This window comes from Anastrepha ludens, chromosome 3 (genome assembly GCF_028408465.1).
Source record: "Anastrepha ludens isolate Willacy chromosome 3, idAnaLude1.1, whole genome shotgun sequence".
Lineage (NCBI taxonomy): Eukaryota > Metazoa > Arthropoda > Insecta > Diptera > Tephritidae > Anastrepha > Anastrepha ludens.
Genome location: NC_071499.1, coordinates 115512687 through 115651974, shown reverse-complemented (window position 1 = coordinate 115651974; position 139288 = coordinate 115512687). Strand labels below are relative to the sequence as shown.

Sequence of the window (139288 nt, the reverse complement as noted above, 5' to 3'; positions counted from 1 at the left end):
GTTTTTTTTCGAAGAATTTCGTTTTTTTTAATCTATCTGCCTTATTCAAAAACATATAATTGAAAATATTTTTTTAATTGGAAAATTTTCTAGAAAAATATAAAAAAAAAATTACAAAATATTGAATATTTGGAATATGTTGTCGAACTGTCAAAGCAGGGTGTACTGCTAAAATTTAAATTAAATCATTTAATTACATTTATTTATAGACATAAAGGTAGTCAGAGGCCATAAAAAATGATGATTTTCAATAACTTTGTTTGCTAGTCAGTTGCTTTATTTTACAAAAATGAAAACATAGAATTAATACATATGTACATTTCGACTTGACTTTACCACAATTAAAAAAAAAATTAATAATTATAAAAGTTGTCGCTGTTTGTGTAGACCCCGTTTCTCCAGAAGTCGCTTGCGGTGATCATCACAAGTCCTTGGAGATTCATTTAAAATTAATCGGACAAGAGAAATTAGTAATGAAATAGATAATCTTGTGCCTGAGCGAAGTTTTTTTTTTCAAAATGAACAATAGGTATGGCGGCCTCAAAAAATATTTTTCAGATTTTCGAGAAAAAAAAAAACTACAATGTTTAAAAAAATCAAACTTTTTAAAAAAACAAATCTTTTGATCAAATGAAATAATTTTCAGATTTTCGAGAAAAAAACCGACAATTGATTAAAAAAGTCGAAATTTTGAAAAAAAAAAAACATCCTTCGATCAGGCACGAGTTTTTATGTTTTTCAAAAGCAGTATAAATTTTATTGAAATCTACCAGCAGTAAATATATTAAAATACAAACGTCTTCAAAAATTCTTTATAACAATAATTTGTGATGAATTTATTTTAATATTATGATATACTTTCGCAGCCGCCGTAGCCGAATGGGTTGGTGCGTGATTACCATTCGGAATTCACAGAGAGAACGTCGGTTTGAATCTCGGTAAAACACCAAAATTAAGAAAAACATTTTTCTAATAGCGATCGCCCATCGGCAGACAATGGCAAACCTCCGAGTGTATTTCTGCCATGAAAAAGCTCCTCATAAAAATATCTGCCGTTCGGAGTCCGCTTGAAACTGTAGGTACGTCCATTTGTGGAACAACATCAACACCACACCAGAAATAGGAGGAGGAGCTCGGCCAAATACCCAAAAAGGGTGTACGCGCCAATTATATATACATATATTACTTTCGCAAATAGTTGAAGTATACATATAATTTTTTTTTTTAATGAAATTGAGGTTAGTTTAAGCGAGCCTGTTTAAACTTTCGCATGCATTTTTTGTAACTGTGTATTTAGAACAGTAATTTCAACTCATTTCAACAGACTTAAATCATTAACGAAAATATCCTATAAAAATCGTTAAACCCAGTGCTGACAATATGAACAAATGAGGATCATTTTCGCGTTCCCGCGACACTCGGTTCTACGTTACCGGAATGACCGGGATTTATATCCGTCCAAGGACTGTCACTCCAGCAGCATTCCCCGCGCACGGGAAATTTATATGCTGCTATAACTGCTACAACATGATCATTTTGATAAAATGGTATTGAGCCTATGCAGTGCATACAGGCAGTTGATTATTTTGAAATTTTTCAAAATGGTATCTTGTTTAAACAGAAAAAAAAAAAAAAAAAAATTGGCTGCTGGATTGACACATTTTTGGTCGGATATAAACCTGAATCAATAAGGCAATGATTTCAAACCACAGTTGAAGCGCGCTCATGTGCATTGGGTTTAAGGTCAATATCAAACTGTTAATGAAGTGCCCAATATAATCCCCGTTTCAGAATCTCAAAATTTATGCACTACAGTAATTACATTGAAAATCTATCGCTAGATGCCACGGAAAAAAACACTGCATTTACATAATAGTTTGAGCGACATGTGGTGAGGAACACGGCGCTTGTTTTTTATATATTAGATAAGTTTCCTTATACTCGATCAACTGCAGAGGTAGAACCGAAATTATAAAGATCAGAAATGTATCACCGGTGTTGAATTGGTTCCTACGGATAGATTTTCGATGTGATCACCAGTAATGCACTAGCAACCAACGCGTTAATAACATACCTCACCATTAATATAAGCAAAAAAAGTCTTTGCATACTATTTTATATTTTATGAAAAATCATATTAAGTCTAATTTAATGTTCTTATTTGGTCTCGTTTGCATAATTTTTCTAGAAATCAACATTTATGCAAAAGGTAAATTGTACAATCTTCTAGTGGAACAGTAACGCACCTTTTATGGTATGTTTATATAAATACTATGCTTATATATTTACAGGAATTACTAGCCTAGAATTTTCGCCATTGTCTACTCGGAAGAAGAGCACACAAATTGATTCTAGTTTTTCGCAACTTATCAACTTTATCTTAAATATATAGATATTTTAGGCTAACATTTTTCTTTCTTTTACTCCATGGCATAATCATCGCCGGCCTCACAATCACTGCTCTTATAAATTCCTGGTTGTTGATGCTGACGAGAAATGTCTGGTTGTTGACTAAGCCGTGAATGTTCGGCGTAGTGTTTTAGTGTACTTGTTGGTTTATAACAATTTTGTGTTGTAGCATTAAAATTCGACAATGGATTAAATGTGCTAAAAAATTCAGTTGTGCCATTCGTATCATTTCCAATGATAGAAGTCCCGCTGGTGACATCATCGTCGACTTGTTTACGTTTTAATATGGCTGAATGCATATCACGCGAACAACTCTGACCGCGTGATTGTGTTCGCTGCACCTGAAGTATAGGTTCATATTCATATAATTGTGTCATGTAAAATCGGTCCAAATCAGCCTTTTCATAGTTTTCTTTTAGGCGCGCAAAAGCATTGCTACACAGGAAAAATATTATAATTAATATTGCGAAACAGACATATGCATGTATAACAAAAAGAACTTACTTAAAGTTTATATTGTGTTTGTACATGAGATATGCCACGATAATCGTGAGGCATTTCTGCTCGCTGCCATTACAGTCAATCACTAAGATAGTGCCACCCGCTTGAAATGCTTTATTTATGAATTTCACCGCGCGATAGCAATTCGGCAGAACAGTTGTCAAATACGATTTTTCGCCAAAGTTCAAATCGATCGCCTCAAATTCTTTGCCAAATTTGAGTGATGTACAAGCCGGATGGTTAAAGTATTCGTAGGTGTCAAATGCATCAACAGTTGTATTGTCAGTGGAGAGTTTAAATACCGGCGACGGATAGTATAATTCCTGTATGTGCTTATCAATGATAATGATGTGTGTAAAGCCATGTGAGCGTAAATTTTCCTCATTCCAAACTATGAAATTTTTTGTTAGATAAATTCCTGGCATCACATTCTCCACAGCCAAATCGAGCGAGGAGAAAACAGTGCCCGAGGCGGTGGATGTTGGAAATTGTGTGAACGACTGTTCACATTGGTGTGATAAATTCTGTTGTTGTATACACGTTGTCTGCATTTCATGCGATAATTCTTGTTTTCGCTGCTGCATTGTTACATTCTGTGGTAATGTTGATGATGATGGTGTTGACGATGTTTGTTGCACTGCGTGTAACGCTAAACGTTGTTGTTGTTGATGAAGAGGCGTTGCGTTTACATTTGGACGGTTTCGATCATCTAAAAGCGAATCGTTGTTTGAAGGCGAATAGGACATCGTATCATAGCGATTAAATTCAACAGCAGACATATTGGAATTGCCCGGCAATGTCTGAGAAAAATGAAAGAAGAAAGTAATTATGATTATTATGAGATGTATATATATTAAGAAATTACGGTATGCTCCTACAGAAATCGTTCCGAGTTTTTTTAAATCATTAGTTTTGTTCAGTATCCAAAAAATATTGTTTACTTATAAAGCGTTCGAATACTCAAAAAACACTCGCAAGAGATATCAAATACGAGAGATTAGAGAATTGGACGCGCTGCGAGTGGGTGCGTTCGTGATCGAAATAATTGTTACGGATTATCACTGATGGTATCACAACGGAACTATGAGAGGTCTAAGTGTGTCATATTGACAGCCACCAGACCCACCGAGACCTACCTGGTTGGTTGGTTGGTTAAAGTGGTGATTCTCCCAGAATCAAATTAGCGCTTCCGCACCATTTTGTTGCCACATTCTCGTTACCAACTTGTTTAAAGGTTATTTACAGCATGACTATATCCAGTCTGTGCGGTTTAAGAACCTTATTAGGTTGTTGACGTCTAAGCCAGAAAGTTGTTCGAGATTCTCGAACAGCGGTTGGCCCAGGGTTAACATTATGTCCCTCCATAGGGCAGGGCATTCACAGAGGAAATGGAAGATTGTCTCCTTTATCTCCGGTTGTTTACAACTGTGACAGTATGTATTATGAGGGATACCCATTTTGGCTGCTTGTTCTCCGATATATGAAAAGCCAGTTATGACTGCCGTTAGTCCCCAGGCGTCCAGTCGTTTCATTCTTATTAATGCCGACGATTGCTTGAGGTTGAAGGTGTGCCATAACGTTCTGCTAATTTTGCATTTCGTCTGGTCTTTAAAATTGCATTCTTGACTGCATCTAATGGTGTGAATACCCATTCTGCAAGAACGGTATTCATGGCAGATCCCTCTCTTGCCAGTTCATCTGCTTTTTCGTTACCTTCAATATTCCGATGTCCCGGAACCCAGATTAAGTTAACTTTATGGTTTTCACTCAAGATGGTGAGGCTACTCCTGGTTTGTTCCACCACTTTAGAGGTTGTAGTAGCCGAACCCAGTTGCTGGATTGCAGCTTGGTTATCCGAAAGAATAGCGATAGTGCCCTTAAAAGAGAAATCTCTGATTAGTAGCCTACAGGCTTCCCCAATTGCCAGTACTTCTGCCTGGAAGACACTGCTGGTATTAGGGAGACACATAGATTTCTCAATTTTAAGTCTGTGAGAATGTATACCAGCTCCAACACCCCAGCCCATTTTACTGCCATCCGTATAGCCTGTAGTGTCGAAATTGTTTAGACAGAATCCCTTATTCCATTCTTCCTTAGATGGAAAGAGAGTTGCAAAGTTCGTATTGAACGTTACCGTCGGGACGATGTAGTCAGTTCTCGCCGATATTAACTGAGTTTGTCGCAATAATAGACTAGTGTGATCATAAGTTTTTTCTCTCCAGCGACACGCTTCATTTAGCCTAAATGCACTCATGGTTGCTGTCTTCTTAATATGTAGGTCTATTGGAATAACGTGTGTCAGTGCATTGAGAGGCTCTCTGGGACCATGATCTGATTGCAGCGACCGTTAATGCACAGGCTGATCTTTGTATTCTGCCGAGTAATTTGGCATTGTACTCTTTCCCTAGAGCTTTTCACCAAACTACCGAACCATACGATAAAAAAGGTCGTTCCCACGACAGTCGGTTCTACGTTACCGAAACGACCCGGATTTATATCCGGCAAAGGACTGTAACTTCACAGCATTCCCCGTATGTAAGTATGGGGAATGTTTATGCTACTACATAAAATAGGTCGTATAACCGTCTTATACAGCCATAATGTATACTTAGGTTGAAGACCCCATCTTCTTCCAAGCATACGTTTACAGGCATATAAAGCAATTTCTGCCTTCCTTTCCCGTTCTTCAACATTGAATTTCCAGCTTAGTTTGGAGTCAAGAATTACCCTTTGAGCTGGGTGATAGTCAGAGAGTTTGTCCGTTAATATTTGGTAGGGAGGGTATGGACCTACCTACGGATTATCACACATTTTTTTCAAATCGTGTTCGCAGTATCCATAAAAAAATATGGAAACTAGGAGAGCAAATTAACATTTCCATTTGAAGGGAAGTTGTAAAATTTTTGCCGCACAAATTTTTCCCAGCAAAGCGGTGCCTCAATTGGAAAGATCAGCAATGCTATGGGATATGTAAATGTGGCCGCCGTGGCCGAATGAGTTGGTGCATGACTACCATTCGGAATTCAGAGAGAGAACGTCGTTTTGAATCTCGGTGAAACACCAAAATTAAGAAACGAGTTTTTTCTAATAGCGGTCGCCCATCGGCAGACAATGGCAAACCTCTGAGTGTATTTTTGACATGAAAAAGCTCATCATAAAAAAATGTCTGCCGTTCGGAGTAGGCTTGAAACTGTAGGTCCCTCCATTTGTGGAACAACATCAAGACGCACACCACAAATAGGAGGAGCTCGGCCAAACACCCAAAGAGGATGTACGCGCCAATTATATATATATATATATACATATGTATATATATCTATACAATATATATATGTAAATGTGGCTGCATTTCTTTCTTATTAATAAAAAAAATAAACGAAATAAAAAAATAAAATTAATTTTGTTGATTGTTTTTGGGATATTTAATTTATTAAAGCTCTATCAGGTGTTAACCTGCAAATTTTTGTGAGAAAACGTCGGGAACCGTTAAAGAAGCCATGGGAAATTGTGTTAACATGCTTGAGTACCATAAAATAGTTTTGTTCATATTGTTATGTATATACAGGGTGCTTCATATCGCCATTACTTTTTAATACTTCTAAAACATTAAGAGAAATATTGTTTCCCGAATATTATTAATTTTATCAAAATAACCAAAATTAAAATTATTAATGGAACACGATTTAATTCATGCGACTGTCTCGGCTGGCTTCGCGGTAGCGCATCCTGTTAACCTAGTTTTCCCCAAGATCTTGGTAACTATTTTTGGCCTTATCTCACGAATAGCTTGCTCGATATTTGCTTTAAGGGCATAGATCTGAAATGCAATGCTCACATGCTAACAGTCCTTCGCCGCAACCCACAAAAAGTTTAACGACGTCAAATCGCAGCTCCGAGGTGGCCGATTAAATTATAATTTATTACGAATTATCACAAATTTCGTAAAATCGCGTGCACAATGTCCAAACAAGTTGGAAGCAAGGGGAAATCGGCATTTGAGGTGAAGTTGCAAATTCTCTTTGGACACATTTTTCTGCCAACAAAAATTTCCAAGCATAAAAAAAGCTGATGTAGCATATGGTTGCATTTTTGTCAACAAAACAACTGAGTCTGAAAAACAAGAAAAATTTACAAGTATGCATATAAGCATGAAGAGACCAGTATATTTTTATTCAAACAAGGCACCGTGAGAATAATAAGATACGTCGCGGATGAAAAAAGTGTGACACCGCTAATTTTATGTATTACATCTACTGATTTGGAGTCTTCAATGATTGTGCTCAATTCATAATGCGCTTGATCTCATTGCAGATGTCATACAATGCACGACCTTGTGTCACGAGAAATTATTGAGAAGAAAAACTAAGTTATTGACAGAATTAAAAAACACATTCATGCAAGAAAGCAAGCAATGGTCAAAACTAAACAACATTTTTTGCATCTTTTCCGGTTAAAAGCTACAATTAACACCACTTCCAGTGCAATTTTCTCTTTTTGTTTAACCTCGAATCACTTTGAACGCTTTCCTTCTGTCATACACAACACCTAAACGACATATCTCCAAACAAAGCACCAGCTACGAGGCCATACAATAATCCAAAGTCGCATATTGCTTTTAGTAGCTGCGTGAATATACACATAGTAGAAAAAGTCTGCGTTCACCTATGCATCTATTCTTTGCATTAGAAAAAGTTCAAAACAATAAATATTTGAGAATTTTTTTTAATGAGTTTTATTAAGTTCACTTAAACGTAACTATCACACATATTTCGCTACCAATAACAAAATCAAATTTAAAATGAGATCACATAAAAGTAAAAAGGCCATTCAAACTAAACGGAAAAAGTTTGCGTTCACTTCAATAATAATAAAATAAAAGGCTTAAGATCATAGAAATGTTTTAAAATTAATAGCTAGTTGGATATCCCCGCCTTTTTATGACTTCTAGGAGGCGTCTTTTCATTGATCCAACTAGGTTGGCTGTTATTTCTGGACTTATGGGTTCCCATTCCTCTTTAAGCGCGTTCTTAAGCATTTCCTTGCTAGTTATTGTACGCTCTCGTATTTTTTTTTCTAGAACGTCCCATAAGTGCTCAATGGGGTTAAGGTCAGGTGATTGTGGGGGTGTGCGAAGTTGTTTTGGAACATTATACAACAACCACAACCCAACAATCTCTGCTGTGTGTTTCGGGTCGTTGTCCTGTTGGAAAACAAATCTTTCACCGAGTCCCAGTTTGATTGCACTTTCTCTCAAATTCGTTTTTAAATATCGAGATAATCATGTCTGTTCATTATCGACTCAAAAAACTGCATATTTCCAACGCCCGAACTAGCCATACACCCCCATATCATGGCACCTCCTCCCCCATGCTTTACCGTAGGTACCAGATTTTGCTTTCCAAGTGCCGTTCCGTTTTTCCTCCAAATAATTTTACGACTTTTTATCCCGAAAATGCAAAACTTGCCCTCATCTGAAAAAATCACACTATTCCAAAACTCAGGTGGCTAGTTTACGTATTCCTTGGCGAAAGCCATCCGCTTAAGTCGATTTACTCGCGATATGAAGGGTTTTTTTCGGGCCACTCTGCCGTGAAATCCGATTCTTTTTCGAATTTTCCTTACTGTATCTGGATGTACTTTCTTTTGGTATTTTACTTCTATGTCTTTTGAAATTCGGCTTGCTGTTAGTCGTGGATTAGAATTCACAAGAATAGTTATGTTGCGTTCTTCTCTTTCCGTCAGTTTTTTTGGACGCCCAGAACGAGGCTTAGACTCCAAACAATTCGTTTGCTTGAAGTTGTTTATCACTCTTTGGACCGAGGAGTATTGCCTCCCAACAGTTTTCGCGATTTCTCGATAGCTCTTACTATTTCGCCACAAACTTACAATGATTTTCCTTTCACCAATATCTATTTCTTTTCGCCTTTGGTCCATAGTACCAAAAAATGTATTTCTAATATCAATTTTTCCCTCTTTAGATTTGTTCTTAACCGCGTCAACTACATGAATGATTTAAAATTTAATTTACCGTAATTGCCATGCAAATAATCGTCACTATTCGAAATGAACGCACACTTTTTCTGCTTAGCCTATTTAAGTAACTGTACTACAATCCCGTTATCTGAACACGACGCAGCTCAAACTCCAAAAAATTTTGTTCATAACCTCTATGAATAATTTTCTTTGAAATAAGTGAAAAGAAATAACTGAGAGTTTTAAGATAAACACGTTAAATTATTTTAATACTTTATAACAGTGGGTGAACGCAGACTTTTTCTACCATGTGTATGCATACTTTTCGCGCCTGACCGAGCTACTCACTGCATACAGAAGGGATTTATTAAACTAAACTATATACTTACCATGCCTTTTTACACAAAATGATTTATTTTTTAAACGTTTTTTTTCTTTCTTTCTATAATTTGCAGCTTAATTTTTAATTACTTTCGTCTTCCGCTACTTGTTTATTTAAGTTTTGTCCACTCGAAGCGTGTTTTATACGCGGCAAAAGAGGCGGCAAATGTGCGAAAACCCTGAATTTTGGAGGGTTAGTCGGCTGCTGTTCCGTTGTTTTTGCTTTCCCTCGGTTTCACTTGCTGCAGATCTGGCAAACAGCTTTCATTTGCCGTTGTACCACAAATAATAATATTCAACAATACAATATGACATAACTTCACTTCTTATGTTTGTCGACTTAAATTGCTTAGAAAAATATTTGTGAAAATCCCTTAATATCGCTATAAAAATGCAATTTGCAGCACATAACAAAATCTACACATAGAGGAAGCGGAGAACTGAAATGAAAAATCGCGATACAAAAAAAACAAAAAAAAGATACCAGCAGTGTTGCATAGAAATATTTAGTGTTGCCCTATCATGTGATTCAAAGGTTTAGAGTTCGGTACTCAAATGCAGTATAAGTCAAAATAGAAAAAGAACACCTATTAACTCATAATACGTTCACATATGCAGCTATAAATCCACCAAATTTATCTACCCATTCACATATGGTAGATTACCTGCAAAATTGACAATCAGCTGTCAATACTACTTTGAGAGGTTTTTCTTCATGGAAATTATTTTGGTGGAATATTCGGTATTTTTGGTTTCTTTAATTATTATTAACGATTTGAAGAAAATACAAGGATAAGGAATAGATAATTTAATTGCACAATTGGCTGCTAATAATAAACAGTTGGAGGAAATCCATATGCGACGTTTACTGAAAAACTTATGGCAGCAATGTGCATGGGATATTCTATATTACATTTCATAATAAGTAAAAGGAGAACAAAACGTTTATGGACACACGCTTTTTTCTGTAAAATGAATCCATAATTAATAATATTTTACAAAAATGTTATTAGAATTATGTTTACATACCTGTTTCCTTTGCCGGCATCCATATCATTTAGTTTTTATTTTGAAGTTTCTCCTTACATTCGTAATAATAATTATCGATAACACAGAAAACACAGGGTTGTATGTCAAAAAGTATGGTTATTATCTAGGATTATTTTATAATCTCAGATTTCGGGAGAGAAATTTTGTATGGGAAATCGCGCTTTTTAATTACGGATTTTGAGTTAAGCGCGAAAAAGTAGATCATCTACTTATATGTGAACGTATTATAATACATCATTTGTTATTTTTTTATGTGATGGCAAAATGCACGCTAGTTGCAGTTATTTTTCAATTCTACCTTGCTTAACATGACACTTTTTAGAATTTTTTTAATAGATAATTTAGGTCGATTTATGCAATCTTTTCGTTCTTCCTCAGAGCGAATTTTTCTTGAAAAGAAAATCTAAAATTACAGAACGGAGGAAGAATGCAAAATTGTGTGGCCGTTAAATCTCTTTCGATATAAGTTTTAAATGGTGTAGTTTCTATAATACTCAAATCTCTTTATTATCCCCGCTCAAAATTGTTGAACCCTTAAACAGAAAACGTCGTCTGTAGAGCGATATTGGTACTGACCAAGTTTTCTTACTGTGCAATCCAAAACAGCACGAAAAAAAATTATATATCTGCAGAATAATAATTTAATCCCCACCAAAGTATTAATAAACCCAATAGGGGTATCAACATCATGGTTATAATTTATTGATTTACAATTCTATTTTATTCGAATAGCAGTTGTAATATTAAAAATAAAAATTAATGAGATAAGTACCAGAGATAGATAATTACAAATTGCAATTTAAAACCACTTTAGGACTAGATCCGGAATCTAATAGGATTGATTTCGTATGAATTTGGAATATGAAAGATGTTTGCCAATTCAAAAATGAGAAGTTCGAACCGAATGTAAATCCCATTCGAGCTGGCAGTCAGTTTTTCTGTTGATACCTCCATTATTTGTATTTGCATAGATTTTAAATACAGATATAACCACTTTTTTTTTGATAAAATGAGGAATTTTTTTGGGGCTGCGATTGTCAGCGATATCAGAGAGCAAAATAAAATGGAGAAAATAAAAAGACAAATGCTTGAATGACCATAGCAAACCACTAAGCTTTGTGATGCATTGTAAGTAAGTATTTCTTAATGAAAATTTTATAAAGAAGTAATGTAATCGCTTAAGCCACCAGTAAAGAAGAAAATAATGAATAATTTATTTAATTTAATGCACAAATTTAGTATCGATTGCTGCTCTACTTTTACATTATCTTCTTTGATATAACATTTGATTATGTCTGGATTAGGTTAGGTTAAGTAAGGTTAGCCTGGTAGGCAAAAAGCCAAGCCAGATTGAAACCGATCTCTATGAATACCGAAAGTAGACATCATGTAGGATGTCAGCGCTTTTGGTGAATCTAAGCAGCGCTGGGAGATCCGCTTTTGAGACGTCCTCCAGACCTTCAAACAATGTGGCTTCCAGGCATTTTAAACGCGTTTTTGATAATGCCGGACAAACGCACAGAAGGTGTTCTAAAGTTCCTCAACATTCTCTCTGCATTTCCTGCATTTGTCCGTGTTAGCAATCCCTATCTTGTACGCATTTGCAGCCAATAGATTATTACCTGTTGGCATGCCTATAATAGTTCTGCATTCCTTTCGCGAGAGCATAAGTACGAATTGACTTTTGCTGTGTTGCATGTGGTTAGATTAATCCACCTAGCTTCCACTCGCCTTTTCAGGTAGTCGTCCATTTCATTGTATTTATGTCTAGATTAGTCTCTATAAATTCCAAACAACGATGCACTTTTAGTGCATTCTTAATTTTTTATTTTGTATGCTGAACCAAGAAATTAAAAAAATCGTACTAATTTCGCTAACTAATACCTCTTCGGATGTATTCAAAAAGAATTTTCCGATAAATAAAAATCGATAGGATTACTGAACAAGATTAAACAACTACCATCAACCCGATTGATTCAATTCCGATTGACTATTTACACACATATATGGCAACGCTGGTACAACGGCTGATTGATTTTTCTCTTTACATTCTCTTCCGATTTCACTGGCAGAGAATCACCGGAGAACGTTGCTGTATATTATACTTTAAAGTTCTCTGTTCACTGGCATTCGAGAAGATGGCTGATAAGCGAAAAAACAAAAAATCGGTGAGCAATATTTCTACTTTTAGTAAAATAATGAATAAAAAATATAGTTATATATACACAGAAAGAAGAGATTGCACGGGAATTCGACTTGCCCGAAAGAAAGTCGAAAATCGCCACTATTATGAAACAGGATGGTCAGGCATATTGCATATGTCGAACTTCGGATTGTTCACGTTTCATGATGTAAGCTCTAATTTATCAATACCAATATTAAATGTTAATGTGCTGGCGGTATCTATTATAGCGGCTGTGATGGTTGTGAGGAGTGGTATCATGGTGACTGCATCAATATCACCGAGAAAGAGGCCAAACACATTAGGCACTATTACTGCCAGCGTTGCAAAGAGGAAGACCCAAGCCTGCAAACTGTTTTCCGAGTGGTGCCAGTGGACAAGACTGCGGCGCCTAGTGGCGCTACTGGCGTTAATGACGCGGACAAACGTAAAAAGTCCAAAGAACAAGTAGCAGCTCGTGAGAGCAGTACAGGATCTGGAACAATTGGTGCGAACAAACAATTGTCCAATAGCTGCGGTAATTGTGAAGGGTGTCGCGCGCCAAACTGCGGAATTTGCGAATCGTGCCGCGTACGTGTTGGTGGTCATAAACCAAGATGTGAAATGCGTGTGTGCCAGGCACCGTCAATAGCATCACAACAACAACAATCCCAATCACAACAAACAAATTCTCTTCCAGCGCCCACTCAAGCAGCCAGTCGTCACAAACGTAAAGAAAAACCTGCAAAAGAACGGTCACGGAAATGGAAACGTTCTCTAAGCCCGGAGGTATTCATTAATCCAGATTTGGAGGGCGTGCGTCAATGCTATGGACCTCGTTGTAAACATAATGCAAGACCTCAATCAAAGTATTGTAGCGACGAGTGCGGTATTAATTTGGCGACCAATCGCATTTTCCAGGTAAGGTTGAAATAAATTTCAGCTGCACTAAATCTTAAGTAAATTCAATGATTATTATGTTCAGTTGCTAATAGTCCAGCTAATAATTTTTTGGTAAGAAATTCCATATAAACTAATTTCACTACCCCTTCGGTTAACTCCCTCTCTTAACCTCTCAACGAAACTTATTATTATTTCTTCTTTTTTTTTTGTAATATAGGTACTGCCACAACGTGTCCAAGAATGGAATCTGTCCAGTTGCCGCGCTGAAGAAGAGAACAAAAAGCAACTAGACCAGATACGTTCTAAGCAAGCGGTGGTGCGATTTGCATTAGCCGAACTGGACAAGCGGCACATGGAATTGGATATGATTGTGGAACGTGCCAAGCACAGCACCCTGGATCCGAATCGTACACAAGATAACAATGACATCGAAGATGAGCAATCGATGTATTGCATTACATGTGGTCACGAGATACACTCACGTACTGCAATCAAGCACATGGAGAAATGTTTTAATAAATATGAGTCCCAAGCGTCTTTCGGCAGTATTTTTAAGACACGCATTGACGGCAATTCCATGTTCTGTGACTTTTTTAATCCGGCTAGCAAAACGTACTGTAAGCGTTTGCGCGTTCTTTGTCCTGAACACTGTAAAGATCCAAAAATTAGTGACAGTGACGTATGCGGTTGTCCACTGGTAGCTAATGTCTTCAAGCCGACCGGTGAATTTTGTCGTGCACCCAAAAAGAGTTGTTTCAAGCACTACGTTTGGGAGAAGATACGACGCGCTGAAATCGATTTAGAACGAGTACGTCAGTGGCTAAAAATGGACGAGTTGCTCGAGCAAGAAAGGCACATACGCCATCTTATGGCTTCACGTGCCGGCGTATTAGGTCTTATGCTGCATTCCACCTATAATCACGAAGTAATGGAAGAACTATGCCGGCAGCAATATTTTAATAGTGCAGGATCGACATCAGAAGACCTGGTAAATAATAGTTAAGTTTATTTGTAAAATATGAGAAAATTACCGAAATTATTATGCAAGATTATTTTAAATGTATAGTCGTAAGAAAAACAAACCAAACAAACAAAAAAACAACACTTTTTGCAAAAACATTGTATTTAACAAAAAAAAAAAAAAAATTGTGGGTAACAATATATTCGGATTGCATCGATTTTTAAACCGAATGCAAGTACATTTAAAATATAAACATTTGTAATTTTTCTGCTAGTTTTATTTTTTAAAGCAATACTCGTACTTTTCAATATGTTAGAACTAACGCTGAATTTAGATGTAATATTGCTAAGATTTTTAATCATCACATCTACATATGTATACAGTGTGAAATACGTAGGTGCATCCTTATTTTTTTCGCCTCTATAAACTACATACAAATTTAGTAATTTCAAAGCCGGCTATCAAGCTTTATACCCCATTACATAAGGCAAACGCTCCATTTGTGTCCACAGGTTTGTGCGCACCGCCTCGAAACAAGGTGTTGAGTCTACATAGATTGTCTCGTGGCGACGTGCAAGATATTCATTTACAGCTAGTTCGTTACGGGTGAAATATGTCATCTATTTTAATATAGAAAATAGTAAAATTATTTTAATGCCAAAACTTTGTTAAATTCGAATTATATTCAACGAGTAGATGGTAAAAAGATACTATCTAGCACCTAAATATGTATATGGTATGTGATAACTGTTGTTTTCTCATTCTCACCTCTTGCTCTATGTACTCGCAGGTATTTTGTGGGCATCCCAAATCGGGTCTTGAAACTAAGCGTCGCATTGCTATTAATTCGGGGCATTGCAAGTACACTACTTTGTTGGGTGGGATTTTGAATTTTTCAAACATTTCAGTGAATTCCTCAACATTGCGTGGATAATTTATCAGAACCCAACCCTGACGTAAGGCATCCATTTGTATTAAACGTTGCTGTATGATTTTACATAAAGCAGCTGATTTATCCTTTGCCACATCATCGGCGAATGCTCTATGCAGCATTTGGGTTAAATTGTCGTTGCGAAAGAAAGTTGCATAAATCAATTGTTCGGCGTCAACTAAAAAAAAAATTATGTTATTTGTTATATTTCACTTTGATGCAGTACTTAAAAACAACCATAACATTCGGGTCTACGTTAGTTGTTGTTGTTGTAGCAGCACGTACATTTTTCATAAATGTTTTAGGAATGAGCGACCGAATGTAAATCCTTGACCGAACGTAAATACTTGCCTTTGCGGTAACGTAGAACCGACAGTCATGGGAATGGAGAGTTTTTACTTCGTATAACATAAAATGGGAATATTTTATGATGTTACAATAACAACAACACGGACACTTACTATAAATTAGATTGAAATGTTTTGCCATAGCAATTGCTTGAGTTTTGCGACCGGAACCGCTTCGCCCGAATACTACTATACGATGGTGAAAGTGTCGAGGCAGTTGGTAATAGTCTAAGGAGTATTTAAAAAAAACATTTCATACGCCTTTAATCTATTTATCCTGCCTTTTACTTACCGATTTTACTGCCGGTATAGCTAGCTTTTAGGCATTTATGATAAAATTCGTCGGCGATTCGTCGAATATTTGTGGCGATCCAATGTTGTGGATTGGTCGGGCGGATAAGACCGATTTCAGACATCAAGCGCTGTAATCAAAATTATTTGTCTCCTTATTTTACTCCTATATGTATGTAGGCTTGTATTGCTTTTTACCGTTACAATTTCAATTATTTTATGTTTCTCGAAATATACCATCAATTCAGCAGAATATTCAGCTATTGCTAATTTATTTATGGGGGAAAACATATTCCTTTTTGTTAATTCGTAATAGTTATTCAAAATAAAAGGAAAATTAAATTAATTGCAAAAAGAAGTTAAACAGATACGAATGTAAGTGTGACAAACGAAAATATTTACTGAATACTTCTTCAGTTTCAAATCAGTGAAGAAAATCTACAATTGTGATTGGAAAGTAGACAAATTTTCAATTTGGAATTTTAAATATATATATATATACCGGCAGCCTAGTCACCTACCCTGTGAGAAATGAAAATAGATTACAAGCGGCAGGCTAATCACTAGAGCTGTGATAGTCATGAAAAATAAAAGGCCAAAATATGCATGCAAAAATGCATGAAAAACTCTGGAATATGCACGAAAAAATGCAATAAAAGACAAAATATGTATGAAAACATGCAAAAAAAAGCCCAAAATAATATTCGAAAATCTCTCAAAAAATACCGAAAAAACAAAAAAGGTAGTTTGTTTTCTCCTGGGCTAGTAAACATTTTTATTTTAGTTAGCCAGATACTTATAGTAATTCATTGTTGCAAGTCAAAACAAGATGTTGTTTCAGACTATCGAATGAGAAACACCGCCGTTTTTCAGTTAAAATTGACTTGTAGGTTGAGAAGGAACGTTCTACATCCACCGATATAGCAACAACAAATTTAAAAAATGTTATTTCACATGGTGTCAACGCTGTTATATATCCATTTGAATCACTAGCTCGTGAATCTCCATTCAAAACACCATTTATTTCAAGCAAAGAACTATATCCAACATTCCGAGATAACACTTCTTCGAACTTCTTCAAAAAACGGCCGTCGGTCATTGTGCCTAAGATAGAATGGACTTTTTCATACAGCTCTATACACTTTTTCAATTCAAGTCCTTTCGCTTCTAATATTTTGATCTTGTCTGCGATGAACATGAAGTTAGCTTTTATGAATGCCAAATCTTGTCGAATATTGGACGCTCTAAACGCTTTTTTTGCATCTCGAATACATTCCGAATCTGCATCATCCAAATAATGATTGTAGCCAACGTACTTTGACGAAGGTAGGCTTTACTTTTGTTATCAACAAATTTACTTCATGGAACTCTGAACGAATAAATTCCACCAATCGATGCAATCCATGGGCAAAACATATAACGTGTAGCAGTTTTGGGAATAAAACTTGAAGAGACTTCATTGCCGAAATCATATATACAGCAGCATCGGTAGTAACGAGCATAACATTTTCATATTGAATCCCTCCAATACAAAAGAAACGCAAAGAAAAAATTCAAAATTGAGTTGTTTTTCGAGTGTTTCGGAAAAGACTTACCTTTAGGCCATAAAAGAAACAATGATTCAGTAAAAAATGTTGCGATCGTGTTGGCGTTGCATTTGTCTAATTCTTTAACGTTCAACAAATAACGCGCGCTCATTTTCATTATCCAATATGCCAAAAACAAAATTCGCAACTGATCTTTTTTCAATATCCGTTGTTTCATCCAGAGTAACCCAAATATGTTTTCCATCAGCTTTTAAACGCAATTTTTCAATCGATTTTTCATACAAATGTGGCACATAATTACGACAAAGTGTACTTTGATCTGGAACTGATTGTGAAGTGGATTTTTATTTTGTCGCCTCATTGGAGAAAGCAAATAAAAAAATTTGAAACAGATGGACGCATAAAATGTTATAGATCTGTTCTTTTAACGAAAGTTTAGCTGCGAATTATTTTTCTTTATATTTGGTTAGAGGAATGATTTAAATTTCTTAAAATTACTCAAAAAATACGCAAACATGCATTCTAAATCGAAATATGCTTTAATGGACTAAACATGCAAAATATGCATGCAACATGCATCTGCATGACTCGCAGCTCTACTAATCGACTAATAGATTGTTGTTTTTTTTTTTTTTTTGGAATTTGAGATGTGTTTGACGGGATTTTACATCCACAAAAAGCCAGGGTGTTCAACGTTTGGTATTGAAAATACCTATTTTCGGTATGCAAAACTAAGTGCTCTGGTGCATCAAAGTTTTGAGAGTGACATTATTTAAAAGGAAAGGTTAGCAGCACTAAGAAATGAAATAAAAGACTTAAAGACTTCGTTGTTTTTAAATATGGAAACGAGGTCCGTGTATGAATCAAAAAAGCTGTAATTTGTTCTGATGTGATTAAGGAGTGGACAGTTAAAGATTCTGTAAACGTAAGAGTTAATTTCACCGCACATACAAAGATCAGTGTTATTGGCCCCTATTTTGTGCAAATATACGTTGTCATAAGTACATCCTACTAGTATTCTATTTACTATTTTGATAATTTTGACATCAAAGGAAGCTTTATGGACTAATAGATTAAAGCAGCAGACTAATCACCTACACTGTCAGAAATCAAAATAAATTAACGAAACCAACGCAAGACTGAGTCTTGTCGAGGCCCTATGCTCCCGAGAGCAGTGAACAAGGAAAAAAAATATATATATGGGACTATTCTATCCATAGATTCACATATACCGTCTGTTTAATAGAAGCTGCCTGCCATAATTTCGAAACTAATTGACAATTACAGTAAAATGTATAGTCTCCACCATTAGCTATAATGGCTTCACATCATAATATTTACAAACTTCGCTATAAAATAAAGTAAAATCTTTGTTTTAACTCACTTTTATTCTTGACCGCCGATACAAGCATCCCCGAACAAGAACAAGAGCCAAAGTGAATTAAGATTTAGATTGAGAACCGTGAGAGAATTATGCTGTCATATAACGATCTACGTGCCATGCGAACTTAGCATAATGCGCGCGCTTATGGTGCGTTTTGCGAAATTAAAAGTTTTATTGAGTCGCTTACGTTCATGATTCCTGTGCTGCTGTATCATCCTGTGCTGCTCGCTTACAATAAAGTTTTTCGCAACGAGAACCTAAACCAACATATGTTTCTTTCTATTTTTTGCTGATAAGAACATATCTCATACGTTTGGGATTATCTATGTTATCTATGGTTTGGGTGATGCAGAATTTGCTAAAATACTTTAATATAGTGAAATATTAGGCTTGCAAAATGGCATTGATACCGTCTGTAACACGTCTTACTTCATCCATTATACGTATTTTAGGCTGCAATCCAGGTCACATGACACTGCAAGGCACAAATACATATCTGTTGGGCACTGGCACAAGGTAGAAGAAAATATGTGCATATTCATACTAATTACATATATATCTTTAAATTTTTCTATTTTGCAAGACGCCTTTTGATAGATACCGGCGATGTAGACATACCAGACTATATCGAACATTTGCACGAAGTTCTAAAGCAAGAACAGGCAAAATTAAGCACCATAATATTGACACATTGGCATCACGATCATGTGGGTGGCGTGAAGGATGTGGTAAAGACGTGTGCTGCTGATGGTAGGTTTTGTAATCAAATTGTATTTGCATTTACTTAATTGAAAATTAGGTTTGCTGCATATTATATATATATATATATATATAATTGCGCGTACACCCTTTTGGGGGCTTGGCCGAGCTCCTCCTCCTATTTGTGGCGTGCGTCTTAATGTTGTTCCTCAAATGGAGGGACCTACAGTTTCAAGCCGACTCCGAACGGCAGATATTTTATGAGGAGCCTTTTCATGGCAGAAATACACTCGGAGGTTTGCCATTGCCTGCCGAGGGGCGACCGCTATTAGAATTTTTGTTTCTTATTTTTTGGTGTTTCACCGAGATTCGAACTTACGTTCCCTTTCTGAATTCCGAATGGTAGTCATGCACCAACCCATTCGGCTACGGCGGCCGCCTGTATATTTTGCTTTTAAGATATATACACACATTCCCAGATTTAGTTCTTTTCCATTGCTTCATCCCCAGATTGTCGGGTTTTTAAATTCCCACGAACAGATGCGTTGGATGTGTGCCCAGAGATCCCCGTTGATATTAAGGTGCATGCTTTGCAGGATGAACAAGAACTAAGTGTAGATGGTGCGAAAGTGAAAGTAAGGCATACCCCTGGGCATACAACAGATCATGTTGTTTTGACCACAGACGATGGTATACTTTTTAGTGGCGATTGTATTTTAGGTAAGACATAAAACAAATAGGAATTGTCATTATTTGTATGGTAAATGATTATAGGCGAGGGTACTGCTGTATTTGAAGAATTATATGACTATATGAAAAGTTTGCATAAAATATTGGAAATGAAACCTAAGGTCATTTATCCGGCACATGGCAATATTATCGAGGTAATTATGATACAACTTAAAGGGGTTTTGAATCTTTATCTCTTTATGTTATATTTCTGCAGCAACCAATGAGTAAAATTCAGTTCTACATCAGCCATCGAAATCAGCGCGAAGAGCAAATTATAGATTTCTTCAATCGCCATCCTAATAAACCTCTACAAGCTATGGATGTAGTACGTGATGTATACAAAGAAACACCCGAACAATTATGGTCTGCTGCTGCTTACAATGTTGGACATCACCTTGAGAAACTGCAGCGTGAAGGAAAATTGAAGTTAATAACAAGAAGCGATGAAAAATATTACGAATATCAAAAGAGCAGTGCTTTATAATGTGATTAAAGTGTAAATAGGGAGTGGGTTCGAGATTTACTATTTTTATAAGTATAATATGAAAAATGCATATGTGATTTGTACAAATATTACCACGTATATACATTATTTCTAAACAACTTTAATCGCTGAAGTACATATTTAAACATTTTCACACAACTAATTAGTTTCTGGCTGGAAGTTGATAGTGTCATCTTTAAAGTTATGCACATCCTCATACCAAATGTCATCTGCTGATCCGGTTAACGCCTCTAGCTCTTCTTCAAAAGTTGTTGGGAAAGGTGGTGCTGTTTTATGTTTTCGTAGCGGCAAAATTGTGTCATAAATGTACACAATACCGTTGGTAGGTCCAGGTATGGCACTGCCTTGGACCCACATGACATTGTATTTTGTATTGATGCGCCAGATACGCATACCTTTCGCTACACGCCAGCGGTTACCCATATGTCCTGGCATTTTTGTGCCTGGCCAAACTCGTCCTTTCTCTCCACCACCACCTATATTACCAGGACGACGATGCGTTTTCGTTACACCGTGTGATGCGGGCATACCCTTGAACCCATGACGTTTCACCACACCTTGAAATCCGTGATCGACACTGTAAAGATTGTATGAATTAATTTATTTATCTATAAACCTTCAAATTTAATGGGTAACACCACCCTGAAATTAAAAAAAAAAGGATTTTTTTTTTTTTTTTTTTAAAGGACATTTTCGTGATTATATCTTTATATGTTTTCAATAAATTATTAGATACTCGTATGTTATGATTATGATTAACGCCAGAGAGCAAATATTTTTTTTATTTTCTTTTGCATTTGTAAAATTCATTTTTCGAATCGGTTCATAACTCGAAAAAGTTTTCAACCGATATACTTAAAATCTTCTACATCCCGATCTCCTTAAATACATTCTTCATTGAGTGGAGTGGAATTTTTCGGTTAATTAGTTTAAAAATTTTTAATAATTTTTCTTTAACTATTTTCTCAAAAAAGAGGTAATATTATCAAAAAAGCTTCATTTAGCTGTTTCAGATAAAAGTTACCGCACCTATTCTCGCCCATCATGAAGGAATGTTGTGAACAACTCATGCGCAGCCATGCATCTCCACTAATCTACTTTTTTGTAATATATTTTTAGAATTTCGTTACGTTTAAGTTTTATAAAAGAATAAAATAAATACATATTTCCAACTGCGTAATTTTCATGATATCAGGGTGGTCTTACTCTTTAATATCATGACACTTACGTTTTTCCCCGAACATCAACAAAATCGCCTACTCTGAAATGAGCCACATTCAGGGGTGTGCCAGCTGATATCGCTGCCTCCGGAGAAACTATAAAGCGCGCCAGATTGCGTTTTGGCATCACACCAGAATCACGAAACAGTCCGCAATACTCTTTGGTTAGTGTTGAAGGGTCGACTGATTCGGCACCCACCATGAGGCAACCATATTTACTAAGATTGGCTACATTAGGTCGATGTGCTGGCTGATATTCATGTGGTGGTATGTAGCGTATGACATGGTTGTCAACAATTTGCAATAACGTGGTGCGTATACGTTCGCCATTTTTTAGCCAAAGCGGATATTGTCCAATTTTTCGTGCAATAAGACCACAACGGCGGACTTTCTCATGCCATGGCAGACGCTCAAATCGCTCAGTTTTTATTAAAGCCGATTGATCATAGGAAGGTGTACCCTTTATAAGCGCTGGTGGACCGTATTTATCTTTTATCACTTCTTTGAGAAATGCTTTGTTTTCTGGTGTTACAGTTGTGTCACGAGCCTTGAGTATGAAATATGCAAGGGAACAATATTTATTTACACGATAGCAAAATGTATACCAATGTTTTCCTTACCAATCTTTCTTTGCGCACAAACCAGTAGGGGTTCCTTAGACGAGGCCTCGTTAAATGTCCTTTTTCGCGCACTTGTGTAACCACAACTGGACTTAGTCTAGATGGAATTAAGAGTAGAATTTGAGGTTAGATCTCAAGAGTGTATTTTCATATTACAGAGCTAAAATATGTCTAAACATTTACCGCAATTTGTTAAGATCAATAATAAGTGTACGTAGCATTTTAATTCTAAAATAAAATACCGATTGAACTTATTTTTTATTCATTTATTAATGTTTTCTATTCGCACCAGATGACCGATAGCGCAATCACATTTGGCCTTGCCAGACTTAATTTTCAGAATACGACAAAGCGGTAAAGTTATAATACGTTCACATATAAGTAGATGATCTACTTTTTCGCGCTTAACTCAAAATCTGTAATTAAAATGCGCGATTTCTCATACAAAATTTCTCTATCAAAATCTGAGATTATAAAATAATCATAGATACTAACGATACTTTTTGAAAAACTAAATGAAATGAATACCGGCAGAGAACACAGGTCTGTAAACATAATTCTAATAAACTGTTGTTAAATATTATTAATTAGGGATTCATTTTACAGAAAAAAGCGTGTGCTTATTATAAAATGTCATATAGAATATCCCATGCGATTGCTGCCATAATTTTTTGCAACCTCAGTAAACGTCGCATCCGGATTTCCTCCAACTGTTTATTATTAGCAGCCAATTGCGGCAGCCGCCGTAGCGGAATGGGTTGGTGCGTGATTACCATTCGGAATTCACAGAGAGAACGTCGGTTTGAATCTCGGTGAAACACCAAAATTAAGAAAAACATGTTTCTAATAGCGGTCGCCCCTCGGCAGGCAGTGTCAAACATCTGAGTGTATTTCTGCCTTGAAAAAGCTCCTCATAAAAATATCTGCCGTTCGGAGTCGGCTTGAGACTCTAGGTCCCTCGATATGTGAAACAACATCAAGACGCACACCACAAATAGTAGGAGGTGCTCGGCCAAACACCCAAAAAGGGTGTACGCGCCAATTATATATATATATAATTTCGCAATTAAATTAGCTATTCCTTCTCCTTGAATTTTCTTCATATCGTTAAAAATAATTAAAGAAACCAAAAACACCGAAATATTTCACAAAAAAACTAATTTCTATGAAGAAAAACCCCTCAAAGCAGTATTGACAGCTCATTGTCAATTTTGCAGGCAATCTGCCATATGGGAACGGGTAGATTAATTTGGTGAATTTATAGGTGATTAATGCATATGTGAACGTATTATTAGTCAAAGTTGAATTTCGATATCGATAAATTAAATTTAATATAAATAATTCGAGGAATAAGTGGTACAGTGCCGCACGCTTTGAAAAAAGGGGTGATTAGCGGATAGTTAAGTGCTTTGCTATCCTAAAACTGAAAACGATACCCTTCGGAGTTTAACAGTATTTAAGTAATTTGTGGGTAAAATTGTCTGGTGCTGCCAGATATCTGAATATAACGAAGTTAGTATGCAGGTCCTTAGAATTTTTTAGAGGCATGAAACTAGAAGAGTTGTTGTAAATGCGACGCTCGGCCGCATTTAAAAAAAATCCCTAACAGTCCAGTTCCAAACACTCACAGTATTTTTTCGTGTAAGCGGCCTTTGGCCGCGCTTCAAGAAAATTTGTCTAAAAAAATTAAAAAGTCATATGTGTTTGTGTAGTATAGAGGGCGTGATTAATCCTAATAATCGTAACTATTGAGAGTTATAAAATATATCGTAATGAAATTAAACAACATTCGAATTGATCACTGTACTGGGTTTTGTCAATCTCTAAGTATACTAGAAAAGCTTTGTTTTTGTTGCAAATCGGTTGTAACAGTTGTAGAATTTTATTTTATTATTACATTTATTTATTTTTCATCAGATGTAAAAATGCAGTAAAGCTTGCAAGTTTTGGCGTACGAAAACGCCAGCCCAATATGTGTCACAAGTTTTTACAGGATAGTAAAGGCAATAACCGATTGCACCTGCAGACACAGGATAACGAACACTAGGCATGTAATAGCATTGTTATAGATAGCGCGTTGTATTTATTTATTATTGAAACTGAATTTAAACAAGTAAACCGCATTAGAAGTAATTTTTTTAACATGGAGGAAATAGAAGACGGTATTTTTTACAATTGCTTTTATATTCAAATAGCATAATAATATAATTTACAGATAACGATATACCTTCCTCCAGCCATGGAAAATACATTTCGGCAGCCGAAATAAAGAGCATGTGGAATCTAATAAAAATTTCAGCGAATCTAGGTACGCCTGAACAATGTGTAAAGTTCGCAGAGGGCAGCGGTCTCATATTGCGGTCAAAACTGTGCGGTACACACAAAATACCAATGAGTCATAGAATCCGTGGAAATAGTATACTTGGTACATTCAGATGCCGCAAAGGCTCTTGCCGAAATAAAAGTGGATTTTCAAGAGCTAAGGGAACCTGGTTTGAAAATTCCAGACTATCCCTACCGCTCATATTTTACCTTATGTATTGTTATGCTCATAACTGGCCTCATGCTTCAGTGCGTTTGGAGAATTTCGTTGGCGACTCGGTCTTGTCAAGTGAAACAATTACGGACTGGTACAACTTCTGCCGTGAAGCGGTCGTTTGCTACCAGACTGACAAGCAGGAGGCTATAGGAAAAATTGGTGGTCCTGGCAAGAAAGTGCAAATCGATGAGATTAAATTTGCTAAGCGCGACCAAAATAAAGGTAATTCGAGTTTAAAAATTGGCGTTTATGTAAAATTGAAGACATTTTAAAAATAATATGATTACATATTTTAGGCGGTAAAGTGGAGGGTCACTGGCTACTGGGTATAATAGAGGACGGCAGTGAAGATCTCAGGTTAGAATCGTGCTATGACGAATTTCGTTCTGTGCAGGTGATTTTACCCTTAATTAAAAAACATGTGGAGGAAGGCACAACTATACGTACAGATTTTTGGGAGAGTTGCGATTCGTTGGTGAATAGTGGGTATCAGTACCAAAAAGTTGATTCGGACAAACATCAAAGGATTGACTCTCAGTGGAGGGTTGTAAAACGCTTTTATTATAGAAATAATATTAAAAATTCAAGCAATTTTGCAGATATGATTGTAGAGTTTTTGTGGCGCAAATCCATTTCTCGAAAACACGGAGATCCATTTGTGAAACTAATAGAAGCTATTAAATATTCATTCAAACCGTAATGAAAGGCGATTTACTAGGATTACTTTTTTTTTTTTTTTTTGGATGGCAGAACAAAATTAAACTAAGCCGTAAGATAAACGAGTTTAGAAAATAATTTCACGTAATTGCACTTATTGAAAATGTTATATTATTATTTTAATATTATTAAACAGTCGCCAAAAATTGTTGCTGGATTGGAAGGCTGTGACGGGTTAAATCCTATCTTAACACTGGCACAAATATGGAGAAGATTTATTTTACATTAAGCATTTTTTTTATTTCATATTTTTTAAATTTTATTATTTTTATTTAATTTTTATTTTATTATTTTATTTTTTTCTTTCATATTTTTTAAATCGAATTGCTTTTATTTTTTATTTATTTTTACTTTTTATTTGTTTATTTTTTATTTATTTTCACTTTTTATTTGTTATTTTTTTTTTATTTATTTTTACTTTTTATTTGTTTTTTTTTTTTTTTCAATTACTAATACAACAACCTTAGGATATTTTTCAGCATTATCGGTATGATCCGGAATTATGTCCGGCCAAGGACTGTAATTTCAACAACATTCTAAAATTTATGGGGAATGTTTTATTCTATGACAACAACTACAAAAGAAAAGAAAAACCGGTCTAAACCTGTCAAGGGTGTATATTATTATAATATAATTAATTCATTCACTCCGCTTTGTTATTACTTTTACTATTATTATATTTATTATCTTCATTACATATAAGAAAAGTAGATCTAAGAAAATTTAACCCAAGTGTGTTCCGTATGCAATACACCTAATTCTCGTTTTACACGAATTTGATTTAACACGGGTTAAAAAGAACGATTTTCAATATTTTATGAATTTTTCTTGAATCTCGTAGAGCAAATAAAGTGAGATTTTTCGACGCATGTACGAAGCGTTTAAATTAGTCTCAGGAAAAGTCTCTGAAACTCGGTAGATTATGCTCTCGTCGTTTAATAATTTAATTTTAATGAATTAAAATGTATAAGTACGAAATAAATTCGTAAGTGAATTCTAAAAAGAATTTATTAGCATAGTTTTCAACTAATTCTTTTTTTACATGAATTTTTTCTTATCTATTAGGTGAAGTATTTTCACAGTTTTCTTTTGTAATCTATACAATATAAATGTAAGTATTTTCATTCTGAAATAAATATAAAATAAAATTATAAAATGTAATTATTTTTCTCCTTTTCGTAAGTTCCAATTGTTGAGAATTTTCGAATTCCTTAATAATTCGGGGTTTTTCTTTAAATTTCATTAAGGTTCGAAAAAAACAAAACTTTAAAAAAGAAATATTTTGTCTGATGGCGGTCTGGTAATCAATGTCAAACATACGAGTGCATTTTTGCTAAGGTGAATCTATTAAAGGTGGTATCGGTAAATCAGCTGACTAACGCCGTGCCCATGTGTCTGTCAGACCAAAAGGAAACAAGGTGAATTCATTCTTTGTTTTCTACTTGCCAATACGTTGCTTTGACAATCAAACGTACACAATTTTGTTGTTGGTCTAGTGCCACCACCTTTAATGAATACGCCTTGATTTTTGCGTTAACAAATGTTCATGAAGAAAATATCTGTAGGTTTCCAACTCGTGGACAACATCAAGTAACACACGAACATAGGTTCAAGGCGAATCTATAAAAGGTAGTCATGATAATCATTTTTGCTGGGCCATTCCTGTAAAAACCAAAATATGCAACGTCGGATTCAAGGAAATTTTTTTTTGTTATATTCACTACTCATAGGTGTTGGTGCACTGAAAGCAGCTAGCATTACTTTTCAACGCGTCCCACCTGAAAGTGTGAAAAATGGTTCGAACAAGCATCTTGTTCCTTATCAAAAGTGCCTCAAAATGTTTTATAATTTCATTGTATTTTCCTCATTGCACCTGAAGTATGCAAAATATAATACTATATATATATGCCAGTTAAGCGGTTATAAACAAAGTCGCTTAATCGTCGCTAAATTATTGTTGCTTTCATAAACAAATTTTTCACTTGGCGAACAGAGAAGTGGTGAATCAAAAACGGCAAATATCGAAATTTGTTTCGCCGATCCAAATATTGTAATATGTATTTGTTGAACGTTTAGGATTCGCCGTAGATTTACAATATTGAATTATCGATAGCACCATCAAAATCAAATCATCAAATTAAAATGGTCGACACATCCTTTTTCTGCTGTTCTTCTCTTCGCGTACGTAGGCGCAAACATACATAAAGTTAACCCTCTAGTACCCAAGACCGCCTGTAGACGGCCTAAGTTTATTTCACGCTTATTCCCTTTTAAAATACCATTTCGAAACTTTTTAAACTCTTTCTAATTCGGGGAAGTCCCAAAATTATTGCTTGTGCATTTGCAGCAGCGTCTTGTTTTTTAATCAGCCGTCATAGTCATTTGAAGTCGGAAAATAGTAAAGTGCGGTCAAATTAATTATTCTGCAAAAGTGGTGTATTTTAAAAATTAAATAAAAATAATAGAAGTGTATTTAGCTTATAATAAAAATTATCATAGTGTTGCTGGTTGTGTTCAAAATACGAAAGCTAAAAATAATAACAAAAAAAAAAGTGTTTCCTGTATTTTATAAACCTTTGAAGACAGCCCGTCTAGAGGCGGTCCTGGGATAACTCGGAATAAATAACACTATGCGGTAAGTTTGAAATTTTGATATTTTTAGAGGGGGCCTAAGCTTTAAGTTTTGGTTTTTTAGAAATGGATCAACGACAAAAGTGTAAATTATAATCCCTCAATGATGAAGATATTGCAACATTTTTGGATTTACTAGAAATCGACGATGATACAGACGTGGAAGAAGATTTGGAAGATCTTTTAGACGAAGATGTGGACGATGCAGAATTACCTATCGACACTGGAATTGATGAGGTGATTAACAGGGCGGTAAATTTTTTAGATTCTATGCTGGATTCAGAAGTGTGTGTCAATTTAAATGGAAGTCCCGCGTCGTTTGCACATGTATTATCCCCATCTACTTCGACTTCCTCAAATATTCCGCAATCACAGAATCGCAAACGCAAGGCTCCTGGTGAGCAGGTTGTCGGTCAACGTATTGAAACTATCATAACCGATCCAGGTGAGTTTGTTGGGTCAGTTAATGATATCGATCCTAAATCGCAGACCTTTAAGAAAATGTTGTGGCGAAAGAAGAACTTAGTGCTAGATAAATCAGCGATTGGTTTTTCTGAATCCGATTTGGGAGATGATATACAAAGTCTTGACACTCCCTTTAAGTGCTTCGAGTGCTTTTTGGGCGACAGTGCCATCGACCATATCGTGGAACAAACCAATCTCTATAGCGCTCAAAAGAATATTAGCACTACCTTTTCAACAACCAACTCGTAAATACGAAAATATATGGGTATTTTATTTTATATGTCCGTGTTTCGCTACCCAAACGTCCGTTCATACTGGGGTGAGTATGCGTTCCAAATAATTCAGGACACAATGTCACGAAGAAGCTACTTGCATTTCAATGATAACGATAAGTTACCTGATAAAAATGCTCCAGATTACGACCGTTTGTATAAAATAAGACCTATCGTGGATCATTTCAATAACAGGTTTCAGTCCATTCCGATGACTCAACGCTTATGTGTCGATGAACAAATGTGCGCAACGAAGACTTTTCGGATTTTGTTATAACTTCGAAATATATTGCGGCGCAGGAGACAATGCTGTTCTGACTGATACACCGGATCTTGGGGCATCAGCGAATGTGGTGGTCCGATTGTTCCGTAATATTCCAGATTTTAAAAACCATATAACATATTTCGACAACTATTACACGTCACTGCCACTTCTGGTTTATCTTAAATCACGCGGAATACATTCGTTGGGAACTATTCGTTCAAATCGAATTCCGAACTGCAAACTTCCGACAGATCTTGATCTCAGGAAACAATCCCGTGGATATTCAACTGAATTTTGTGGATCTGCTTTAGGAGTTGACATTTCTTTATCAGTTTGGAAGGACAATAAAATAGTGCGACTCGCATCGAGTTACGCAGGCGAAAAGCCCTTCCAGAATGAAACAAATGTTATAAACAAGGTGTCGCGGTTCGTCCGCTCAGAAAAAAAAATTTGTTGATGTCGATTGCCGCAATGTAGTGAATATAATAGTCATATGGCGGCCGCCGTAGCCGAATGAGTTGGTGCGTGATTACCATTCGGAATTCACAGAGAGGTCGTTGGTTCGAATCTCGGAGAAAGCAAAATTAATAAAAACATTTTTCTAATAGCGATCGCCCCTCGGCAGGCAATGGCAAACCTCCGAGTGTATTTCTGCCATGAAAAAGCTCCTCATAAAAATATCTGCCGTTCAGAGTCGGCTTGAAACTGTAGGTCCCTCCATTTGTGGAACAACATCAAGACGCACACCACAAATAGGAGGAGGAGCTCGGCCAAACACCTAACAGAAGTGTACACGCCAATTATTTATTTATTTTATGGGGGGCGTCGACCTCATGGATGGACTAATTGGGCGATATAAGATTCCGGTAAAGAGCAATAAGTACACAAACCGACTTTTTATACACCTGCTTGATATGGCCATGATAAACGCTTATGTTTTGTTCAGAAGAATTAACAAGATTGACTCGCATGCTAGGCAGTACCAACTGCCGAGCTTCCGGGCAGAGATCGCATACGTACTCTGCAAACAACAATATTCTTCAATACCAAGAGCTCCAGGTCGTCCATGACAAACTCCTCAACTAAAATTTACTGGAAGAAAAGCTTACTTACCTCCTGACGACGTTCGCTACGACGGAGTTGGACATTTTGCAAAGTTTTTATCACGCACCGGTAAAAAGAGGTGCAAATATCCTGGCTGCACCTCCGAAACTCAAATCGTGTGCCGAAAATGTAATCTGAATCTTTGTTTTCCTCAGCAAAAGGACTGCTTTCACAATTTTCACCATAAATAATTTGCACCAACTGCCTATTTATGCCCAAAAGCATGCCTTTCTTTTGTAGACATTTTTCTAAAACTATTTGAAATAAGACTGACTGTTTGTTTTGTATTGATTTCTGTTAAAAACTTTCTATTTTGTTCAATAAAAGTACGTAATACACTGAATTTGCAAGTTTTTCATTTAAATTATTTTTGCCGTTCTTTCCCAAAGCCGCCTGCAGGCGGGGTAAGGTTTTATCCTTATATAATCGGATCAAGGAACAAAATTTCACTTTCTTGATAAAGAACCTATGATTTTACCATAATCCCCACTCAAAGCAATTTTTTTCATTCAAAAATAAAATTTGGGCACCAGAGGCTTAAAATACCCCAGTTTACTCAGGTTTCATGCGGATAAAATGTTTCGAATCATCGATGTCCGATTATTTGTACAGCACTTCGATATAACCGTATTACTATATATATTTGGATTATCGATTATAACACATAGTTGTTTCAATTGTACATCCCTAGAAGTAGCAAACTTGAAGTGTTATCTATGCATAAAGTTGACAAGGCGTAAAGCAATTGGGAGTCATCTATGGCTTTGCAGGAGTGTTAAGAAAGTTATAATATCGAAGTGCATATATTCCGTTTTAGTTGATTGGTGTTCAATATGAAATGCGAACTTTGCGACTCAGACGAAAGTGACCAGGTTCAATATGGCAAATTTTACATTGAACACTGTAAAGCTGTGCATATGAATTGTTTGGTTAGTATTTGTATACATAAATGGCTGAGTTATTCGTGGAATTATTCAAGTGTATTCTGTATACATCGAACACGGTGTGTCAACGTTAAATTCCCTTTACCTAAGCGACAAGAAAGTTGTATATTGTGTTATGGGCAAGGTGGATTTATTATAATAAATTCGCCTTGATTATGGGTCTGTAATCGAGGCGAATCTATAAATAAGTCTTGTCTGTAATCTTTGCCTTTCGGGGACTCCCCGGTTTAGCGGGAAAGAAGTGTCGTTTGCAAAACATTTAAGTGTTGCCACAACTAAAAATACAAAAACCATAACATGATTTCGCAGATCAGGAACTAATCTTGATGTTGGCTATCATATAGAATATTTTTTGCATTTAATTGGGATGCTTTCCATTCAGTGTTACCAATTTAGCGACTTTGTCCCTAGAATTGACGACTTTTGCTTGAGTCTTGGCGACAAAAAAAAAAGTTTTGACGACAAAAATAATTTAGCGACTTATCTGGCGACTTTTGGAGAGCAAATCAAAACCGTTTTAGGCAATAGATACTTTTCTGTCAACTTGATTACCCGTGAATGCCCTTAACCTTCCATACTCTAGAGTACAATTTACTGACTATAGATAAAATAACGCAATCCGTCGCCATTTTTTTCATATGAAAATTTTCGAAATTCCGTACGTACAACGATAACTACATTTATACAAATTAACAAGCAGTTTAAATTTTTAATTCCAGATGGTTCGTTTTTGAGTAATCGATGCGACCATGGAGAAGGAAATACTCCACGAGATTCTTTATAACTTTTTTTATAAATTAATATTTTTCCATAATAATTTAGGATGACAGTCTTTAATGGACACTTAATAAAATAAAAAAATCCGATCCACAAATTCCTTCATTTTCCCCCTAAAAAAAATCACTTATTTCTTTGGCTGTCACAGCCAAACACCAGTTCCTCCTTAAAGCGTAGCTTTTTTATGCCACTTTTTCTTTAGGGGGCGTCCATAAATTACGTGAGGTGTTTTTTTCAATTTTCTGAAGGTGAGATGTCGTGAGATTTTATTCAACCCCCTCCCCCATCCCCCAATCTCACGTGAGATTTTTCAAAATGTGGGTTTCTTATGTAAGCGCGTTGGATTGTTATTGTAAAAAGAAAAAAAAATTTGCTTCGTGCCTTTATTTACGACTAGTTAAGACTAGTAATCAATATTGCTGAGAGTTATAAGTGTAATAAAAATTTAACAATAGAAGACTTAAATCGTAACTACTGCGATTAAAAAAAGAACATCTACTCTAATTCAGGCCATGGAGAATCATGCGCGGTTTTAAGAGAGACTATTGGGACTAACATTTCCATATGATTTTCAGTAAAATCATCTTCTCCTTCAACTTCGTTCTGATCTAGCCACTCTAAGCCGTTGACGTTTGCGCACAGTAACTTATTAGCTCGTCTTGTGACAATCCGTGAGGGTCGCACTTTGCGGAACATACGCGCTTGCTTAGCTGGTGCAATGTGAGCTGCACTCCTGTGCTCTGCAGCTCTTGTGATAGATGCGAAGTAAATACCGCATGTACTGCAGCATATTTTCTCTAAATCATCACGTATACTTGGGCAATAGAGATCAATAGGCGTGCTGATGAAGGCATTCAGCGGTTGAATCGGTACGAGTATTAGAAATGGAGCAAATGATTTTCCGTCATGTTCTTTAAAGTCCGGAGTTGTCAAACGTCAACCTGAGTGATAGGGCGTTCGGCTCATAGTGGCGCGAAAACAACCGACGGGCTACACTGTACCGCAAATTCAGATTAAATTGAGCTATTTGGTATAAAACAAATATGGTGGTTTGACAGTAGTAATGTATAACGTCGAAGTATGAATGAAATTATTTTCTTTCGAACGAATTAGTGAATGATCTTAATCATACTACGATTACGCTTGAGATTAAATCTTAAGCATGTACAATTATTTTGTTTCAATCAGAAAAAAAATTGCGTGATATTTGCCGAGACACCCCCTCTCTCCAACGTAAGATTAGATGAGATTTGACTCGACCCCCTCCCCCCCTTAAACATCTCACGTAATTTATGGACGCCCCCTTACTATGCTTAAATATATTTTATAAATCTATTTCAAGACTTTAAATAATAAAAATATAGTAAATTGTTATATGATTTCTCTGGTTTTAATATTATTAATTTTCAAATTTCCATTTGAGTCCAGTACTGGATCAACTTCGTGAATAACTTTTTCAACATTGCTTGAATCACTTTGTTGTTGTTGTTGTAGCAGTATCTTCGCCCTGTCAGTGTAGTGTAATTACCGGTCGTCTTCGTCTAGCTCATCTAACGGTAGGCCCAGGAAACTGGCAGTTTCGACGGGTTGGGTCCAGAGGGAGAGAGGTGTTAGATGAGTGGGTTTGATGGGGCATGTGAAGAGGTGGTTAGTGTCGTGCGGGGTACCTTCACATGCTGGACATATGTTTAGTATATCGGTTCTGGATAGGTAGGAGTTTAACCTGCTACAATATCCAGAATGTAATTGTGCCAAGATTACGCGGGACTCTCGAGGAAGCTCTTTTTTTTTTTGCTTGAATCACTCATGCTTTCCAATGATATTTTAAAGATACGAATGTTTTTCAGACACAAATTAACAAAGCGTTAGAAAATTTAGTAGATTTATCGAATCATAATAAAAAAAACCAGTATTTCAGGAGATTGAAACTAACTTCCGTTGATCTCAAATTTCAGTAGAGTTGGTATTACAGGTTTCATTATTATTCATCTAAAAATTTTAAGTCCACAGCTGGCCTCTTGTGCACCTCTCAGAATGAAATTTAGGATCCACCCCTGATGGAGTTAGCGACTTTCTAGCGAATTTTGATATTGGCCCTAGCCACTCAGATTTATTGGCGATCACAACACTGTTTCCATTTCAATTCAACCGGGCTATTGGGACATGTTCTTCGATATCGATGTAACTCAAATATGTTGCTCTCTGGTCAATATAATGAGACACGTATTTTTTTGTTCGCCCGAAAGTTTTTTTTTCAAGATTTATCCGCAATTTTGTTTTTCGGCTCAAAATCGATTTTTTTTTTTAATTATATAAGGAAATTTTTTTTAATTGCTAATAACTTAGTCAAAATTAATGAATCGATTTTAATGATTCTGGGTTCAAAATGATCGTCACTACTTGCACGAGCGATTTCATGTACAAACAAACTCAAGAGGACACCTCAAACTTCAATTGGGCTGAATGCCCAGTTGCTAAAATCAGTTGTTTTTGAGTAAAAAACCTGTTTGAGTTACATCGAAATCGAAGAACATGTCCCGAATAGCCCGGTTGAATTGCAATTGAAAGCATCTTTGCTTAATATATTTTTTTTTATCTGTTTCAGCTTTTGTCTACTGGATTGCAACGGAGGGGTTATAGTGGTACTAGCATTAACGGTTTTTTGCTTAGTGATATTGAAAAGCAACGTCAACTGGCCTCTAAAAACGTAAGTTGCAAAAAAATGAACGCAATCATAAAAACAAACTTTGGTATAAATTAACAAATATTGTAATTCAGTTGCCATAGAGAAAAAGTAAAAGTTTAAAAATTTCCAAATGAGAAGAAAAGGAAACAATTATTTTAAAATATGTAATACTACTACATACAGTGACGTTCAAAATAGTAGCAACGCGATTTATTACTAAGCTTTGAATATTTTATTTATTTATTTTTGTTTTATTTTATTTATTTATTTATTTCTTATTTATTTTTTTTGATTTATTTATTTTAAAATATTTTTTTTAATTAGTTAATTTTTTTTTTTTTTTGTTTTTAATTTTTTTTTTATAAAAGTATTGTTTATACTACAACAAAAACCAAAAAGATCGAAAATTCGATATATCGAAGAAACGCATTGTCAACAAAAAAAAAATGAAAATACAAAAATTTACGTGTGTTTTGAGCTACTTTAAACTGGCACAAAAATACAAAAACTGAACGGGTTTTGATGAAAATATGTTAATTTTTTTTAATTTAGTCGAAAATATATACATTTTTAATTGATTGCGAACCACTATTAAAAGTGACTTGGAAATAAACCGCATTTAAAGTTTTTTCGTGAAAAAGGTGTCCCATGTGAAAAGATTTTAAGTAAATACGTTTGTGTAACATCAAAATTATTTAACCTTAACAAATTCACTAAAAATTGCAAAACAAATTTAATCACATAAACATTTTAAATTCTTAATATACAATAAGTAAAGTATTTGGCCTTTGAGCAAACAAATCTGTGGTATTGCATTCTCGAAAAAGTCAAAATGAAAAACGGAATTTTTGCACATTATAAAATAAATAAATATTTGAATGAAACAATTATCTGCTAAAAGTAAAGTTTGACAAATTGTCTACAAAGTGACCTAACCGTTTAACAGGAGCACTTATAAATTTATTTTTTTGCTGTGTTAATTAACCAATCGAAAAAATTATACTTCCTTCTGGGCATACATACGAGGTAAAATGTATACCAATTTTTAGTTCCATCGGGTGAAAACTACTTGACTTTCATATCCACCGTGTTGAAAAATCTAGTTTCGAGAAACATGAAAAAGAAGAAACCAGATTTCAAGGGACGCCCAAACAAAAACAATACCACCTCTCGACCAATTTGTTGATGCCATTCCACCAAAAGTCGCCTGGTCTGGTGTCAAAAAAGTTGTTGAGCCAGTTTTTGAGGATCTCTTTGTTATGGACTTTCATATGGTATTAAAAGGAGCGGAAAAGATGGTAAGCGGTCGGTGCAAAGTCCAGAGAATACGACGGATGCTGAAGGACCTCCCGTTCGAGTGTGGATTTGGCGACTTATGCAACATGGGGCCTGGCGTTGCCGTGAAGGAGTTTGGTTTGAACAAGTCGATCAGGCCTTTTCACTCAAATAGCCTCATTCACGCGGTGTAGCTGGGCGATGTAAATGTCCCAGACTGCTTCGGCAGCTTTTTAAACTCGATGGAAAGCAAAGAAGAGCAGGTGGCGAAAATATTGGGTATTCCATTTCTAAGCCTCTAAAGTAATAATAAATTAAATAACTAAAAAATACAATTAGCATACATAGTTTTGTAGAGCAGAAAGAGTTCTACCGAATGAATAATTACTCTTTGCCAAACAGCAAACAAATCATTGTAAAATAAAAGAAAATATAAAAACGCGATGAACTTATTCCCCAACCCTATAATTATTTATTATTTCTCTATTTTGTGTAGAAATGCTGTTACTGCGACAAAAGAGGGGCTAATATTTCCTGTTGGAGAGTAAATTGTGAACGGTGGTTTCACTTGGTTTGTGGCGTTAAAAACGGTGCCAGGAATCAATTTATCGCACCCTACCGTTCATATTGCAATAGACATATAAAGAAGCCTACCTATCGACCAAAGCCCAATGAAATCTGTTGTATTTGCTATGAAAATTTGTTCACCGAAATGAATCGCTTTAATGCGGTGGACATGTTGCGTGCTCCTTGTTGCCGTAATGGTTGGTTCCATAAATTCTGCTTACAGAAATATGCCCAAACAGCTGGTAATTCCTTTAAATGTCCGCTATGCAACAACGTAGAGAGGTTTGGGAGCTGTTTGCCATATTGGGGCGTGGCTATCTATAACACGTGAGAGCGAAAATGTTTTGTAAGTAAAAGTATTAATTTTTAATTTTTTCAGCATTCCTGAGTGGGAATTGACTTCCAATGCGCCTGAGAATGTTTACGAACGTAACTTCGTGTGTGATGCCCTTAGATGCATTAATCCGTTGGGACGCACTCACCATACTGGCTCAAATCCAATATATACTTGCACTATATGCGGAAATGTCACGCAACATTTTTTGTGTGCAAGATATTCAGATTCTCCTTTTGCGTGTGACTTCTGTATACTAGGTGGAAGGCTTACGCGTGAAAGCAGTGAAGAATCAATTTTCGATGACTATATAAATCCGGGTTATCAAAATAGCAGTTATAACAATTCACGGGAATCAACTAATAGCACTAGCAAAGGTTTGTATTCTTACTTTCTCGTAACTTGTCAAGAGCCGAGCTCAACTGGTCAAATTTTAAACTAACTTTGTAGAAAAGTAGCCAGTTTGTAGGGCTAATTGAACTGTAGCGAATTTTTAAACTGAGTTTAGGATCTAGTTTTTCAGTGCTTGTTTAACAGTGAATCTCTAAACAGATTTTAAGCCTGCCATTTTAGTGTTTAAACTTAGTTTAGCTGAAAAGTAGAGTTAAACTTACGTTGAAAAGAAGGAACGGAAGGCGAAAAAGGAAATAAACTTGTTCTGAGAATTTGGCATAAGTAGTATTTTTTCATAGAATGTACACCCTTACAATAAAGTTTTAGCAGGTTTTACAATTTTTTTTCGTAATTTTCACAATTTTTTTTTTTTTTAACTATAGTTAATTCTACAATTTTCATATAATACATCTTTTTTCTGACCATGTTGATCATATTTTTTTTTCATATAACGAATGCGCGCCAAAGTTTTTTTCCCATTAGGTGGAAAAATGATCTAAAATCAACGAAAATTTTTAACCACAGGGAACTTGCACTTTATTAATTAATCATCCAGTTTTGGTTTTGATTATCTTACTCAATTAAAACAAAGGACTTTGAATGATGAAAATCTTGATTTTGGTCTGTACGTTGATTTTGATGACGTCCATTGACCTCCATTGCCTTGTCTAAATGTATACTGTAGCTCTCAAGTTCACAGGTGTCAAATATGATTGCAAAAATTATAAATCATCCGATGGGGTGATTCATTTTTCGCCACCTTGTACTAATCTTATTTTTTGTAATTTTTCCTAACTTAACTCTAGCCATAAATAAATAAATCCCGGTAGATGAAGACCAACAAATTTAATGGGCAGGCTATAAACCCCATTTTTTCTTCAATTCTGATTAAATGAAATGAATGAAAATTTTGAGAATTTTTACCAAAACAAAGTCGTGTAACCGGTCAAAATGTCATGTATTTATTATTTTACCCATGAGTGTATGTGTGTATTTGTAAATACATCTAAGAAAATACCATTACGATATCATTAGGTTTTGATTTCTATACAATAAACTTTTTTTAATATACATTCAGTCAAAAAAATATCGGGAATTGTTCATTTAAAGAGCGCGCGTTACACATATGTCTAAATTTTTTTTGTTGAAATGTTGGAACAACTGTCCTCTATAGTGTCGCAGAGTTTGAGCGTGATCTGTCAGTTAGCTTGTTTTTGGCATTTAACTATATTAGTCGATCGCAGGTGTGCTCTGCGATTTTCATTATGGATAAAAATATCGAACAAAGAATTTATCTTGAATTTGAATTGAAAGAATTTTGTGTGTTTGAACGGGATTTCGTGTGCCGAATCATTGAAAATGTTGCAGAAAGCCTATGGCGAGTGTGCTTTATCAAAAACACGGATATACGAGTGGTATAAGGCTTTTGCAGAGGACTGAGAATGAAAACGTCGACAAAGTCAAAGAAATGGTGCTGGAAAAACATAATTTAAGTTTGAAGGAGGTAGCTCGTGACTTTTGCGTGTCTCACGAATCAATTCGCAACACTTTACACCATCAATTGGGCATGAGACGCGAGACTGCTCGACTCGTTCCAAGAGGGTTGAATTTCTTTCAAAAAATTCATCGGAAGAAAGTGGCAGACATGCTTGAGCAAGTGAATTCGGACTCAACGTTTATCTAGCGCATCATAACAGGTGATGTGACGTGGGTATATGAGTTTGACATGCATACCAGTTAACAAGCGGCTGAATGGCGCTTTCCATATGAGCCCAAACCTAAAAAAACCACTTCAAAGTTGATCAAAAGTAAAAGTCATCCTACTCCTTTTCTTTGGTTATCATGGTGTTTTGCACTCGGAACTCGTTCCAAATGGTTCTACGGTAAATAAGAAATATTATTTGGAAGTTATACAACGTTTGAGAGAGAATGTGCATTGGAAACGGCTCAATTTGTGGAAAGAAAACTAATGGATCTTGCACCATGATAACGCACCGTCTCACAATGCTCATATTGTGAACACTTTTTTGACAAAAAACTTGACATAGGTGTCTTGCTTCGAATAGAGCCTATTTCGAAGGCGACAAAATAAATGTTGATGAATAAACAAATATTTTGCGTTTTATTGAACAATTCCTGGTACTTTTTTGACAGAGTATACATAAGTGCCAGTTTTCGAGTGCAAGTTTGATTTCACACTGCAAGATCGAAGGTTTAAAATTGGACTTGAACAGGTATTGACTCCGAAGCATTAAGTAACGGTCTTTCGGATCAATTGTTCAATGGTTCAACTTTGCAGTCCCAAAATTTGCGGGCTTTTTAGAAGAGAGTAGAAAGAAATAAATACGTTGGCTGGGTCATGTCGTCCGAATGGATACAAACGCTCCGGCTTTGAAAGTATTCGATGCGGTACCAGCTGGTGGTAGCAGAGGAAGAGGAAGGCCTCCTCTGCGTTGGAAAGATCAGGTCGAGAAGGACTTGGCTTCACTGGGTGTATCCAATTGGCACCGGTTAGCACGAGAAAGAAACGACTGGCGCGCCTTGTTAAACTCGGCCAAAATCGCGTAAGCGGTTATCGCGCCAATTAAGAAGAAGAAGAAGAAAGAAAGAAATAAGGATCGATGACGCCACCAAAGATCTATGATCTTCGCTTTATTTTTATTACTTATTTCATTTTATTTTTTTCAATATAAATTTCCACAATTTAGAAGTGTTGTTCTGGCGTGAAACAATTTCATGATGATTTGCCAATCCTTATTGAACCGAAAATGTCAGCACAGTTTGCCATTCTCAGCTAAAAAAAAACAGCCGCAATTACAATATAAGGCATAATTTTGTTATGAATTTATTTTATCTTCTAATAGGTTTGCATTGGTTCATCCGGATCGCTGACAATGTGCTTTGTCACCCTTTTATTGTACTGCGACGGCAATGCCAAATTTACAATGCTTCCAGACGCTATCATTTACAGCCATTTTCTTTGGTGCCGATCATAATGCAGTTGTATCGTCGAAAAGATGTCATCACATTTTGGAATGGTTTGGGCGAATGCCTGATTTGCCGCTGCTTTTCGTGGGTATTTGACAAGATCTTCTACTTTTTCATAGGTTTGTCCAAATAAGCATTATTTCATATTAAAATCATAGTGTTATTTTTCTATTAAATATTACAGAAAAAGAGAACTTCTTCTGCTATTTGTTGGTTAAGAGGTAAACAATAAATGAAGAGAAATTTAATTTAAATAATCAAAATTTGTATTTATAGTATGAATGTTGCAGTAATGTTTCTTTTTAATGCCGGTTGCTTGGTGGCCACCGTAGCAGGTTCGGATGGATTGCTTTTTCCGCAAAGGTTGCTACCGTTGTTGTCAATTTATGTTCCTTGCCTGTGTATGGAAATCGCAAAAGATATATTTGGGTAAATCCATTGTAAATATGAAATATTTTTCGTTTATAGTTCATGTACCTATCTTACTTTTAGAGCGTTCATTAGAAATCGGGTATGGGCGATTATGCGAAAATCAAATCAACAGGTGTGTCGACGCGAATATGATGGAGTAGAAAATCAAAAGGCGGAAATTTGCACAAATCTGATCACGCGAATTATTACCGAAGTTGTATTTTATCCGTTTGAAACGGTTTTAAGTCGCATTCAGATACAAGGCACCAAAAGCATTATAGATAATCTTGATAATGGTAAAACTAAGGTGCTTATACAAACTGATTATAAAGGGGCCGCCGATTGTTACCGAACTATAGTAAAAAATGAGGGCTTCTCTGGGCTTTACAAAGGATTTGGGGCATTAACTTTGCAGTTTGCTGCACATATTGTCATCGTAAAGATTGCAAACTGGATTTTTTAAAAACCACGCTCAATACAAGTGCGTTCTGTACAAACTAGAACCATTAACTGACTATTAATATAAAGGGTTTTCCAATAAGAGGTGTTGTTTTCATAAAAGATCAATGGTTTCGTTGCTTGTGTGGCACCTAGCGCCGTCTTGTTGAAAATAAACGTTATCCAGATCAATACCATCCAATTCCGGCCATAAAAAATCGTTAATCATCTCTCTATAGCGCAATCCATTCACCGTCACTGTTGCTCCAGCTTCATTTTTCAAAAAGTAAGATCCAATGACTCCACCGGACCATAAACCGCATCAAACAGTCGCACGTTGAGGATAGAGAGGCTTTTCAACAATAACTCTTGGATTCTCTGAGCCCCAGATCCGACAATTTTGCTTGTTGACGAAACCACCGAGATGGAAATGGGCCTCATCACTCAGGATGATTTTTCGATGGAATTCCGGATCATTTTCATGCATTTCAACTACCCAATCAGCAAAGATACGACGTTGTTGATGATCGGCCGGCTTGAGTTCTTGTGTTAACTGGACTTTATAAGCCTTAAGACCCAAATATTTATGCAAACTACGGTGTAATGACGTTTGTGGAATGCCTAATTCCAAAGAACGACGAGGAATGGACAAACCTGGATTTTCTTCAACAATTTCGGCTACAACAGCAATATTTTCGGCTGCTCTTCAGCGGCGTGCACGGTTTTTATTCTTCACATCACTAACTTGTTCCAACAGCTCGAATTTTTTCACCAATTTCTGTATTGCGGGCCGACAAGGTGCTTCACGATTATCCAAAAATGTTCGACCTTTACGAACCGTCTCTGCCAAATTTTCACCATTTTTATAGTGTATCGTTCTATTTTTATTAATGGCGTAGTTTCTACTTGTCAAATATCAAAAAATGACAGCTTCAAAAGTGACATCTACCGAAATAGCGGGCTATTCAAAATAACACCTGTTATTGGGAAACCGTTTACAATGAAAACGGGTTTAGTAAAGAAAATTGTATAATTGTATGTAAAATAATAAAGTTGAGGATGGATACCAGACCTTTTACTATGCGGTTAACCGAATATTCGAATACCATGTTAGTTGAATAAAATTATCCGATAGGCATTTATCGAATAGCTGCACGCTATCGACTAGTCGGTTAACCGCTAATTTTTTAATACTCTGTTGACCGTTAAGTTTTTGTTATTCGAATACTACGATTTTTTTTTAGTTAGTACAAGCATAAAACACAAGAGATGCTTCAATGCGTTTGATTTGTATTTCGGAAACTGCAGCAACAGTGACTGGAAGCTGTTATTCAGAAATACATATCTCTATATCATCGGTCGATTTATATTTCAAATTATCAAATAAACTTTATAAATTTTATCTAAAATATATATACTTAATTTCTCCATTTTAATCACCATATTTATTTAAATTTAGAATTTTGACTCAATTTGCAAATTTTAATTTGTGTGTATTTTTACCATGCGATCAGTTGTTTTTCTCACATGCAAATTCTTACAAGTAAAAATGTATGAAAGTTACTGATCGCCATTCACTTGGGAGTGGCCAGGACGATTCTTCTGCATATGGTTTAAGCAGCTCACAACTCCCGGGATTAACCCAAGTATCCTCTGGGTAGCTTTCAAACACCCGTTCGGGAGTGAGCTAAATTGAGAAGGCGAAACATTCCAGGATAGCTGGTTGTGCGCTGGGTTTGGGACCCGCCACTTAAAACCCCTTGCGACGTCTACTACAGCTGCCATGTAAAGGAGCAAAAATTCGGTGTCGGATTTGTTGCGGGAGAGAGACTTCGTCGCCAAGTACTGTCGTTCACTCCGGTGGACGAGCGTCTCGCAACAATCTGCATCAAAGCCCGTTCTTTTAACATCTCGCTAATTTGCGCCCACGCCCCGACGGAAGAGAAGGACGATGCGACCAAAGATTCCTTCTATGAGCGCTTGGAACGTTCCTATGAGCGCTGCCCTCGCCCCGACATAAAAATCGTGCTTGGCGACTTCAACGCCAGGGTGGGCAAGGAGGAAAATTCAGCCTGCATAACGAAATATCCGGTAACGGACAGAGGCTGATCGACTTCGCCGGAGCCCAAAACACGGTAGTTTGCAGCACCAGATTCCAAGCAACGTGGCTGTCTCCTGATCGGAAAACGCGAAACCAAATCGATCATGTCGTGATAGATGGAATACACGCTTCTAGTGTTTTAGATGAACGAACGATCCGAGGACCTAACATCGATTCGGATCATTACCTTGTTGCATCCAAACTACGCACTGCCTCTGTGCAGCGAAAAGCGTACATCTAACTACACAAAGAATGTTCGACATCGAAAAGCTGCAATCGGAACAGACAGCCAGAAGATTCGCCACTCGACTCTTACTCCTGCTGTCAGAGAGAACTCCCCAACAAACCGGCATGCACGAGCAATGGGGCAACATTTCTCGTTCTCTACGTACCGCCGCCGAAGAAGAAATCAGATTCCGGCTAGCCCGAAAAAACAGTTGGTACGACGAGGAATGTAATGCTGGTGCCGAAAGAAAAGATGCTGCCTATAGAGCCACGCTGTGATCGGGCGCAACGCAAGCCATGTGGGATCGCTACAGAGAGCTAAGAAAGGAAGAGAGACGTATTATCCGACAGAAGAAACGAGAGGCCGAAATATGTGAGTGCGAGGAGCTTGAGATGCTGGCCAATAGGATCAACGCCCGAAAATTCTACCAGAAAGTTCGGCGGCTTACAGACGGTTTCAAGACCGGGCGTTTTCCTGTAAGAACTGACATTCAGAGCATTTTTAAATTATGGAGGGAACACTTCTCGATTCTATTAAATAGTGACAGCTACGCATGTCACAGAGAATGTGTAGATCCCGATACCCCGACGGAATTGTCGTTCCGATACCCGATCATGACGAGGTGAGAATAGCGATAACGTGTCTAAAGAACTACAAAGCCGCGGGCGCCGACGGACTGCCGGCTGAGCTATTCAAACATGGCGGCGAGGAGCTGGTAAGGTGCATACAGAATTTAAGTTAAATTTAAATTTTAAATGCATGGAATTTAAGTGTGCTCTGCCCAATCCATAAAAAGGGCGATCTCTGTAATCTGTGCCAATTACCGCGGGATTAGTCTTCTAAATATCGCCTATAAGGTTCTAGCGAGCGTATTGTGTGAAAGGCTGAAGCCCACCGTCAACCAACTGATTGGGCCTTATCAGTGTGGCTTTAGACCTGGAAAGTCTACCATCGACCAAATATTCACAATACGCCAAATCTTGGAAAAGACCCATGAAAGGAGAATCGACACACACCATCTTTTCGTCGATTTCAAAGCTGCATTCGACAGTACGAAGAGGAGTTATCTGTATGCCGCGATGTCTGAATTTGGTATCCCCAAAAAACTAATACAGCTTTGCAAGATGACGTTGCTCAACACCAGCAACGCCGTCACAATTGGGAGGGACCTCTCCGAGCCGTTTGATACCAAACGAGGTTTCGGACAAGGTGACTCGCTGTCGTCTGACTTCTTTAATCTGATGTTGGAGAGCATCGTACGAGCCGGAGAACTTAATCGCTCAGGCACAATTTTTTATAAGAGCTTACAATTGTTGGCGTATGGCGATGATATCGACATCATCGGGCTTAACAACCGCGCTGTTAGTTCTGCCTTCTCCAAACTGAATAAAGAGGCAAAGCGAATGGGTCTGGTGGTGAACGTGGACAAAACGAAGTCATTCCTGTCATCAAACAAACAGTCGGCGCACTCGCGTATCGGCACCCACGTCACTGTTGACATTTTTGATTTCGAGGTTGTAAATAACTTCGTATACTTAGGAATCAGCATTAAGACCGATAACAAAGTCAGCCGTGAAATCCAACGTAGAATCTCTCTTGCCAACAAGTGCTACTTTGGACTAAGTAGGCAATTGAGTAGTAAAGTCCTCTCTCGACGAACAAAACAAACACTCTACAAGACTCTCATCATGCCCGTCTTAACGTATGGCGCAGAAGCGTGGACGATGAGAACATCCGATGAAACGACGCTTGGAGTGTTTGAGAGAGCGATTCTGCGTAAGATTTTTGGATCTTTGCACGTTGGCAACGGCGAATATCGCAGGCGATGGAACGATGAGCTGTATGAGCTTTACGACGACATAGACATAGGTTGGGTCATGTCGTCCGAATGGATACAAACGCTCCGGCCCTGAAAGTATTCGATGCGGTACCAGCTGGTGGTAGTAGGGGAAGAGGAAGGCCTCCTCTGCGCTGGAAAGATCAGGTGGAGAAGAACTTGGCTTCACTGGGTGTGTCCGATTGGCGCCGGTAAGCACGAGAAAGAAACGACTGGCGCGCTTTGTTAAACTCGGCCAAAATCGCGTAAGCGGTTATCGCGCGAATTAAGAAGAAGAAGGAGAATGTTCGGCTTCGTTGGCTGAGTCATGTCGTCCAAGTGGATACAAACGCTCCGGCTTTGAAAGTAAACGATGCGGTACCAGCTGGTGGTAACAGAGGAAGAGAAAGGTCTCCTATGCGTTGGAAAGATCAGTGAAAAGTGAAGAAGGGCTTGGCTTCACTTGGGGTCCAATTGGCGCCGGTTAGCACGAGAAAGAAACGACCGGCGCGCTTTGTTAAACTCGGCCAAAATTGCGTAAGCGGTTATCGCGCGAATTAAGAAGAAAAATGTATGCAGTAAAAATGTGCAACTTTCCCTCAAAATGAAATGCCATTTTGCTCTCTCACTTCCCCCTCTTTTAACAGTTTATTTTTTGGATACATGAACACCAAAACTTGACAGTTTGTAGCAATTGTTACAAATTATCTGCTTTATGAACAGACCTTTTATTTCAAACCCAGTTTCAATTCGCTCATGAGGTAAATAATGACAAAACATCCAGTTTTTCATGGCCACATTCCAAAAATAAGCGAGATAAATGAATGTATGAATACATTTAATCAATTAACTACAACTATTTACGTAATTCTGCACATAATATTTCTAAGCAAAATTTTTTGTTTTTTTCATACTTAAATACATTTTTTCCTACTTTTTACCCTTACGCTTCTTTTCGCGTTTGGATTTCGCATTTATTGACCGCTTATCCTTCTTTTGGCGTGGATCGACTACACGGTAACGTCCCTTTAACCCTGCTGGCCGTTTCGCTCGTTTTGCAGCTTGATGCTTCTTCGCTACCACATAAGTAATTTCTTTCTTTTTCTCTTGCGCTTTTTTGTAGATCTTTCTTAATTGTCTTGCTTTTTCTTGTGCTGTTGCATCTGTATCGTCCATTATTTTCTCAGCTTGTTTCTTTGCTTTAGCCAAACGTTTGAGTGCATGCTTTCTTTTTCGTGCCTTAGCTTCCATAACCTTCTTGATGGGACGTGCATTTAATTCTTGCACTTTCCGTTCATACTCTTCTGTGATTTCGTTTGGTACTGGCACTGGTTTTCTCATATGTAAGTCTTCATCCTGTACGAACCAATGCGGTAGGTTTTCATCATTGAATGCATAACGATTCCAAGCGCCATCGATGAGGTCCCGGCGAGTTTTTTTCCCTTTAATCATCATTGCGCCAAGAGCAAGCTCTTCCTCGGAAAGACGTACCTTTTTTGCTTTTGCCTCTAAAGTACAAATAACGGTGATAAAAGAGAAAAAAAAAATTTTAATATTACTTATTATATTAATTAACTCAATCGATCATTCACCTTTAGCCATATTGCCGGCAGTTTTTTTCGTGTTTCCTTCATCACTATCTTCATTTACTGTAGCTTCCGAGTCGCTGTCATCACTCGATTCCGAAGTCGACGCTTCCTTTGCATTGTCGTGTCTAGCACGTCGTTTTGCTTTCCTGCCTAGTGGTAACTGCACTGAATCACCTTGTTGCTGTGTCTCACCCAACACTGCGACACCTTTGTTCTTATATTCGTTTGCCAAGCGATCCAAATCGTAGTCCTCGTCGTCTTCAGTATCTATTTGTTGCAGGTTATCTTTTTGGAACCAAAGTTGCACTCGCTGTTGACGTTTTGTATCCTTATCTCTGAAGTCCCCTGATTTTATAAGCGGATGCTCGCTTCGTTTCTTTTTCTTTTGCGCTTCAGCTGTGTCATCCTCATCTTCGCTCAGGCCCAAACCGTCCCTTTCATAATCACTTTCGGAAGCTTCATCAGCAGAAACTTCTGGTTCATCGTCGTTTTCATAGTTGGCGTCGTCATCGAGCTGTTTATCATCTTTGCTGTATGCTTTATATTTTGGTAATTTTGGCAATTCTTCTGTTTCAGCCTCAACGTCAAAGTTCGGCACCACGTCCAACATTTCATCTAGTTCACGTTGTGATTTGATACTTTTCAAATCGAATATTTCTAATTCAGCCTCTTCGTGTGGTCCAGCGTCGCCTTTGATTACCATGTTCAAATTCATTTTCTCGTGCAATTTTTGCTTTGATTTGAGCTCCTTCTTACGCTTCCGTTTTAACTCACGTTGCTCTTCTACAGCAAGCTCCGATATTTGCTGCTGCAACTCTTCATCTTCCATATCCTCGATTTCATCTTGGGTAAGCGCTTTTTTCGACGTATCTTCTTCTATAACACTTGTCTCCTTTTCTGGTTTTTTAAATAAGTCTTCCTTTACTGCTTTCCACCATGTCAATAGTCCTTTAATATCCTTGCGACCCAGCACTTTAATATCTTTACAGCATTCGAGTATTTCCGGTGTTGTTTTCGGATGCTTTGCTATACGCTCATCGTCAATAATTATCGATCTAATACCTTGTAACGCACCCAAGCCGCTGCTTGCCTGCATGAATTCCACAGCAGACAAATCGTTACGTAGCGCTATATCAGCTTCGGTATAGCCTTCAGCCTTAACGCGTTTCTGCTTTTCGGGATGTAACAGAGAGTTCTTTTTATTGCCTTCCAAATCCAATTCCTCAAACACATATTTCGGATCTAACAGACGAGGGTCGATACGTGTAGGTGCCAAATAGCCTTGACAAACGATGAATATTTCGGCGGATTCTTTACGTGAAGCACTTGGTTTAGTGGCATGTACTTTTTTGAACAGCTGTTTCAACACCCACAACAGAGCATTGTAATCCTTTGAACGGAACACCTTTGTAACAAACCAGCCACCACCACGTAAAAAATGCGTACTTAGTTTTAAAGCGTTCAATGTCAAGCAGATTTGTTGATACGCATCAAACAACCAATTGCGACCCACATTTGGTGCACCGTCATTCAGTACAACATCAACTTTCCATGACTGCAATTCTTTGGTCAAGGATTGCTTGCACTTTTCCGTAGTAATGTCCTCAACAAGACTAATGCAACCAGGTATAGGGCGTATGGGAAATAAGTCCACACCTATCACAATGCTGGATACAGGCATATTCTGTTTGGCCACCTGCATCCAACCACCAGGCGCGGCGCACAAATCTATACATACTTGTGATTGCTGAAGGAAGCCGAATTTACGATTAAGCTGTATTAACTTGAAAGCAGCACGCGAACGAAAGCCTGTGGAGAACCAAAAAAATATGTAAGTAAAAAAATGCGTATGCAAATGCATGTCAAGAGTCCTCTTCACCTGTCTCCTTCGCGAGCTGGTAGAATTTATCTTTACGCGCTTTTCCAACTTTAGTTTTTTTGCCCATATTGCTGACTGGGTATTAAATAAACACTTGGCCAAATTTATGTCCAATGCAGAAAAGGATAATTACTAAATTCGACAAAAACACAAACCAAATAAAAACGAGGTATGCACGTGTTGTGTAGTCTTTACCGCAATGATTAGGGCTGCCAACTTCTTATAATGCATTTAAAGGACTGCACACATTATGTCAACTTCACGAAATAAACCGAAGCAAAATTCTAAAAAACGATCTGGAAGGAAAGATAATAGAATATATACGTATATAAATTTAGAAAAATTTATTTTATAGCAAGAAAATGTATGTGTACAGTAATTTATGTATATGTTGAGATGTTGGCAGCTCTCCACTCAACAGCTGACTCAGGCACGAGTGCTGCTGCTTCTTGCCAAAGAATGGGAATATTAATCTGAACCAAGGTGGAATTAATAAGGTGACAGCATTCTCCCAGCTGAATTTTTCGCCGTAGGTATGGCTTACGTCAAAATGTTATGCTTTGTTTGTATGTATTGGTATGTTTACATTCGTATGTTTACATTTGCTTGCTGATTTTGACATGATGCTTGCACCAAACGCAACAACAAATACATGTAGGGTTTTACTTATATGTGTTTGCTGTCACCTGTAATAAATTCGCCTTGATCTGAACTAAAAACAGGGTAACAACTATGGGATTCGCAACATTGTCAGCACAGCTGTCGGTTCCGTTATTGCGGTTATAGGTTGCTCATTCGCCTTGTTGGCGGTTGGAATATTATTAGTTTTTTGGGTCGGTATACTTATTAATGTTTAAGGTTTTAGCAAAAAATTCAACAATAAATCAGGTATAAATGTAAAATAAGTGGAAAATCTGCAATGAATTCTTTAAATTTACGTGTGTCAACGGTGAAAACTTCAGAGAATATTAAGAAAAATGCGGAGCTGCGCGCAGCGCTGGTCACGTTGCCCAAACACTACGAAAGCTGTGAGTTTCAAGCATGAACTAAATAAATTGTATCTACATGCTTATGATGATGAATATTACTTAATATTTGTTTAAAAAACAGCCGAGGAAAGCTACTGTCTGGAATTAAAGTACGCCAAATCTATACCGGAGCAGGTGGCGGCGGTGAAAAACGTAAGTGTTGGTGAGCGGTGGGTGCAATAATAGTTGTGGCTGCCGCTACATATATATCTGCTATAAAAAATGTGTTTTAGTAATTTTTACTTTGTTAGACATTCAAAAACCTTAGTCATGATATGCAAGCGCTACAATTTCTGGCAGACTTATGCTTCCATTGCCCGCTTAAGCATCCAGTGCGTAATCAGATTGTAAAGTAAGTACCGAGGTGCAAGCCTTGCGTGACTTATGTATGTATGCACGTCCATACTAAACATTGCATTAGAAAATGCTGATCTCAGCAAAGTATGAATGTGCGCCTAAAATCAATATTTTCTCCTTTCCAACAGGCTTTTAATTACAGCTGCGCAAGTGGGAACAGGTGACACAGATGAATCATCTATTAAAAACGCTTTGTCGCAAACATTGCAGCGATTGGTAGAGGAAACTAGAGCAGAGACCGAGAGTAGCGTATGGAACTTTACCGTTACTTCGATGAATGGATGCTTTGAAAATTTCGAATGTGGTCGAAAGGCATTTCAACAAAGCATAGACGAGATATTTCCTTTTCTCTGCGCAGCCGTACAGAAGTATCTCACCGAATTGGGGTATGCATAAAAACCTACTAAGAAAAAATAATAAAATTATTTTAATTATAATTTTCTTTCCCATCTGTTTTAGCGTGCTCAGTTCGCCTTCCGTACTCAATGAATACTATCTCTATGTGCACAACGCTGTACGTCTACTTCTGTGTTGCATACAAGAACATGGTACTAAACTCAGGGATGCACACACTGACACGCTTAAACAGTTAAGTGCACTGTGCAACCAAATCGTACTAGACGACGAAATGCCAATGGATCCGCGCACTAATTGTGGTATTCTTTTGGCTCACAATGCCAAATTGAATGCCAATTACGAGGCCTTCATACAAAAAGTTAAGCTAACCAAAAACCCTAACGAGATTACACTTTGTGTGGGCATCGTAAACACTTTTGATCAACATGACTTTCACGAAATATCTGCTGACATACGTGACATTTGTAGCAAGATAGACGAAATCGCCAATGCTAATGCGACGGTGTCACACATATTACTTTGCGCTACGCGTGCACTTTATCAGATCTCAAAAATTTTGTTAAATTTTGAGTTAAAGGCTCAAGCCCCGTCCACAGATGATGCCAAGCTGATACTGCGAAAGCTTTTAATATTCACATTTGGTTATTTGGAACATCATATGGATAGTGTGCGGCATTTGTGTCGCGATATGCTGCGCAATACAGTCGCAGCTGCAAAGAAAATTAAATTTGATTTCCTCATACAAAAAATCTATGATGCCTGTAATTCTGAGCGCCTATCGCTTTCAATGAAATGTGCGGTATTGAAGCAGGCTACAGCCATTGTGGGGGCGGATGCCATAATACATAATTGTCCTGAGCTGTTTGAAACGGTATTCGCCGAACAGCTTGGACGAGATTTCATGGTGAATAATTTGTACGAGAGTAAGTAGAAATAAAGAATTATAGAACCATAAAATTTCGCACATAACAAATTATATATGTATGTATTTTTAAAGCGCTTATGTATGCCAGCTATAAGGAGTTGAACTACGATATGTGGGTTGGTCTTTGGGTTGAATACCTGCTTGCAGTTGCTATCTTCAACGATGCTCGTTTGGGTGATACCGAAATGTTAATTGTAAAAGCAGTTAATTGTGAACCCAAAATTGTGCAACATATCATTAAGCATAACGACCCCCGAATACCGATCAGCACAAAATTATCGGCGCTAACGGCAGTACGCAAAGCAGGAATTAAAGTTGAGGATTTTAATGAAATTATGAAGCAATTCGAACTTAATCTCATACAGAGTATACTTTCAATTTTCGACGAAACACGTATCATGGCATTGCGGCTCTTGGTGGAAACAAATAAGACCACTGAGCCATTGACGATAGTGGAATGTGAAAACTTGCTTAACTTCTTGGAATACAATTCGAATTGTCAAAGTCCAGCAACGCGCCAAAAGATGTTGGCATTGTTTACCAAAGCTTTACTACGCTGTGAATTGAATTTATTCAAAACGATGAAGGATTATAAACCGGCCAAAGCAATTGGCGCTAAGCGAAAAGGCGGTGGTATTGGTGATGATGCGCCGATGCACCTGAAGTTTTTGCGAGATATTATTAAAAAATTTGTGGCAAATCTGTTTCAGGTGAGTAGCAATTCTTTTAGCGGCTAACAAGGAGCATTATTGTCATTGTTGTTGTTGTAGCAACATAAGCATTCCTCATACAAATACGGAGAATGCTGCTGAAATGACAGTCCTTGACCGGATATAAAGTAGAGTCGTTCCGATTACGTAGAACCGACTGTCGAGGGAACGAGCAAGGCGCAGTCATTAAAGGTGGTGACACTAGACCAACAATAATGTTTTGAACGTTTGATTGTTACGTCAAAGTAGAAAACAAAGAATGAATTCGCCTTGTTTCATTCTGTAGTGACTGCCACATGGGGACGGCGGAAGAAAAAAAAAACAAATCAGTTGATCTACCGATACCTCCTTTAATAGATTCGCTTTGGATGCTATAGAAAATTCCGATTGTTTTTGTTTACTAGTCAATATAATGTTGCGTTTTTTGTTACCAAGTCGACATTTGATGGTTAATATCAATTATTGGGCCTCTTCTTTTTGTCAAGAGTTAGCAAGTGGCGAATAGATGAAGCAACTGGTATAAATAAGCATATCTTGGCAGGACTGGAATAGATCTGCCCAAAATTACATTTGTTTGTAAAATAGTGAGTTTTACCAGTTTTTTGACGTATAGCCATACTCGCTTGTGGCGTATGTTACTCGATAACTTTGTTGTTGCTTTCATAGGAAAAATTTTCGTTAAATTAATCGAGCATAGCGAATAGAAGCCTATTATTTGAACGATGTTTGTTTTTTGGCACGGGCTTTTTGTATTTTTGAGGAGAATTGCAATTCATATTTTTCAATAACGTATTTATAAAAATCTAACATTTTTATGTATCCTCAGTTTGTATGTATAAATGCTCTCTCTTTTAGGGCGCTAACTTCAGCCGCCGCTCAATATGTCTACAGCTGTTGCAGCAGAGTGTACAGATCTCAAGTAATTGTGGCATCCCATTTGATGACATACTACCAAAAGATACCGTTAAAGTGTTAGCTGAAATGCTTTCAGACTCATACGAAGCCAATAAAGAACTAGCAGTGAATATTTTGAAAGTCATCGAGCAACGTTTGAATTCCAATCTCATACAGGAGCATAAATTAAATATCAACTTATCACATATCTGCACTCTTTTGACCTCGGTCCGTCCAATCGATTCAGTAACCGGCTCATATCAATTGGAGTTTTATTGCGAACGTTATGAACATATCGGTAGCTTTGGCAAATACGAACCAACCAACTACAATGCCATCTACTATGCGGCGCTACGCTGGTTGTTGCAGGAACTGAAAGCTGGACTTAAATTGGCAAAAGAAAGCCTGCTTCAGGCGGCTAAATTCAATCCATTATACGGCATTTTATTTGCAATAAGACATTTGTTAAAGACATTAGATTTTAAATTACTGGCAAAAGAGATTCCCTGGCGCATTGTTATTGCTGAGTTGATTGTAGTATGCAAGGAGCTGACAACGATTGTTTCGCCAGTAGTGAATAGCTCATCACCTGAAGGACATTTGCCGAATGATTTCAGTAAATTGCCCGCCGAGTATGGCGAGGAACCGACGACTAACGAGAAAGATAACACCGGCGCCAGCTGCAAAATACTTTCTTCGAAACTAGCGAAATCAGATTTGTCGAATGTTAAGACTACACCACAAATGGTGTTACTATGCGCTTGGCGTACCGTTAAGGAAGTCTCTTTGTTACTCGGTGATATCGTATCGCGTTCACCGTTACAGTTTAGTAAGCTGACCGAACAGTTTCTCATCACCAAAGAACAGCTACTCGAAATTGCAGAACATTTTAAGCAGCTGCTAGCCGAAACAAAGCACCGTGGTGCCTTCGAACAAGCCTATGTGGGCTTCTCAAAACTTTGTTGCCGCCTTTGGCGCTTAGAGGTGGTCGATTTGAATTCCCTTCCCATGCAATGGTTGCGTGATCTGCTCACAATCATATCGAAAGATGAACAACTAAATGAAAAAATTTGCGCCACACGTCGCAGTGCTGGTGTGCCATTTATGGTGCAGGCTCTTATCACGTCCGAATTACAAGTTGGCTCGACAAAGTCGCTCTACTATTGCATGGTACATCTGCTGCAGTTGTGTGCCTCACGTGAACGCAGCGCCGAGTCACGTACGCATGCCATGAACATATTGCGCGCGCTCTTCCGTTGTACGGATCTGAACGAAGCTGTGGTGGAGTATGTATGCGATGGCGTCATGTGTGCCATACGCGGTTACGAGGCAGAAACATGGTCGGAAAAAAATTCTGCCACTTTGCTCTTTTCGGCGCTCATCACTCGAATTTTCGGTGTGCAACGCACGCGTGATTCGGAGAATTTGAATGTGCGCAACAAAATGACCGGACGTGTTTTCTTTATGCGCTATCCCAAACTTTATGATTTCTTCCTTGCGCAGCTTCGCGAAGCTAGCGACTTGGTGCAAAAACAACAGAAGGCTCATAAATTGCATTCACTGTTGCTCATATTTAGCCGGCTGTATCCGTCAGCGCTGGAGGGTACCGAATCGAGTTTAAAGGTAGGCTTGAAAGTGTCTTGGAATTAATGAAATAAATACTTAATAATATTTAAATTAAATTTGTTGGTATTTTCTTCCAGTTAACCGAGTTTATTCCGTATATTTCGAGTTGTGCCAGTTGTCCTGAAATGCAAACGCGTTACCTAGCGGCCAAAGCAGTGGTAGCGCTTATCTCCATAGATGCAATACCGGCCACAATATTGAGGATGTCTGCTGAAGTTTTGGTGCGTATTAATAAAAGTGCATAAAAAATACGCTACAAGAAATGTGGCATTTTTTACATTTTTCCTATTTCGCGAATTTTTTTTTTTTAAACTTCTAGGTTAGAAACGATTTTGAACACGAATAAATAGCTTCAAACTAGGCATTTGTTATGTTCAGTCAAAGTGTTGCATTGCACTGTTCATTGATTAGTGAACTTGTATATGGGGCTAACACAATTTTATCATAGTTCTTACCCATAATTTCTTTCTTTTTTATTCGCAGATAGCGGCCGATAGTCCTAACACTCTGAATTTGAACATTTTACATGGGCAACTAATACAGGTAATTGGAATAATAATATAAAGAAGTTGCTGTTGTAACAGCATAAACACTCCCCATACATGTTTGTGGAATGCTGCTGAATCAAGAGTTCTTGGTGTAGGGCTCTCTGCGCTCGGCAGGCAATGGCAAACCTCCGAGTGTATTTTTGTCATGAAAAAATATCTGCCGTTCGGAGACGGCTTGAAACTGTAGGTCCCTCCAGTTTTGGAACAAAATCAAGACGTAGGCCACAAATAGGAGGAGGAGCTCGGCCAAACCACTGATCCCAGACGAGAGATAAATTGCTCACCGAAACAACGACGCAGTAAATCCATTGTGTCACGGGCTGTATAGCATTTAGCGGCGTCTTGTTGGAACCAAATGTTGTGGATATCACAGGCTTCAATTTCCGGCATCAAAAAATCGTTTATCATGGCGCGATATCGTTTGCCATTCACTGTTACATTGGGGCCGTCCTCGTCTTTGAAGAAAAATGGGCCGATGATTCCTCCATCTCATAGGCCGCACCAAACCGTTGTTTTCAATGGCTGCAATGGCAGTTCTTGCATGGTATCCGGTTGCTCTTCAGCCCAAATACGGCAATTTTGCTTTTTGACGTAGGCCTTAAGCCAAAAATGGTCCTCATCGCATATTTGGCAAGTTCTTCAAGAGCCTAACGACTGACGCTTTGGTAGATCGGCCAGCTTCATATCTTGGACTGGCTGTATTTTATACACTTTCGAACCAATATCTTTGCGTAAAATCGTCCAATTAGTGCCCAAAGATAGGCCAAGTTGTTGAAATTGACGCCGAATCGATTCTTCTGGGTCTTCGGCAAAACTCTTATATACAGCCGCAATATCCTCTTCATTGTGGTCTAATCAGTCGAGTATCCTGCAATAATGTAAAATTATTCTCAATTTTGCCGATGGTTTGCCGAATAGTGCGTCCTGTAGGACGGTCACGTACACCATAAGTTGGTCTGAGTGCGCGTTGAGCACAGCGCGTCGATTTTCGTAATACCTACAATCGTACGATTTGTAAACGTTGTTGAAGCGTAAATTTTTCCACGGTGAAAAGAAAGAGATGAATGAATACTGGAAAAAATTATGTAGTTAGTTTAGCAGTTGTTGTTGTTGTTTTAACAGTACTCACACATGACGTGTCAAAAAATCCCCTTGGAAAAATAACCCCAATCTGATCACCTTTTTTTTTTGTTTTTTTAATGACGGGATGAAAATCCACAAGCCGTTCTTTATAAAACTTTTTCTTTATAAAACTGTACTCGTCTATTCAGTTATTCGATTTAGATGTTTAGATTTTAGATGTTCCCTCTACTCATCCAGATCCAGTTCCTTCATTATAGTTAGCCAGTTCCCCTTAAACTAAGCTAGAGCTGCGTTGGACGTATGTGCCGCTCTTCTGGCTGTACATGGCCGAAATGTCGCAACGTTTTCCGCGCTATAGCGCTGCATTCAAAGAGAAGGTGCATTGGAGTCTCCTGGGATTGCTCACAGAAACGTTATAACGGCAGCTACTTCCTATTTGAGTTTATATAGTCCGATGGAATATTACTTATCTGTACCGTTACTACTGTAGCTCCGTATTTTTATTTCTAGTGTTATATTTTGAACTGAGTTTAATTATTAAGTTTTTATTTTATTTTATTTTATTTTTTTAACTAAAAGACTATGCGACCTTATCGAGAAGTCATTTTGCACCTGAAAAAAGTAGGAGTTTAACTTAACTTGAAAAGCGGAAATTAACTCATTTTAATTAATGAAGAAAACTCCCTGTTACTCAAAAAAAAAGTCTCATTCCTCAACCCCAAAACCTTATCCTTTCCATCCTTACTCCCGCACAATAGTCAGCGCATTATTTGCATTGTGACTGCTAAAACAAGCAAAAACAAAGAAAAAGACACAGTTACATATTGCATCAGTGACGCCAGCATGAGGAAGCGGGCAACCGCGGTAATAGCGCTGACACGCTCAACCATCTGTGTGATCCTTCTGCCAGAAAAATGTGAAACGCAGATGGCGCTCAAAGCAGTAAGAAGGCGTTGTTCCTAAGCAACGACAGGTGGGCATTCCCACTACTTAGGACTGGTAGCGGCAGGCTAATCACCTACCCTGTCAGAAACGAAAATAGATTAACGAAACCAACGCAAGACTAAGTGTTGTCGAGGCCCCATGCTACCGAGAGGAGTGAACAATTAAAAAAAAAAAAGAATACAAATAACCTATTTTCTTCCTCTATTCAGATTTACATGTTACTAAAAGCGCACAATCTACCTGATGCTGAGCTAGTCGGCGATATTGTACACACATTGATTTCTTTTCAAGGAAAAACCCAAATAAAAAATGCCATCATACTAAAATTAATTATGGATATTTTCTTAGAGATTTTACAAAAGTAAGTCAATCATGTTAAATATATTGAATTAACTTTTTTAATTGTTTTCTATCAATGCCTTGCAGCCACTCGAACCTCAACTACTCACAGGAAACTATAGCAGGTTTGCTCTACTACACCTCCCACTTGGAGTTACAAATTCCCGAACTGAGTTCTTACTATCCGGTGCTGCACAAATCTTTCTATATTTACAATTTACACACGCTACGCTTAACACTTCCATACGGCGCAATCTCCAACTATTTGCTTTGCCTACCACTTACACATGCCTCAATGCCACTGGAACAGGCGGAAGTGTGCCTTAATATTATATTGTTGCTGTTAAAGGTTGGCGAATTGGATGTGGCTGAGTTTGAAATATCGAATGAAGAGCAGTGGTTTGTACAGACTTTAGCACCTGAAATACGCGAAAAGTTGGCCATAGAGTTGCGTCGGAGTAAAGTTTTACATGGTATATTAAAAGAAGTGCTCAAAAAGGATGTCTTCTATCCGGAGTGTGTGATGAAAGCGTATGCAATACTGAGTTCAATGGATCATTTTGATTTTACGCTAAATCAATTGCTGAACGAGTCTAAAAAGCATCCGGCTGATGTTAAATCGCCGCTGACGATGTGCGTAGAACGTGCGGTGCTTAATCAAGGTGGCGTAGATTCAAAGATTTCCCAATCATGTCTGGAGTATTTGTTGGAAATAGCGCAAGCATCGAATCCCGATTGTTTGAGGTGAGCAAAGAAAAACAAAAAAAAAAAATGAAAAATCGCAAATAACGCATTTATACAAGGTTTTTCAATAAGTAGTGCTATGCGATAAGAGATTGCATTGCTACTAGCCAACATTTTTTTTTTTTTGTTATTTAATTTTTTGTTTTGTATTTTGCCAATGATTTATTTGACAATCAAACGTACAAAACACTGTTGTTGGTCTAGTGCCACCACCTTTAATGAATGCGCCTTAATTGGTGCACTCTTCACATGAACGCATGTGAAATTTCATTTCAATCTGTCAATTCACTCTTTGTTTACAAGCCATTTAGTAGCGACGTATGTTGGCCGCCGTAGCCGAATGTGCTAGCATTGGGAAATGCGTAGGTTCGAATTTCCGTACATCAAACGCCAAAAATGATAGAAAAAGTAATAGCGGTCGCCCCTCGGCAGGCAATGGCAAACCTCCGAGTGTATTTTCAAATCAAAAAGCTCTTCATAAAAGTTATTTGCCGTTCGGAGTCGACGTAAAACTGTAGGCCCTTTTATTTGTGGAACAAATTCAAGACGCACTCCACAAATAGGAGGAGGAGAAAGAGTGTAAGCGCCAATCATTTATTTATTTTTTATCTTGAAAGTGTATAAGGACTTTTTGCCATCAATTAAATTAATAAATAATTGGTACGTACACTTCTATTAGGTGTTTGGCTGAAATCCTCCTCCTATTTGTGGCGTGCGTCTTCATGTTTTTTCACAAAAAGGTAGGGGAAGTACGTACATCCATGCCATCACTTAGTACAGTAGAAGGATGGGTTGCTGAATTCAAACGTGGTCGTACAAACCCTGAAGTCGATCCACGTCAAGGATGTCCAAAAACAACAAGAGCACCAGAAATCGTAGAAAAATACACGATATCGTATTGGAAGGAGATTGATTGAAGGAGATTTAGTAGAAGCCCTAGGCATCTCACTGGGCAGTGTAAGCAATATTTTTACTGAAGTATTGGGTTTCAGAAAGCTGTGTGCACAACCGGTGCCGCAGTCGCTAACAATGGATCGAAAATAAATTGGAATGTGATTTTCTCGGTAACATTTAGAGTGTTAAAGTGGATTTTGTGCATTGATTCATTACTATGGATGAGACTTGGCCCTTTCATCATGATCCTAAATCAAAACAAGAGGCTAAAGAGTGTTGTGAACCTGGTTCCTTGGCGCCGAAGCGAGTTCGTATGCAGAAATCGGCCAAGAAGGTGTCAGCATCAGTTGTTTGGAATGCGAAAGGAATTTTGTGTGTGGATTATATGCAAACTGGTAAAACAATAAATTCTGAATATTATTATAGCCTTTTAGACCAGCTGAAGGAAAAAAATTCGTGCAAAAAAATATACTCAGCTTGCAAAAGAAAAAAATTATTTTCCATCAGGACAATGCACCGTGTCACAAGAGCATTTTGACAATAGCTAAAATCTATGAATCAAAATTCGAATTATTGGAGCATTCACCGTATTCACCAGATTTGGACGCTAGCGACTTCCATATGTTTCCAGCCCTAAAAAAAATGCGTGTGTGGAAAGCGGTTTTCATCAAATGATGAGGTCATAACAGCTGTGCAAACGTATTTTGCAGCCCTTCCAGATTCTCACTTTAGCAATTGAATTCATAAATTGGAATCTCGTTGGAACAAGTGCATTGATGTTCAGGGAGACTATACTGAATAATAAAGTGTACTTTCAACCATAAAATTCTGTTTTTCCAATCGAACCGCATAACTTATTGAACAGCCTAGTATACGACAATTCGTTTTGACTAGTTTAGGAATGAAGAGTTAGCGATTTAGCTCATAGGAGCATTTAAAGTTGCCAAATTTTTAAGCACCTAAGCACCTAAAAAAATGCTCTTTTCCATTTCCAGATTGAAGGCCGCAAAAATTTTATCGCACATAGCTGTACATTTTTATAAAGCTTTGGAGAAGAAGAGATTATCCTTTCTACGCTTATATATTGGCCTTACATTGGCGCTACTGATGGATGATGACAGCGAGATACGTGATTTTACAGCCAAAGTCGTCTTAACGAACTTACCCGAGAGTATTGGATTAAGTATGTATAGGATGCATATTAATTAATTAGAAAAAAAATTATAATAATAATCTATTTTTCTTTTCGCCTTCATCATCGTTGTCTCCTCTTAGCAAACGTTATCGCGACCATGGCGCAGCGACTCTTTCTGCAATCCACAGCGGATAAACTTGAAGCGATGCGTGCCGATGATAATTACATTTTAGACATTTTCAAACTCATCAACGAAACGCTAAACTTGGGTATTAGCACAGATGACGATAGCAATAGTTCGGCGAATAGCAGCAACAGTGGCTCTTCGACGGCAGGTGATTTAGAAGTTTTCGAGAAACATGAAGCGAATGTCTACGCCGAACCACAAAAGGCGATAATCGATGCGGCTGCCATATTCAAAGGCACATTTAAATCACGTCCAAAAATACTGAGTTACATAGAGAAGACAAAGCAACTTTAATTAAGCTTGGTTTTTGTTTTTTTTTTTTTGTTTTTTGACATACCAACAAAAATTAATTCATGTCTAGACTATATACAGAGTTCAAACAAGTGATAGCGTTTATGACGTTAATTTAGCTAGATACGTAGTTAGTTCTAATGCTAAACAGCAGCAAAGAGTGCTAGTTTTTATACACGCATATTATTAACGAAAATGTATTTTTTTTTAAGTATTTTTAGACTGCCTCTAGTAGTAGTGAAGTGTGTAAAATGTACGCCTTGAAACAACTAACTTGACATCGTTTTCATGTGCGTTGAATTATTATTTATTATTTGTAATTTATTGGCGCTTATTTTGTAAATAGTAAATAGAAAGTAGGATTTATAGTTTAAGCTTCGCGGCTATATTGAATCGAAGAATTTTGCATATTTTTTTAGCTTAGTAGAACGCTCATTATTTACGAATATTTATCTAGTTATTAAGCGTTGCTTGCTAGATGCTAATCCTAAAAATATGCCAGATTTGTGGTGTGAAATTGTTTGATGTCTGCACCACAATACGGCTACGTCTTAAAATGCATTCATAATTGCGCGCGACCCATACCCATCTAAAATGTTTTATATTTTTTATTTATAAGATGTCTGGCAGCACTTCTGCTTCTTGAAATAACCAAAATAGGAGAATTCTTGGTAAATTTTACAAATTTTGAAATCAAATAACTTAAAAACTATAACCCCGCTACCGGTCAGGTTTTCACTTTTAGAAAGTAGAATACCCCCTTATAACCCTTTTTTTTAAATTGATGGGCAACCAGATGGAGTTTTTCCCCATATCTTATAATTGCATTTGAGTTGATGTTTTTGGTTGTCCTTATGCGTACATTTCAACGGTGATAATGAAAATCGCATGTGAGCGCGATGACGGCTCATTCATGGCAGTAGCCACAACAGCGGTGCCTGATGAGCCACGCATAAGACAGTTTGTTGTTTCGCCAAGCGTAATGCCTTTACGGTTCTTGTTGTTGTTGTTGTAGCAGCATAAACATTCCCCATATTTACATACGGGGAATGCTGCTGGAGTGACAGTCCTTAGCCGGATATAAATCCGGGTCGTTTCGGTAACGTAGAACTGACTGTTGTGGAATCGTATTACTATTTTCGCGCATTTCTACTCCATAAAAGAACATTTCGCTACGAAGTCATATTCACTTCTAACGTTTTAATGCGTTCAAAGATATCGCACATTATTCGTGGTGACACCTGCATTGGTGCATGAACCAACTCTCCGTCAAAAGCTGTACCCATAGTGTGAGTCTTGCCCATACTCTTAATCACATTTGATTTGTGCGTATTCAATAAAGTAAGCTACGACTAGGCGAGACTCAATCGCTGCATGAAAGGCTTTTTTTTAGAATATACCAGTTACCGGTTCAAGCACTGTTTCGAGAATCGAAAAAAGCTTTGGTTTAAGTCTACTTTGTCGCAGAGAAAGGCGAAAAGTATATTTTAAAAGAATGAAATGAAGATTGTAAAATTGATAAACAAAGTCAATTTTCAATTTGAGCGCAGATCGCAGTATGTATTGTAGTATATGTAAGATTTTTCGAGACACCCGTATGGAATAAAAATTACTTAACAATTCAAATTTGCTTTCGAATGTTGCTCGCAGATAAGGATAAAAGTAGCTAAAGAAGAAAATAAACGGTGCATGTAATATGATCCATTTTTTTGTTTGTTCCAAAATCTGAAAAATTAAATGAAACCAAATCTTCCTTATGTCTTGTGGTAAGCTATAAAATCAAATAGCAATAACATTGCTGTCTTTTCAATATTAAATATTGTATTTCTCTGTTTTATTTCACTTTATACATAAAAAAAAATCAGAACTAATTGAAAAATGTAAACTTTAGTGTCTCAAAAAAAATTTTGAATTATAGATTAAATAGCAAAATAAGATTCCTTCCTTTTAAAGCGCGCAATTACTTTTACTTTAACAATTTATAATTTCCCACATCCCCCCACCCCCACATTAATATATATTTTTTCTATAAATGTATACTGCCTCTAGCTACATAATCAAATACTCTTGAGCTTCTATGAAAATGAAGAAAAAACAACTTCCTGAATTTAATTGTATAAGACGAAAATAAAGATATTTACCAAATGTGCATTGGAAACAGTTTTTGTTTTCATTAAATAGCCGCGACATACTTTGCAAAGGTTTTGAGCCGGTTTACCGAATAAAAAAAAAATTGTATGTATGTATGTTCTAAACATGTTTCCCAACAAGGTGCAGGATGTGCACGATATTTGAGGAGTTACAACTTCCCACACCCATTATTTTTCTTTTTGCTCTTTTCCAGATAAGACATGAAGCACTGCAACTTAACTCAAGAAATTAAAAGACATGCCGTTATCGTCGCTATATGTGTAAATTACGCCGCTTTAGAAATCTCTAATTTTCTTAAGTGCGCCCGTTCTTTCGTTCATAAGGCTGGCCGTCAATTGGTAGCATCAGGCGGCGATGCCGAATCTGTTGTGAAACTGAAGAAATTGACGAGTTGTGACACTGATCGATTTGCAGAATTTCTTCGACGCTTCAATATCAACGAGAGTCCTTGGGAGAGAGCTCAATGTTTCTGTCGAGTTGTGCATGAAAATTTCCGGTATAAATCTTACGTTATGCGCAGAAGAAAATTTAAGTCGGAGCAAACACAAGAAAAGCGAGTTATCCGATCAAAACGCCTTTTAAACAAAACTTCTTAAACACTATGAATCCCCTGAGATATAATGGTTTTTTTTCTGCAGAACAATATTTTGATCAAGATCAAAGCGAATGGGTCTGGTGGTGAACGAGGACAAAACGAAGTACCCCCTGTCATCAAACGAACAGTCGGCGCACTCGCGTATCGGCACCCACGTCACTGTTGACATTTATGATTTCGAGGTTGTAACAGACTTTGGCGCAGATATTACCAGAATGACGGATGGCTATGTGCCAATCATACAGAGGTTTCTGTTATGCACACGAAGTCTCCAGGTACTGTTTTGGTTTTAGGTGTTGTGAGCAACAAATGACAGGTCATCCCACCACACTTTACTTTACTCATAGATTTCGAGCGAGCTCTGCTGCATATATCGAGGCTCTAGAGGTGGTAGTGAAATCCTGAATTGATAGTGTACGCAAAGACAGCCCATAAATCTTTCAGTGAGAAGGCGACACAAGTTAGGATTTCCATGACCACATAGCACCGTACTTATGGGCACCTAACTCCCGAGATCTTAATCCTTTGGAGTACTACGTATGGGGCGTAGTTCAGCACGAAGCTGATAAGCATCCTCATAACACCATTCTTTCTCTGAAGGCTGCAGTTAATACTGCTATGGTTAATATGAAAGAGAAGCATTTCATTCGGGCATGCAATCTCCAGATAATCGGGAAATACACCCACCTTACCCTCGAGCTCTAAATCATATGTGCATATAAGAAGGCGGCCGCCGTAGCCGAATGGGTTGGTGCGTGATTACCATTCGGAATTCACAGAGAGAACGTTGGTTCGAATCTCGGTGAAAGCAAAATTAAGAAAAACATTTTTCTAATAGCGGTCGCCCCTCGGCAGGCAATGGCAAACCTCCGAGTGTATTTTCGCTATGAAAAAGCTCCTCATAAAAATATCTGCCGGAGTCGGCTTGAAACTGTAGGTCCCTCCATTTGTGGAACAACATCAAGACGCACACCACAAATAGGAGGAGGAGCTCGGCCAAACACCCAAAAAGGGTGTACGCGCCAATTATATATATATATATATATATATATATATAAGAATGGACTCGCCGTGTCATACAGCGTTCCGTTCCCACTCTTCCTTTGAAGACAGGTGGGTCATGAACGTTGTGGTGGTGGAAGTAGGCGCGAGTTCATAGTTCACTAGTTCAAAATACCAATTTGGATCTTACCGTAGTTCTAGTCCGTGTTTGACTACTTACTTAAGAAACACTAGTATCAGGACGGGTGCCACGGGATGCCTCCTGATGTCTCCCGGTCATGGAGCATACATGGGTATTGCCGTAGGAATCACCCTTGTAGACATTTGCCTAGAGCCTGAGCCACCTCCCATGTGAGTCAGAAGACATCTCTTCGACTACACTAACAAGATTTCAGGGCCAAGCATGACTGCAACTAATGGATCGGACAGAGATTAGACGACATTCATTGGGAGACGCTCACCACCTTCCTGAACTCTCAATCGTCGAATACTGTTATCGGACTACAACCACCACCCATTGCAGACGAAAAGCTTCATTTTGCCTCAATTACATTTTGAATATTGTAGCAGTTAAACCCCTATTAGAATCGACGCCGACATATCCAATATATGTCTAGCATGTGAAGGTACACCACACGACATCTAACCCCCTATTCACCTGTCCTTTTAAAGTCACTCACCTAGCACCTCTCTTCATCTGGATCCAACCTGTCGAAACAGCACCTCTCCTGGGCCTACGACGATTGGGGACTACATCACACAGACAGGGCCTAGAGAACTGCTACAACAACAACAACCTTTAAGAGCTATCTCCTTTTCTCGCATACACAATTACTCTACCAAAAGTAGATCTGTTTAACTGCGAAAATACGCCGTAGCATTTGTAGATCGCGTTTATTATTCTCCAGGCAACATAATTGCCTGTGTGCGTATAAAAGTAAAGTTATGGCTAGCAAAGTATTTACGTTGGGTATAAAAAGCTCGTTTTGACTTATTTTCCATAATTGTTCGGTATTTTGCTTACGTTCACTTGAGTTGTAACAGACTCTTTTTTTGTTTTTGTTTGGTAAGAGGGACAGTTTGATTGCCGTCAGTCTTTCGGTTTCGACAAACATCTGTTCCATGTAGAGCACACAAACATATGCACATGCAAGTATAAATGTATATTAGAAGCGTACTTTCAGGCAAACAAATTTATTAAAATACATGACAAGCTTTCATTTCATTTTACATTCAATTGAATTATTTGCTTTAATTTTTAACTACATAAATTAACATAACATTTTAATAAAAGTATCGTATAAACATTTGTTTTTATTTTATAATTTTGTATGCGTATATATGTATGTATATACAGCTATTTGCAGCTATGTAGAACTTTAGCCAAACAAATAACATTACATACATACACAACATACATTCAACGTCGACAGAAAGTGCACACCAAATATTGAGAAGCTTTGACTATTTATTAATTTTTAATTTTATACGAAAACATAGTTCATACTACTACAAAAGCCATATAATGAAAAGTTTCAAACTTTGTATGAAATCTATAAAAATTCGCCAAATTTTCATCAAAATTTCAAACTTTTTAAACAGAATTTTTGAAAAAATTTCAAGAATGCCATTTTAATGCTCACTAAATTTCAAGTAGGTCAAAAATCACACAGATTTTTGAGAATGTTTTTCGGTCGCAATCTTGCGCATTTTCACCATTCAACGTCTACTTCTCATTTTGTTTTAAATGCAAAAATTCGACATACATACTCGAAATTTTTCTGAAAATTCGGAGTAAAATGTTTGAAGATTTGATGAAAATTAGACGAAAGTTTACAAATTTTATATAAAGTTTGACAAATCAATTAGATTTTTAAACCATTTGCTACCTGCACTTTAATAAGATTCGATGATCTATAAAATTGAATACTCGGAATTTTCAGAAAAATTTCCGAGTAAAAAGTTTGAAATTTCGATGAAAATTTGCCGATTTTTTTAAGGTTTATACAAACTTCAAAACTTTGCTTCATCTTCATATGGATCTTGTTGTAGTATGAACAAAAAAAAATTAATTACAAAATAAATAAATAAATAGTCAAAGCTTATCAATATACGGTACACCCTTTTCTTGACGCTGAGAGTGCATATGCACGTTTTACACACCACTTATCGTAGTACTAAACAGTAAGTAGATTGTGGGAAAAAATCAGCATTTCAAAATGCAATATATACATATTCATCTACATATCTACATATAAACTCTTACCAAGTATCACAATCATTCTCCTTTGTAAATTAAACCAATTTATAATATGAAGCGTATATATACTTAAGTAGACATACAACAGTAAGAATGAAGTAATTTTGAATAAAGTCAAATACGAAATTTCTATTCTATATGTATGTATGTATAAAAATTTTATGTTAAATTTACTATGCATTCCACTTTTTTCACTTTTCCAAGCCTTAATTTTATTTTGTGCCTCTAACAGTCTTATTTTGTACCGTTAACAAAATTTGTATAACCGCGAAATCGAAATGAAGACTTCCCAAATTTAAAAGAAAAGGTATCCGAAAAGCAATTTTTTTTTTGTTTTTTTTTTTGTAATATCAAAGGTCAACGCTTACACGCTTCATATTTATATGTATGTATATGCATGCATAGTTTTAGAATACACTGTATATGTATAAATGGATATCAATTAAAAAATGTAGAAATGGAAATTTTATGAGAGATTATTATTTTCGTTGTTTTTTAGTCCAAATAAAAAAGGAAACAAAAACAAAAAAATGCGAAAATTTCATCGGACTTCTTCTCTCACGCAGTTTTTAAATGCAACCTCAGACTCGACACATGACATGTTGCATATACATTCATTCTTTTTTGTCATTGGCATTACTACTCCCACTGGCTGTCTGCCCATCGCACTGCTTCAGATCGGCACACTTATCACAGACACGCACTGGTTCATTCCAGCCACGCTCGGGCACAGTCTGACGTTGTTGTGAGCAGCGCTCGCATACCATTTGACCGCAGCGTCGACAGTGATGGCGTAGACAATCGCCAATCTCTGAAGTTGTATTCGATATGGCGCTAGTGCTACTCTCCGCCACATTACCGTTTGCAATATTTTCTTGTGTTTTTGTTGCGGCGCTACTCGTGCTACTACGCACACCTTTTGTTTTTGCAATGACCAACTCTTCAGCGGTGCCGAAGAGTGTCTCACAGATGTAGCAAGTTGATACTTTCTTATCGGATACCCAGTAGCCTGGGCGAGCGGTGTCCTTGATGATTCCTAGCGGTGGACAAAAAAAAAAGGAATATAATTAAAAAATGATGGTTCGAATAATTGATTTGTACACAAATTCTAAATATACCTTTGGTAAATTCATAAGCTCCTTTGGTTATGCTGCCCAACGGATTGATGATTACCTCACCTATTTTGCGTACACTTATGTCAGCTTGTTCAGTCGTTGGTGGGCCTGTGATATTATTATTTGGATTTGAATTTGAATTGGAATTGGTATGATTAAATGCTTCGGTTGTATTTGCTGTACAATAAGAAATTTGTATACATATATATATATATATATTTTTTTTTTAGAAAATATGTTGGGTGAAAATTAATTAAAATTAAAAATACGAAATTAAATTGCAGAAACGAAAAGAAAAATTGTAGTAGAAATAAATTTGCGCGTGAAGAATTTTAGCCAGCTTTTTGAATATTGAAAAGTTTTCACGACAGTCGGGCTTACGCCAACGGAACGATCCGGATTTACATCACGCTAATGAGCATCACTCCGGCATTAACAAAAAAAAGAGGGCATGGGCTCTTCTGGGAGCGCATTGAATTAGCTTCAACATTTCGACCACAGTTGGTTCTACGTTACTGGAATGACTCGAATTTATATCCCGCCAAGGACTTGTCACTCCAGCAGAATTCCCTGTCCATGTATGGGGAATGTGTATGCTGCTACAACAACAACAACCTTAGCTTCAAGTCTACTAACAACATGACCAAAAAAAAATTCTGTTATGTCCTTAAGAAGGTTGGTAAATGCAAGGCTCCTCTTGTATGATCTCTCTTTTCGTGACGACTCGTTCATCAATCACACAGAAATCTATTACAAGTGTGTTATACGTTCCCACGACAATCAGTTATATAGGGTGAACGATATGAAACACCATAACTTTTTTGTGTGAAATTAGTTTTTATTGATTTCAAAGACAAAATTGTTCAAAAATGATTTTAACATATACTCACTTTAGCTCGATACGACTACCTTTTGCCTTGACTATAGCCTTCAAACGGTCAAAAAGTGAGTTGCATGCTGCACGAATGTGATCTTGAGGTATTTTGGCCTATTCACGTAAATCGCGCATTCATACTGGCATATTTTTTAGTCCTCATCTTGCTCTCCAAAATGGACCAGATGGAATAGTCCATCGGATTTGCGTCTGGCGAAAGCTATTGTGTGGGCGAAATGAAGTGTGAACCATTCTTGGTTCACACGAGCTTTATGAGACGGTGCCGAGTCCTGTTGGAACGTCCATGGTCTACGACCGAAATGTTTGCGTGTCCACGGCTCTAAAGCTTCTAAAACATTTTCCCGATAATAAGTCGCATTCACTTTGACACCAGGCTCGATAAAAACGATTGGAGAGCGTCCATCAGCGGTCACTGCGGCCCAAACCATTACTTGCGATGGGAAATTGCTTCGAGTGGCCATACGTAGGCTCAAATTCTCTTATGAGCGTTCGGTCAAGTAAACACGATCGTTTTGAGTATTTATGAATTGCTCAATTGGGAAATTTTTTTTATCAGAAAACACAATGCTGGAAAATTCGCCACGTTCGTGCAAGCGCAACAATTCCTTTGATCTTTCGCACCGACCTTTTTTTGCTGGGGTGAAAGATCGTGTGCTTTTTGGAACTTGTAAGCCTGGACCTTGAGCTCATTTTTCAATATGCGTCGAATGCTGTCTTGCGATATTTTCAGTTCTTTGGCCTTTTTCTTCCACTGCGACGTGGATTTCGTTCTCAAGTCGTGCCTTCACTTTCCGAACCATTTCTGGCGTTGTTGCGGTTTTTTTTTGGTCCACCTTCATAGCGTTTTGCAATGCTATCAGTATCATTGTAACGTTTTATAGTGCGATACACAAACATTTTATTCACTTTGAGGTGACTGAGCTCACGAACAATGGCTGGTTGTGATTTTCCAGCCAAATATAACGCAATCACACTATTACGTTTGAATTCCATCACAGAAAAAAAAATTCAACAAAACTGAGACGCAAATTGTTTTGATGGCTTATAAACAATATATTGAACTGTCATTAGAACAATTCTGACGTTGATGTCATGAGCTGTTTTACAGATACAAGCAGTGTGAAGTTGTCATGTCATATCGTTCACCCTGTACTTAATCGGAACGACCCGGATTTATATTTGGCGAAGGACTGCCACTTTAGCAGAATTCCTCATATATATATATGGGGAATGCTTATGCTGCGGCAACAACAACAACAAGTCGGTTACAAATATTTTTAGTGGATTTTTTTTACCACGGATGAACCAAATCTTAAATTATCGCTTTGAGATTGACGGAAAATGTAATACGTCTGTTGTGTGAAAAATAGTCTGTAGTTGGGTATGAAAACTAAATTCGAAAACTTTCATAAAGGAAAATATGTTCAAAATATCATTGAAATAAAATTTCTTTTACAATTTTCGTTCACGCTAGGTAGCGTGTCCTTTGCGCTCTTTTTGGGTGAATAATTTCGTTTTTAATTATGTATCTATAAGGTTAAATAAAATTATTGAGTTCATCTTCCGGTTATTTGTGCCCATTTCTTACCCGGCACTGCATTTGGCTCTTTTTGCAACAGCGCATAGCAGGCATTACACACACGCACTGGCTCTTCCCAGCCGCGCGCTGGCACTGGTATCTGTTTTTGACTACATGCATGACAAAAACCTTCGCCACAGCCGCGGCAGTGATGCTTATGCAAACCAGTATTTTCGAATATTTTCTTGCATGCATGGCAGCTCTGCAAAAAAAAATATATTAATAAAATTAATTCATAAAATGTGACTTTTATTCTATTTTTATATTTACAATAATTTCACTGTTTGGTTTCCAATAGCTGGGTGCGACCCAATCGGCTAACCAACCGGTTACAGCATTCGGATGGAATTTTGGTAGTGCTTCGCCAAGCGTTGACATCTTATCCAGTACCATTTGTGCCGAGTGTGTGGGACCTTTCGGTTCCCAAACGTGAACAATAATAGATCTGTAATTGAAGGCAAAAATTTAGTATTGAGATTTGAAATTTTAATAATTAGAGTTATCGCGAAATTTATGTTTATCTCACATTCCAAGAGAATTAAAATACAATACAAAAACAAGTTTCGGAGTTTTCCCATATAAATAAATGTGGAACATTTTTTTGTTTTTGTATTATATTTTAGTTTACAGGCATTTTTGCGCACAAAAAGTTTAGGATAAGGCTGAATACTAAAATTGAAAAAATATATACAGTGCTGTGTAAAATAAACCAAAAAAAATGCTCCATTGTCTAATGTCTCCAAATAGAAGATATTTAATTTGACATCTTTAGGCAAATAAAAAATGGACACGAAAAGTATTGGTTGTTATAACGTCGAACTTATAAAGGGTGATTTTTTAATAGCTATAGGAAAGTTTTTCAAAAACACACACGTCAATATCAGAAAACTGCATGAAATTTGTATTTAAATCGATAGTACAGTCCATATAATTTAAGGTTTGAAGCTTATTTCATGCAAATGTTGACCGCGATTGCGCTTCAAATGGTCCATCCGCTTAGTCCAATTTTGGCATACTCTTTCCAATGTTTCGGCCTGTATCTAACATATAAATGCTTTAATGTTGTCTTCCAATCCGTTAATTGAAGCAGGCTTGTCTGAATAGACATAAGCTTTAACATAGCTCCATAAAAAACAATCTAAAGGCGTTATATCGCACGATCTGGCTGGCCAATTGACAAGTCCCGAACGTGAAATAAAATGTTCACCGAACTCGCCTCTCCACAAGTCCACTGTTACGCGTGCTGTGTGGCATGTGGCACCGTTTTGCTGAAACCACATGTCATGCAAGTCAAGCTCTTGCATTTTGGGCAAAAAAAGTTGGATATCATTTCACGGTAGGGCTCACCATTCACAGTTACGTTACGATTCGCAGCATCTTTGAAGAAGTACGGTCCAATGATACCTCCAGCCCATAAACCGCACCAAACTGTGACCTTTTCTGGATACATTGGTAGCTCTTGCAATTCATCTGGCTGATCTTCAGTCCAAAATCGACAATTCTGCTTATTTACGTACCCATTGATCCAAAAATTAGCTTCGTCGCTGAACACAATTTTTCGATAAAAAAATGGATCTTCGGGCAACTCAAAAATTCTGCGTTGCGGTAGGTCGTTCGGCTTCAATTCTTGCACCAGCTGTATTTTGAAAGGCATCACACCTAAATTCTTTCGCAAAATTATCCACGTTGTTGAGTATCAGAGGCCCAATTGCTGCGAACGGCGACGAATCGATAATTGATGGTCATCATTAACACTGGCCGATACAGCTGCGATATTTTCTTCAGTCCGCACTCTACGTAAGCGTGTTGGTGGTTTGATGTCCAACAATGTAAATTTGGTTCTAAATTTAGTGACAATAGCTCGAATAGCCGCTTCAGTGTGTCGATTAAACTGACCATAAAATGGAAGAAGCGCGCGATAAATTTTCTTAACAGAACACGCTTTTTTATAATAAAATTCAATGATTTGCAAGCGTTGTTCGTTTGTAAGACGATTCATGGTTAAATTATAGACCAAACTGAAGATGTTTGACAGTGAAACACGAAACGTGCGTCAGCTGTTTAAACCAATTGTTTAAAAAGATAATAACTAAAAAATCACCCGTTATAAGATATCAAAGCAGTTTTTATTTTATTTTTTTCTTCATCAAGCTTACTATGTTAAACAAAAAAACTCATCAATTCTCTTTGTTATTAACAAAATGGCGCAATTTAGATTTGACTCCTCTCATTAGGCGACGGACATCAGTTTATTTGTTTTGGCTGCTCTCTGCCAATTAGTTTAAACTGCTGCTCATTTTTAATTTCTTTTTTCAGTTTTAGCAATACAATAATACAATATTTTCCAATGGGTCGCAATTGTGGAAAATTTGATAGATTGTGGTCCTTTTGAACAATATTTTCCCCATGATTTTCATACCAGTTCATAGCAAGACGGCTATAATGATACGATGCTAGATCCGAGCAGAGTAGAACTGAGCTTTTATTTTATTTTATGAATGCATCAAACGTTTTTGCAAGCACTCTTTGATTTATAATGTCCGTAATAATAATAACCTGTTGCTTTTCATACCACACTGGCACGCTTGCCACGCTTGGCAAACCAGACATTTTTTTAGGGCACTTGCCCAATATTTTTAGCTTAAAGGCACCTGGGACTCCTACTCTCTTCGTTGCAGTACATATAAAACTCAGCGTCCTTAATCTGTTTAAGGTCTGCTTTGACGTATGTTTCATCGTCCATAACCACCCAGTCATATTTATGAATATCTTGACTACCTAACTTTCGCACCCTTATTTGGTTTATCATTTTGATTGCGTTCTACAATATTTTTACATGATCAAGTCTTCACTCTTCTTGGATGTATCCTTCGGACATACGGGGATGTTTTGCAGCATTTTGAAGTGAAACGTCAGTTTTTTTGAAATAATTACACCATTCTTTCCCTTTTGTTTCCGACGCAAATCCCTTTTTTCTTCTATTGTCAGGCCGTACTTTGCGGACAATTTAACCCTTATGTCAATAACCGGGTACCCGGGTACCCGGGTACCCTTTTCCATCTTTGAGATAGTACAATTCAAACACTACTTGATAAACATTTTTTTCCGCCCGTATCTTCGTTATTTGGTCAATTCTACATCGATCTACGCTTTCAACTTTTTTTTTCAAATGAAAGTAGCATTTGATTCCTAGGGGTCAAACTAATTAACGGGCTTGTTCAATAACCAGGGTACCCGGGTACCCACTTGATTCCAGTGTATTGTTCGTGCTGCAATTGTAATAAAATCAATATTGAAAGTGTAAAATTGGAGAAAAGGTATTTAGAACTACATACAAATCATTCTTATTGATAATAACGGAAAACACTCTTAATCCTCACTATCTGACGTGAAACTCTCAGGGCCTGACTTATCTCCCAGTAACGCTGCCAAATACCGTGACTTCTCTACAGCAGTCAACCTAATAATGAAATACAAAACAGATCATTTTTTTACTTTCATCAAGGTCCTAAATTTATACCGAAATACTAATTTTATATAATTTTATATAAGTTTACCTTGCGAATTCTTGCTCAGATAGTTCTTCCATTTTCTTCTCAATTAGGTTTTTTTTTAATCACACTGAAATCGTGTACACTTCTCAACTACTCAACGAATACTAAATGAAATATACGCCAAAGACGCGGTCACATTACAACCCAGGTACCTTATGACGTCAGTTCTTGACAAGCTCACACATATACAATACATACATTCATATCTAGTCTTTTTCTCTCAGTACTGTACATAACAGGGTTGGTCATATTAAACTGACCCATTGAGTAACCCTATAACTTTTTACTGTAATTTCAGATCAGCTAATGACATACCGCGTTGGAAGCGTCAGTCGAAGGAGATTTATACCATGAAACAGTACACCCCAATAGAACGCGCTGAAATTGTTCAGCTGTACATTCAAAATTCCTTCTCGATTGTAAAAACGTAACGTCATCAAATCATTATGAGTGATGAGGCCCATTTCTCCTTGAACGGAACCGTAAATAAGCAAAATTGCCGTTTCTACGCCACTGAAAACCCTCAAATTATTGAAGAGGTACCTCTCCACGACCAAAAAGTTACAGTCTGGTGTGGCATTTGCGCTGATATGGTCATTGGGCCGTTCTTCTTTGAAAATGGTCAACACCAACCATTGACCGTCAATCAAGAGCGTTATCGGGCCATGATAACCGATTTTGTGATGCCGATTGTTCGTGAAAATGGTATGGAGCACTTCTGGTTTCAGCAAGATGGCGCACCACCACACACAGCACGAGCCACCGTCAACTTATTGAAGACTTTGTTCCCTGGCCGTTTGATATCAAAAAGCGGCGATTTTGACTGGCCGCCACGATCACCGGATTTGACGCCACCGGACTTTTTTCTTTGGGGCTATTTGAAATCTAAGGTTTACGTCAACAAGCCAAAGACACTAGGCGCACTTAAGGCCAATATCCGACGGGAAATAGCCGCCATATCGGCCGAGACGCTGGCCAAAACTATGGAAAACGCCGAAAAACGGGCACATTACGCTATACGAGCTAAGGGCGACCACTTGCGCGATATCATATTCAAAAAGTGATGTAAACGAATCTCCTTGAACTAAATTAAATGTTTTTCACAATGAAACACAAAAAAATGTTTCTTTTTCCATATTTTTTTAATAATCACATGGGTCAGTTTAATATGGCCAACCCTGTATTTGTTTAGCTTTGAAAATAATTGCATAAATCTAATGAATGATTTTTCTTAGCAAGCATATGTAAGTCATCACGGGCAAACTTTCTCTCCAGTTTGTTAAAAGTTTCACATATTTATTTTAAAGGGTTTCTTGTAAAGTTGCTTTTAAAAGTACACACCGATTTTAAGGGAAATAAAGACAAGTACAAGGCATCACGATGGGCTATGAACCTGAGTGTGCCCCATAGTGGACAACCGCTTCAACCTAACCTTACCAAGGTTTCTTGCACTGAAAGTCGTTCACTAATCTCTTTTTCACCCAACTTAATAAGAATTTTAATAAACATTTTTAATTATACATTTTATCTGTTAAATTATTTTACCTGACAGATGTCTCTTCCGGGGACTTGTTGCCATACCAATACTGGCGTGATCTGTAAATTTCTCCACAACTTGGACAATCGATAACGCCACCTTTCCATGCATATTTAGCCAGTCCGGACCAGGAGCTATCGTTCCTTGCTTGTGTGCCAAATGAAACGACGTTCTGAGAAAGAAAAATATAGAAATAAAAAATATTACTTATCCTTTTATTTGCGAACCAGAAAAAATATTTAAATATTAATTGATTTTAGTTAATTTTTATTTACTTGCACTCGAGACCAAACAAAGTGGTGAGAGAGTGTTTCCTCTCGAGCTGCGGCATTAAATCATGTGGTGTGCGAGACGCACATCTCAAGTGCAAAGGGTTAATCAATTTTTAAAAGTATTATTGATTTTTATCCCATTTTGAGCAGTTCTGAAAATTTTTGCTTGGTACTCAGCCTGGATCAAGTAACATACCCTTGTAGTTCCGATAACAAAAAAAAAAATTTTAGAAGCCCAATAAGAGACGTTGGGTGTACCAGGTAGTTTCAAAGAATGGAAAAATCTAATGGGATTTGATATTCATCCTTGCAGATATACTAATGGAGAAAATAATAGAATCGCCATATTTTGATCAGTTTTAACAATTTTTTTTTTTGTTTGCAATATTCATAATTTTTTTATGTAGTTTATTTTACACCAAATATCATAGAAATCTAAGCTCCTTTATAAAAATTCAACAAATTTTCGTGAAAATTTCAAACTTATAAAAAAATATAGCTCATTTTATAACAAATATCAAATAAATCTAAATTTCCAACTTTAAAAAAATTGGAAAATTTCACAGGTCTGCAAAAAATTGGGTTCGGAATGTTCTATAAAAGTGTAGTGTCATTTCCGAAGTAATTTTTTGCGTAGAATCCGAATCCGGGGTTTAAATTGCTCTATCACGTCAGGACTTTGAGATATCCTAACCTAAAAGTGCAAAAAACGCTGTTTTTGCCCATTTTTGAGGTTATGTAGCTACGAAGATTTTGCTCTTCATAAAAAAGTAGACGCGGTATTTTAAAGTATAAGTCTTCCTCTTTTAAATGCCCTTGAGTTTGCTCAAATACCTTAATTTTCCACTGAGATATCGATTTTGAAGTTTCCATGTTTGTGAATTTTTTGGATATCTTAAAAGCCTGACGTGATAGAGCAATTTAAATCCCGGATTTGGATTCTACGCAAAAAATTACTTCGAAAATGACCCTACACTTTCCTAGAACAAAAGGTTGTTGACCTGTGTTTTTAATCAGAACTAAAAAAAAAATTTAGTACACTGTAGTTGATTTTTGATAATTTTTTTTCTATGATGGCGTTACGTATTTTTTTCATGCACGATTATTTAATTAACTTAAGACAAAGTACTTTCGAGGGCAGCTTGCAATTGAAGCTGATCATAACTTTCGGAACGCTCGATATTTTCGAACAGCCTGCCAACTTTCCCCCCACCATACCGCATTTGTTGTTGTTGTAGCACTTCATTAGAACCTAATAGTACGGTGTAGGCAACGAATTAGATTTGTATTTAATTTAGAAGTATTTTATTGGAGTTTAAAGTGGCTAAACATTTTCATTCATTTTTTGTTTTTATAGACGGACCTTTTATTCCATATCACAAGCAAGACGTATCTATAGAAGGTGGTGTGATTAGAGTAGTTGATTTCTTTTTCTTCAATTCACCTTTATTTTAGAAATGCCAGTAAAACGCAATGACGAAAATTTGTTGTTGTGCTGTGAATGAGCGACAAACTAATTTTATTTAGTTGTCATTTATTCCATTACTCTATTCTCTTTCCCTAGTTGTTGCTCGAATGCCACCAGCTCAAATAGATTCGCCTTGATCAGCGAATGCTCGAAATAGTTTAGTTATAGCGGAATTAAATGGGCCCAGGCCCAGTGCGAATCGCTTAAGGGGTTACATGGGTTTCTTGGGTTCAAAAAATCGATTTTTTTGCTTATTAAAATCTACAACATTTCAAGAATGTTGTCCTAAATTTTCAAGTCGATCCGAATAATAGTTTCAGAGATACAGCCTTTGGAAGGTGTGCGCTCCAAGTCTTTATTGTTACTCAAAACTTTAAACACGTTTTCTCGGAACCGAGTTTACAAAGTCGGTTGTCAAATGTTCTCGAAAACTACTCAACCGTTCTTGATGAAATTTTACACAAGTGTTCGAGATACAACTTACTCGTGCTTGGACGAAGGATTTGTTTTTTTTTCTTTACAACTATTTAAAAAAAAAAAAATGTCAAGCAAATTTGACCGAAATTTTCATTTTTTGGAAAAATGTCTGCCAAAATTCCAATTTTTACTTTTTTTCTTTCCTTCGTTCAAGCAGGAGTTTATGGCCTTAACTAAAACACTTATTTTTGTTTTTTCCTTTTAGATGATCCTGTCAGGAATTATGCTGACAACGAGGACGCACCTTTTTTTCGTGGGGTTACCGGAAATGACGTCACAATGGAGGAGTTAAAATTTTTTTTTGAAAATTTTAGAAATTATTCTTTAAATATGTATCTATAAGACAGAAAAAAGTTAGAATTAAATAAATAATTTTTTATATAGAATAAAAAATGGTTTAAAAAAACTAAAAAACACGCTTTTATTGCTAATCGAACTAAAAAGTAGAGAATAAATTTTAATGACAAAGGGACCTATAATGAAGTAATAGCAAATCGAACGATCAGTCATAGTCAACTACCCCAGAACAGAATTATAACAAAAATTAAGCTACAAATAGAGTAAAGCATGGTGGTGGCAGTGTCATGGTTTGGGGAGCAGTTGCAGCAACAAGAGCTGGAAACCTCGTTTTCATTGAAGGAAATATGGATAGCTTCTAATACAAGCACATTTTGGAACAAAACCTGATGCCATCCGTGGACAAACGAAGCCTAGGCTCGAGCTGGATCATCCAGCAAGATAATGACCTGAAGCATTCTGCGCAAATCGTCAAGGACTAGCTGCTGTATTACATTTTATAATAAGTAATAAGAGGACAAAACGTTCATGGACACACGCTTTTTTCTGTAAAATTAATCTCTATTTAATAATATTTGACAAACATTTTATTAGAATTATGTTTACAGACCTGTTTTCTTTCCCGGCATCCATTTCATTTAGTTTTTATTTTGATGTTTCTCCTTACATTCGTAATAATGATTATCGATAACACAGTAAACTCAGGGTTGTATGCCAAAAAAATATCGTTATTATCTAGGATTATTTTATAATCTCAGATTTTGGGAGACAAATTTTGTATGGGAAATCCCGCTTTTTAATTACAGATTTTGAGTTAAGCGCGAAAAAGTAGATCATCTACTTATATGTGAACGTATTATAAGACACATTTAGTAGAAACCGTAGATGTTGGGGTTAAATACGCATAAAAGACGGATTTCATTAGAAATAAAGATTTTTCATTTTACAACCAAATTCACCTTACTTTTTGCCCACAGGTAAAAAAAGAAAATATTAATCCTGGCAATCCCAATAAGGATAATGGAAAACTTTTATCAAATTATTGCATTGTCATCGGTCCTTGATAGGTGTGCAAAATTCCAAGTCGATCAGATTTTTAGACGCCACACAGTGCGGCCGATTCCCAAAAAGCTGGCCAAAAGTCGAAAAAAAAAGTTTCTAGATAGAGTTTTTTTGTCTTTGGGTTGGCTACAGTAATGCCTTGAGTAGTGAAAACCGTTCATAGCAACGTCCTGTACCCTAAGTATCCTCTGTATTTTCAGTCGCAACGTGGCCTTCGTTTGAGCATCGTATTACTGTCGATGAATAGTGAAAATTGTACACATTTGAAAGATTTTGTAATGGAGTAAATTGAACAAAACCAAATGGAATCATCTTCGGAAGGTTAGTAAAATACGAGAAATCTTTAGTACATATCAATACCTCGACACAAAATTTTTAGCTGCAGCAATACGTAGATACATTTTTTGCAATTTTTTTTATAAAATTTGAGTTTTCAAACTGTATAGTAATACAACGCCGTCATATGCTGCTTTGAAACCTATTAAAGGTTACTCAAAAAAGCAATAGTTACTGAATAAAACAAGATTCAGCTGCTACCACTTGCTACCTTGAGACCCCGAAAACAATTTACATGCATCTTGATTATGTTCTTGAATATACGCTATTTCACGTGAGGGGGTGGCCAATAGGGGTGGAAGGGGGTGGATTTTCAAAATTTTAAGATCAAATTCGTAATCAGCGACCCCGACAACCCCCGAGTAAGAAATTTTGAATCAATTACTTAATTTTTCGAGTTTTGGCCAGCTTTTCGGGAATGGGCCGCACTGTGCGCCAGTGAAAATTAAGCTCAAAGATTCCGTTACATACATACATACAACCCGAGCTAATAAAGTGTGTTAAAAAAAAGATTGAAAATAGGCCTTTTTACCTGACGAAACTCATGTAACCCCTTAAAGGTGATCAGCTGATTTATTTTTTTTTTTTTTGCTTTCACCGTGTGGTTGTCCAGAATGAAACAAGACAAAAATTAAGAAAAAAGATTAAAAAAAAATATTTGCCAAATTTTCCCAATATACGGCACTTCTATTATTAGGAATACGGGTGTTATGATGTTGGTCAGCAAATGTGGTAACCCAAACGGATATACTCCTTTATTGCAGCGTAAATACATACACAAAAAAGTATTAAAAGAGACGCCTGGTAACAAAATAAAATAAAACAACAATGCCAACAACTCGAGCTAGAAGTAGAAAAAATAATCAACAGAATGCAGAAAAGGATTTTTGAAGTATTTTGTAAGAGAGTGAACAATGTTTTAATTACTTATTTTTATCATAAATTGCCGTTACGGAAGCTGTTGAAACTTTCCAATAAGTCGCAGGGACAAAGTTATTTAACGCTGCCGCCGTACCCAAATGCACGACTACCAATCAGAAGTGCCCTACTACATCTGTATCTCAATAAATAGCAAATGAGTTCCTAGCCCAAATATGCTTTTAATTCGTGTAAAAAATAAAAAAACAAGACTCAAAAAATTCACACTTGAAAGACCTTTTACGTCCGCCACTGAGTGTGCAGTATATTTACCCGCAGTTATGGCACACAAAAATATATTTTTGCTAGCAATTTACTATACCCAAATCATATGCGCCCGCAGGGTTATTTTTTTTTACTGCATAAGTTAATAAAAACCCGGTTTAGCTTTGATATTCCGTTTTTCGTTCATTTATTTATTTTTGTAACTATTTAGTGAGCGAGCGCATCCCTGACATCGCCATTGTGGCTGTGTGGGTCAGCAGAGCCTTAGTCGAATTAGCATCTGACCCTAATTTTTGTGTTAATAAAAATTTAATTTAGGTTTACCTATAAAGTCCATTTCTAACCATTCCATTCTAAACTATTTCTTTAAAAAGTATGTAGGACTCCTAGTCGACAAATGTGCCCAGGATCTGCATATTTTTCATTCTTGAAGGATATTGCTGACAAAAGGCTGAATAGGTTGTTAAAATTCGTGATGACGTGCATCAAGAATTACGTAAAATAATAATTCGACTCCAAATACATAGCACTGGTAACACAATGAACCCCAGAGATCTAAGTAAGATCTTTTAACAGATCAGCCAGCACTACCTAACCTAACCTATTCTATATAGGACATCAGCGAATTTGGGGGAAGTACGCGGAATTTCATTGAAATTAAAATAAAAAAACACCAGTCTAACGGTTAGACGCGATAGAAGTGAAACCTTCCGTAAAACAAACTGAGAGAGAATAAGACGAAAGCAGCATTAGGAGCAAAATAATTCTAGGTTCATTATAATATTGCTATAAAGTTCATATTTTATTTTCTTCATTTTATTATTATTCATCCTCAATGTTTTCAATTTCAACAAATGATACGAGTGGCTTATGATAGCTAAAATATGATACAAATGCTTTGGTTTCGATGTTGTCAACATGTCTTTGAAATACCGCGTCAATGGTTGTTTTTGATCGTGTTGTCGATTCAGTGCGATTGTTACACATTTTTAATTTGAATGTTGTATTGAGAACGTCAATTAAAGGAACCGCTGTGTCCAATGCAAAATTTACGTTAAAATCGCCACTTAAAATCATTGGAACTTTATTGTAATCTTTTCTAAGTATCCGCGATACTTCTGGTGTATACTTTATTAAATTTTCGTGAATGAATTCCGTGATGCTATTTATTGATTTTTTTTTCTGTCGATATTCACGACACTTTTCTGCATTATTTTTCGGCATAATTGCGGTAAATATTTAAAAATTAAAATATTTACGAATATAAAAATACACACGCGGTTGCTATTATGAGCGTCCCCAGCAAAACCTGCGTGACCGAAACTCTAACACAATTACATTTTTTTGAATGTTACAAACACATATGCACGCAGGTTTTGCTGGGGCGTGACCGAAACTCTAACACAATTACACATATGCACTCGTATTTGTTTGAAAATCGACTTTTTTATTGGTTCTCCGTCACCTTTGGAAAATGTGTAAACAGTAAGCAAACTTTATTCATATATTTTTCCTCATTTTTGCATCAGTAAAATTAAACAAACGCCGTAGCCGAATGGGTTGGTGCGTGACTACTATTCAGAATTCACAGAGAGAACGTCAGTTCGAATCTCGGTGAAAACACCAAAATTAAGGAAAACTATTTTTCTAATAGCGCTCACCCCTCAGCAGGCAATGGCAAAACACCGAGTGTATTTCTGCCATGAAAAAAAGCTCCTCATAAACATATCATAAAATAAAAAAATAAAATAACTGTATAAAAAAATTTTTTTTCTTGTGATTCGAACCAAGGATTTTGGATCGGAAGCTCACATTGCTAGCCGCTCGGCTATCGCGCCATGCTGTCGGCGCTGGCCTAAAAGTTATTTAGTTCGTCGCTACGTGTATATGTAATATTCGTAGCCAAGAGTGTCGCTTTTTTCGTTTCACTTTTTCTCAAATCACTCCCAACGATTCTAAAGAAGTTTTCACTTCAAAAAGTTAAATTTGTATGCACAAGAGTGCATATTTAGTTAAAATATTCAGCAGCTCCAAAAAGCTTTGCAACTTCTGTTTATCTTTTTGAGGGGCGAGACACCTTAGTTTTTCTTGTAAATTCATTAATAAACAAAAAGGTCAGTCCAGTCCTTTTTGCTTTGAATTGCATAACTTCAACCCCATTTTGATATTTTTTAAAGCTTCAAACTAATGTTATTTTGCCCACGTTTCCACTCACCTCTTTGCCATTTTTATAGCACATTTTGCACAGGTACTTCTTATTGTCATACTGATTCTGATAGTTGCACGGCTGTTGATTCATATGCGATTCACCATCGCTCACATGTCCCATAGAACGTTGGCAACGTTGGCTGCATGCTTCACAACGTATGGGACAAGTGAAAAATTGTTCGGGAAAAGGATTTATTGACTTTTCCACAATTTCACCGGAGAATTTCGTATTGAGCGCATTCATTGCTTTGAATACAACGCTGGGTTGCCGTGGCGAACGAACGGTGGTGTTTTCGATTTCCAATTTTATAGCCGCCTTCAGTTTACTGTAATCGGTGGCCACATGCTTAGGTGTCTGTATGCCAATATAACGGAGTGAGCTGAAAGCGTTGATTTTCTGATGGTTACGCTCGAAATATTTACGTAGTTTATCTTCGGGGCTCTCGGCCACAGCTGGGAGTTAAACAAATGCAAAAATAAAGGAAATAATATTTATTAAAAAAAAGGTTTTCTTTTTTCTTTTTGTTTACTTACAACCAACAAGCGGATTTGTGTGCTGTGTCTCGTGGAAGATAATGACGGCGGGGCCAAGTGTCTGTGCTGTGCCTGGTACGGGCAAAGATTGTAGTGCTTGCGCAAAATGCAAGGAAAATGCCTCCGAAGCTGAGCCCAAAAACTGAAACATATCGCTATGTAAACGTTCAGAGCGTGCGCGGTATATAACAATATCCGATATGGCGAGAATCTGTAGAGAATATTAATCGTGAAAATGTAGGGAATGGCGTACCTTCATCTGCAAGCACATTACCTTCAACAACATACGTATGCGTCGATTATTGTGTTGGGATGTGCCCAAAAGCCCTTCGGTATCCAGACACAACACATCCATGTCGCGTTGCAGTGCCGCATAGACACCGAGCGTACAGGAATTCTGCTCAGCTGATGTTTTAAACACCTCGGCACCATCGAAGAATGTATGATTCATCGTATGCGATTTGCCGTCGCCAGTATTGCCGAATATGGAAATTACTTTGATTTTTGTATTATCGTTGCACTTGAGTTTCTTGCGAAATAGTTCTGGCGTAGGTATGCGTAAATTCTCTTCGCCATCCATTAGCAAGAACGACTGACCGGTGGAGTAGTCGGGTAGATCATATTTGGCGACAGGGGTGCAGCAATCAATTGAATTGAAATCATTGCTGATTGGCAGGTTCCGATTAGGGGAATCATTCTGCGTAAGGGAAGAAAGTAGAATAAGAAAATATTTGCATTTTGAAATGATAAATAAGAAAAAATATTTAAATATAAAAAGCGATAAAATATAGTACACCCGTTGAAAAAAACCACGCACCCTTTGTGGTTTGGTTATAAATTTTGATAAAAATTTGTTTTTTTTTAAGCTTTTTTTATATAATGAACTATATTTTGATAAGAAATTTTCGAAAAAGTTTGGCTTAAAAAATATTGCAGATATTGTAAAAGAGAAAGTGAATTAATTTTATAAAAAATTTACGAAAAAGCTTAGCGTAAAAAATATTGCGCATATTGCAAATGATAAAGTGAATTAATTATCTAAGCACAAGTGTAGATGTATGGTACATATGTGGAAAATATTTTTTCTGGATTATCAACACCTCGCGTTGTAATCTGTCAGTCTAATTTTCCCACACTACATTTTTTTCCACCACAAAGCGCTCGACTGACCGACCGCGCGTTACGCTCCAATCTCACATTCAAGTTTCTGTATGAATGGAATTCGACCGCAAATGCTTTGATCTTATCTCTCGTCTATAACTCATTCAATCTGAAGTTAAAACTAAATTTCGTTTGTAACCAGATTTTCGAATAAAAATTTGTTGATCACGATTCGGTAATAACGTCTGCTGGCTACGGATTTCAGAAAGAGAAAGAATCTGCGACCACATCAAATTGGGATCCCATGAATTCAACAGCGCTATTGACCCATGAGTCGTTCCATGATGATAATTGACAAACAACTATAAATAAAAATGACAACTTTGACAATCGGGGAAAAAAAATTTTTAGGATTTAGATTGAATAAATTATATATGTATTTAGTGGCAAATCATGCAGTCGCATTTCTAATGCACATACAGGGTGGGCCATATAGCCTTTGCTTTTTGAACCACCTATTTTTTTGAGAATGGTAACACAAATGACATGTCAAATGTGTTAATAATTTACTTACATGCTTGTCATTTACGAAATGGCTATACGCTTGAACAAAATTGGGAAATATTGAAAACCTATATTATTTCCAAAGTGGTGAGTCTTCTTCTTCTTTTCTGATTTTCACATCGGCAAAATTGTCGGATTTGGGGCTCAGAAAATCCACACGTTACTGTAGAGAAGCAAATACATCCACAACGAGTCACTGTTTGCTGCGGTCTTTGTTCTGGCGGCATCATCGGGCAATTTTTTTCGAAAATGAGCGAAGAGCTGCAGTTACAGTAAATGGCGAGCGTTACCGTGACATGCTCAACGAGTTGTTTCCAAAAATTGAAGAGGATGACATGGACGACACTTGGTTTCAACAGGACGGTGCAAAGTCATACTGCCTTTTTTGAAAACCGAATAATCAGCCGAAATTCCGATATCAATTGGCCGCCTCGCAGCTGTGATTTAAGCCCGTTGGACTATTTTTTGTGGAGAGCCGTTAAGGACAAATGCTATGCGAACCATACAGAGACGATTGATGCTTTAAAACACGAAATCGAAGTTGTCATTCATGAAATTGGAGCCCAAACAATCGAAAATGTGCTTAAAAATTGGGTTGAACTGTAAAGCCAGTCGTGGCAGTCATTTGAACGATATTATTTTTCATTCATAAATGACAATGTTCAATCTTCAAAATAAAAAAAAAGTTTGGAAAAATATTGATTAGTTTTTTTTATAGCCGATTCAAAAATCAAATTTTACATGGTCCACCCTGTAGTTGCATAATGGAATCGAAGAGGGCTTCTCTGCGTTACTAAGACTTGGTGGCCGGGTTCGAAGACCACTGTGGTCCACATGAAATATTAAATTATAAAAAAAAAGTTTTTGCTAACTGCATTGACATTATGCACATTTTTGCCATGAAAAGACTTCTCATAAACAACCAAAATTAAAAAAAATGTAATAAATTTACAGTAGGTTCTGTTTTTATGCGGCTTTTTTTTATGCGGTTTTGAAATAGTGCGGTTTTTTTTTTTTTTAATTACAAAATGCATGTCGACCTATCGGGAATTGTACATATAAACAAGATTCTAAACCAGCTAAGCAAAAACTCATCACAGATTACATTAGAAATGCTAACCCTACAAGTATGGAACCGCCTGCATAACTATCTAGATCAGACGTGTACATTCCTAAAGTGACGAAAGTGATTTTACGCCAAATCCTAAACGAACGCGCAACATGTGGGTATTGTCTGATTCGATTTCTGACGTAAATTTATTTTTTGATTCTGACGTTTCTTAAATAGAGATATAATTTTCAAAAATACAATATTTTGTTTATGCGATTTTATTTAATTATTTCAGATTCATGCGGTCTATGGAACGTATCTATAGTTATAATATGGGACTAGTGCCCTTTTTTATGCGATTTTATTACATTATTTCAGATTTATGCGGTTTTAGCACTTTTGAAACGTATCTATAGTTTTACTATAGAACTAGTAGCTTTTTTTATGCTGTTTTTTTTTTATGCTGTTTCTTGCGGAACGTATCTACCGCATAAAAACAGAACCTACTGTATAAAAAAAATTAGAAAACACAAAAGAAAATTTATAAAAGCAAAAATAAAAAAAAAAACTTTATAAAGGCAAAACAAAAAAAATTATAAAAAACTAAAATTAATAAAAAAAAACATAACAAAAAAAAATGTATTAAAAAAATTTCTAAATCACTTCATTTGTAGGGCAACAACAAGATCCACACAATAAATTTGACCAGAAACTTCGCTAACCGCCTAATACAAGATGGACCATACAAAATTTATAAAAGCAAAACAAAAAAAATTTTACAAATTTATAAAAACAAAAAAATATAAAAAAAAATTTAGACAAAAATTATAAAACAAAGTTTTACAAAAAAAAACTTGCATAAAAATACTTTTATTTATTAAATATTTATAAAAAATTATAAAAACAAAATTTCTAAAAAAAATTCCGATATTCGGAGTCGGCATACATTTCTAAATCACTTCATTTGTAGGAAAACAACAAGATCCAAGATGGACCATAAAACTTAATGGTTTTTATAATTAAAAATTAGTTTAATTTAATTACAATATATCCCAAATATGGAATAAAAAATAATTTAAAAAAATTAATTAAAAAAATTGTATAATACAATATAATATAATTAAAAAAAAAAATGTATAAAAGGAAAACAAAAAAAGTAAAAAAAAAAATATATAAAAACAAAAAAATATAAACAAAAATTTTTACAAATTTTTACACTAAACCTACCGATATTTTATGTATTCCTATTCCTACCAAAGTGGGTCAAATGACCCGCATAAAAATACTTTTATTTATTAAATATTTATAAAAAATTATAAAAACAAAATTTCTAAAAAAAATTCCGATATTCGGAGTCGGCATACATTTCTAAATCACTTCATTTGTAGGAAAACAACAAGATCCAAGATGGACCATAAAACTTAATGGTTTTTATAATTAAAAATTAGTTTAATTTAATTACAATATATCCCAAATATGGAATAAAAAATAATTTAAAAAAATTAATTAAAAAAATTGTATAATACAATATAATTAAAAAAAAAAATATATAAAAGGAAAACAAAAAAAGTAAAAAAAAAAATTTATAAAAACAAAAAAATATAAACAAAAATTTTTACAAATTTTTACACTAAACCTACCGATATTTTATGTATTCCTATTCCTACCAAAGTGGGTCAAATGACCCGTCTTAAAAATATTATATACATTATTAAGATCACATATATTTTTCGGTAAAACAATTAGCAAGAGAAGAGTAAATCTTGAAAAATACATTCGATTTTTTTAATAAAAGTCGTGAAGCCAAACGGCGACTTAATAATGTTATTTCTAAGAACTTCTGACAAAAAGTTTAAAATGGGTCATTTGACCCGTCCATGGTAGGTTTAGTGTTAATAAAAAAAATTTATAAAACAAAGTTAAAAAATGTATTAAAAAAAATTCCGAATTTCGGTGCGGCATAAATTACTAAATCACTTCGTTTGTAGGGAAACAACAAGATCCAAGATGGACCATAAAAACTTAATGGTTTTTATAATTAAAAATTAGTTTAATTTAATTACAATATATTCCAAATATAGAATAAGAAAAAATTTAAAAAAATTAAAAAAAAAAATTTATTAAAGCAAAACAAAAAAAGAAAAAAAAAAATTTATAAAAACAAAAAAATAATATATAAAAAAAATTTATACAAATTTATTAATAAAAAAAAATGTATAAAAACAATTTTATAAAACAAAGTTAAAAAAAAAAATGTTATATATTATATGTAAAATACTTTATAAAAAAAAAATTATAAAAGAAAATCAATAAAAAAAAAAAATTATTTTAAAAACAAAATTCCGAAATTCGGTGCGGCATAAATTTCTAAATCACTTCATTTGTAGGGCAACAACAAGATCCAAGATGGACCATAAAAAATTCATGATTTTTATAATTGAAAATTAGTTTAATTTAATTACAATATATTCCAAATATCTCATAAAAAATAAGTAATTGATTGATTCTATAGAGTTCCTAAAAAATCGTTTATACGAGTATTAGCTATACCTGTGGACTTTTGGCAAAACAACTGACGAACATTTCACAGGTTTTGCTTTAAGGTCAATAAATTCTGCATTTGATGTTAAAGAAAATGTCCATAATGCTAGTAGTCGTAGAATCGCAAAGGATCTAAAGATCAACCATAAAACATAAAACTATTTGCGCAAAATAAAAAATGTAAATAATGTATTTCTTGACAAATATGTAGCGCGGTTTTTTAATAGGGATGCAAGATGACTTTTGCAGAGGCCAATTAGAGAACAACAACAAGAAGCTTCAAAGTTCTGAACGCACAAAGGCTTCACTTCTTGAGCTAATTTGAACTTGTAAGGATGTATGCCAAGATCTTTAGATAAAATTTGCCTTAATGTGGGATGAAATTTCCCAAACATTGTGAAAGGCGTGAATTCGAGTGATTTGGTTCATTTTGAATTAAAGACATACAATCACGTTATTTTTGATACTTCGTCCCTCCAGGAACATTCAATTGTGAATATGTATGTTGACACAAATCCATAAACAGCTGATATTTAAGTAGAATTAATTACAACATTTGCATTTTGTCATAATTATTTTTTCGTCGCTCATTTTTAATATTCAAATTTTTATTGCAAATATCAAAACAAATCTGAAGTATTTCATAGAAATACAAAATTCAATTGATACATACGGCTACGGTTGTGGTTACGGCGTTATGACGCAGTATCTATGATCGTTTACAGCGATGGCCACAAGTTTGGCACCACTAATGGCAGCTTTAAAATTGCGAATACCAACTCAAACTTTCGACCACTGTAGCCGAATGGGTTTGTGCATGACTCTCATCATTCGGCCCGGGCATGAAACAACAAATGCTAGAAAGAAGTTTCTCTAATAGCGATCGCTCTTCGACAGGCAAAGGCAAAGCTCCGTGTGTATTTCTGCATTGAAAAAGCGTATCACGAAAAACATTTCGTAGGCGTATAAAACTGTAGATTTGTATTGTATTTATATACAAAATTGTTATGCATTTATTTAAAAATAAATAAAATATTTGTTCTTTTTCTTTGTTTTGAAACTTTGTGATATTTAGTATGTTTCGCTTTAATATTAAGTGAAGCCAAGAATTCTCAACGCTCGTATTCCCAGAACGGTATAGTTGGTATACCCCCATGCTGTTGCATTCGATGCTGAATTCGGTTCATTAAGCCGCAAACATATTTCTCGCCGCCTCCTCGGAGTTTTCATGTTAGCCTTAGTGGTATTGAGGAATGTATCGAACTTAATTTTTTTGTTTAAACTACAAAATTGACCGTTGTTGTTGTTGTTTTAACAGCATAGTTGACCGTTCAAAATTGACCGTTCAAACTTATTGGTGTCTTTTTTCTCGAAAAAAATGTCACTTCATTATAGGTTTGTTCAATTAGTTCTCCAGTAGATATTATTTAGCAGCAAAGTTCCGAGGTATTGCCATCTCTCTCTCAAAAAGAAAAATATTCGAAAAATAAAAGGGAAATAAGCAAGGCGAAATTATTAAAGGTGGTGCCGGTAGACCAGCTGATTTTTTTTTCGTTGTTTGACGTATACAATCGGATGCCAGCGTAAAATGAAACGACGAAAATCCGTTACATTCGCACCATCGTCGTATGCCCCTAGCTCCAACATGTCAGGATGTTGACAATGCGAAATCACGAAACCATTCAGAACATTTCCTCTTACTTAATATATTATACTAACATATCAATTTCGTTAGCGGTTTATTTAAAATTTAAGGTACCTAGCATAAATTGCTATTCTTTAGCAAATCAAAAGAATAGATTTACAAATTCTATGAAACTAACTATTTATACGCTTTAAATTTCATTGGATTTATTGTATATTAGCGGATTTTTAGAACACAAAAAACCAAAGTAAACAAAAAAAAACTACAAAGTGGAACTAGTTTGTTTTTCAACCCACCTCATCCAACGGCACAATAAACCACATACTTCTGGACTTCAAAACTCTTCAATAATAAAGCACTGGTGTACACAAGATCTAAGCTGGCACAATTTCAGACATAAATTTGTCTATTTGATTACCCTTATTTCGCGTGCGCGTTTATCTACAGGCATAAATTGCACTTGAGATCGTAAAAAAATATTGCATTGATATCACAAGACAAAAAAAAAAATTAGACAAATTTAAATATATTAACACTCATAACGAAACATCGGTCAAAATGACCGATAGTGAATTTCGTGCTGGAATAGTGGCTAAACTGCTTGACCTTGACAGCTGCCCCTCCTCCTACCTTCCTCCCTCCCCCTACCATCGCCACTGAACAGGTTTTCATTTAGTTGGCGTGACGCTATTGTCTTGTGCACATCCCAAGTTCGATTTCGGTCGGTCAGATTTACCGTGTGTTTGTATTCAAGCTTTATAGGTTTCGTTAATTTCAGTTTCATGTTTTTTTTAATGATTGACATGTCAATTATGTAAAATAAAAACTTTTTTTGATTGTAAATGCTTAATAATTATTGTAGTACCTTATTATTTACCTCATTTTAACTGAAAAAAAACATAACAATAAAAAAAACATAAAAAGTAACGATTTCGGTCAAAATTACCTTATGTTTCGCTTAGTGTCACAAAAATCATGTTTCGTTATAAGTGTTAATAAAGAACCGATAAATATACAAATAAATATTAATACGCAGCACAGTAAAATTGAAATTTTAACATTGACTTGAGCGGCTTGCTGCTTTGCTGAGCGAAAGGTTTTTGTTGTCGATTTGTGGTTGGTTGCTGGAAGAGGACGCTTTTGCTTTTAACAAATAAAGAGAACAGAAATGAATAAAGAAAAGAACAGCTGAGTAGCGGTAAATAAATAAATAACAATAATAAAAGTAGAGAAAAATTAAATAAAAACGAGAGATTGATAATGAGGAGGAAAGCGTTGAGTACTCGAACAAAATGCATTTTGCATCAAACCTTTTTCCATTCTGTAAATGGAAAACGTTATTTAAACGGCAGAGTAGCTGGCAAGATAAAAACAAAAAATTTACATGATAATTTTCGCAACTTCGTGCTGTTTTCATTTTTTTATTATGCAGGTCACAGACGAAAAACAAATTGAGATAATGGGCTGCGTGTGTGGCGTAAATGGCAAACCGATCGAAAATTGCAAGGCGAATCTATTAAAGGTGGTATCCAAGGCAAATTGAGTACTGAAAAGTTATTTGATTCTGACGTCAACTCCCTTTGCAATACAAAACAAACGAACAAAATAAATAAAAGAAGGATAAATTGCATATTTGTGAAAATTCAGTGGATGGATTGGTAATATTGTGATTTGCGAGATTAAAAGTAAACAAACTAATGCACACGAAGTGCCGGGTGTTAAATTGTTAAAGCACAAATGAATATAAAGCCTTCAAATCCAGTGGTTTGCGGTTTTATGCGGAAGACTCCCCGGTTAGAAAGTATGTGTATGTGCGCATAATTTTTTGCACTTGTTTGTTTCCATTGCTTTCGCCTACTCTTCTTCTTCATAAGCAGGTAATTTCCCCTGCTTTTGTTTGTTTATTAATGAATTTTACGACACGGCGAATTCGGAAGGCACAATCTTCTCTATCATTGTGCCGTGTCATGTGACTGTCAGCACAGGATGAAACAAGGCGAATTTATTCTTTCGTTTCTACTTTGTCGTGACAATGAAACGCACAAAAAATTGTTGTTGCTCTAGTGCCACCACCTTTAATGAATGTGCCTTGGAAAATTGATCAAATTTGCAATCGATTGCGTGTGTGTGGCGAAGTTGACGATTTTTATCATTTGAAATTCATTCATATCATTTTGAAATGTGCACAAGAGCGGACGAATGGCAATATTACTCAAATATTTTTTAAGGAACTTATAGATTTATTCAAAAGCCAGCCATCGTTGTGGGAAAATAAAGGCAATGAATATAAAGACAGAAGTTTAAAATTAAAATTGTAGCAAATTTCAATAGAAAATATAAGAAGCAGATAAAAACGATAATAAAGTGTGAAAATTATTCTCTCTTCTTTTCAAGCACAAGTAAATGACATACCTGACCCAAATTTTTTTTCGGCGTTCCTTGTTTACTCAGCAACGAAACTAAAATCATCAATAAATCCACAGGTGTTTGGCGAAATTTACTTCAACCGTTTGTTTAGATTTTTTAATTTTTTTCCGTGTATGGCCTGCATTATACCCACGCACTTGTGTACGTGGAGTACACAAGAGTATTACAATTTTGCTCACATAACGGTTATATGTAACAGCATGAGCGAATTGCGACAGTTATTGACATATACATATGTATGTATGTATGTACATACATATACATATATAAAAAGGCGTAGAATGATAAGAGGCGCCGATTTAGCCTAGTCTGCCTCTTTGTGCGCACGATACGAGTAGCTTAACCAAAAATAAAAATATTTTAATGAAATTTGGTATATAATACAAACACAATTATCCGAGGTAGATTGGTATTTAAAATTCGGTCAATAACCACACACATCTTGCACATGTAAGGGTATTTTTCGAGAGAACAAAAAAGAAATAAAAATAAAGAATCGAGACCTTTTTTAAAGGCAGACAACTTTTTGAACGAACCTCGTTTAACCTTATATTTTAAAAATGGATCAAAAAATAAAAAACTGAAAACAAAAAAAAGAAATCTTTTTTTTTCGTTTCCGTTTTACATGCTTTAAAAAAAAAACATCATTTCAAATAAGGCGAGCGCCTTAAATACCACCTTGAGGTTTTTTCAAATATTTCCTCACGCGCATGAATTTAAAAAGCACGTCTATTTTCCATTGCAATTCATAATAAAAACAGACCGTCAATAAAAATAATTTAAACCAATCAAACAACTGTTTTATGCATACAAATAAAACTTATTGAGACAAATGCTAACCAGCGGATTGAGTGACTGTGATGTTACCGTAACCGGCCCGAAAATCCCTTATTTTAATAATTGTGTTCGACAACTGATGGGTAAACCAGCTGTTAATAAAAATTAAGAGAGTAAGTGAAAATTCTCCGCCAAACAGAAGAAAAAGCAAAACGAGTTAACGAACGGAAAATTTGCCAGTGTTTACCCCTTTTACCATGTGTGAATACACCTTTCTCATTTCTATACAGCTTCATCTACGTTTTTACGAAAGTCTACACTTGATCGTTTATTTTGTTCTAAGAGAGATTCTCCACACTCAATCACACTTCGCTTTTACAGATAACAATTTTGTTGGTATTTTATGTTACTTCCGACTACATACATATGTGCGTTAGTCACGAGCAAAAACTGCTTAGTTGGGGTGAAGGTCAGGGATAATCTGATTGATTCGAAAACTACCGAAATTATTGGAAAAGACATAATAATAATAATAATAATAATTGGCGCGTACACTTCTGTTAGGCGTTTGGCCGAGCTCCTCCTCCTATTTGTGGTGTGCGTGTAGATGTTGTTCCACAAATGGAAAAGACATAAACAGCGTAAAAAAAAAAATTAATTGGAGCGCGTTTTTTTATAAACATTTTGTTAAATTTAATTAATTAATGTTAACCCAAGCAAAACGCAATTAATGTTGTCTACAACTAAAAGCAATATTCCCCAGTTAAGACTACCATCGCTCAATGGGGCAACATATCTAGGAGTAGTACTAGATCCGAAGTTTAACTAGAGGTACAATGTAGGAGGGTTATCAGTACAAGCTGAGGTTTACATAGTTAGACCGATTATGTTATACGGAGCATTAGTATGATTGGTCAAAATCGATTTTTGTTTTTTGAGAAACCGCCATTTTGCCAAAAAAATTTATTTTGCTTCTTCAATCGGTTAATTACTAGATTTAACATTACTTTAACGAAATCTGTTTGGTTTTCTTAATTTCAGAGGATCCAGTTCAGAAATATGTATAGTGGTCACCGAAAAACGTATTTTTTGAGAGGAGCTCCCGGAGGACAGCTGTAGTTCCTCCACATAAATATTTTTACTATTACTAAGTCTTAAAATACAGTTAAAAGATAACATAATATGTGTACAAATTTTTAGATTAATAAATTTAAGTTTTCTCAGAAAAAATTCTGGAAAAATCGATTTTTTCGGCCTTCTAACTGTATATAACCCCTTAAAGTCACCCATAACCTTGCTTGCCCAAGTCGGGGTTCTCTACGACAAGAATGCTGGGGGAATCCTCGATCGTTAACAAATCAAGATGGTTCGTCTAATAAAAAATAGTGGTTCTACAAGTGATGCATCAAAATGGCATCTTTGTGCTAATTGGTTCTGGACTGTGTCACTCAGACAACATCTCCATCACCACATGTTTTAAGTATCGCAAGAAATAACAAAATTTCTTATCCGGCCAAGCATTTTCTCTTCAGCATTTTCCAATAACTTATGAGGATTGTTTTATGTTGTTACAGAAACATCAAAATCTCTTCACGCTCAAATACGAAGTTCACAAAGTCCACACCCGACGAACCAAACCGAATTTATTACAGGAGACGGCATCCGCATATAAGTAAAAGTATTTTGTTTTTGCTTTTTGAACTCCATCACCAAAAAATCAGCATCACACCAAATTGCCATTTCGGTTCCCCTCGATGAACGCCAAAAACGGATTCTTTATCACGCTTAACGTTTTTCAAGCCCAATACACCATGTGGTTTTGTAATATTTCATTTTAGATAATATTTGAATCAGCAAAGTAAATAAACAGATGTATAGTAAACAGAACAAATAATTTTAACGTTATTCATGCCCACGGCGAAAAAATCACCTGGGCGGATGTCATCAACTGTAAGAAATTCGCCTTGCGACGAACTATTGACAAACATTAAATGTCATAAGCCGAGAGACAATCAACGTCTTAGTCAAGGCGAATTTATTACAGGTGACAGCAAACACATATAAGTAAAACCCTACATGTATTTGTTGTTGCGTTTGGTGCAAGCATCATGTCAAAATCAGCAAGCAAATGTAAACATACGAATGTAAACATACCAATACATACAAACAAAGCATATCATTTTGACGTAAGCCATACCTACGGCGAAAAATTCAGCTGGGTGAATGCTGTCACCTTATTAAATCCACCTTGGTCTTAGCAGACGGTAATTGGTGAGCACTAACCACCGATCATAAATGAGAAAATTGAGTTTCCTCGTGACGCATTGCACTGGCACTGGCTTATTGTAGCAGATGACGACCATGACGAGACTAACTCGATGGCTGCACTTAATGAAACACTGATTTGAGAAAAGTTAAGTAGCAGGTACAAACCTCACCTTTACTGGGCAGTACATTAAAAAATGCATTACCTTATACTACAGACAACTGTTTCTGTGTATAAAATTCTTTATTTTATATAAAAATAATTACAAAAAAATTCTCATTGCATTAAAATTCAGTCGGAAATGAATCGGCACGAATAAATTTCCAATGTTATATTAGGAGTCTAAATCTGTCATTCAAGTTTTCCTTAAACCATCATAAAAAAGTCAAAAATTACATAAACAAATTTCACTATTTGATAAATCTTACGATTTCTAAAAATTTTCGGCGACCTCTTAAGCTTTAACTTCCAGTATCTAGTATTTAAGCCGTGTGTCCACTAGCAAGTCACTTGCGGAAGAACTTCTGCAAGTATTTGCTGAAGTGTTTCCACTCAAACCAAAACTTGCGGAAGTCTGCTTCCAGAAGTAGTTTGTAGAAGTTATCCCGTCGAACTTGCTGCAAGAAATTGGAGACGTGTTTCCTCACAATGTGAGTACAGCTTGAAGTAGTTTGCTTTTTTTACGAATGACACTGTAAAAATGTCTTGTGGTAAAATAAGATTGGCAGTTGCCATCGCAGCATATTTAATTAAAAAGAAACATATTAAAAAAAAAAAAAAAAAAGAACAAAAAGAAGTGTTGGGTGAAAAATTGGGTGCTGCAGCGCGTAGATTTAAGTTTCCAAAATACATTACTTGAAGAACATGAGATGACGTCATGTATTTCATGTCATTATAAAACTCCCACTTGCTAACATTCGGGTGCGTCTATGTCGTTGGCTATTGCTACTCTTTTGAGTACGTGTCCCATTATTCAGGAGAACTTTCTTTATTTTTCAATTAACAAATGGGTTTTTTCACTACTCCAAACGAATTTATTTTTGTCCATTTTTATAAATTTTGAAAAGAACTCAAAAAACAAAAAAAAAAAAAAAAAAAAAACACAAAACAAAACTGAAAACAGAAGAGAATACCACAAACCGTTTACTAACTTATACCCGACTACTTCTGCAAGTCTTCAAAACACTTGCAGTTGACAGCAAGTTGTTCAAGTTACTTCCAGCGAGCAACAAACTCGTGTTTCCACATAATTGCTGCAAGTAACTTCTGTGAGCCGTAACTTCTGGAAGTCGACTTCTAAAACGTGTTTACACGACAAAAACTTCTGGAAGCAACTTCCGCAACAAAACTTGGTAGTGGACACACGGCTTTACACCACTCCAGTAGCATTCCCCAAAAATGTACGGCAAATGTTTTGCGCTGTTATAACAACAGCTGTTATATTCGCTCTAATTTCATCTTTACATAAATATTTATATCCACTCGAGAGTTTTATAAGTTACAAAAAACAAAAAAATGTGTTTATCGGAAATATTAAGTGAGTAATAATGTTATTCCGTAAATTCTTTTCTTTATTTATTTATAGTAATTTTGTATGTGTACCTACATGTATGTATATGTACACACATATATTACTTCAACTTTTAAAATTTGCGGGTAAACTTTTAATGACAAAAGACCTAATTACTTTTGTAATTGTTAAGATACGAGAGAGTACATACATACATGCATACATATGTACATATGTATTAGGGCGGGTCGATTTAAAAATCGCTCATTGCTCTGTGAAAATCGTATTCTAGGGAACAAAATAAGAAACTTTGCCGAAGGAACCATACCTCTAAAACAAATTCTGATGTCCTCCAATTTGGGTCGAACGAAAAATCCCACTTTGACCCATTTAGAGTGCTCCAATCGAGTCCAAATGTATGACCGACCCCCACTAACTTTGGACGGCCGATCCACCCATGCCAGTGGCACACCCCCTGGAACTCTCCTGGGGGGTTCCCCATACAATAATTTCAAAATATCACTATTTTTGGCCTTTACATGAGAAAAGAAACTAAAAAGTTCGACCCAAATTGGGAGACATCAGAATTCGTTTTAGAGGTATGGTTCCTTCGGCAAAGTTGCTTATTTTGATCCCTAGAATATGATTTTCACAGAGCAATGGGCGATTCTTTTGCCTCCCCACAAATCGACCCGGCCTAGTATGTATATATGAGACCGCAATAAATACGCGCAATTAACATTTTAATTATCAAAATATGGCGTGCCAAACGACAGGCGCGCGTTCAAAAACCCAAATATGCATTTATACACTTATATAAATAAAAATGTATGAGCATCCAGGCATGCATACATATGTACATACATAATATTTAGTACATATGAATATTTGACAAAATACGCAGATGGTCCGAAATGTATTTGACCTAGGGTGTTTTTTAGAGAGACAGAACTTTAAATTGGCTGAGACAGCCGATTTGACAGTTTTTGCTTATTTTCCGGAAAGTTTTGTTAGGCAGTTCAACATTAATAGGTTAATTATTTCAATTTATTTTGAAAAATGTATTGATTGGCGTTGATAATTCACAAGCTCTTTTGGAAATATCGTTACATTTGTTATCGACAAAGACATGATTTTCAAGGTTGAGTCCGACCCAACAATCAACAAACGCATCATTACTGGAGACGAGACGTGGATTTATGAATACGACAGGCAATCCAGAGATCAGGCGAGTGAATGAAGAGTTCCGATTAAATCAATACCAAAGAAAGTACTTCGATCGTCCCCACAACACTTAGTTCCAGGTAATCCGGCCAAGGACTGTCACGTCAGCAGCATTCTCCGTATATGTATGGGGGATATGTATGCTGCTACAACAAAAACAAATCACTTTTCAGTCAAAAACGAAAGTGATGCTCACGATTTTTATGGATTACAATGGCATTGTACACCACGAATTTTTACCAGAAGGTCAGACAGATTCTACGTAACCAGAACGACGCGGATTTACTATATATCCGGCCAAGGACTGTTACTCCAGCAGCACTCCCCGTTCATGTATGAGGAATGTTTTTGCTGCAACAACAACAACACAGTTGATAAGAACTATTATTTGGGCGTTATGAGACGTTACGTGAAGCAGTTCGCCAAAAATTTAAAGGTTTTGTGGGGAAAAACTCGTGGTTTCTGCACCATGATAACGCACCGTCACACAGAGCCATTTTGAGTTTTCTGAATATATTCCAGAAACTTTTCGATCAAGGTGATATTTCCATTGTACAAAATAACAAGTAAGAACACTCTCCTTCTTCCTATTTTTTTGACAGGCACTGAGGTGCGAGTTTGATAGGCACCTAGGTGTGTGATGGTGTGAGTTCTTGGTCTTTTTGCTTTAGCTTATTGGCTGGGTTGCTATGTAAAATAAACTGTAAACCGAGAGCATATATCCCCACAATAACCCACCGGTGTATGGAAAACACAAATAAAACTTTTCTCCCGTCTACGACTTGGCCACACTATGTATTAACACTCAAGAGCACGTCCTGACTCATGGTGAGAAGATATTTAGAGGTGTACTATCTAGCAGACCGTTATTCGGCTCTGAGCGAATTGACAGATATGCCGGCGTCATTCGTTTTGTGTTTCCCTAAGCTAAATCTAAATTTTCTGAAACACAAAACGAATGACGTAGAATGTAAAGTTCCCCTCAAAAAATTTTTTTGTACCATACCTAACGAGCAAACCTGGTTTCCACGTTACCGAAACTACCCGGATTTATATCCGGCCAAGGATTGCCACTCCAGCAGCATTCCCCGTACGTAAGTATGGGGAATGTTTATGCTGCTACAACAACAACAACAACAACAACAATCAGAAAACCTGGTACACTAGACAGAGCTAGTCAAACCCACTCATCTAACACCCCTCTTCCTCTTGACCCAACCTGTCGAAACAGCTAGTTTCCTGGGTCTACCGTTAGATGAGCTAGACGAAGACGACTGGTGATTACACTACACTGACAGGGCAAAGTTACTGCTACAACAACAAAAACAGCAAACCTGGTATCTATCATCCTTATTCTGGCCGGGGAGACACATCCAGTCTGCGCACACTGCGCAGGAGCTCCTTCCTCATTCAATATGAATGTAGTTAATTGGTTAATAAAAATAATATTAATAATTTTTAAGAAATATCCAAAATTGTACGACAGTTTTAGGACTTTTTAATACGATTTTCTATGAAATTTAATCATTTTTTTATGCGACCATGTTACATACTCAGGTGATCTTATAATAGCTATGAGCATTTTTAGACGACCAGCTGAAAGTATTTTTGACTTATGGATCTGTACAATAGGTATGCTCGTAATCATATTTAAACACTCTTTGTATGCACACTTACGTTGGTGTATTTTATTGAATTTAGTTCAAAGAATCGCACCAACGCTACTTAGCGCAATCATTGAAAACTGGTTTTAATACAAGATAGTTGATAAATGTGATAGTAAAATAAACTTAAAATACATATGCATTTATGTATGAGCCTATAAATTATGCAGAAATATAAACAAATTTAACTTATTTTTAAGATCAAAATATTTATATATAGTAGGTAATTAAAATTGAAATTCTATTACAATTTGACAACATATTTCAATGCAGCAAGTTTATAATGAACCTGACTTAGTTATTCAATTTCATTTCATTATTGATAATCTATTGTTCACTATACACGTGTAAAATCATTCAACACTTGTGTATGTATGCAACAGTTTCTTGTTTATTTACTAAACAAACATTTTTTAATGTAGTAGTAGCATATTTATAATTTTTCAACACAAGCTAAGAAACTGGAATATATGGTTGTTTATAAACAAAATATTTCCAAAAGCAACCACGCAACATGTTAATTAACCCTAAATATCTACACATGTGTGTGTAGATACACTATCAATATCACTATACGGTTGTCACGTTTCGGTCAGCTGTGCAAGTCAATGTCAAAGCCACAAAATGTTACTTAAATAACAAAAATCACACTGAACAGTTTTTGAAGTAAATACAGCTGTTGTCAGCTAATTAGAAACGCTCTCTTTTGATAAACGCTTGATGAGGATAATGTTAAACTGTTTAAATTTACCGTTATTTTTTCTCTTAAAATCATTTGCATTGCTTTTGTTACTCTATTTACTACCCAATGCGCCTTGTTTTGTAGTTGTGTAATTGAAGTACCGTTAATATTATCCAACGCAGTGCATGGGTTACTTAGTTCAAGGTAAATAAACTGAGACGAGTAATTAGAAACAGTTGTTCAATGGAAGCATATTCGGCAAGTTGTGTTATTTTAATAGTAATATAATCAACTTTTTGGTATGTATATATTTTAAATTGGTTATTTAAAAACAACTAAAATATTCGACTTCAAGATGTGTAATGGGAAAAAGCAGCAGCTGTACACCTGCCCTACGCAGCTCCATTTTTGACCTTCGTAAAGATGGAACGTCGTACAGTGAAATTTCTAAGCAAGTAAAATGCTAAAAAAAAATGTTTTTTAACGCCTTAAAGCATATCCAACTTTTTAAGACTGTTGACAATGTTCCACGTAAGAAAAGGCCCCGGAAAACTTCAGCAGAAATTGACCGCAAGATAGCAATCATCTCCAAAAGAGACCCAAAAAAGACTTCCACTGACATCCAACGGGAAATTCAGGATCAATATAATTTCGAAATATCCAAGAGGACAATTACTCGGCGTCTGGTCGAATCTGGACTGCATGGCAGAGCAGCACGCATGAAGCCCCTTCTAACCAAGATACAAAGGAGACGGCGAGTAGTCTTTGCGAGATCCCATTGGTCATGGACTCCAAATCAATGGAAATATATCGTTTGGAGCGATGAAACCAAGATAAATCGCATAGGCCCAGATGGTAGAAGGTATGTTCGACGGCCAATCAACCAAGAATTCAATCCTCGCTACGTTTCACGGGTAGTGAAGCATTGTGGAGAATCAATCATGGTGTGGGGATGTTTCTGGTGGAATGGTGTTGGCCCAATCCATAGGATTGATGAAATTTTAAATAAGGAGAAATACGTCGATATACTAAAAAATGTAATGTTGCCGTGGGCTGAGGAAAATTTGCCTGTTATATGGAAGTTTCAACAGGATAATGATCGAAAGCACACGGCAAAGTTGACAAAACAGTTTTTCGACGAAAATTCCATCAATCTTTTGGAATGGCCATCATCCAGTCCGGACTTAAACCCAATAGAGCATCTCTGGGGTGACGCTAAAAATGCCGTGAGTGAAAAAAATATCCCAAATATGGATGTCCTTTTTGCCGAAGTAAAAACGGCATGGCAAGCAATACCTGTGGCGCGCTGTCAGAATCTCATTACATCAATGCGCAAAGCAAAAGGGTTATGGAACCAAATACTAACGTAATCTTTATGTTGATCTGATAATACATTACTGTTTCTAATTAGTTGCCCTATCCAAATCGTGCATTTCACATGCTTTAAAAAAAAAAATATATTTAATAAAGAATTGCGATTAAATTGTTTTCCACTAGTTTTTAAGTTTATCATATGTTTAAATAAAATTGGCAAAAAGTTATGAAAATACGTGTTTAAAAGGAAAATGGAAAATTTATTTTGAAATAAGTGTCGTTTCTAATTAGCTGTCAACAGCTGTACAAACATACGTAATACATTGGTAGTAACCAAGAATGATAGAAACAAGATTGCGCCCATCAGAGCGTACGTGACGTCACGTTTGCTGAGTTGTGCAGTATTGCCAACCATTTGCTCTTCGCAATAAATTTAGTGCTTTTTTATACCGAAAATGCGACAATTTTTACGTTTGGTGTTTGTTTCTTTTTGTTTTTAATTTAAGGCTAGCGAAACTTTAGGTTAAAAAAAAAAACTGTATTATTATACAAAAGAAGTTTAAAAAAGGCCACTCTGAGAAGATTTTAGTGCTAATGAAAATTTTTTTACTCCTATAAAATTTGATAATTTGAAAGTGCAAATTTAATTTTTGGCTCCATTTAAGGCTATGCAAAAATATTAAATGCCCCGCTCTCAACTCTTCTTAAGATTGAAAACCTTTTTACACATTTTAAAAAGCCTTTGAATTTATTGAATGCGAATTAAAACCATAGAGGTGTAATCGTTTCTTCCGGTCATCAATCCTTAGTGAGACATAGAGCTTCAAGAGGTGTATTCATAGTAAAAATAAGCAACAAAATACCAGAAAATACTAGAGCAACCATACTGACATTTTTACAAAAAGAGTACGTTATCTAGTTACATAACTTCGAATATAGCAAAAAAGTCGTTCCCTTAATAAAAGAGTCTCGCTTAACAAAAAAAACGCACATTCTACAGACAATTTGCACGCATACAAAGTTCTTTAAGTAACACAATAAAAATTTCGTGTTTTATTTTCTTTAAATGGGCATTTAGTGCGTTTTTATATCCAAAGCTAGGCAACTCTGCAGTAGCGAGAGAGAGATTTTACTGCTGAAAGCAGAAGAACACCAACAACACCGGCAATCACGGGCAATGCCACCAGATGTTAAAAAAAAGTAAAGCTAAATAAAACTGAGTGAATTATTTAAATAATTATTAAAAAATGTATATTTTACAAAATTATAAACATTACTTTTAATTAGAATAGGCTAGAAAAATGTCATGTGGAATGAACTAAAACTCCGAGACAAAAAATAATAAAAATAAAAAAAAAAAATGCTAAATCAAGTTACGAAAATGGTAATCTGGCTATACTGGAGCTAAAATCACGTAACTGGTTGTCAAATTCGCTGAGCGCAAAGTAACGGGACCACGATGGGCGCCATCTCATTATTCTTTGCATCATGGTAGTAACGAAGTAGAGCGTATAATAATATCGGGAGTTTTTTAAAAGCTTGAGAACTTAAAGCGATAATGCAGAACAGAAATATTTGTATTATACGGTTCATTAGACAGGGCCCTTGGTCGAAAAAAACCAGAGTCATTCCGGTAACGTAGAACCGGCTGCCATGGTAATGTATCTTTTTTTATCATAATCTGGTAGATAATTTCATGGTATTTACTTTTTGGATATGATATCTGGCATATGTCTGCCTAGGCTATTACGAGTTACATGGTCCATTCGATCAGTCCAATATTTCGACTACTTTTTCCAATAAAACCGGCCGCATGGCGTCAATGGTGGCTTGAATATTACAATAAATCGATTAATAAGCGCGCTGTGTGGCAAGTTGGGCCATTGTTGTTGGAACCAAATGTCGTCGATGTTTAGCTGATTAATTTTTGGAAATAAAAATTTAGTCAGCATGGCTCGATAGCGCTCGCCATTCACCGTAACGGCAACTCCTTCCTCATTTCGAAATCAATAAGAACCGATGATGCCGCCTAAGCTCTATGAACTGCGAGAACAGATTTTTTTTTTGTTCAAAGTAAATTTCCACAATTCAAAATCATTGTTCGATTCATGATGACTTGCCGAACCTTACTAAACAGAAATGTGAACACAGTTTGCCATTTTCAGCTATGAAACAATAGTTATTCATGTCGATAGATCTCACGCAGCTAAAAAAGCACCCGATAGTTATGTTCGACAACAAAATTAGCCACCACCATCTACCAATCAAAATCAAAAGCGTAAGTGAAAATTCTCTCCCAAGAGAATAAAGAAAAAGCAAAAAAGTTACGGAAAATTGGCCATCACTTGCAAAAACCGGTAGAAGAAGACTATAAGCTGGGTTGGCTTGTAAATTTTTGAGTTGCCCAAAAAAATTACCACAAATATACTTTATATACTCAGGTTTCTTGTTGATACATTTTCCCCTTTATCGCTTCTAACTATAAACCCCCATTTGAAAACCAGCGCAAGACAGATGAGCACAAAATATGAAATTCCATAAAAACTTCATTTGTTTGTTTACAAAAAGTTCAATCGTATGCTTGCAGATCAAATTTTATCGTGACGGACTATTTTTGTAGGCTAAAACTTCTATAGCATAAAATAAGCGTTTCTCTGGCATCAAACTGTCACTTCGCTCTCACAATCATAGATAACCTCTCAATTTTTGAGTAGTGGATAATTTTTCGGCGTTAACGAACGCTTAGATACTTGAAAATATTACGAATTTCTAATAAGAATTTTTGTGTTATTAAACACGACTAATCTTTGTTTTTTTTATATTAATATTTTTAATGTGATTTAACTTTTTTTTATTGTTACATGTGAAGTATTTGATATTGCAGAATGCGTGATTTTTCTTCAACAGGCCCTACTCAATCCAACCATGGTGGAGTACTCTGTTACATACAAATACAGTCGAACTTCCATATAGTGAATTCGCACGGGACCTGAAAATCACTTCACTATATAGAAACTTCATTATAAAGAAACATTGATTTTTTATGTAATTTTATTTAAAATAATCAGTGAGTTTGGTTTGAATTACAGCCTTCCATTTTTCATTTTCAATAAAAGCTTCCAAATCATGTAGAGAGTTGAAAACATTAATCGGCACGTCACTCCTCATTTCCACAAAGGTTCTAATTACGCTAATGGATGAAGCAGCTTGTATCAACGTAGGTAATGCCTCCTCAGTTTCTGCCAATTTTTCAACGGTCAAATCGTGTTCATCGTTATCTGAAATAATATTTACATATTAAATTTTTGTTTGACTATAAAAAGATAAATGCTTACCAGGTTCAGCTGGAACTCCGCGACTTTCAAAAATGCTGTTGAGAATATCTTCTTCGGATGGGTTGTCCGAAGTCTGCACACCATTATCAACATTTACGTAGTCATCAAACGATGCTTCGATATTTGCTACTTTTTTAAATGAAGACTGTAAAGCAGCCAAATCTGATATTGAAAGAAGGTCCTCTTCAGCCCAATGCTCAAATGGAATCTGCATAGCATCTTTTGAAAATCCAGCCTTTTTAAAACAGTTGGCAATTGTTTCTGGTTTAACATAGACATTCCATACATTGCTAAGATTTCGAACTGCTTGCAGCAAGTCTATGGCCATAACAGAATTTCCCTCATCCACTTGAGTCAATATATTCATTAAAATTCGTTTTCTGTAATGTTGTTTCATATTGTAGAGAATGCCTTGGTCCATTGGTTGCAGTAACGAAGTCATGTTGGGAGGAAAATAAGCGAGATGAATGTTTCTCAACTTGTCTCTTACATCTTTAGGGTGGGCAGTGCAGTTATCAACAAAAAACAACACCTTTCTGTTTTGATCACAAAATTTTTTGTCGAGTTTTACAATCCATTTCGTAAAAATCTCACTGGTCATCCATGCTTTTTTGTTAAACTCATAATCGACACCTAAAGATTTTATTCCCTTGAATCACCTCGGATTTTTGGCCTTTCCGATTACCAGCAATTTTAGCTTTTCTGATCCAGTCATATTGCTTCCCACCAGGACAGTTATTCTCTCCTTGCTTTGCTTCCCACCAAAGCATTTTTAATTTTTGAATGCCAGTGTTTTAGTTGGCAAGCATTTGAAAAACAAAGCAGTCTCGTCGGCATTAAAAATGTCGTTAATGTTGTAATTTTCAATGAATTTCGGTAAGACGTTCGTTACCCATTCATCACGGTTTTCTATGTTGGCGTCAGCACTTTCCCCACATAATGTCTTTTGAATAACGCCATGCCGACTTTTGAACTTGTCTAACCAACCTGTACTTGCCTCAAATTCGTGGTGTCCTAGTGCTTCCGCAAAATCTTTGGCCTTTTGCTTCAATAATGGTCCACATAAAGGGAGATTCTTACCACGTGCAACGAGTAACCATTTCAGCATTGCTTCGTCAATATCCTCAAAATGACAAGGTCGAAGTCTTTTGCGTTTGGTATTTACTGCCAAATCCTCCGCATTTTTTAAAATCACTTCCTTATTTTTTAAAATATTTGATAAAGTGCTGGGAAGAACTCCGAATTCATTGGCAATATTTTTTTTTTTTTCTTTCCTTCATTAACTTTGTTAATCATTAATAACTTTTCTTCAAGCGAAATGCTGCTTCGATGCGTCATTTTAACTTCAATCACTGAATAAAACTGTAATAGCTCAGCTTTTTCTGTTTTAATTTTGGGATTCCCCTCATTACAGTTTGTCCACATCTAACTGTAATTTTTTGCAACACAAAACTTTTGAAAAAATTCACTATATGGAGACAAAAACTTAGGACGCTTGAATTTCCAGCTGTAAAATTTGTTCATTATATAGAAAACTTCACTATATAGAAATTCATTATAAGGAGACAAAAATACACCGAAAGTAGAACGAAAAAGCAGTGTCTTCGAAACCAGTTCATTATAAGGAGAGCTTCATTATATGGAAGTTCACTGTAGAGAAGTTCGACTGTACTATAAATTTAGCAAATATTTATACCAAATTAACATAAAAGGTAATTTACTCAGGTGCCAACGTTGACGTAAATGTGTGCGACTTTTATGGAAATTGATATACGAGTATGTGCATATATATATTTGTAAAACAAAATAAATATGCCTTTGTTTTTATTAAGAAGGTTGGTCACATTATTTAAATACACGTGCTGTATGTACTCTCGCAATGTATTGCGCCCAGAGAATCTATGTGTTTTTAATAATCAATATTAATTGACAGTGCAAGCTAGAAGGTTATCAAGTGCACAAAACTGCATTCTTCTTATAGTAAGAAAACTAGAAATCAAAGGAGGCAAATCCTCCGCTATCAGCACAGTTTACGAACGTGATGTATAAAACGTATGAAGTTACGTGACACACCTCCTTTCAGCATGCGTGCTCATCTTCTTGTTCTTTCTACCGTAAGTTTTGTAGTAGCGTGCAATTTACTAGTCAAAGCCGCTGCGTTATCAGCGCAGCTAGTGGTTTATATACGGCTCACTTATCACAAAGCATGTAATATTTATGGTTTTTCTTTTATGGAATTAAAAATTAATATCGCAGCTTTTTACTATATTAATGGTTTATTTCTGATACGCAATTTGCTGCGCACGTTTAGTTTTTGTTTTTCTCATACGACCTATTCTCTAAAGCAATTGAATTGGTACCCAGTGCACCTTGTGTACATACGCAATACATATTATTGGTTAATTGAGAAATAATCTATTTTGATAAATACCTCGATTCCAGGCGGCGTTTCTAATGCTTCCATAATGGCCGAATTCACCGATAAATTCTTATTGAACATTTTTCACACGTTTAATATGTAGAAAAACAAAAACAAAAAAAACAACACTCACAGACTATGAAGCACGTTTTGTTTACAGCAGTTCTAACTTGGCCTACAGGATTTAAAAAAGGAATATAAAACTTAACGCCGCGTCGCTGGCGATTGGTTATATGCAGTCAGAAAACTTGCTTTGTTTTCAGCTAATGAGATTCCACGAATGTCAAGACAAAGACAATGGGATCGCGTAGCACCGCTTTTCCAGCTATTTCCTGTTATTTGCTCTACCACGCCTTAATGTTTGTAAAAAGCACAAATTATTCAACATTTATTTTAATTGATTTGCTTTTGTCACGAATCACAAGTTGTTTTTTTTTATCAATGACTTTTCTAATTAGAATTGATAGTTTTAAGAGGAGCTAAAAAATTTTCACTCGACTAAAACAGGCAAACCAAAGAAGAAAACAAATCAGACAATATTGCAACAAGATAACGTACGTTCTCTGTCAGGCGTACGGTCAGAGCAAGGCGAATTCATAGAATGTGACTTCGGTAGAACAACAAAATTTACATGTATTTTGTTTTTAAAAATTTGTTGCTTTAAATACAAAAATTTCAATGAAAATGTTAGCAAACAAACAAAGCGCCAACAAAGAAGCCGGGCATTTTAACATTCAAAACCACAAATCACAACAAGGCGAATTGAATACAGAAGGTGTCGTTTTCTCGAAACACTTACTTTATTTATTTACGAGTTCGGAAAATCTGACGTCAGGCTCCTTTCCAATACAAAGGAAACACAAGGCGGAGACATTACATGTTTGCGGAAATTCAATGAATGGCTTGGTAATATTGTGATTTGTGAGTTTTAAATTGTGAAGGCACGAGTGAATATAAAGTCTCCTAATATAGTTTTTTGCATATTTATATGCATGATCCCGCGGCAAGAATGAGCGCGTGTGCATGTAAAATTTCTTGTGTTTGGTAGTTCCTATTGATTTCGCCTGCTCTTCCTCTTCACAAACAAGTAATAACGCTTCCGATTGTTTGTTTATTCATGAAGCCTAACGACACATGGACGGAAGGCGCAGCCTCGTACTCTATCATCATTGATTTACATACATTTTGTTTATAAAATTTGTTGGTTTGTATATCAAAATTGCAATGAAAGTGTGAAAAAACGAACAAAGCAACAACACAGATGAAGAGTGCTTTCACATTACAAGCTCCAAATCACAACACGATGTAGAGAATATAAAAGGTGGCGCCTTCCGCAAATCGATGATTTGCGTATGGTGAATTTGACAATTGAGTGACCCCATAAAAGCAATCAAATGACTTTAAGATTTAGGAATAGTAAATTAAGCAAACTGATAAAAATGAAGTTCTACGTTCTCAACTGTGAAACCACGTATTATAAAAATACCTCTAAATGGAGTTTCTTTTGTGTTTTTTGTCGATTACGCTGTGACAAGAAAGTGTGATTGTGTATAATTTCTTGTGTTTGACTGTTTGTATTGCTTTCGCTTTCTTTTCCTCGTCACAAACAAGTAATTTCCCTTGCTTTCGTTTGTATATTCGCAGCGATGAAGTCGCAGCGAATGCGGAAGGCGAAATCTTGTAATCTATCGTTCTTCGGAAAAAGTCAAACTGCTAGTTGTGAATACCGCTATAATATATTGAAGTAGAATACAAAAAAAATTTAAGAAACTAAATAGTTAGCAACATTTCTTTTTAAATATATCCTGAAATAGTAAGCTAAATACTAAACATTTTATATTATAATTATATAATATAATATAATATATATAATATATTTTCATAATTTTTCATTGTATATATCAACTATCAAGTGCAACTCTGTGTGTCGTCATCTGTGATCTAAAAAGATTACTCATGCGATTTTTTCGAATACTGTAAAAAGGAGTAGTCAAACATTTTCAGCTGCTGCGAGGACTCAACACTTATAGATATAACTAATTTTTAGTGAACATATTTATATAGAAAAATCGTGAAATCTATATTACAGTGCGGAAATTCAGTTTTTAAACGCTTATAAATTATAATAAAAAAGTTTTGTGTATACTCCTCAAAATAATTGATTAATAAAAGGAATATCGCCATAGCGCTCCGAGTGTAGGCTCAGCGTAGTATCGGTAGTGCATTGGCAGAGATTAAAATTGTTACTGCTGAAAAGTTCACGCGCAATAAAAGTCGTCCTTAGATATAAAAAACTCGGACAAGGCGGATTTTGCTGTAGGCGCAACGGTCGCATAGAGCAAGCGAACATCTCAAACCGAAAATATTTCCTATTTTTATTTTTTATTTGGTATACAACTTTCAATTGATTCGTGTGTGGGGAATATTCTATCAAGTTTAAAACTACATGCCCGGTTTTCACATCAATGAAATGGGCGAAATGGTGCTGGATGCCATCGATGACATCGCCGTTGTTGATGTTTACGATTTAGCATCGGATATTGGCAAGGAGTATGAAAGAATTATTGATCGTTACGGACCCGATGCAGTTACGGGAATCATGCCGAAGATCATCAATACGCTGGAGCTGCTTGAGGCACTGGCAACCAAGAATGAGAGGGAAAATGCTACTATACAGGAATTGCGAGAAAAAATTGCACAACTTGAAAGTGAAAAATCAGAAAAAGCCGAATATCGTAGGCGATTTGAAAGGGTAAACAATGGTGGAACAATTTGAATAAACATATTTATATAATTTATTTTATGCTTACAGGAAATGGAAGTGCTTGAAGAACAATGGCGTACCGAAACCAATGAATTGGTTGAAGTGGTACAGACTCTGCAAGATGAAAATAAGCGGCTCGTCAAGCAGACGCAAGATTTGCAATCCTCTTCGGCTCAGTCATCGGGCCTAGGTGCCAGTCTAACCGAAAGTATTATTAGTATAACGAATAATGAACTGAATAGTGCGCTCACGGACACTCAAGTACTGCAGCGATTAAAGGAACAAATTTATAAACAGCGTGACGAGTTGAAACTGAAGGAACACGAGTTGCAGGAAAAATATGGAGAAATCGAGAATGTAAGTTTGTTGTTGGAAATAAAGGGTGCAATATTAAGAGCGAGGATTTAAATTAATTTTAAGCGGTAGCAATATAAAATTACTGGCTAATCACCAAAAAATGCAAGGAAGTACAACAATTTTCAAATAAAAATTATTTCCATAATTGAGGTTATAAAAATCCATATTAAAATTTGTGCACAATCACAAGAACTTCGCAACGGAAAGTGTTAACACTCAATGAAGCATCAGCTAACACATCTTTGATTGCTGCTCCTGTAGTCTCTGATCATTTTAAGAATCTCATACCTCACTTACGGTGATCATCACAAATTAGTTTTATTAATAGACAGGAAATATTTTTCAGATTTTCGAGAAAAAATCGACAACTAATTGTTAAAAAACATCGATATTTTTGGCAAAAAAAAATCCTATCAGGCACGAGTTTTTTATGTTTTTTTCAAAAGCAGTATAATTTTTTTTGAAATCTAGTAGAGCGGTGATCACCAGTTCAAAAAAACATAGTTTTAAGAAAAACTCATTTAAAGTTTTTGTTTTTGTATGTTTTTGCCCGAGTGCCCTCTGTTAATTGTTGAATAACTCGAAAAGTATTGTATTTGTCGAATTCACTTCAAATTTTCACACAATATTTTTAAGATATTGTTCTTTAAGAAAATGCAAACAAAAATTAAATTTTTTGAAAATTCTGACTACCCCTAACCTCTTAACAAAAAGCGCCTGAAGATAAGTTTTGTTATGGAGTACACAAATACGTGTGCATTGCAAAATGGGAATTTTACTATCTTTTTCAAAGTTAGAATAAGACAATGACTTAAGTAGAAATTTATATTTCATATAATGGGCTTTGCTTGTATACATATATATTTAGGTCTCAACGCCAGTCGCACACTGTTGAAAAAAATACCTTAACATGAATATGGTTCGTTGCTAACTTGTAACTAAAAACTTTAATCAATTAAAGCAAATTTTGTAGCCTATTACATTTTTCGCCCGCTCAATTCCTTCACATTTTTGTGTTTCCACAACTCTTCAAACTTTGCTAAAAATTAATTAGTCTCCGCTGCTATGCCACAACGCAGTTTGGCGACTTTTCCCATTATTCAGGTCATCATAAAGTGTATTTAACGCTCGTTAACTTTTGCTAATTTAATCAACTTGTTGCCAATTATATGCAGCTGCCAGTGCAGCAGCATCAACGAAGTCTTAACTTGAAAAACTTTTTCCGCACCATAATTGGATTCTTAAATGTGTGGGCATTTGTTTTTTTCCTTACCCTTGCATATCCTGGCACTTCATGACTCTTTTTTACATACCCTGTACTCCCACTACCTTTGCAATTTATTATATTTATTTGGTATTCTTGCTGCTTGCTTTGATTTCTTTACAGCTACACATACAGATAGATCGGTTAAAGTCGTCCGGGCGAGATGCGCATCGTCGGCGCAAAATGTTGCAGTCTCAGGTGAAAACGTTGTGTGAGGAGCGCGCCGATTTTCTCGCCCAACTGCAAGACCAATACCGCGACATTAATCAATTACGCAAGCAACTTGGGCTGGCCGAAAAGGAGAATGAGGATTTGGTAAAGTCATGCAGCGAGGACCCGAACGATCCGAATCGTCCGCGGTACACAACTCTACAGTTGAAGGAGTTAATTTGTGAGCGCGACGAATTAATCAGTACAGTTGACAATTTAACCGAAGAGTTGAAGGCACTCAAACCCAATAATGCAAAAGTGACAGCAGCGTGTGGGGGAGGCAGCAACAATGGTGCCGGTGGTGGTGGTGGTGGTGGGGATTCAAGTTCGTATGATTATGATGACGAAGATGATGAGGTTGATGATGAATCACAGGAAGCGCATGAGGCAGAGTGCGGCACGTGAGTAACAATCAGATAATAGTTTGTAGGGTGACGAGGCGTTTAGTTTACTTTGCTGTGTGGGTTGAGTAGGTTACGCTTGAGTGTTGGCGAGTGTAGCTACCCGTATTGTGCCTTACAATGCTAGTGCGAATTAAAGCTGTTTTCTTTATATTTCTTTAAGTTTCTTTACATTTGTTTACATTTTTTTCATTGTTGTTTTGAATTTTGCTTTTTAAAAAGTTTTTTATTGGCCTTATATTATATGTGCTCAGCCATCTATCGTGTAACTTTTGTTCGTTTACCTTTTGCAGGCCACCTGACCATGATGCACCCGTACAAGGGCCTTTACCTTACGAGCCAGACGATGCTCCTTGGAAGAAGAGCAGTGAATCGGGCATACGCAAATTGTGAGTAACTGTTGTATAAAGAGAAGTGGTTTGGCTTTAATAGATGCCAAGTTAAATGCAAGCAAAAGCATGTATATGTACAGTATATTGAGGTAAAGCGATGGTCCGGCATGTTTTTGTATGCCGCACCGATCTGAGCTGATGCATTGAACATAAATAGCTACACAAAAAAACTGATAGCCGTCTATCTAAACAAAGCACTTTGCGGACTAACTGCGGCTTCTGTACAATTTCGGATAACGCTTCCTTCGTTATTGCATGACTAGTCGCCGTAGACATTTTGGCGAAAGAAATGCAGAGAGTGTATACGGGTGTTAAGCTATCAGAACACGCCGGTAGAGCAAGGCGCAAAGATATTGCAGAAAATGAAAAGCATCGTTCGATCGGCCACTGGCAAGACTGGTGGAACAGATCACTGAAAATAGATGAACGCATGGGCTAATACCCATGCAAACGCGTCTAAAACAGTCATCATTCCTTTCACCAGGTAGAGAGTTTTACCAGGAATGAAAGAGATCTGCATTGACTGGGTTGCTGTTGGTTTGGTCAGCGAAGTTAAACATTTTGTCCTTGTCCTGGATGCTAAGCTTAGTTGGAAGAGGCATGCTGATGCCACCTTGTCCAAAGCTACAAAGGCTCTCATGATCTGCAAATGTCTAGCAGGAAAATCCTGGGGTTGTAGCCTAAGAATCATGAGATGGATGTACAGGGTTTGATTGAAAAGTAATGAGCTTAATTTTTTTAAGCAGTTTTATTAAACCTTTTGGCTTATACAACTAATATTCTTCAAAATAGGACCCTTGAGCGTCAATATACCGCTGGTAGCGGTCCTTCCACTACAGGAAACATTTTTTAAACTCATCCGCCGGAATCGCGTTCAATTCGGCTGTCACAGTTTTTTTGGGTCGCCTCGATGGAGTCGAAACGCCTCCCCTTCAGCTTTCGTTTCAGGCGCGGGAACAAGAAGTCCGGAGGGGACAGGCTGGGCTGTAGGGAGGGTGGGGAAGCACCGGAACCCCTATCTTGGCCAATGCAGAGGTGAAGAGGAAGGCAGTGTGCGCCGGCGCAGTGTCGTGATGGAGAGTCCAATTGTTGACGAGGTCGGGCCGAACCCGGGCGACGCGGTTTTTCAGCCGAAGGAGCACTTCTTTGTAAAATGCCGCGTTTACAGTGCTTCTTGGAGGTACAAACTCCTTGTGGACGATGCCTCGAGAGTCGAAAAAGATGATCGCTGCATTTTCGCCACTGCAAAATCCTAACACACTTTTAAAACAGCTTTCACGCGCGGAGCGATGTTGACTGCACCGCTGTTGCCAGCGAACTGGGACTGGTTTCTAGTGGAAGGGAAAGGTCCAACGATCAATTTCCCCCACCAGCCGATTCGGTTGATCGCTTGGCAGACGCTCCGCGCGGGAAGGCTCATTACTTTTCAATAAAATCCTGTACATCACTATAATAAGACCAATGTTGGCATATGGACCGGTCGCTGGTGCGCTGAGAGTCACTACAGTCATCACTTAAGTCACCAATTTCGAAAAGAAGTTCAGAATTGAACCAAACGATAAGTTGAACAGGAGTAGACCTGCATTTGAAAAGAAACTACAGGAGTGTACCCTCCACTGGTACACAAATGGTTTGAAAACCCTTTTGGGGCGCTGGAATTTACGTCCCCAGAACCAAGCGCTCTGTGCCGATATGTAGTTTTCCAAGCGGAGATGTACGCCATCTGTATATGTACAAAGATAAACTTAGAGAGAAATTAGCGAATTGTCATTCTGAGCGACAGTCAGGCGGCACTCATGGCCCTATCGTCCTGTGAGATCAAGTCTTCACTGGTCCTTGAGTGTATCGAGAAACTTAATCTGTTAGGAACGCGCAACCGCATCCGGCAAATTTGAGTGTCTGAACACAGAGGTATAACTGAGAACGAAATAGCGGGGTGCATTGGCGAGAGAAGATATGGGACAACACACCATCAAGGAGAAGTTTATGAGTGAAGAGCTAGGACTAAACTAGGTTTGCTGGCACCAAACTATGGGACTACGCTAGGTGAAATCCTTACTAGGAGGGTATAACAAGGTCACTGCAGACTGCGTAGTCGTCTGCACATGATCGGGATATGGTCCACTGACTCTAGTTGTTTTTGCCACCAAACCTAGGAGACTCCAATGCACCTTCTTCTTGAATGCAGTGCTTTGACGCGGTGAAGGTTGAGACATCGCGGCCATTTTCAGCCAGAAGAAAGGCACATACGCTCAGTCCAACCAAGCTCTATGTGAAGTTTAATAAGGGAACTGGGAAATAGTTTCTTCAAAGCACAAGGTATTTCGAAAATACCTCCATAGATTCGGCCATGATAGTCCCCCAAACTGCACAATCTGCACGGAGAGGGAAGATGACGTTGATCACGTCTTGTTCCAATGCCCACGCTATGCTCCCGAAACATGTAACATATTAAACGGAGAAAATATTACAGATTTTATGCTGAAATTGGGTGACAACTGGAAGCGAATTTGCGCGCATGCAGCACATATTTACGATGATTTAAGACGCGCGGAGCTTTGTAGACGTAATAACTAGCAGCTTATGAGCTAACCACTTCCATGAGGTAATACCTTTTCGGTATTTCCGCGTGGAGAGTGGTAGATTGTGAAGAGGTGTTTAGTACGTAGGTGTAGCTGTGAGCAAAAAACCGTGTTTGGGTGTTTGGTTGAGCTCTTCCTCTATTTGTGGTGTTCTTTTTGAAGTTTTCCACAAATTGAGGAACCTAGAGTTTTACGCCGAACTTGAATGGCAGAATTTTTTTATGATGAGTTTTTTTTTTATGGCACATATGTATGCACTCGGCTTGTTGTCATTGTGTGCCAAGGAGCGATCGCTTTTAGAAAAATCTGTTTTCTATCAATTGATGTTTCGAACCTGTGCTCTTCCGAATGGTAGTCATGCACCAACCGTTATAAAGTTAAATTTTAATTCATATGTGTATTTTAAATTCAAATCACTAATAATATTTTTATTAAACAATGAATTTCTTTCCAGCTTCCGCCGCCTGTTTTCCGACACTTCGGATACTTCCAAACGTTCCTTGGCTACGCTATCGAAAATGGCGCTCTCCGCCACACCTGGCAATGGAGATGTTAAGTAAATTGCTGTGCAAATGTTTTGTAGGAGTGCTGCAACTGTTGTTTTTGTAAAAGGAGTGAGTTGGCGCAAATTGAGAGAAAAAAATGTGGAAATGAAAAACATTCCTTTGCAGCAAAATAACTCTACATTGTAAAAAGAAGAGTATAAAATATGTGAATGCGTTAATATTAACACAAAAAGGGCGATAAATGAACATTTTTTTTATGCTATGCTTATGTTTTGAAAATTTGTGATGTTCTGAGATATTGTAATGGCATTCGTAAAAGTTTTGATGGCTGTTAAGAAATATTTTAATGTGTAAAATGGCTCGTGAGTTAATTAAAAACTTGGAGTACAAGAAAAATGTGGTTAACGATTGGAATATTGTTGCCGGCTTATGTGAAAAATGTAAAATTTGAGAAGTTTAGCGAAAGAGTGACGTCTATTGTTCAAAATGGTATTATTTAGGCTACTATAGCGCACTTTTGTGCTTAAAGATTTATTGAAAAAGTAAAAAAAATGTGAGCAAGCAAAACAAAGGTTAGTCAGCCGTGTGAAGGTTAGGCAGCCTTATAACTTAAAATTAGGTTTAATTATTATTTTTTTTTTAGAAAGTTTAAAACATTTTTAAACTATGTTTTTGTTTTGCTGCAATAAGGGCATTAACACTCCTAAATGTTACACAATTAGATATTGTATTTATGTTTTGTTCATTTATCGCGCCTTAATATACATAAATTAAAGCCAAATATGTTTATAGGTGTTTTCTATTTTATATACATGCAAATATCTTTATTGTCTTATACACAATTTTGCTATTTATGCTATTAAGTCTAAGCACACATACATATATATGTACACACCTATGCGTGCTAACACGTACATATGTATTATTTAATATTTCGTAATTTATTTTTTATATTATTTTGTGAGGTGCTAAACTGTTTTTTCGAATGTCTCGAACACAATAAAAAGAAAAACAAAGTGAAATAAAAAAAACCATGCAAATATGTCGCCATTATCAAAATTTGTGTGCACTAAATAATTGTAATTACACCAAAGATCGAAATTTTATTCTAAATTGCACTAATGCTTATTAAATTGGGAAAACTAACAGTAAAGCAACCTATTCAGAAAAAAAGCGCTTTCTACATAACACGCCCGTGATTTTTGTTGTAGTGGCATAAACATACCCCATTCATATACGGGGAAGGCTGCTGAAGTGACAGACCTGTGCTGTGAAATGTTGCTGGCAACATGCATTTGATTTGCCGTGGAATATTGCTGGCAACACTGATTGTCAAATGAGTAGAAATGTAAAATTTATGGGTATCGCCCGAGAAACAATTGGCAAATTTTGGTAAGAAACGTCTTTTTAAACAAATTATTACATATATACATGCATATATTGACACAAAAAATATATAAATAAGATTTACTTACACTCTTTGCGAATACTTTTCGCTTAAAAATGCCATATCTGCGGGGTATGCGAACTCAGGCACTTCACTCGCAAAACCGGACAGTTTCTGCTCAACTTTAAATGACATTTAAATTTTAAATTGGTGTGAAAAAATGTTGCTGGCATTGTTGATGTTGTAGCGGTTTACTACAATGTTGCTGGCATTGTTGATGTGGTAGCGGCTTACTACAATCTTGCTGACATCATGTTGCGTGGTGTTTTCACGGCATAAACTGAGCACTGCTTTGCCGTGAGATACATAGAAAACTTCTAGCTAGCTTAGTACTATGTTTTACTTAAAAATTTATTTTGAATTTAGGCAGTTTTACTGTGATGTGCTTTATCAGAAGAGAATAAGAAAACAAAAATGTTTAGCTCTAGGAGGCACCTATTAGCACGCCCGCTTCCACAAAAACATTCCACGTACTTTGTATGCCAATTAACTTATAAAAGAGCATTTAGCCTTAACACTGAATTGAACTAAATTGAATATAGCATAGGTCTGTTCACAAAACATATTTGATGAAAGATTTTGAAAGAAAAAAAATATTAATAAATAAAAAACGCTAAATCCTTTAAATGATTAAATTTAAATCATCGTTTTCTAATTTATTGTGCTAATATAGTATTAAATAATTTTTCCCCCCATTTTACATTAATATATTTTTTAGAATTTTTTTAATACCACAATTTTTTTGTTAACAGTATTTAATTGTAATATGTAAAGGCATTCAGGATATGATCAAATTGTCTTAAAATTTTCTTTAAATTATCTGTTTGTTAATATAGTAAAACTGTGTGTGAGTGTGTTTGACGCTCCTCTTTTCTTGTGCTTGGCTCGAATTTATTTTCGCTGAAATTGAGTGTGGAGTTTGTTGAAACATGGAAAAATGTGCTCTCAAATTAGTGTCGTATTAGCTTAAAAAAAAAAAAAATTTAACAAAAACAAAATTAATAGAAAACAAAAATTTAACATAAAAGAAGTAAAAAAAAAATTAAAGAAAAGTAAAAAAAAAAAAATATTTAATTTTAGTTTTAATTAACAGAAAAGAAAATTAAAAAAAAAAGCGTAAAAAAAATTTTTTTTAAAAAATTCTAATTTTATTTTATATTAATTCAAATTAATTTAAATTTTTTAACTTTTTTTATGATAAATTAAAAAAAAAAATAATAATAATTTAATAAAAAAAATTAACAGAAAAGGAAATTTAAAAAAATTTAACACAAAAAAAAAGTTAAAAAAAATTAAAAAAAAATTTTTTCCCAAAATTGGTACTTTTCTGCATTGCTAATCTGGTCTGTTTGTGTCGTGTGGTTAACTTCGGTTTATGCCCGAATTCTGTAAGCGAATCTCATCTCAAGTCACTAAAATTGAGATTATAAATTAGTGACTATTTTTGTGACTTAAGACGATTTTGCTATTCAGTAAGGGAAAGTCACAAGAATTTCACCAAATATCTTGGTGAAAATAAATAGAGACAGTCAGCTGATGGCACGTATCGGCTAGAGATAGTCATTGAGCAAAAATTCACTTATCGATTGGAATTTTTTAAATTCATTTATCAAGCGAAATTCTTCATCAAAAACATAAAGAATATGAATATTACTAAGCTCATACAAAATAACGTTTTTAATTTCTGTTTTATAAACCTTTTACCTGAATCGGTTTATAAACAATTCAATTGAGACAAACAAAATTAATAAGCGATAAATGTTGAATTGCATCTCTATATACATTCCGTTGAAATGAACGAGCTGGGAACTGTGCTCAAACTTGTCAAGTGGTTTGAGATCTTGAATAAGTTTCCAGCAGAAGGATTTCGGGAATCTAAAAAACCTCCTGAAAACGTCTTCTTACAGAAGGAATGGGTCTTCCGTGCTGCGGAAACTTGCCAAAATCCGTCTACGCATATTTCTAAAACGTCAATAAACACACAATTATTCGTGTTCTTAAGAAATTTTTACCCAAAACATATTACTTCGCTTCATTTTCGCGCTTTTTTTGCAATACATATAAAATAATTAATTCCTCTTCCATATTTTTCGTTTTGTGAGCTGCTCAGAGGTAGATCACTAATTAGTGACTTTTTTTTTAGACTAATGATGTTAGATTGCTAACTGAATTGCAACTAGTCTCAAAATCAAATTTCACCACGAAAAGTCTCAATTAGTGACTTGAGACTGCTTACAGAATTCGGGCATTAGGCTCTTATTTTACATATTCTTCTTGCACAATTTGTTCCACACGACGGGTAGTAACTTCCAAATTAAGGCTGGGTTTAATTTGAACAGGGCTATTTGATTTATTTATGGCTAAACGTTTCCTAAGGATTTCCCGCACATCTGTGGCGGTAAGTTTTGGCTTTCCACCACTTGTACATCTATACTTTTCTTTCATATGCAAGTAATGCAAATACGAAGACAATGCATCTGTACTTTTCTTTCAAATGGAAGTAATGCAAAATCACAGTTTTGCTTTTTTTTTAATTTTGAAGCAATCTCTCGCATTGTAAGGCCTCGAGAGGGCTCTTTTTCTATATGCTAATATTTTTCCCCTCTTCAAATTCAGGAAAATTTTTTACGCGCGGCATAGTTTTTGTTTCTAAACCAAAACAGCAACATAAATATGAGGACGAGTTGAAGCGATCAAAACCACTTTTAATATAATAATTTGAATTTAATAAATTATATTTTACACTTTTAAATTAAATACAAGCGCTTTAGGTCTTATAATTATTTCAGTTGGCTCAGAAAAAGAATTTGCGCGGTACTAAAATAGAGCAAAAAATTCGGAATAATTTTTGAGAAATGGTTTTTTTTGTGTTTCTTTAAAAGCGTGTAAAACGGAAACGAGAAAGGATTTTTTATTCTTGCTTTCAGTTATTTATTTTTGTATCCATTGTTAAAAAATAAAAAAAAGTTTTTGGCCATACGAGGCTCGTTCAAAAAGTTGTCGGCCTTCAAAAAATGGTCTTCCAAAGCTTTAAAGCGCTTTGATTGCGTCTAAGTGGTGTCTTAACAGGTTTAAAGATACACTCAACAACGAATAAAAAGATAGCTTTATTAGGGATTTTTTTTTTGTTTTTCAAAGTTTGAGTTGTCGAATATCCTAGTTGCACAATTTTGTCTGCATTTCCCCTGGAACAGACCTATTATGCAGCGCTTCCAAGTTTACGCATATTTCTGAAAAATTTTTTTTTTCGAAAAGTAGAAAAGTTGCATGACTGTTTTCTGAATTAATTTGTTCTTTTTTTAATAATTAATATACAAAAAGATAACATAAAATATAAAAACAAAAAACCTATTAAAACATAAAATTTAAATTTAGTACAATTTAGAATTACAACAATGCTAGCTGTTCTCATGATATCTCAAATATTTTTAGTAGAGGCATTGCTTGCATGTGAAAACTAAATAAAAAAAAAATATTGTTAATTCCAAGCAGAAAAATTGAAAGAAAAATTTTAAATACTAAAAAAAATATTGAAAATGAAAATTTAATAAAAAACGAAAAATGTTATGAGCACAGCTGGCGAAGTTTAAGCAAGAAGAAGAGAAAAGAATTTATAAAATTACTTTTAAATAAAACGCAATTTATGCTTACGCAAAAAACAAAAAACTGAAGTGCTCCTAAAAACGTGCAAGCTCCGTCAAATTAATTTGTTGAAATGTCTATTAACTTTTAAGCAAATTTTTAGTCATTTTGCTATCAGCGAGTAGCTCGAACTCTACAATGGAGTTTACAACATAAAACTGTAATTTTGTTGAAACAGAAAATAATAATAAACTAAGTTGAATTAAAATTAAATTTAGCAGAAAAGTTGATGAAAATGCGTTAAAAGAAAAATATCCCTTTTTTAGCTCCATCCCGAAAGCACTTTTCGCTTCGCCAGTTGCACTTAAGCTCTGACACAAACTCACTCATACAAACGCAAATTGCATATTTTATTCACAAATTATAGTGCCTCAGCAGCACGATATTAGGTACGAGTGACGTTGAGTATCTGACTAAACATGAAAATCATTTTAACTAAAAATAAATATTATATTATATTAACACTGATATTGAAGGCAAAATAAAAAAATAAAAAATATTGTATTTGTAGGTTCGAAAAGGAAAATGTTTGTTATGTAGTGCAAATCTCATAAAAGCAGCAAAATTTAGTTTCAGTACAGTGACGGGCAAACAATTAGTAACACTGAAGAGCGAAGTTAGAGAATTGTTGAATATTTAATTAAAAAAAAAAAGAAATAATTCAAAAAGCTTCAAAGTTTACTCACGCAATTAGAGCTTTTTTCAAAGCTCTTTATTTTTCTTTTATATTTCTACACTAGCACAGAAGTATGTTTTCTATTGTATTAAAAAAATTAAAAAAACTCCAAACCTTACTTGCGCAATTAGAGCTTTTCTAAAATCTCTTTATTTTTCTTTCCAAATCTACTTGGACAATTTTCTTTTATATTTTTATCCTTGCATAGAAAAGTGCATATTTTAAACAAAAAAATAAAAAAGCTCCAAACCTTACTTGCGCAATTAGAGCTTTTCTAAAATCTCTTCATTTTTCTTTTATTTTTTTACCCTTGCAAAGAAAGTGCATATTTTAAATAAAAAAAGCTCCAAAGCTTCCTTGCCCAATTAGAGCTTTTCTAAAAGCTCTATATTTTTACCCTTGCGTAAAGGTACGTTTTTTTTTTATAAAAAAAGGAAAAAAGCTGCAAAGCTTACTTGCCCAATTACAGCTTTTCCAAAAGCTTTATATTTTCTTTCATGTCTTTACACTAAGAAGTACGTACATTCAAACCACTTTTGGAATAAAAAAATAAGTTGAGAAAATGTCACCAAAAGGCAGCTTATAAAATAAAGCTTTTTGCAGCTTTTTTGTTTCCCAAAGTTTATATAAAATATGTACGCGTATTTCGACTAACTGCTGCTAATTATTAAAGCATCCTAATACAACCTATATATATTGCGTAACCACAAATTTTGTCAGTGAAAGCTTAAAAGCTCACCAAAATTTGTATACGATATTTCAATGTTGTTGTTGTAGCAGCATAAACCTTCTCCATATTTACATACGGGGAATGCTGCTGTAGTGACAGTCCTGGGCCGGATATAAATCCGGGTCGTTTCGGTAACGTAGAACCGACTGTCATGGAAACGTTATTTCAATGTTCTTGTTTAGTGCCTTTCATAAGAGCGAAAGGGAAACGATTTTTACGCTAGGTATTAAAGCAAAGTAGTGTATTGAATTTCAAAATATTTTGAGCTTTTTGCATGTTTTCTGATAATAAAGTTTAGATAAAAGTTAACTGGAAGTTATGAGGATGCTTCTTCAAGGTACGAAAACAGTTTTTACAGAAGCTTTTATGCTGACCCTGCGAGTTTTTGCAAAAATTTCTGTTTCTTAAGTCCTTTGAGTAGTTTCGAAAAGCTTTTGTAAGTTATGAAAGCTTCAGCTTTCAATTAACAAATATTTTATATATAAGTTCATAAATATTTTGCTACTTTTCCGAGCACTATATTCTCACTTTGCCATTGATTAGAAACTCTTTTGAAGATTTTTTCTCCATGCTGCATTATAAAAGCGTTGTTGTTTTGTCTATTTTTTGACCATTTATGGTTCTAAAAGATTTAGTTTTCTGGTTTTGGTAGTTTAAAGCGGTCTCAGAAGATCTAGAGCTGTAACAGGCCACAAGATAGGCAGCCTGAAAGTCAAATAAGCACGAAAGATTTACTACATAATTATGTCTGTGAAGCTTTTAAACATAAAACAGTTAATTTTGTGGCAATTTGTTTTCGAAAATTTTTGAAATTTTCTCCGATTGTTTTATGCGCCTTTTGAAAGCGTTCAGTAATTTTATAAATATTTATTTACAAGTACAATATTAACTTGAATATATATTATATATATTTTTTAAACTTTTTATTAAAAGTTTCAAAAGTATCCACAGACCATCTTGCAAATTTTTGCAAACCTTTGTGCTTTGAATCGTCTCGGAGCTTTTGTGTATAAAAGTATAGTAAGTATAACAGTAGATGATTTTACACCCGATTTGTATGTTTTCAAATTAATTTTACCTCAAAGGGGATTTCAATATGAGCAAGCTTATTTGTGCTTAAAACTTTGTTTAAAAATTCACTAAGCGTAGAGAACTGTTTTGAGCTTTCGTCAAGCTCTTAAAGGCTTCTACTCTCATTGAAAAAATTGAAAAAATAATTATGTCCCATTCGCCACGTTAATTTAATTTTAATTTTCATTCACTATGCGGCTTTTCCTATGTGTTTTCTAGGGGCGTCAAGAGGATTTGAAGGACTCACTAAAATATTTTAGAAGCCATTTAAACTTGCATATATTGTAGACGTTTAGGTCTTCTTTGGAAATTTATTAAATACTCTGAAAAGTGGGTTTGAAAGATTTCGTAAAATTTATTTAGTTTTCATCTTTCCCGGAAGCTTTTATAAATTTTAGCAGCAATGCTTTGATTATTAATATTTTTATGATTTATTTTTATTTCACTGTAGCTTTTACCACAAACGCTGCGTAATAATCTGCAAAAAGCTTGGCAAACCAATGAGAAAATTACGTGGTGTGATGAAATATTTCTCAAATTTAATGAAATATTTGTGTTGTGCTGATTGTGTGCTCACCGCTGTACTTCCACAAATTGATATACATAGATACAGAAAAAAATTATTTAGAATTGAAATGTTATTTGTGAATAGCGCATTGACTTAAAATACTATTTGTGGTGTACAAGATTTTTAAAGCGCAAAAAATATTTACAAAAAACAAAGGAATAAATCACTACAAATAATAAAATATAAATTAAAATATGTAACAACTATTAGCCAATTAATCACAAATATTTCACGCGAATGCACTTATACAAAAGCAAAAAAGTTAATTATTAGAGCAATAAATATTACCAAAAAAAGTTACATCATAATTATTATGTAATTTGCAAAAAAAAAAAAAAATACCAATGTTGTGCAAGATTAACACAGAAGTTAAACATATTTTGTTTTTTCTTTTTTTATTCTTTAATTTTTGCTTTAAACAAAAAAGCTTTTGGCAAAGCTGTATGAAGCTTTCATGCGTACAATTTTTATATTATATTTTCACACAACGAAATTTTGTTTTTTTTGTACTTTAATTTTGTCTAAAAATTGCTTGAGCTTTTCCAACGAATGTCAGCCAGTTTTTAGAGAAAAATAGTCTGATGGTCCATTTTAAATTTGAATGTAAACAAATTTTTAACAAGCCATAATACAAGTTTCACACACTGTACTCTTATTAAGTATTTGTAAAAGATCTTAAAAATGATAAAACAGGCACACATACATATATATTTATATAAAAGAGAACAAAAGTCACAAGGAAATATTTTACAAGGAAATATAATCATACATACAAATATACATACATACATACGAGTACATGAAATAATTATTTTCAATCTATTTGGGAGGTGGCACATATCAAGAAGAAGAAGCAGATCAATTGCTGTGTTGGGCGAAATGGAAGACTTTTTGTTATTTTCTACATATGCACAATTTTACTAGTATACACACCTGCATAACACTTTATCATTTTATAAATATGTGCCAAAGCAATTTTTTCTAAAAAATTCATAAAAACTATTTTTTGTGGCATGAGAGTAAGTATAAAAAAATATAAATTAAGTTTACGAACAAAAAAAATTAAAAGCTTTTAAAAGCTGAGATGAGCTTTTCAAATCTACTAAACATAATGTTTAAACTAAATTGGTGCTGTTTTTAATAATTTTAAAGAGCTTTTCGTGATTTCAACTCGAAGCTTTCGGTTGACTTGTTCTATTTACTAGAATTACTTTGCTTTTATATGACTTCACTATGGACATAAAAATTTTAGCAGATTTTGTTGAGCAACTCGAACATGTGATGCATGAATTTTATAAAAAAGTACTTACTGAAAGCTTTAAATATTTTTAAGAGCTTTTTAATTCGTAATTGAAAGCTTTCATAAAAACGTCTACGGAAACTCTCATGAAAGAAAGTCGATAGGAATCTTATGTACAATCATTAATAATTTCAAAGAGCTTTTGAGCTTTTTTTATGCTTTTTAAACTGAAAAACAAATTTAAAGCTGTGTAAAATATGTTAATGAAAACTATCACGAAAGTAAAAAAAAATTAAAGCTCTGTTAAATATTTTAATGAAAACTATGACGAAATTAAAAAAAAATTGAGTTATTTACTAAATATAACTCTTGAAATTGATAAAAAAGGCCACACAAAAACTTTCAAAGAGATTTTTAAATCGTAGTTGAAAGCTTTCAGAAAACTCAATGAAACTGGAAGAGTAGTCGATGGAATTTTGGACAATTTCAAAGAGCTTTTTGGAAAGTTCTAGAAGCAAAAACAAAGCGTTATTAAAAATTTTAACAGAAAGTAAGTAAAAACAATTACCAATTGAAATTTAAAACTTTGAGTTAGTTGTTGACCCACTTGAAAATATAGCATCTGGAATTCATGAAAAAAGCTCTCATTATAAGTTCCAAGAACTCCTACTCGATTTTTAAAGCGCGATCGAAGGCTTTCGGAAAGACGTGAGTGGAAATTCGCGAAAAAAAACTCGATTGGAATCTTTAGCACAATCTTTAATAACCTGAAAGAGCTTTTGAGCTTCTTTTTAAAAAGTCCTTAAAACTGAAAAACAAATTTAAGCTTTGTAAAATATATTGATGAAAACTATCATAAAATTTAAAAGTTTGAAGGTTGGTTTCTTTTTTTGAAAGTTTAAAAAACTAAACAACAGAAAGCTTTGTAGAAAATATGAATGAAAATTAGCATCAAGGTAAAAAAAAAACAGTTTTAATTTAAGAATTTCCAAACTAAAATTTTATACCTTTCGTTAGCTCATGGGAAAATGTAACGCCTATAACTAATTGGTAAAAAAAGAGTTAAATTTCTATTGAGAATTTTGCAAAGATTTTAGACACCTAAAGAGCTTTTTTTACATCATAATTGGAAACTTTCGAAAAGGTGTTTATTGGAATTTTCATGATAGAAAAAGCTGCATATAGAAATTTTAATCTTAATTTTTAAAAAATTCAAGCAGATTTTAATTGAAAGCTTTCGCAAAAAATAAAGGGAAAAACTTTAATGGGAATAACAAAAAGCAAATACAATTTTATGCACCATATTTAATAACTTCACCGAGCCTTTACGGTGCTTACCAAATATATTTTAATATGTGTCTTACCTAGAAATTCTTTTCATGCACTGGAAAACTGAAAGGGCCTTTTGTGGTAATAACTGACACATTTATTTGTCGAAAAATTACAAGTTCTAGAAAAAAGTATCATTTAAAACTAAAGTTTTCAAAAATTCTTTCCCTACACAGTGCAGAGAAAATTTTTATCTATATTTTTTTCTTAAAAATGCCTCTAAATATCGCACCCTAAATACAAAAGGGTCACAACTCAAAATTTTCCACACTCGAGCTTGACTTGTTTACAGTAGCACAGAAAACAAACTATGTGACATATCACGCTGAAATTTGCATTGTAAGCTTATAACAGTCCTACCAAAAAACAAAAAAATTATTTTTGCCATATGTCATCCGCGGACCGTTTTATTGATAACATCTCGTTCATATTTGAGCAGAAGGTACATTTTGAGTTGTGACCCTTTTGTATTTAGGGTGCGATATGTTCGAAATATTTTCGGAGCAGCTTTGAGATAACCTCGAAAAATTCTTTATTTTTAAAAAAGTGAAAGCCTTTACGTAAATGTTGCTTGTGTCAGCTCCTTTGGGATCAATCAAATTAACTAAAAAACTCATGCCATTTTTAGGTTTATTGAAAAAATGTATGTGACCGTTCTTCATAAAATTTGTGTGAAATAAAATGAAAGCACACACAGCCCTATTTGCATGAAGCTGACACTCGAAAGCAAACGAAATTTGCACAAAATAAAGTAAAAAAGTTTGTTATGAATTTTAAATGTGCTAAAGAAAACTGTCTGACAAAAAAAAAAGAAATATAAATAAAATAAAATAAAAATAAAAAAATGTAAAAAGTTATATAAAATTATTTATGCGTAATTTGCATAGAAATATATGTGTACTTGTATGTGTACATATTTACTAGTTGTATTTGTACATACATACATACATACATAAAATGTGTAATACTGAATTTTGAAATATTCATGTATGTAAATATATAAGTTTTAAAAAGTTTATAATACAAAAATTTAATTTTTTTTTATTTTGGATTTGCAATTTATTTATCAGTATTCGCTTTTATAATATATACATATATATGTATGTGTATGTACATACACATGTCTTTTATAATATGCAGTTTCATTTCAATAATTCTGAACTTTAATTTGCGCCGAGGTTATTTTAAATTTTCTGCTGCATTTATTTATTTACCTCTTCTTCTTTATCATCTTCTGTTAATTAATAACTTGTTTTCAATTGTTTTTTTTTGTAATTTTATAATTTTTGTTTTATAAATCTTTTGAATTTTTTTTTTTTATAAATTGCGTTCCGTTTTCAATTTTTTTCTTTATAAGATATGAACCGTATACAATTTTTTTTATAAAATTTGTTTTTTATAGATCTTCTTTAATTTTTTTATAAATTTTGTTTTGTTTTTATTGTTTTCTTTATGCGATATGAACCGTTACTATAATTATTGTTTTTTTTTTTTGTAATTTTATTTATTGTATAAATCTTTTTTTTTAATTTGTTTATAAATTTCGTTCTGTTTTCAATTATTTTCTTTGAAGATGTGAAATGTTTTTATAATTGTTTTTTATATATATATTTTTATAAATCTTTAAAATAAAATTTTATAAATTTCGTTCCATTTTCAATTGTTTTTTATAAGATATGAACCGTTTTTAAAATTATTATTTTTTAAATTTTTTTTATAGATCTTTTTTATTTTTTTGTAAATTCGGTTTGTTTTCAATTGTTGTCTTTATGAGATATGAACCGTTTTTATAATTGGTTTTTATACGTTTTTTTTTAATTAAAATTGTTTTTATAAATTTCATTCTGTTTTCAATTGTTTTCTTTAAAAGATATGAACCGTTTTTATAATATTTTTATACAATATATCTTTCAAAAAAAATATTTCTTTTTTAATTTTGTTCCGTTTTCAATTGGGTTTTATTGCTTAAATTCAATTATTTTAAATATTTTTCGTTTTTTAGTTTATGCCACTTGCACGCTTTGATTTTTTTTAATTTGTTTTACACAAAACAAAAAAATTTTAAATGTTTGTCAAAATATATATTACATACACACATACATATAAATATACAAATATGTTTACAAATGCAATTGAATGCGAAAATATCATATTAAATTATTATAAAAATAAATAATTATGTTATCACCAAAGACCTTTGACTTTTATTTAATTTGTTTTAAAGCATGGAAGCATAGATAAAATAGGCAACAGCGCGCGAAAAGCTACCTCACTGCTTAGCTCACCAAACACCATTTTGAGCCAAAGCTCTAAACCTCTACAGCTATGCTCAAAGTTGACGCCATTTTGGGAAGATGGATTTTTAAATTCGAAAATTTATGCACTAATTTTGCTGTAAAATTTGTTTCCTTTTTGATTAACAAATGTGTGCATTAACTAAATTATTGTATTAAAAGTGTGAGTCATTTGAATATGAAACGAGTTGAAAACAGATTCTGCTGAATTTGATTTAAATAATCTGAATTCAATTTAAATGCGCTGAATAGACCTTTTAAGGTTGCCTACCGCTTTATAACACTCAAATGTGTTGATTATTTAAGTTATAGCATTTTAAAATGCTGCTGAAAAACAAATTCAGCTGAATGCAATTTAAGTGAGCTGAATTCAATTTAAATGCGTTGAATAGACCTTTTAAGGTTGCCTATCACTTTTTTACACTCAAATGTGTTAATTTATTAAGTTTCAACTTTTTTAAAATGCTGCGCTAAACACAGTTTTATTTAGTAAGCCCCCAAAAAATTTAGCTGAATTCAATTTAAATGCGATGAACAGATGTAATAAGTTTGCCTACCACGTTTTGACGCCCAAATGTGTTCATTCATTAAGTTATAACATTTTAAAATGCTGGGACATGCGCAGTATTATTTAGTAAGCCCAGATTCAGCTGAGTTCAATTTAAATGTGTTGAATAGACCTTTCAACGTTGACTGAGCTGAAAACAAATGCAGATGAATTCAATTGAAATGAGCTGAATAGACCTTTTTTTAAGGTTGACTACCACTTTTTGCAGTATTATTTAGTAACCCCAAAACAGATTCAGCCGAATTAAGTTTAAATGCGCTGAATACACCTTATACGATTGTCTACCACGTTTTGATGTTCAAATGTGTTGATTCATTAAGTTATAACATTTTAAAATGCTACGACATGCGCAGTATTCATTCAATTCCATATTTGATTTGAATATATCATATGTCCATACATACCTATATAGCTGATTCGCGGCAATACTATTAAAACTTCTGCACACAGCAAGCTGAATGAAAATTCGTATTAAAAAAACTGTTGGTAAATTGAATTATACGACATTTAGGTAAATGATAACATGAACTACGAAAATGCGAGCTGAATTATATTTAAGGCAGCTGAATTGCATTTAAGAAAGCTGAATTGAGTTACAACTACCAATTAATGCTTTTCTAAATGACGTTAAATATGATATCATCGGCCTTAACAACCGCGCTGTTAGTTCTGCCTTCTCCAAACTGGATAAAGAGGCAAAGCGAATAGGTTTGGTGGTGAACGAGGACAAAACGAAGTACCTCCTGTCTTCAAACAAACAGTCGGCGCACTCGCGTATCGGCACCCACGTCACTGTTGACAGTTATAATTTCGAGGTTGTAAAAGACTTCGTTTATTTAGGAACCAGCATTAACACCGATAACAATGTCAGCCTTGAAATCCAACGTAGAATCTCTCTTGCCAACAAGTGCTACTTTGGACTAAGTAGGCAACTGAGCAGTAAAGTCCTCTCTCGACGAACAAAACTAACACTCTCTACATTTCTCATCATGCCCGTCCTAACGTATGGCGCAGAAGCTTGGACGATGACAACATCCGATGAAGCGACGCTTGGAGTGTTCGAGAGAAAGATTCTGTGTAAGATTTTTGGTCCTTTGCACGTTGGCAACGGCGAATATCGCAGACGATGGAACGATGAGCTGTATGAGCTTTACGGCGACATAGACATAGCGCAGCGAATAAAGATCCAGCGGATTCGTTGGCTGGGTCATGTCGTCCGAATGGATACAAACGCTCCGGCTTTGAAAGTATTCGATGCGGTACCAGCTGGTGGTAGCAGAGGAAGAGAAAGGCCTCCTCTGCGTTGGAAAGATCAGGTGGAGAAGGACTTGGCTTCACTTGGTGTGTCCAATTGGCGCCGGTTAGCACGAGAAAGAAACGACTGGCGCGCTTTGTTAAGCTCGGCCAAAATCGCGTAAGCGGTTACCGCGCCAATTAAGAAGAAGAAATGACGTTAAATATCAGAGCTAGTTTTAGGATTTCTGGACAACTAAATATAGTGCTAAATTTGCCCTAAACGTGCTGAATTATATAAATATCTCAAATATTTTGTTCAATTTAAGTTAAAATGTACTAAAAGCTGCAATAAATTAATTTGAGTCAGCTCAATTACTCTAAGAAAAACTTAATTAGACTCACTGGCAGCTTAAAGGGCATATTTGATATAGCGAGTAAATTTAAGTGAGCTGTATATGTAAAGGAGATGCTGAATTAGAAAATTTGTACACAAGTGAATGACTCACGAAAAACCCGTAATTGCGCAGCATTCAATTCTAACTGTCAGTACTTAACTTTGTTTTACATACATGATTTATTGGCTCCTTCATACCTCCATTAAAAACCTTTTAAGCCGCTGTAATTGTCTACTGTACTGTTGGCAGATCTCAGAAGTTTTTAGTTTCAATAGTTATTCGTTTGTGTACAAACGCGTAAAAATGGCATGCAGCAACCACAAAAAGGAAAGCACTTTCCGCTTTCATCCATTTGAAGCTGTAAAATTATTACGAGTAATACATTTTGGTTTGTGCTCTTCGCCTGCCGAAGTTTCACCAAATCTCAATTAGTACATAAAATCTACGCTGGCCATTGGATTTTGTATATCACATTTAATTTATTCTATACGCTGTTCCACGCTGTGCACCGAGATTGATTATTCTGCTACTCGGTATTTCACATATGTTTGAACTCCTTGCGGTCCTGCTGGAATCATTGACCATGAATTCTAAACACAGCCTAGTTAATGAGGGTACGCCTCGACTTTGAAAAACGTTTTAACAAGGAATTATGCGCAACCGATGATTATCGACGTTTCAAAAGTCAGGGATGGTTTCTACAATCCTATATTAAACTGCTTTAATAGCAACAGTTGTTCATATCACACTCCTGTCAACAGTTCCCCAAACACCTTTGTTAAAGCACATAAACTGGCAGTCTTTCGTCATTTTGTCAAAAACTCCTATTTTGTCACGTTCTTGTTCATTCTACTCAAAAAACAGCAGGATATTGTAATAAGGAATGTGATACTTTTGACCATTGTGGCGGTACATTTATGGATACTCTGTGGGCAGAGTCAAAATAGTCTTGAACAGGTGAGTGGTGAAATTTCCAAACTGGGTTTTGTTAGCAGAATGGCTTTAGCTGTTAGTTCGTGTATTCGCATAGTCTAGCGCTAGCGTAGTTCTTTAATAGCCACACCTCGCACTGTAGCTTGAAGCTCAAATATCAGGTGTTATGTATGTATATTACTTGAAGATTTGAGATATATGTATAATAATTGCTTTTAAGCCTTGTTTTTTTCTCTTTCAGAGCCGCCAAATTGGTTGTAATATATTTAAACTCGTCAAACCGTCGGGTAATAAGAGTTACAATGATTTGGTTACTGATTTTTCGCTCCAAACGTTACATCAACAATTCAGCATTACGGCTAAAGAATTCTTCAACGTAAATCTCAGTCTTTTGGGCCGTGAAGTAACTATGTTTACGGATTCCCCTACCGGCAGAAGGACTGCTTCAGAATTGGGTGATTTCAAATGGAGTACGAAAATTTACCGTAATTGGTCCTTATAAAGGGTTTTCCAATAGGAGGTGTTACTTTGATATTCAAAGAAAAATGCTATATATTTGATCGGATGTTTATTTCATTATAAAGAGGAAGGTATGCCGTTAATAGTGGAAAATAACATCAGGCAAATGACCATCACGACCACGCTTACAGGACAATATCCTTTTCATGAACTTTTCCATAACCGAATTGCAAAGTGGCTGTCCTATGCCCTCGATAGCCTCACGAATTCCATCTTTGAGGTCTTGATTCGACCCTGTGCTTTTGGCGTAGACCTTCTCTTTCACATGGCCCCAAAGAAAAAAGTTACAAGGTGTTAATACACAAGATCTCGGTGGCCAATTGTGATCACCTCTTCGAGAGATAACACGGTCCGGAAAGTTTTCCCGTAAAAGACCAATGGTTTCGTTGCTTGTGTGGCACGTAGCGCCGTCTTGTTGAAAAGAAACGTTGTCCAGATCAATATCATCCAATTCCGGCCACAAAAAATCGTTAATCATCTCACGATAGCGCAATCCTATTCAAAATAACACCTGTTATTGGAAAAGCCTTTAGTAACTAGTTATTACAGATTCTAATTTCTAAAGTAACTAATTATTTGATTACTTAGTTATGATAGAACTGATTTGTTAGTTGTTAGAGTAGCTAGTTTTCCAGCAACTAGTCATTACAGAATATAATTTCTAAAGTAACCAATTATTTTAGTACCTAATTATTGCAATAACTGAATATGAAGTAACTTAGTAAGTAGTTACTAACTACTCTAGTGAATATTTAGTAGCTAGGAACTAGTTTTTGACGTGATAACGTCTTATAATTCGATTTAGCCGGTTGCACGCACGAAAAAACGTGTTGTTATCTTGCTCAAGCGAGAGCTCGGAACAAACGACAAAGAGCACAATCGGCCCCCTCGTTCGGCAACGTTCGACATCTGGCTCTGTCCTACTTGAGTGAGCATATATATGTATGTATATGCGCATATGTAGGTATATAAATTCACATACTTGTATATGCATATGCCTTCTTTCTGTATGCATGGTAATGAACCATTTCTCTGTTGAGAATAGGACGATGATAGAAAAAGTAGGAAATGAAAGGGAGTGTTTCGAGTGTAAAGTGTCTTGAAAAAGGCAAATCGATGATGTTGCCTCTTAGTGTTGTTGACTTATTAACGTCTGATGCACAATCGAAATTGAAGATATCTTTCATGAATTTGATAAATGTTTCGTCATTTTTCACGTTTGTGTAAATGTAACTTGACCTATTCCATTGCAATTCCATTTACCTCCTCCTCTATATCCATACAAAATATCTATCAAACAAATAAAATTAAAATTTGGTTTTGAAAATTGCAACCATTACATCAATATTTTCTTATGACGTTGTCACGATAAACTATCGTCAGTAAACCGACTTTACAGACAACCTCTTTTTTAGCAACTGATTATTACAGAAACTCGTGTTAGATTAACTAGTTGTTAGAGTAACTAGTTATTACAGTAACTAGTTTTGTAGCAACTAGTTAATTTATTACTTATTTATTATAGTAACTAGTTATAAGAGTAAGTAGAAATTGTTGCAACTAATTATTACAAAAACTAGTTTTTACGGTAACTAGTTATTATCGTAACTAGTAGTGAAGTATTACAGTAACTTATATTATAATAACCAGCTTTAGAGTGACTGGTTGCAGAGTAACTAGTTTTATAGTAACTAGTTGTCGGGAGACTAGTTATTGCAGTTACCTATTTTTGTAGCAGCTAGTTTCTAAAGTATGTATTTCTTTTAGTACTGAGTTATTACAGTAACTCATATTAGAGTAACTAGTTAGTTATTAGAGCAACCAGAAATTATTACAATAACCAGTTATTGCAGAAACTAAATTTTACGGTAACTAGTTATTCCATATGAGCTATTTTATGAAAACTTCTTTCATTGTAAGTTTTCCAAAAAAGTCACAATTTGCGCTTTTCCATTCATGTTCTAATTAAATTTCCTTTCAAGTGGATGAAAACAAGGCAAATTTCTTTAAAAAAAAATTTTTATAATTTTTAAATTTAAATTTAAAATATTCCATATCTACATATTTTCTATATAATTGTATCCACTGTCACCTATCTCGTCATACTCGTACAGTTCATGTTCGCCGAAAAGAGTAAAGCTGAGCGCTTTGTGGTACCGTAAAAACGAGCGAGTAGAAGCATTTTAAAAATTTGTTAATTTCAAAATAATTAATTAATTTACAATTGTATTAATAAACACAGCAATAAACTCATGTTTCACATTAGTAATTTTAAGATATTTTTTTTTTTGCATTGCATTGATTGAATTTCAATGGTGTGGCCCATATCAGACCGTTTGCTGGCTCTCAGCGAATTTAAAAGAATCAGCTGATGGGCTGACGTAAGAGGGGTAATAAATTTGTTTGTTTGCGAAGTTCTTTGAAGAAGGTGTTAGTGATATACCAAAACGGGCGAATACTCCCGTGACGTGGAGGCCGAAGTTCCCCTCACATCTGGTAATCTATCATACTTGCATTCAACAGTATGCGGAGCTTAGGTGAAACTTCTCTTCCAGTGTTTCTTATTTTTATCAAACGAAGGAGAACTTTACTTCATAATGTTGCCTCCGAGAGACAGATCGCTTATACTCCTGTAAGAAACTTCTGTTTATGACAAAAAGTTACTCCAAAAATGTTTAGTTGCCTAACAAAAGGCGGAAATATATACTCTCTGAAAAAATTTGTCTTTCAACTCGATATCGTCCCCTTAGTATTAAAATAGCCTATACATTTTTTGATATTTTGAGAAAATGAATTTCAAACTTTTTGTCGAAAGTAGCTCTCACTCAAATTTCGTTATGTCTGTAAATATTTATTATTTTTTGACTGACGTTTTGACCCACTTTGTGGAACTAGAATTTGAGAAAATTTTGACCACATATAAAATCGACGATGGAGAATCCAAAAATTCAATAAAAAAATAATAGCCTATGAGCACATAGGCTATTGTTATACTAAGGGGACGATATGTACATTTCATTCTGTCTATTGGGACTTCAAAGAAGATTTCCCCATAGACTTGCTATAAATGTTGGTAATAAAAGCTGTTAAGCCTAGGATTGTAACAAAAAAGGTATATTATATATTCTAAAACGCGTGAAAATTATAAATCAGAAAGTTCGGCTGCTTACAGAAAGTTTCAAGACCCAGGCATTTTCCTGTAAGAACAAAGACGGTGATCTGGTGACTGACATCCAGATCATACTTAAATTATGGAGGGAACACTTCACGAACTAGCGATAACGCGGCTAAAGAGCAACAAAGCCGAAGGCGCCGACGGACTATCGGCTGAGCTAATCAAACATGGCGACGAGGAGTTGGTAAGGTGCATACATCAGCTCCTATGTAAAATATGGTCGGATGAAAGCATGCCTGCCGATTGGAATTTAAGTGTGCTCTGCCCAATCCACAAGAAAGGTCTTCCTGAAATTTGTGAAAATTAACGCGGGATTAGTCTTCTAAATATCGCGTGAAAGTTTCTAGTGAGCGTATTGTGTAAAAGGCTGAAGCCGACCATCAACCAACTGATTGGACCTTATTAGTGTGGTCTTGGACGTGGAAAATCCACAAACGACCAGATATTGACAAGTCTTGGAAAAGAACCATGAAAGGAGAATCGAAAAATATCATCTTTTTGTGGATTTTAAAGCTGCATTCGACAGCACAAAAGAGTGGAGATTCTTCCCGAAATCCAATTAGTGCTTCTGCACCATTTTGCTGCCACATCCTCGTTACGAACTTGTTAAACGGTTATTTACAGCTTGACTATATCCAGCCTGTGCGGTTTAAGAATCTTATTAGGTTGTGCCTACACGAGTATGATGCGATGTCTGAATTTGGTACCGCCGTGACACGAATACGGCTATGTAAGATGGCGTTGTTCAATACCAGCAGCCCCATCAGAATTGGGAAGGACCTCTTTGAGCCGTTTGATACCAAACAAGGTTTCAGACAGGGTGACTCGATGTCGTGTGACTTCTTTAACCTGATGCTGGAAAAGATCGTACGAGCTGCAGAACTCAATAGCTCGGACACAATTTTTTATTAGAGCGTAAAATTGTTGCAAATTGATCTGGTGGTGAACGAGGATAAAACGATTTATCTACTGTCATCAAAAAAACAGTCGTTGTAATCGCGTATCGGCACCCACGTCACTGTTGACAGTTATGATGAGGCTGTAAGATACTTCGTTTATCCAGGCACTAGCATTATTAACATCGGTAACAGTGCCAGCCTTGACACCCAACGAAGAATCTCTCCTGCCAACAAGTGTTACTTTAGACTAAGTAGGCAATTGAGTAGTGAAGTCCTTTGGGGGCGTCCATAAATTACGTGAGGTGTTTTTTTCAATTTTCTGACCCTCCCTCCCCCCCTGGTGAGATGTCGTGAGATTTTATTCAACCCCCTCCCCCATCCCCCAATCTCACGTGAGATTTTTCAAAATGTGGGTTTCTTATGTAAACGCGTTGGATTGTTATTGTAAAAAGAAAAAAAATTTGCTTCGTGCTTTTATTTACGACTAGTTAAGACTAGTAATCAATATTGCTGAGAGTTATAAGTGTAATAAAAATTTAACAATAGAAGACTTAAATCGTAGCTACTGCGATTAAAAAAAGAATATCTACTCTAATTCAGTTCATGGAGAATCATGCGCGGTTTCAAGAGACCAACATGTCCATATGATTTTCAGTAAAATCATGTGCTCCTTCAACTTCGTTCTGATCTAGCCACTCTAAGCCGTTGACGCTTGCGCACAGTAACTCATTAGCTCGTCTTGTGACAATCCGTGAGGGTCGCACTTTGCGGAACATACGCGCTTGCTTAGCTGGTGCAATGTGAGCTGTTCTCCTGTGCTCTGCAGCTCTTGTGATAGATGCGAAGTAAATACCGCATGTACTGCAGCATATTTTCTCTAAATCATCACGTATACTTGGGCAATAGAGATCAATAGGCGTGCTGATGAAGGCATTCAGCGGTTGAATCGGTACGCGTATTAGAAATGGAGCAAATGATTTTCCGTCATGTTCTTTAAAGTCCGTAATTGTCAAACGTCAACCTGAGTAACGTTCGGCTCTTAGTGGCGCGAAAACAACCGACGGGCTACACTGTACCGCAAATTCAGATTAAATTGAGCTATTTGGTATAAAACAAATATGGTGGTTTGACAGTAGTAATGTATAACGTCGAAGTATGAATGAAATTATTTTCTTTTGAACGAATTAGTGAATGATCTTAATCATACTACGATTACGCTTGAGATTAAATCTTAAGCATGTACAATTTTTTTGTTTCAATCAGAAAAAAAATTGCGTGATATTTGTCGAGACCCCCCCTCTCTCCAACGTAAGATTAGATGAGATTTGACTCGACCCCCTCCCCCCCTTAAACATCTCACGTAATTTATGGACGCCCCCTTTCTCGACGAACAAAACTAACACTCTCTACATTTCTCATCATGCCCGTGCTATCGAATGCGCAGAAGCTTGGACGATGACAATATCCGATTAGGCGTCGCTTGGAGTCTTTGAGAGAAATTTTCTTTTGAAGATTTTCGGACCTTTGCACGTTGGCGACGGGGAGTATCGCAGACAATGGAACAATGAGCTGTAAGAGCTTTACACCGGCATATACATAGTGCAACGAATAAAAATCCAGCGGCTACGCTGGCTGGGTCATGTTGTTCGAATGGATACAAACGGTTCGGCTCTGAAAGTATGCGATGCGGTTACAGCTGGTGGTAGCAGAGGAAGAGAAAGGCCTTCTCTGCGTTGGAAAGGATCAGGTGGAGAAGGACTTGGCTTCACTTGGTGTGTCCAACTGGCACCGGTTAGCACGAGAAAGAAACGGTTGGCGCGTTTTGTTAAACTCGGCCAAATTCGCGTAAGCGGTTATCGCGCCAATCAAGAAGAACCATGTGGTATTCGAATATTCGATTAACCGAATAGTAAGAGCTCTAACTTCACCTGGCACAATTACGTTCTGGATATTGTAGCAGGGTAAAGTGCTACTTATCCAGAATTGGCCC

General features: G+C 35.7%; 12 protein-coding genes across 21 annotated transcripts; 6 read left to right on the top strand and 6 right to left on the bottom strand.

Annotated features, from left to right (window-relative positions):
• Positions 1 to 2081: 2081 nt before the first annotated feature.
• Positions 2082 to 9725, bottom strand: LOC128858856 (uncharacterized). 4 transcript variants are annotated; one of them, XM_054095390.1, is made up of 3 exons: positions 9273 to 9725; positions 2914 to 3710; positions 2082 to 2844 (listed from the first exon to the last, which is right to left on the bottom strand). In XM_054095390.1, exons 1-3 carry the CDS (start codon positions 9273 to 9275, stop codon positions 2421 to 2423), a joined length of 1224 nt encoding a protein of 407 aa, XP_053951365.1. In that variant the 5' UTR covers positions 9276 to 9725; the 3' UTR covers positions 2082 to 2420. The 4 variants fall into 4 exon arrangements, with proteins under 4 accessions (XP_053951365.1, XP_053951366.1, XP_053951363.1 ...); XM_054095391.1 differs by having other exon boundaries at positions 9355 to 9725; XM_054095388.1 differs by lacking the exon at positions 9273 to 9725 and adding an exon at positions 8939 to 8965.
• Positions 9726 to 12372: 2647 nt separating this feature from the next.
• LOC128858854 (CXXC-type zinc finger protein 1-like) lies at positions 12373 to 14544 on the top strand. Its single transcript, XM_054095385.1, has 4 exons — positions 12373 to 12482; positions 12544 to 12665; positions 12727 to 13396; positions 13596 to 14544. The coding sequence occupies exons 1-4, from the start codon at positions 12453 to 12455 to the stop codon at positions 14379 to 14381; spliced, it is 1608 nt and encodes a 535-aa protein (XP_053951360.1). The 5' UTR covers positions 12373 to 12452; the 3' UTR covers positions 14382 to 14544.
• On the bottom strand, positions 14537 to 18018 carry LOC128858858 (adenylate kinase 8). Of its 3 annotated transcripts, XM_054095394.1 has the most exons (6): positions 17954 to 18018; positions 16107 to 16174; positions 15910 to 16039; positions 15732 to 15845; positions 15108 to 15448; positions 14537 to 14959 (listed from the first exon to the last, which is right to left on the bottom strand). In XM_054095394.1, exons 1-6 carry the CDS (start codon positions 17970 to 17972, stop codon positions 14801 to 14803), a joined length of 831 nt encoding a protein of 276 aa, XP_053951369.1. In that variant the 5' UTR covers positions 17973 to 18018; the 3' UTR covers positions 14537 to 14800. The 3 variants fall into 3 exon arrangements, with proteins under 3 accessions (XP_053951369.1, XP_053951370.1, XP_053951368.1); XM_054095395.1 differs by lacking the exons at positions 16107 to 16174; positions 17954 to 18018 and adding an exon at positions 17504 to 17853; XM_054095393.1 differs by lacking the exon at positions 17954 to 18018 and having other exon boundaries at positions 16107 to 17147.
• A 1056-nt stretch (positions 18019 to 19074) lies between these two features.
• Positions 19075 to 20846, top strand: LOC128858853 (beta-lactamase-like protein 2 homolog). The gene is made up of 5 exons (XM_054095384.1): positions 19075 to 19355; positions 19423 to 19589; positions 20049 to 20258; positions 20313 to 20422; positions 20485 to 20846. Exons 1-5 carry the CDS (start codon positions 19237 to 19239, stop codon positions 20752 to 20754), a joined length of 876 nt encoding a protein of 291 aa, XP_053951359.1. The 5' UTR covers positions 19075 to 19236; the 3' UTR covers positions 20755 to 20846.
• Positions 20829 to 22946, bottom strand: LOC128858852 (39S ribosomal protein L3, mitochondrial). Its single transcript, XM_054095383.1, has 4 exons — positions 22799 to 22946; positions 22616 to 22712; positions 22004 to 22542; positions 20829 to 21352 (listed from the first exon to the last, which is right to left on the bottom strand). Exons 1-4 carry the CDS (start codon positions 22834 to 22836, stop codon positions 20914 to 20916), a joined length of 1113 nt encoding a protein of 370 aa, XP_053951358.1. The 5' UTR covers positions 22837 to 22946; the 3' UTR covers positions 20829 to 20913.
• Positions 22947 to 24527: 1581 nt separating this feature from the next.
• LOC128858851 (uncharacterized) lies at positions 24528 to 26142 on the top strand. The gene is made up of 3 exons (XM_054095382.1): positions 24528 to 24777; positions 24831 to 25376; positions 25451 to 26142. The coding sequence occupies exons 1-3, from the start codon at positions 24759 to 24761 to the stop codon at positions 25852 to 25854; spliced, it is 969 nt and encodes a 322-aa protein (XP_053951357.1). The 5' UTR covers positions 24528 to 24758; the 3' UTR covers positions 25855 to 26142.
• Positions 26143 to 31280: 5138 nt separating this feature from the next.
• LOC128858850 (solute carrier family 25 member 46-like) lies at positions 31281 to 42492 on the top strand. The gene is made up of 8 exons (XM_054095380.1): positions 31281 to 31537; positions 34935 to 35036; positions 36787 to 37184; positions 37237 to 37568; positions 40449 to 40691; positions 40757 to 40793; positions 40849 to 41001; positions 41065 to 42492. Exons 1-8 carry the CDS (start codon positions 31442 to 31444, stop codon positions 41444 to 41446), a joined length of 1743 nt encoding a protein of 580 aa, XP_053951355.1. The 5' UTR covers positions 31281 to 31441; the 3' UTR covers positions 41447 to 42492.
• Positions 42493 to 46241: 3749 nt separating this feature from the next.
• Positions 46242 to 49298, bottom strand: LOC128858849 (pre-rRNA 2'-O-ribose RNA methyltransferase FTSJ3). The gene is made up of 3 exons (XM_054095379.1): positions 49033 to 49298; positions 47157 to 48962; positions 46242 to 47072 (listed from the first exon to the last, which is right to left on the bottom strand). The coding sequence occupies exons 1-3, from the start codon at positions 49097 to 49099 to the stop codon at positions 46495 to 46497; spliced, it is 2451 nt and encodes an 816-aa protein (XP_053951354.1). The 5' UTR covers positions 49100 to 49298; the 3' UTR covers positions 46242 to 46494.
• A 487-nt stretch (positions 49299 to 49785) lies between these two features.
• On the top strand, positions 49786 to 63253 carry LOC128858847 (thyroid adenoma-associated protein homolog). 2 transcript variants are annotated; one of them, XM_054095377.1, is made up of 13 exons: positions 49786 to 50060; positions 50143 to 50213; positions 50312 to 50412; positions 50546 to 50803; positions 50877 to 51697; positions 51772 to 52409; positions 53265 to 54926; positions 55007 to 55150; positions 55413 to 55472; positions 57715 to 57866; positions 57932 to 58588; positions 60478 to 60665; positions 60758 to 63253. In XM_054095377.1, the coding sequence occupies exons 1-13, from the start codon at positions 49952 to 49954 to the stop codon at positions 61096 to 61098; spliced, it is 5202 nt and encodes a 1733-aa protein (XP_053951352.1). In that variant the 5' UTR covers positions 49786 to 49951; the 3' UTR covers positions 61099 to 63253. The 2 variants fall into 2 exon arrangements, with proteins under 2 accessions (XP_053951352.1, XP_053951353.1); XM_054095378.1 differs by lacking the exon at positions 49786 to 50060 and having other exon boundaries at positions 50294 to 50412.
• Positions 63254 to 66018: 2765 nt separating this feature from the next.
• Positions 66019 to 108634, bottom strand: LOC128858844 (zinc finger FYVE domain-containing protein 1-like). 4 transcript variants are annotated; one of them, XM_054095371.1, is made up of 9 exons: positions 108113 to 108634; positions 83855 to 84277; positions 83581 to 83791; positions 83054 to 83499; positions 75792 to 75955; positions 70963 to 71137; positions 70702 to 70894; positions 68222 to 68395; positions 66019 to 68139 (listed from the first exon to the last, which is right to left on the bottom strand). In XM_054095371.1, the coding sequence occupies exons 1-9, from the start codon at positions 108179 to 108181 to the stop codon at positions 67718 to 67720; spliced, it is 2277 nt and encodes a 758-aa protein (XP_053951346.1). In that variant the 5' UTR covers positions 108182 to 108634; the 3' UTR covers positions 66019 to 67717. The 4 variants fall into 4 exon arrangements, with proteins under 4 accessions (XP_053951346.1, XP_053951349.1, XP_053951347.1 ...); XM_054095374.1 differs by having other exon boundaries at positions 68222 to 68326; XM_054095372.1 differs by lacking the exon at positions 108113 to 108634 and adding an exon at positions 90901 to 91010.
• On the bottom strand, positions 104499 to 108099 carry LOC128858846 (tigger transposable element-derived protein 6-like). The gene is made up of 2 exons (XM_054095376.1): positions 105682 to 108099; positions 104499 to 105624 (listed from the first exon to the last, which is right to left on the bottom strand). The coding sequence occupies exons 1-2, from the start codon at positions 106280 to 106282 to the stop codon at positions 105398 to 105400; spliced, it is 828 nt and encodes a 275-aa protein (XP_053951351.1). The 5' UTR covers positions 106283 to 108099; the 3' UTR covers positions 104499 to 105397.
• Positions 108635 to 110057: 1423 nt separating the features above from the next.
• LOC128858845 (RILP-like protein homolog) lies at positions 110058 to 117618 on the top strand. Its single transcript, XM_054095375.1, has 5 exons — positions 110058 to 110852; positions 110913 to 111221; positions 112609 to 113096; positions 113390 to 113485; positions 116525 to 117618. Exons 1-5 carry the CDS (start codon positions 110547 to 110549, stop codon positions 116628 to 116630), a joined length of 1305 nt encoding a protein of 434 aa, XP_053951350.1. The 5' UTR covers positions 110058 to 110546; the 3' UTR covers positions 116631 to 117618.
• Positions 117619 to 139288: the final 21670 nt, after the last annotated feature.

Coding starts and splice junctions, on each gene's coding strand:
- LOC128858844 (XM_054095371.1), bottom strand. CDS start 108,181: ATGTTCAATAAGAATTTATCGGTGAATTCGGCCATTATGGAAGCATTA. Junction 83,792..83,854: donor GCATACGTATGTTGTTGAAG/GTAATGTGCTTG, acceptor TATTCTCTACAG/ATTCTCGCCATATCGGATAT. Junction 75,956..83,053: donor GCTATAAAAATGGCAAAGAG/GTGAGTGGAAAC, acceptor TTTCTTTCTCAG/AACGTCGTTTCATTTGGCAC.
- LOC128858847 (XM_054095377.1), top strand. CDS start 49,952: ATGAATTCTTTAAATTTACGTGTGTCAACGGTGAAAACTTCAGAGAAT. Junction 54,927..55,006: donor GTACCGAATCGAGTTTAAAG/GTAGGCTTGAAA, acceptor ATTTTCTTCCAG/TTAACCGAGTTTATTCCGTA. Junction 55,473..57,714: donor TACATGGGCAACTAATACAG/GTAATTGGAATA, acceptor TCCTCTATTCAG/ATTTACATGTTACTAAAAGC.
- LOC128858858 (XM_054095393.1), bottom strand. CDS start 16,199: ATGTTTTCCCCCATAAATAAATTAGCAATAGCTGAATATTCTGCTGAA. Junction 15,449..15,731: donor ACATTTCAATCTAATTTATA/GTAAGTGTCCGT, acceptor TTTTTTTTTTAG/TTGACGCCGAACAATTGATT. Junction 14,960..15,107: donor GCGAGTACATAGAGCAAGAG/GTGAGAATGAGA, acceptor ATATTAAAATAG/ATGACATATTTCACCCGTAA.
- LOC128858850 (XM_054095380.1), top strand. CDS start 31,442: ATGAAATGCGAACTTTGCGACTCAGACGAAAGTGACCAGGTTCAATAT. Junction 40,692..40,756: donor GATCTTCTACTTTTTCATAG/GTTTGTCCAAAT, acceptor TAAATATTACAG/AAAAAGAGAACTTCTTCTGC. Junction 41,002..41,064: donor ATCGCAAAAGATATATTTGG/GTAAATCCATTG, acceptor TCTTACTTTTAG/AGCGTTCATTAGAAATCGGG.
- LOC128858856 (XM_054095387.1), bottom strand. CDS start 8,844: ATGGACCAAAGGCGAAAAGAAATAGATATTGGTGAAAGGAAAATCATT. Junction 3,711..8,796: donor TTGGTGAAAGGAAAATCATT/GTAAGTTTGTGG, acceptor CATTTTTCTCAG/ACATTGCCGGGCAATTCCAA. Junction 2,845..2,913: donor AAACACAATATAAACTTTAA/GTAAGTTCTTTT, acceptor TTTCCTGTGTAG/CAATGCTTTTGCGCGCCTAA.
- LOC128858845 (XM_054095375.1), top strand. CDS start 110,547: ATGCCCGGTTTTCACATCAATGAAATGGGCGAAATGGTGCTGGATGCC. Junction 111,222..112,608: donor AATATGGAGAAATCGAGAAT/GTAAGTTTGTTG, acceptor ATTTCTTTACAG/CTACACATACAGATAGATCG. Junction 113,097..113,389: donor CATGAGGCAGAGTGCGGCAC/GTGAGTAACAAT, acceptor TACCTTTTGCAG/GCCACCTGACCATGATGCAC.
- LOC128858849 (XM_054095379.1), bottom strand. CDS start 49,099: ATGGGCAAAAAAACTAAAGTTGGAAAAGCGCGTAAAGATAAATTCTAC. Junction 48,963..49,032: donor CCAGCTCGCGAAGGAGACAG/GTGAAGAGGACT, acceptor GGTTCTCCACAG/GCTTTCGTTCGCGTGCTGCT. Junction 47,073..47,156: donor TGCCGGCAATATGGCTAAAG/GTGAATGATCGA, acceptor TTTGTACTTTAG/AGGCAAAAGCAAAAAAGGTA.
- LOC128858852 (XM_054095383.1), bottom strand. CDS start 22,836: ATGCTACGTACACTTATTATTGATCTTAACAAATTGCG. Junction 22,543..22,615: donor TTGTGCGCAAAGAAAGATTG/GTAAGGAAAACA, acceptor TTCATACTCAAG/GCTCGTGACACAACTGTAAC. Junction 21,353..22,003: donor GTTGATGTTCGGGGAAAAAC/GTAAGTGTCATG, acceptor CAATCTTTACAG/TGTCGATCACGGATTTCAAG.
- LOC128858853 (XM_054095384.1), top strand. CDS start 19,237: ATGGCATTGATACCGTCTGTAACACGTCTTACTTCATCCATTATACGT. Junction 20,259..20,312: donor TAGTGGCGATTGTATTTTAG/GTAAGACATAAA, acceptor AAATGATTATAG/GCGAGGGTACTGCTGTATTT. Junction 20,423..20,484: donor CACATGGCAATATTATCGAG/GTAATTATGATA, acceptor ATATTTCTGCAG/CAACCAATGAGTAAAATTCA.
- LOC128858854 (XM_054095385.1), top strand. CDS start 12,453: ATGGCTGATAAGCGAAAAAACAAAAAATCG. Junction 12,666..12,726: donor GATTGTTCACGTTTCATGAT/GTAAGCTCTAAT, acceptor TATCTATTATAG/CGGCTGTGATGGTTGTGAGG. Junction 13,397..13,595: donor CGACCAATCGCATTTTCCAG/GTAAGGTTGAAA, acceptor TTTGTAATATAG/GTACTGCCACAACGTGTCCA.
- LOC128858846 (XM_054095376.1), bottom strand. CDS start 106,282: ATGACCAGTGAGATTTTTACGAAATGGATTGTAAAACTCGACAAAAAA. Junction 105,625..105,681: donor CGGAGTTCCAGCTGAACCTG/GTAAGCATTTAT, acceptor ATATTATTTCAG/ATAACGATGAACACGATTTG.
- LOC128858851 (XM_054095382.1), top strand. Junction 25,377..25,450: donor TAAGCGCGACCAAAATAAAG/GTAATTCGAGTT, acceptor TACATATTTTAG/GCGGTAAAGTGGAGGGTCAC.